This window comes from Antennarius striatus, chromosome 22, assembly GCF_040054535.1.
Source record: "Antennarius striatus isolate MH-2024 chromosome 22, ASM4005453v1, whole genome shotgun sequence".
Taxonomy (NCBI): domain Eukaryota; kingdom Metazoa; phylum Chordata; class Actinopteri; order Lophiiformes; family Antennariidae; genus Antennarius; species Antennarius striatus.
In genome coordinates, this window is record NC_090797.1 from 5,711,622 (window position 1) to 5,830,693 (window position 119,072).

Consider the following 119,072-nt stretch of genomic DNA (forward strand, 5'->3'; position numbering starts at 1 on the left):
ATTCTCACCTAATTTTGAAACTTTAAAAACTGGGAGGAAATAAAGTGGCAGCAATTTCATAATCGTGCGTGCAGGGGGCGTAAGAAACCCATTTTCCAGCCTCACTGAAGCGTCTCCCGTGAAAATGTCTTGGACATCTGACCATTCTTCAGAAACAAAAGGTCCGAGGCCACATGTAAAATACTTGATTACCTTCCATTTGTTGATGCATTTCTATTTCCAGAAACAGACTGTGAGAAAAACTGGATTGATATGCAGAGCTAGGATTGGTCAGATTTTCTAAGCAGCTACTGGATGGAAGCAACAGTTAAGTCAAAGGTTATGGAACCCTGATGCACGACGATACATTTAATTTGAAGAAATTAACTCATATTTACTTTATTTTTTGCATTATAGGCAAAAAAAATCATTGGGTGTTTCGACAATACATTCCCAGTTGATGCAGACCCACCTCAGGCTGATCAGACTTGGATGTGTGTCAAGAGGTTGGTTCCCTCAGTTACCTAGGGGCCCAGACAGAATGTCCCAGAAGAAGCAGCGAATGTCCTCTGGGCTGAGTCACTCACTGTCTGGGTTGGTGGCTGAACAGGAAGGTGTCGTCTGGCTCAGGGTGGAGGAGGAGATGGAGGAGCCAATAGTCTGTCAGTGTTTCAGCCACTTGACTTCATGCTGTATTTGAAAGTCGTTTCTTTTTTAATTAATTTGCTTTTATGAGGAAATAACAGTAAAAAGACTGTATAGTCAATAGTTTAGGAAATGAATTATTAATAATTAATTTGCTTGCCTGCTTGATTTGAAAATGTCAAAGAATAAGCAGGCAACAAAACATTCCAATAAGGATACACAAATTTGAATTCAAAGCACAGCATTCAGTCTCAATCTACTAGAGTTCTCAGAACTTGGTTGGACTGCATGAGGCTCGACGATGTTGGGACTCTTCATCATAGCTGTTGACTTGGCGTAATTAAAGTCTCTGCATGAACACCTGTTGCAGACGCTATAAACAGCCACCATAGCTGTACAGGGCTCGGCGAGCAGCAGTCAGTCTCAACTGTACTTTTAAATAGATAAAAAGCTTCAGATATGGAGGAGCAGCGAGGCCCTGTCACGGAAAAATTTTGATATCTCGTCTACTTTAATTTAGATCTTCGTGGAATCACATGGAATCAAATCTTCTAATAAACCCCGGCTTGCTCGGAGAAGAGAATAGCACCAGTTAGATAGCATGAAGATTGAAAACTAAAGGAAATTAGCTTTTTTTTAGATGTATATATATAACATTTTACCGATAAGAGATGTACAGTATAAAATAGACATCAATAAAAACAACAACAACAACAAGTGATTTGTGCTATAGGCTACGGGGAGAAGCAGTTGCATGTTTCAGCATCTGCCCAACCTTTAACTATTGTTTTAAAAGCATTCAAAGGGATGAGCTCCAGCTGGGATAGGCTCCAGCTCCCTGTGACACACTGCAGCTGATAAAGCAGTGATTAGAAGATGGATGGATGATACAAGGCAGGTGTGCAACAGATGAGGAGGTTGGATGAACTGGAGGAGGGGCCAGTAAGCCCCGACTTAGAGAAGCAAACACACATACATTCATTCATCTTCTTATCTGCTTCTTCAGCTTCTGCGGGTCACGGGGGTCGCTGGAGCCTCTCCCGGAAGACTTATGGGCAAGAGACGGAGGGAAACTCTGGGGAGGAGACGAATGCACCGCAAAGCCACATGGAAAGACAAACAACCCACACCTGAAAGTGCAGTGGAGGTGGAGGGAAGCCAGAGAACCCAGACAGAACCCATGTAGACACATGGAGAAGATACAAACTCTCCACAGATACCACTCTAAACCAGGAACCTTCTAACCTGTAAGTTATTTTTATCAAATGGTTTCCAGAAAATAAAATTCAGACATTATAATGAGATTTTTTTTTTTTTTTTTCAAAAAATTGATGGACTTTGCACGTCCTGTCCTGTCATGTGCATCATACCCATCCTGTCCAATCTTATTTTATACTGGTCGTCTTCAGCGTTCACCAACTCCACCCATTCCTCTCCCTGTTTCACCCCCCCTCTCTCCCTGATGGGTCCTTGTGAGCCCTCACTTCCAAAGATGTTTATTTCCCTCTTTCACCTTCAGAGATGCATGCTGAGTCAGGCGGGGTCATGGACATGCCCTGGATCTGTGATTCACTGAACATTGAGGCTGATCAAGACGACAGACATTTGGTGAGGCCACATCAGGCAATGTCACTGGATGCATGAGCTCATTCTAAGTCTGACAGGGTTCACACGCCCCTCATACATGTTTGCAATTCTACAGAGGGGTTATCAAGATTCACATTATAAATTATTTGGGAATGTTTTTGTGTTTGATTAAGAAAAAGTCCTAATTTTTATTGTATTTTATTTTTTGCTGCTTAAAACACTGGTTTCTTCTCAGTTAAATGTGGTGTAGATGTCCTTGGTTTGAAAAGACCAAAGAAGGAGAAGCTTTGTAGATTTAATGAAAGATATTAACTATACTGCAAGTGTTTTTGCAAACATTTGGATGCATTATTTGTTCTTGGATCGGGTTAGACTCTACCAAAGTTGTCCTTTTGTCCAGTCTTGCTTGAGGGAAGGGATTTTTTAGTTGCATCCAAGGAGCATGGCTGTTCAGAAATGCATGTCTGCTTTTTTTTTTTTTTGACCTATGCAAGTAAGTCAGGGTAAAATTTTGAATTCAAGGGTGTCGAGGGATGTTGCGGTCTCTGACTGCATTGGTTCTTGTTTGTTTGTTTTTTGCAGATGATGTGGTTTTGTTTATGTCATCTTCAGCAAGCAGTAGAATGGTTTGCATATGAATGGTCTGCATAGTGGCTGGCTTGAGAATAACAGTCCATAGCTCTTTACCAGAAATAAGTAGAATACTTCTTTTTCTGGGTTGGGGGTAAGTTGATTCTTCAACCCAAGGAGGTTTAACGCAACCCAGTCCCTACATAACTGATATAAAACAAATGCTTTTGTCTCTGCTCATGGCAGCTGTGAACCCATACACTAGAGATTTTTTTATGACTGTGTTTATGTGAAACATTCTTTGCAACTGGGCACCTCACAAATAGAAAAATGATATATAGATATAACGGAAACTATTTTGCCTAAACACATTTCTGCAGAAGTAATAATGGCACTGCTGACTTACAGCTGGTCAGGGTTTGCCAGAAGAGACCTCAGGTGATTTGGTTTATACAGGATACTAATCTTTTGTAATTATCTTTTGCCACAGGGTTAAGCTGGATGCACCAAACCATTTTACTCCCTAATACAATTACAGCGCAACAACAAGAGAGGATAGAAACCATCCAGATAATGATTTAATGAACAGAGCTTCTTTTTTTTTTTTCTGTTCAACTAAATTTGTTCTCCTTCCCAACAAGGGACATTTGGAAAAACCTCAGGGTCTAGAAATACAATTTTGTATTACTTGTGCAACAAATATTACAATATAAAGGTATAGATGATTATATTTTTGCAAAGTACATATATTTGGGGCAGAAAATACATTTGTTGACATTCTGAAGCAAAGACTTTGCCTCCGTTTAATGCACTGTGACATAGCCCATCTATACAATGACCACACATATGTAGAGGAGATATAACTTCATTCAGGAGAAGAGAAGTGAGATTTTAGAAGTAAAGAATGGATTGAACCAGGCAGCCAAGACAGTTCATGTCCAATCACCTCGAATTCCCCCCAGAGCCTCCTTCCTGTCACTGGATTCCTTTTTCACCCAAAGGCCCTCCTTTGCCGGTCCATAACTTTTCCTCCTGACAGAATAGCTTTCACTAATATTAATGTGATCAGTCAGTGCACAGAGAGGACTGAGGCTGCCCGTGTCCTGAATCAGACATCATATCAAACACAGTCGCTATCACTGACTCAACAAGGCACACAAAGGAGGATACTGTGGTGCTAGACTTTTTTTATGATTGCCTACATCAGCGTCCAAGTCCTTGCATAAAAGATTTTACTGCATAATTTCGAGACAAAAAAGTATCTTATAGGGGTGGTGGTTTAAATGTCTCCACAATCTTTACTTTCACAACATTTGACAATATTACTACTCTTTCCATCGCATTCTTTATGCTAAGCTAAGGTAAATTGCTGCTGAGAGTAGCTTCGTAAAGATTTGACACTGTGAATTTCATTATTCAATTCTTGACAAGAAAATGATTAATTTCCAAAATGATGTGACTGTTTTTATAAATGACCTTTATATAAATCTTTTTTTAATAATGTTTTTCAGTTCTTCCACAATAAACCATATTTGCTAACAACAGCTGGATTAGATAATGAACAATGTATTGGTGTCAGCTTGTGCAGACATAAAACATACGCGCCATCGTCTTTGCCAAGAAGGCGTTCCGTGAAGGGAGATGCGATTAAACTTTAAACTTGGAGATAATTTGTTGCCAGGGTAACATACTTCGCCCCCTGCAGAATTTAATAAATGAATTACATTTGGCAGCCTGTCGGGGGATGGGGTTGCTGGATAATGTCAGTATTTTGCACAAGTGCAGTTTCTTGATTTTGCCTGTTTGTGAATGCTCAGCAGTATGTACACAAATTGTTTTGCAAGATGCTGAAAAATGAGAGGACGTAACAACGACATTTCAGCTTCTCAGACTGGAGTGGGATTTGACAGACGCTTCATCTGCATTCAGAAAAGCAAACATTTAACCAGAAAAAATGTAGATTTGGCAGAAACAATGGTACTTTTTGCCTTCTTTGCTCGACTTTTAAATATAATTTGATGTGAAAATGACCACGGGTGCATTTCATATTAGAATAAAATATAAAAGCCTTTGCCCTCCAAATGTGTTTTAATGAGCTGCTGCCTTTTTGAAAAATTAATTCTTTTTATTAAGCAATTTTCCTCTTCTCTGCTTTCATATTAGGAATAAGTTTGGGAGATTGTTAACATTTAAAAAGGGGAATGTTCACCTTAAAAACAATTTTTAGATTTAAAGACTCATGTTTACTTCCTTGGCAGATTTGTGAATAAATGGTTTGCACTCTTGCCTTCTGAGTGGACACGTGCAACACATTCGTTTAGTGTTCGGGGGAAAAAACAACAGCCCTGTGACTTGGTTGTGAGGAATTGGCAAATGGGTTGCTAGGCGACAGCAGCCATGCAATTCCCTGGACAGGTGGGTGGGGTGGTAGGCTGTTGATAGAGGCCACACCTGCACACACATACAAATACACTCATGCATACACAGACTCACAAACATTGCCCTTACAAGAAACTCCTGTCATTCTCTGCTGCACAAAACCTTGCCCTCTTGATTTCACCTATTTTTCTGCTCTTTTCCAGAAAAATGACCTGAGGGCAAAATGTTCTTCAGTGGTCAACAGACATATAAAACAGAGCTGAACCACACAAGAACAAAACTGTCTCTGCAAGCTGCATTCAACAACACAAACAAAAACTTTTCATGATTTTCCCCCAGTTTTTAACTAGTGTTGTTACTCATTTTCAGGCTTGCAAGTATCTAGACAATCATAAACATTACCTGTTCGCATTATACAACTTTATAAACAGGATAAAGAAAATAAATTCCTCCTTGTTAGCAAACTGTTTAACTGACCTTTTTCATAGCTGACATTTTAGCATGGCACACTTCACATGAAATCATAATAAACTACTGTATCAGAATCAGAATCAGAATCAGCTTTATTGGCCATCGTTTGTAAAAAGCAGACGAGGAATTTGTTTCCGGCAGGTGGTGTCTCAAACTGTTCATTCATAACTTAACTATTCTAAATACTTAAATATTATAAATAACTATACTAAATACAAAATGTAGGATGCAAAATGCAGTAGGTGGGGGGGGGACACGATATACAGGTGCTGAGTGCATGTTGCAGGGATTTGGAGACAAATAGTTAACATTTATTGTTGAAGTATTGAAGTATTTGAAGTATTGAAGTATTCTACTGTATTCCAGCTATATAAGCCAATCCGGCATATACAGTATAGTGGCTAAAGGGTCAGCTGTGTTCACTGGCTGTTTGGTAATTTTGTATGGTTACTGTTTGGTGGTTTTTAGGTTACTCAGAGTATCTTTACTGATGAGACTCAAAACATCAAAGTTGCAGACTACAAATCAAAATATGCTAAAAGCAACTAAATGCTGTGTAGAGCTCAGGAGAACCACAGAGCTCAGGGACATATCACAGTTTAAAACCAGCCAAACAAACAAATTTCCTGTGTGAATCTTATATAATCTTTGCATTGCCCCCCTTTTTGAAAACAGAATCAATATTAGGGATTGTAAATACTTCCATGTATGACAACTAATGGCCAGATACCAGTGTTTCTTTTTTTTAAAAAACAAAAAACTCCAAAAAAAACTATTGCTATATAACATTAATTATATTTTTATCATAAGCGGCTTGAGGCATTTTGTTGTTTTTAAAACAATAGCTTTCATTTCACTGTCATAGCCACAGCGAAAAAGGAGCAGACGGGAAATGTGCGGCTATTTGCACAATAAATCTATTTGTTTGATTCATATACTCGCATGAGGACACTTGGTTCATCCCTTAATGTAAAGTCATTACACACATCTACATCTACCCTTTAACACAAACAGAATTTCACTCAAGAATAACTTTGGGGTTTTATATCAACAGCAGAGCTCGGAGGAAATTAGTCAGAGATTAATTTTGTATCAGACAATAGGCATTGCAGAGAAAACTCATTACAAAATACTGTATCTAGCCTTCTGGTATTTAGCTTGCTGATAGTCCCACCAAAGAGAAATGTCATTTCATATTAATTTTGCCAAAGCCCTTAGCAAGTGGAATTATCAAATTTCTGCATAAGTGTATGTGCTGCAGTCCTGAAAATTAAATGCATCCTAATAATGATATACATAATAAAATTGTGAACCTTTATTAGATTAGTGTAGTTCTTTTTGTGATTTTTTGGCTTAATCTGACGTGAACTGTAGACCTGATGAGGGTCTGGAAGTGCTTTCAGCACCACTTTGCTTGGTATCATCGTCCTCAAGGATGTAGGCGGAAGGAGCGCTCTTTATTCTTTGGGAAATCGTGCACAAATTGGGTTATAAAACTACGCTACAAGATTATTAATACTTTTAACTAGTTATTACACTTTAATTATGGCTTTAATCAAAAATGCATTTATAATGGTTGATTTTTTCCCCAGCATGATAATCAGTTTGAGGTCATTTAAGGTTGATCGAGGGTGGCAGTCAAATGAAAAGAGCAGACGGACGCGTGTTTTTTGTTATGGGATGTGAGGGCGCCCTATATCCCATTAGCCTGTCAGGAGCCTAAAGACTAAAGATATTTTTATGAGTTATCCGCACTTCACAATTGCCCTTTACGTTGTCGTGTCATTTGTGTCGGGCGTAAATCTCAAGTTTTATTTCCCTACTTTTGTCAAGATTCTCAGATCTACAGAGCGGAACAGAAACACGTTCGGAAAACATTCAATTTCAATAAAAAAATCATCTAAACGCTCCCACTTTTAAACCCAGGTTCATGCATTCAACAGTGCAAAACTCACTAAATGACGTTCAATATGTTGTTGTTGTGCGGACTGGCACCGCTCTGCCGGCCGGGCTGGAGATCTCCGTGCGCCCTCCCCTTTTCTCCTTTTATTTTTTGACACACGCCGTAGATCTGCTCTAATATCCTATCACAGTTTGAGACACTGCACGCTCACTCACACACTCACACACATACACACACACACACACACACATACACAACCAAAAAAAGCACACTCCCCAACTACACTGGTGGGGGGGATACAGATACCAGACGAGATTTGTTTCCAAACGCGCACCGATGGCGGTGTGAGGCGTTTTGCCTGAGAAGTACGCACAGCACTGTGGATTTGTGAACCCCTCTTTGTTTTTGTTTTTTTGGGGTTTTTTTTTTTTGTGTGCATCTTCTTCCTGCTTGGATCCCGGTTTGAGGAGAAATGAACAAAGCTATGGATTACCCAGTCTGCTTACTTTTACTCCTGTCAACCATTTCGACTGTGTCGGCAGAACAATTTCCAACAGCGCAGATGTGAGTACAGCTCCAGAACAGCCTGTTGGCTTCAGAAAGTCGAGGATGATGTGCTGTGGAGCAGGGATGACAGCCTAGATTTCTCAGTTAAAATGTGCAATTAAAGATAAATAAATGCGGTATTTTCTTTCTTTTAAGAAAGACATTTTTAAATTATTTTTAGACTGGTTTATTCGCAGTTGGTGGAACATTATCCTAGAAGTCCCAGCATAAGCAGAAAGCGCCTCCTTCTAGCCGGCTGATGATGATGGCACATTACTTGGGATATAACTTTACCTCGTGAAACATGATCTCTAAAGCTGCTTTCCATTGGTTCCCAGCTTGCAGCCCAGTGACAGGATGGGGGAATGAATCATAGTGTGAACTGGCCTGAATGTCATGTAGCCAAAACTTTTTTTTCTGAAGCACCCCCCCACACACAGACAGCAAAAACACGTTTAATGCTGCAGAAGATTATTGAGGGTAAACTTGATTTAGTCTTACATGACAGTCGATGCTGGGGCAGAGCACTCCATAGAGCAGATGCACTTGTTGTCTGGATGGCGTCATAAAAATGAAATAGATTAAATCAGTTTAATGGGGGTGTGTGTAATCTTTCAAGTACAAATGGAGAAAATAATAGGAATATATGGTAATGTTTAAACTGATTCAGACAACAACAAAAAAACTACACATAAAGGTCACAACCTTCTCTGGAAACAAATCAGTTTATCAGCTGGAAATGATTGGAAAGGTTAAATATATATATATATATATATATATATATATATATATATATATATATATATATATATATATATATGGTTGGCACAATATTTACATTTGCATGCTACACTGACAAATTTAGCAGATATTTTTAAACACAGAGGAATATCGTTCCCAATTTAAACCAACACGTAGGTGGGCGATCCTGCTCCTCACACTCTAATCAACAGGTTTACGATATTCCAAATGGTTCTAACGGAGGTAGGGCAGAACAATTCTGAATGCTACCCAAGTTTGGGCCTGGTGAGCGATGATGAGCCACGATGGCACTCAGCCTAATGGCTGAGTACAATGATGTCAGACTAGCAGAGTGACCTGCCCACTCCCAATATTTCATGGGCACTAAGTGGATTGATCTGCGGGTTGTGTACATGATGTTCACACAGGCTTGGCAATCTGCAGACCCACTTCCACTGGCATGGTTGAGTTTCTGAGTAGATCTGACATGTGAGCAGGGCAGACAATAATGACATCTGCAGATTGGGCAGAAAATGTTAGAATTTTGTTGAAAGGACAATTTAAAAAAACAAAACAAAGAAACTAATAGTCTTTGTTTTCACGTGCATGTCATATCCATTACTGATGATGACAAATCCCCTCTCCTGAGGACAAAACCAAACAACAAATCCTCCCATCCTCACTAAGCCCCTGTGTTTAAACCCGGATGATCTTACGCTCAGTGAACCCTTGGTGGTGATGATGATCTTGAGTGACAAGTTTCAAGTTGACTCCTGAAGGTGAAAGTCACAGAGCAAAACAGGGATACTAGAAGGGCTGGGAATGCAGAGACTGACCAGTCTGTTCTGCTCCAGGAAACCCAGGAACACCAAAGGTCTTCAGTAGATCAGTGTTTTGTGACTAAAAACAGACCGTGTACGCCTCGTTCTTTCAAACTGTCCTCCCCACCTCCCTGTCTCATGGCTTCATGTGTGACTGTATCTGTGGGCTCCATCTCTAACCTCGCATGCCAGCATCTGTCTGCTTCAGATCTTCATGTCCCCTATCTCCGGCCCTCCCTCCATCCTTCCATCCCTTCTCACTCTCTTCCTCATCACATTCCCTTTTAGTCATGTTCATTCTCCGTCCGTCTCCCTTTCTATCCGGCTCCCTATGTATCTCTTTATCTCTCCCTCTTTTTTTTTTTTTTTGTTGCCTGGGGGCAGATGATTAACATCATTGAATCTGAAATGCAAAGTCTGATGTCATAAACTGCGCCCCAGAGATCTTGGCGCCAGCTAGCACACTGGGAGATCCGAGGCGACGGATGGAAAAGATGGAGATGGAGAGACATAAAGAAAATCCAGACTTCTTGGCCTTCACCATAATATTTGCCGAGAGACGTTTTTGCCACATGAAATCCACATGCATGCTTGTCTGCATTTTCACCCTCACACTCAAAAACAAAAGAAATCGTTGTCAGTGTGTGGAATTCATCCATTCAGCCCAAGACACGACCATATGCCTCTTTCTTGGCTTTGGCCTTAGCCACCAAAAAGACATATTTTATCTTCATCCTCCCATTTCCACATTTCCTGTCACCCTCTGCTCCACTTCTCCTAAACTCGCTGGCTTTTTTTTAGGCTAACTAGATTTCATGCTCAACCAGCTAAAGAGCTGCACTTCTTGCGTTTGCGGCCTCGTCTCTGGCGATCAGAGGGTATAATACGACGAGGCACTTCATCCGACCGAAACCAACATGGGTTTGTAAGCAGGGATAGTGTAAAAATATCTAAGCTGTGAGTTCTAAACAAACAGGTTACAGTCTTGGAGGGAAGACAAGGCATTACAGATTTGCATGAACTTTTGAAATAATGTGAGCATTTCTTGATATTCTATTGGTTGTCTCGCAATTTCATGGTGAAGATATGCAGAATCAGTTTTTGAATCTAATCCAAGTGTAAGAAATGAGTGCATTAGCCGAATTTATTCAACAGCTAAGATCCTCCTGCCTTCAGAGCCACATTTATAGAATAAATATGCGAGTAGTATTGATCCAGTTAGCATGTTGCTTTAGGTATTTAATAGGTTTCGTCCTTTTTTTAAGGCATTGAGAAAATCTTCGAATAACATTATGATATTATTTATTATCATAACTTTCTTTGATAATTTCATGAATTCAGTGTCATTTCCATTGTGGCAGTGGAGTTTTTAGACTCAAGTTTCGCTTGATGTCTTTGTTACTGTCTTGACTATTTTTCAATTCCCAATCAGTTAAAAGTTGTCTTCCACGATTGAATTTTTTTGCTTTTGCATGAATTTATGCCACAATCGCAATTTCCAATTTCCTGGTCTTTTATTGTGTGTCTGCATTTCCTTTCTTTTAAACAAATGAAGTTGTATTCATATTATGTAAGGAAAAAGCTGAAGGCATTATTGTGTCTCGACTGAATTGCGGGGCATTGCTGACATTTCTTGCTTTAGGAGAGCTGCACAGATTCAAAAAGTCGCATCATATATTTTCGAGGAATGAAAGAAAAAAAGGAAAGTGGAGTTAATAATTTCTATTTTGCTTGTAATTCACTGACAGATCTAACTTGGATCATGACCCTGATCATACCAGGAGGTTTGAAGATGATACATCTAACAGATGGAAATGACTCCTTTGAGATTCCCACATATTGGCATAAAGGAGTTGCTAGCAGGTGTACAATCACACTTTTCCAGATAAACCTATCCTTGTCTCCGCCTTTTTCTCCCACTTACTCTCCGTTGCTCTCGTCTCAACAGTGGTTATATTTAGGCATGTCTCTGTCTTTGGAGACAGAACTTCAACTCAGACAGGTTGAGATGCAGGACAGGGGGTGTAATACGACCCCTTGCTTATGTGTGGCCTCTGCATGTTGGTTTAGTTTCTGGTTTAAGTTTTCTCCTCTGTAGTTCCTCGGTAAAAAAAAAAAAAAAAAAAAAAAAAAGCCCTCGTCCCTCTGTGAAAATAAAATTTGGGAGTAACGACGTAACTCCGGTGCTGTATTACTTCCCCACAGTTCTTTGGAACATGGAATAACCCAAGAATTTTCCATTGCAGAGTTTCCCAGGCAATCTTGGGAATAGTTAACAGCTGTTCAGTTGGGAGGCCTGTCCAATACAGGAAGTACAGTACATCTGCACACTGTAACATAAAGCACAGGCTGTGCTGTAAATCAGGCATGCGTTACTCCTTCCATATTTTAATTTTTACCCTTTATAAGCGTTTTTTTACAATCTTGAATGGCATTGAGAGATTGCAGAAATAATCAAACATAAAGTACAATTAAATAATGGGAAATACATAGAGGCAAAACTGAGTCAACTATACAGAGGAGAAAGAATTAGAGAGATTGGAAGAATGAATGTTTAAAATCAACCTCACATGTTATGGGAAGTCCTTCTATGTGTTAATTCATGTCTTTAATTTTCATTAATAAGTTTGTGTAGGTTGAGAAAATACAACAGTTAGATTCTGAGGAAAACTTCTTTTTATAACTTGTTGATTGAACCAGAAGTATCCTGTTCAGTTTCATACAAGACATAAGAATATGACCGTTTGATTAATCGACAGAACTTTGATTCAAGATAGAGGACGTTTTCATGTCTCCAAACATACATCCAATCATTTGCAGTCTTATTAGTGCTAGAAAGTGATGCATCTTCTGAAAAATAAATGTGAAAATAGATCGAATGAATAAAAGGATGAACAAATCAATAAAGAGAAAAATAGAAATACATAAATAAATATAGACAGAAGAAATTTGATTTAATATAATTTGATGATCTAAGTTAATTTCTTTTTCAAAAATACCTTTTCTATGTTGTTTTTCTCTCTACTGTATATTCCTTGGGGGTGAGGGGACATATTTGGTAAAATATTCCAAATCCATGTTTTTAAATCTTTATTTTGTAATACCGATTGAAACCGCTTAACTTGGAGAGTAATGCTCAAATGTCCATCTAATCTAAACCACACTTTGTAGTGAAGCTGGAAGTGTTTAAAGTATCTCCAATGAGACGTCACAAGTCCATTTGAGGGGTAATATTTTGAAAGAGAGAGAAGTGTGGTGTCACGGTGACCTACAGTGACCTCTCTGGAGCTCCTTAATGGAGCTGTGCAGGAGCAGAACGCCAGACTTCACTGGGCTATACCTGCTGGGTGCTGTGTGTAGGAGGATCTATGCTCTGTACAGCACTACAGTAGTAGTAGCTTCTGCAGGCTTCTGAGTTCATATTAATTGGATGTTTTGGCCACGGGGGCTCTCCAATTTCCCTATCTATATTCATGGTCTCAGTGCTTTTTGTGACATAAGCATGGAGAGCAAGAGTGTCCAAAAAGTGTGAAGGTGGCATGGGTTAGGAAGATCTAGTCATTTGGGCGGTGTTGAAAATGACGTTTAGCAGAGGGACAGGCAGCTGGAGGGATGAAGGTGGAGGAAAATAGTCCAATTTCCTTTTGTGCCTCTTCATCGCAGGTCTGTCTTTGGGGATAACCCCACAGATTTTGACCCAAATTCACCATAATAGACAAAATTGCACTGCCAAATTGCATGTACGGAATATTAATTTACTTTCTAAGTCTGCCCTTGTGCTGGAATCTCCCCCTGCAGATATGATCGCTCCGAAGTGAGTGCGAACACTTGCAAGTGTCACAACAATTCTGTTTCCTCTGGTATAATATGTCGAGACACCTGCTGGGCGAGGTGATACAATGGGAGCTGTTACTTCTGTCAGGACATATATGCTGCTTTGCCGTGGAGAGTGTGTGTGTGAGGGAGACGGGTGAGGCAAGTCAGTCCCAACAAGCAAGGGGAGGATGTGGAGTCCAGGGGTGTGAGGTCAATCATGGGGGCAAAGGTAGGAAGGGAATGCGACACGCTGTTCACCGGTGGGGGCTCCTGTTTGCCGGTTGGACAGGTTGAGCGTGGATCTGAGACAACCGGATGGCCTGGCTTGACTTCTGTGAAACTGTGAAAATGCATTCCCTGAAACAGAAGATATTCAGTTATTTATTTTGTGAAGGGATGAACAAAGTCATCCATTTCTTCAAGACAGTGCATTCCTATAAGATCTCAAGATGCATCAAATAAAGCGTATGATATAATATGCTGAGCATGTCTTACATTTAATATATACCTGGATCTTTTTTCAGAGTTGCAGTGATGGAAAAGAAAGTTAAATCTCAAGGACATATTGTATTCTTTCCTTAATGCATCAGTTTATCACCTTCTTTATTGAATACACGAACGATGACCTGATTGGTCTGGTTAAACGTTTCTTCAATAATTTTTTTTTTCCCTAATAACATTATAACTGAGTCTATAAACGTTGAAGCCAAACCGCTGTTGTGTTTTACCAACAGTGAAATCAAGTACTCTATATTCAAATGACATTGACACTAAGCCAGCCAATTCTTGGCTCTTAGAAACTTTTTTTTTTTTTAAATTTCCTCTCGATAAATAACATGAACAAACATTTTTCAAAATGTGCTGCAATTCTAAGACATATCTAGACATAATACTGCTCTCAGACTAAAAATTCTAAATAACTGTATAGATATAGTGACAGATTGAATAGAATTCCTGAGTCATAACAAGACTTATTTCTGCTTTTCACCCCTTGTAAACATACCTATGGTATTTATGATATTTAGCTGAGGTAGAAATACTTTCACTTGTTGTATTTTCTAGAATAGATTCTCACAACAAACAGTCAATATAAAGTGGTTTGTTAGCTTTTTTTTTCTCTCAATAATTGACTACCGTAGTTAAATCAGCCTCATTTGAATCAGCTTCCTGTAATGCACACCTGCTCTATCGGTGCGTGACTCCCCATCAGTGCTACCCCATCATTCGGTAATGATCTCACACAATGTTTTGTCGGCTCTTCCCCAGCTGTAACACAACCTAACATAAGTGCTTGATGGAGTGTATAAAACACTGTTGACAAGACTTTACTTAAACACAGCTCTTGTAAAATGCAGAGAGGAAAACGGGTAGAAGGAATCATCACCAATCTTTTTTGCAGAGGAGGATAATGAGTCAATTACGGCGTTATTGACCTGAATATTGGAGAAGATATCATCACTCGTCTCCTTTTGTGAGCGGAGAGGAGGAGGGGTGATTTTTGAATTAACGTTGACAGAAAATATCATTGTATTAGGAGTGAAGTCATTAAATGTGTGGACTATGCTCTATGTAAATGAATTGAGGAGACGGAGTGTATATTTACCTTTCTTTAATAGATTGTTGGGTAAGAGCAGAAAAACTAGGAAGAGAATGGAAGGTCATAAAGGAGAAGATGAAAACTGTTGTCTTCCACAAAGCACATTTATTAGCTGTCCTCCAGTGGCTCTGTTGCATCCATTGTATCGTCCCTGTGTGTGTGTGTGTCTGTGTTTGTCTGCGTGTGTGTGCCCTCTCTGCATTCTGTACTGATGTCTGCCTTTTCTCTTCCTAAAAACAGATTAGAAACCCAAATCACTGCTATCAGATGAGGATTAAATGCTGGCAGCTGTGACTGCACAACAAGTAGACATAGGGAGGAAAATAAGAAAGAAAAGAGTAGTGTTTGTTGTTGGATCATGGTTTTGAGGGCATTAAGAGATGAAATGTGGATCTGCAGATTTGGTTCCAAGTGTACAAATATGCGTGTGTTTACAAGATGAGAGGGCACCGGAGTGGGAATACTGAGATTGGATGTTGAGCCCTGGATTCTCACAGGCACATGGGACGGACTTTTCTGGGATTTAAACTGGAATGATGTGGCTCCCTGCATTGCTGGATCAATTTTTGAAACTTTCACCCAATTGCTGGTGTTCATATGGTACCAGGAAGATATTCACAGAAGTTATGCAGCTATAAAAATGACAGGGGAACACATTTGAACCTCCACTGTTGAATGAAAATGCAAGGCCGAGGCTAATGTGCTCCTTGGATACATTTATTTCTCTTCTTTTGTTGATTAAAGTTGTGGCTGCATAAAATCTAAGTTTCCGTTTGGATGAGATTACTTGAAACAACTGCTGTCTGCTAACCAGAGAGACTTGGAAAAGTGTGTCATGACAAACCGTTATACTTTGACAGCTACAGGGTATTTACTTGAAGTTCCCTCTCTGCTTACTCTCCAGAAACAAAATGGAAATAGGCTTGGTATGAAAGTATAGACAGAAAAAGCTTTAAGGTAAAACTGTCTCTGCGTGAACTCCGTCTGGGTAACCATCTTTTAAAGATGGATTACGAACTTCTGTAAACCCCATGTGACAGCCCAACTGCAAGATTTTTATCTAAAATCTGAAAGGAGGGAAAAGTGGAAGCAAAGTATTCGTCAAGGACAGTTTGAGGCCAGATATAAAATAAAAAACTACAAAGTTTAAAGGGTCTTTTTCTCACATTCATTGTTGATTTCATTTCAATTCAAGGGAGCACAGCACGTATTTGGCTAAAAATGTATCATTGTACTGGAAATGTTCAAGATGTTAATTGCAGACCCTTTTCATTAATCCACAAACTTAATACCATGGAGTCGTATGTTTAAACACACTTTTTGGGGGGGTTTAAGAACTTTTCCATTCATCCAAAAAAATCTAAAAGTCAAATGTTTAATATAATCATATATTTTGCCATTTGCTTTTGCTTTAAAAGTAATTATTTGATCTTTCATCTTGTTGAAAGATAAAATCTGATTATGATGATGGAACAGGAAAGTAAAGACCATTTTAATGCATTATAACACCTCAATCTAAATGAGAGTTAAAATAGCCAGCCTTGTAATGAACTTGATTTATCCTTCAGTGTTAACGGTTTCTTAATTAATGGAACCCGAGGGATTTTAAGACGTATCATTTCTTGAGCAAGATGCTGCAGAATTGAAATGCTAAAACGGAGAACAAAGAGACACACGCAAACAGTGACACACAGCGTGGGTGAAGTGGTTAACGTGGTGAGAAGTAAAACAGCATTGTTCTCGTACTTAGTGACATCTCCACTCTGGGACTGCAGCCTCTTCTCCACTAGGATTTGACGGTCTGCTACACGTTGGCATAGCGAGGCTATTTGTTTTTCTACTAACGGACTTCAAGTCCTGTTTTTCTCTTTTCCAATTCTCTAACGTGTGGAAACAGTTATGTATGAGTCTCATGCATGTTATGCTGTCTGCCCAGAGGGCTAATTACATCCCGCTTCAAAGCAGGGATGTATTTTAATTGTCAGTGTTCGTCCGTTCGTCTGTCCGTTAGTCAGTCCACCAAATATCTTCGCAACCGTTGCAGATAGGACAATGAAACAAAAAGCACATTACCCAGGTGGCAAAGGGGATGAAAATGAGATGATGACCTACTGTAGGTCAAGGTCAAATTTCAACTTTTGTACACTCAGGAATCAGATAAGATAGAAAGATGAGGGAGAAGGCCAGTGTTAGTAAGGCCGTCGATCAAAGCACTGGCTTTGATCAATGAAAGTAGGTCAGACCATTACCTTTGAACTTTGACCTATGCAAGTCGGCCAGGGTGAAATTTTGAATTCAGGGGTGTTGTGGCATGTTTCAGTCTGTGTCTACCTTGGTTCGAGTTAGCTTTGTCTTTGTAACGAACCTGAAATGATTCCAAGCAGTAACTTATTCGTGCCAGTATTGTTATAACCTAGTGCTGCTCCTCATACTAATGTCATCATCTTTATTGCTCTCAATTTACAGCTCATGATCATTGTTATCTTGCAAAAAGTACAGCATGCAGACATTAGATCATTAGATATTTCTCAATATGAATGATACTAAGTTATATCAAGATGCACTACTCTTTATGATATACTCTCGTCATGTGATGAGTGTATTTATTTATTTTTTTCTTTAGGAAATTGTTGTTTCCCAGGCTGCTTTCCCTGTTAGCTGAATTCTGACCTCAGTTTATTGCTCTTTGGTGAACTTTCATTGCTGGAAACAGTTGACCTTTGCCTCTGGAAATGAAATTAATTTCATCTGTATTTCACTGGACCATAACAGTAAAGTCTTGGGCCATGAAGCTAAAACAAAGAGCCGTAAGTTGGTAAAAAAAAATACATGCTTGTTTGGGAAACAACAACAGTATCTTCTTAAATTTGTGTAAGGTGTATATTTTCTCATTATAGTAACAGAAAATATAACTGATCAGTAATACTTTTCCCTAAATAATTTTTCTGTTGGAAATTAGTTCAATGCAATTCCCTCAAATTAATGCAAATACTGTGTATATTAGATTTGTTAGGTTTACATTTACAGTAGGTGACAGGGTACTGTGCACTTTACTGGATGCCCCTCTTTTACCTTCTGAAAAACCCACCACTCTGGTTACAGACACTGAAATGCACCCCCCCCCCACACACACACACATTAGGCGTTCTTATCTGCTTTCTGACGTACATGTTGTATTTTCTCGTTAGTGATTTTTTTAAAGTGGTCTTTAGAGATATGTTGCTGTGCTCTCTATGGTAATATTGATACCGTTCTCCAGCACCTCATTTAATTTCACACCATTTGACTCACTGGCACATTTGTGCTGGTGACAAGGAAACAATGTGATTACATTTTAATGTCATCTTTTCAGCACAGGGCCATTATATCAGATGATCTGTTTGTGTAAACTCCAACCGAGTGTGTCTCCAACTCTTAAGGCAGTGACTCAGTGATGATCTGTGCAGCATGCGGCCTGAGTCACATTTCACTTTTGCAAACATGTTTAGATAGAGAGGTGTCATCAGAGCAGTCAAAGCCACTTTATGTTCTTGATGGCTTTATACGTACCTGAAGGCCTTTTTGCCGTAGCAAGTGGTCAAATGCAAGCCTCTCTGCTACTTCTGCAATATAGAGTGATATGGAGTGATCCTCAGATATAAAGTTTTAACGGTCAATTGTACCACTCTGAGGACTAAGAGACGGGATTATCTGATCTTATTGAGGTAATAACAACAGTGACGTTCACAACTTCCTGTTTAATCCATACAATGAACAATGGAGTGGGAGAGTGAAAGCCATCCAGTCCCAAAGGATTTCCTAATCATGTTGAATTTTGTGCCGGCACAGTTCCGGTGTACTAAATGCTGGTGAACTGAGTGAACTGGTTTTCTGTTTCCAGTCCCAAAAAGTACGTATTTCTACCATTTTCAATGGCTGAATAGTTCCTGAATGGTTGGAATAACAGATTTTTTAAAATATAGTCAATTAAAAAAGGAACTTTAGTGAGAAAAATATTTAGTGAGATGAAATATCAATGTATGGGAGCGCAAGTAATGCCATTTTAATACAGGGGAAAATAATTCAGCAGTACAGAATAGCTTCATGCAAAAATGTAAACAAAAAAAACACACAGATCATCTGTGTGAGACGTATGCCTAACATGAGGCTGATTTTCATGCCTTTAAAATTAATTTTTAAGTTACAAACTACTCCCAAATGTTGGAGGACAGATTTTCTGTCAGTAGATAGCACACTGTAAGTAAATGATATTAATGATTCAATGGGACAAGTGTGAGAGGAAAGAGGCTTGTAATGCCAGCAGGTCTCTCACTTGACTGAGCTTCACATGGCTCCTCTCATTTCCAGCCCTGCAGTCTAATTGCTGTATCCAAGTGGCTCTGCATGGCTCACCAGCCATTTTGGAGGCTTCCTTCCTTTCTACACCCCCCCCCCTCCCCTTCCAATTTCCCCAAGGAAGGGGGAGAGTAGGGGTGTGTGTGTGTGATGGAGTGACGGAATAAGAACTGAGCATGCGAGGCAATAATGATGCTAAGTTTTTTTTAAGTTTCATCGGACGTTTCCGGTCTTTCCATTAAAGAATAATTTCCGTATTTTTCATCCATCTAGAAACAAAAAGTAAACTCTCTCATCAGTTATGAGTAAGCCACACATCCTAATGTTTTGCAGGGAATGTATACTCCTAACAGATAAGAGCGAGGTGGTTATAAGTGAAAATGGCTGATCAGAACACTTTGTTGCCTTTCAGGTTGTACCCAAGAGATTTTATGAAATATAGATAGAGATTTTAGAGCTCCAGCTTTGAAGTAGGAACCATTTTGTTATAGTAAAATCTGACCTCCTGCACAATATGTTCTGCAGAAAAGTGTAGGAAAGAATCACTTTGAACCACAACTAGCAGGTTTAATATACAGTAAGGCATTGCAGAAATATATAAGGACTTGGTGAACCCGTGTGAAGGCAGGGGACAGCTAATGAACCTCAGCTCTTCTTTTATAGAACATGAACATCCACCCACATATGACACCTGTTGTGATGACTCACTCTTCATGCTTAAGGTCAGCTGGGTTTGTTTGAATAGGTCAGGTGCATAAAACTCCCAATATGCACCTGCTGGCTATGCTTGGTGGACCTTATCTTGTTCATAAGATGAAGTCATGCTGTAAGAGATTAATACGTCTACAACCTGATTAGAAAAAGCTCTGCTATACTCATCCTAAATTTCCTCTCAGCTGTCCCTGACAAGGCTATATATACCATGTGGCTGCTATGCTACCAATTTCCAGCATGAGCTCACCGTGCTCATGTTACACTGTATTTTTAAAAAAATAAGATAACATAGACCGGCTTCATATGTCAGTGGCCCCTCAGCTGCATGGAGGGTGAAGAGGTCAGTTCACACCATGGGGGAGAAAGGGTAATTTTCTTTATGGATTATGTCATGTATTTTTTATTGGTTGTTGTAAAGGAGCTGGGGCGTTGCAGGTTTACTTACAGTGAATTGTTTCCAGAGGTTCAGAACAGGGCCTGTGTAACAGAGTAAGGTGATGTTTTAGCATGTTATTTTTTTGTGTTAAACCAAATAGGAAGTTATTCATAAACTTAAAACTTTGCATCTAGGGTCTAGCTAAGCTGCTGACTGTGCTTTGTATTTGATGTACTGTATGTATTATATTAACAGAATAATACATGAAGAGAAAATTGACACTACGGTTGTGTAAAACAAGTTAATTACAACTGGGTAAAAAATAGCTGTGCAGTGCATGTGAGGTGTTCTACCCGGGTTGGGTTGCACCTGCTGCGTAAAGAGATTCATTGGTGTTTTTACAGTGAGGGGCTTCAACGGATATAGTTTCACACTCACCTCATGCAAACTTGTGCACATGCACATATAACCTGAAATTAACTAAAAGCAAAAGATTCCGTTGAAGTTGTGACTCCAGTGTTAATTTATTGCAGTTTAGACAGTAGTCACTGATCAAGAGCATAGGAGGTCAAATAGGTAGAACAAGCTACTGCTGTTAGCAGTAATGGCGAACTTTATGAAATGCAACAATCAAGGTTTTTTTTTTCCAAAGTAAATAAATTGCAAATGTGCTATGAGCCCAATAAGGTACTATAAAAATAAATTACAGCAAAACATTCACATGGCTAAACACAAGGCTTTCTATCCCTGGAATTATGCAGCTCATATTTTTGTGTATCGTGTAATTTGTCGTAGGTTATGTTATAATTTTGGCTGCATTCAAACTGAAAAAGATTAGAGAAGCTTAAGAAATATGATTAGACTACTTTTCATTAGCCTGAGAGGATCATTTAGCTAATTATTAATTTTTTTTTGTGTCCTCAGAATAAAGGAATGGGTGGACCAGATGCAAAATGAGTTGATCTCATTAACAGACACAGCCAGTGGAATGCAGAACCTAGTACAGGTAAGCATGACTGTCATACACAAACACACTCTGATTGAAGCTGATATTTTATTGTGTAACTAACATTTGAATTATCACATTTTGCTCAAGTTTATATAAGAGTAATAGTACATTATACATTGGAGTTTTTTTTCCCCCACAAAGAATAAGGTGTACGCATATAGCGTTAGCTTTCTTTGTTGTTAATTGACTTGAGGTTAAAGCTGATGACAACTCAGAGTAATGAGGAAAATAAGGAAACAAAGAGTCGCAGGAGTGTTCCGAAAAAGACAGATGGGATAATGATTCATCTTAAGCTGGTTAATTTGCTGTCGTACCTTGAAGTAATACCACTATAGCCCCCAAAACAAGTCAGTGAGAAGACATTGGAGGGAGTTGCCGGCTAAAACAGTTTCTCTTGTTAAGCAAAAAAAACAAAACACTGTGGATGTAGTCACTGGTTTCATAACCAGAAGAGTTTTTTTTTTTAACTTCAGTATGAATTTGAATAAAACCGATTCCACAAATTCACCATCGCAAGACGTTTCTCGTATGATGAACTCAGCAGCCACAATCTATCACCAGTCTATATATAGTATCTTCTCATTAGACTTAACACTGCATCATTTCATTCCACCAGACCAATATACTCCCTCAGATAAGATCAGTGTCACAACTATCTTTATGTGGTACTTTAATGCATACACATTCATGTATGTAACACTGCATCTGATAAAGTACGAAATGTGACAGTGTCTCAGGCACGTTATCCCTTCTCCCATCCGGACAAATCAACCACAGAAATCCTTATAAACCACATTTATTGTTTTATTTATTGATATTTTCATTTTTAAAGCATGAAAACAAATACATATCTGCAACTCAGTTTGAGGGTTTGAATGTTGGACAATAAATTTCCTCCAGGCAGGAAAGTGATCGGCTTCATTTGTGTTTTTTTTATTTTCTATAACACAAAACGTTCATGTTACATAACCTGAGATTGCAATTTAATCAGTTTCCTTTTTTTTTTCAATCATTATACCACTGATGTCCTTATTGACACTTAACTTTATGCCACATTTTTATTTTCTGAAGGTTATGTTCAAATATTATGCAAAATAATATTGTCTTAACATCGATGTTGTGCGATTATTGCATATCTTACCACACAACTTTAAATAGTCTAAATACTTTGCTGTTAATTTAAACTTTAAATTTTCACTTAAGTTTCTGATGACCTCTGACCCCTGCTGTTTATTCGTCCCAGATATATAACAAACACAGCCCTCACTTCACAGTCGAGACCAACAATGCACAGGAACTGGTGGCAACGGCTGCTGGGAATATAGAAAGATTACTGGCTAACCGCTCTGAAGCTCTTAAGGTGAGTGTGTCCTTACACAAGATTATCTCACTGCTAAGAAGATTGGTTATTGCTTCTTCTTTGTTATCGATATGATCCTTCAAATTGTGATTGTACTTGTTGGAGAAAATAACATAAAGAAATCAAATCCTGGTCTGTTTGTGAGATCAGGTTTATTACCTCTCTGAGCACAGAGCCAGAGGATATGCACTGAAACAGTCTGCTTCTCCTCATTTCATGTCAGAACAAACAGAGGAACACAACCACCGCTTCAGGCTGATGCGAGGCACTGATATAATATAAGCCTCCAGTGAGCTGATTTCATTCACTGTTACCACTCTGGGTAACTGCATGCAAACAAAATGATTAACAAAATTATTTTTGATGTATCATCTTTCTATTTGAAAACTGTATTTTTTCTTTAAAATGATGTTACATTCAACTCTTAGCAATCCTTTGTCATTCATCTGAATCATGATGACTGAATGCTCTTTTTTCGTAGCAGTCAGTTTTGTGGTGCAGCTCACGTGCTTTTTATTTACAAATTAATAAATAATTTTAGGTGACTCATAAAATATCTCATGCTATTTGCTCTACTGACATTATTGCACATATGGTAATAAGCTAATCGTATCAGAGCTGGTATAAACACATTATGGGGCTAATGTTCCCTTGAATTGGAAGGACAAATGCTTGGCCATTGATTTTAAACCATATATTTGTGGTCGGTTGAATGGCATTATCGCTTTCTGCTGCCTCAAAGTTAGCATTGCGTTATCAATACATCTGACCGCACAACATTTTAGGACCGGCACACCTGTTGGGAAATACAACTACTCACTGGTCATGAGGATGAAGGCATGCACCTCATCGTGGTTTGAACAGAAAAGCACCTGACCAACTGAATTAGGATCTCTGGGTGTTTCCAACCTCAATCAATCTGCCTCAGCGAGCCAGAAACATCCTATTAAAGCCAGACAGCCTGTTGCCATGGTTACATTCTCATTGATTACCCCATCAATCCAACTGAGCGTTTTGTTTTGCTCTCATTGCAATAATTGCCAGGGGATTAGGAACAATTAGCTTTTGTGTCGAGATCGCTCAGTGAATTGAGAATAGAGACACTAAACTGCACTTTAAACTCAATTTACTTTCTTTTACCTTCAGTATCTGTGGCGTGACTCATCTGCTTGTTAACAACAGTTGAGTCTGTTGATTTCTTGAAAGTATGAAACACGCAAAGGATGCAGTCAGACGTCATTTTGAAACTGAATGCCACACGACGATACTTTGTTCCTGTCTAAGAGTTTGCTTTTAGAAAGGCAACTGGTGTTCTGCATAATGACGTGGAGCTGAGCCAGCTTTATGGCGATCAATTGAAATAAGGGATCATAAATAGCTACTGCCTCCACTTAGCCGAATCACAAATTGAAATAGCGGTCGGGAAAGAACGGCTGCAGCATGTCTAATGTTCTTGACCTGACTTACGTAAATCTCATATTTCTCCAGTCTAGTTTCCTTCGATGCATAAAGCAACTTTCCAGCATCACCATCACCCTTGATCTTTTATTTCCCATCCTCATCTTTCTTCCCTTTCTTTCATCCCGGCCTCGTTTTCTCTGTCTGTGCCTCATTCCATTTGGACGACCTGATTACGCACAGCATGAACTGATCATGTAAGTGAGCCATTGTGTAAGAAGTTATAGCTTTCTCTCTTAGAGAAGAGGAGACACTGAATGGCCTGGTGTGTGTGAGGGAGAAATGATGATGAGTAGAGGGAGAGTGGTAAGAAGTCCATCAGTGCACTACACCACACTTCCCTCGAGGCAGCGCACAAAAGACTAGAAGCCCATTACAGATATCCTATCCATTATGATCTTCACCTCTTAGTAGTACAAATATCAACAGGCTGCACTCTCTTGTTTTTCATGCAGTTGCTGTTATGTGCTGTGGTACATATAAACAGGCTACACTTCCAGATGCATCACACTAAATTCTAGTTACTTTGTGATTAGAAACTGCTAATAGTATTTTTGTGAAGTCATTTTAGTATCTACTTATTGTATTACGCTGGCATTTTGTCATGAAACCCTGCTGAACCTCCGGCCATTATCTATAAACGCTTATCTTTTGAGATCCTGGGAACTGCAGCCTATCCTGGTTAACACTCACAGGGTACTTCATCACAGGCCAAACACCGTTCACGGTTGCATTCACACGACTGTTAATAAGTATAGCAAGTGGTGATGAGAAGGTAAATGCACCAACACGTATTCGGGTTTGATAGTGATAAAGCTGAAAGCATGATTTGTCTGCAAAGTCATGTTGAGAAGTTATTTTACTTTGAGTCGTTATTTTCTAAAAATATTGGGAAACATTTGACTGGACCCTAGCTACCACTGCTACTATGGTAAATCCAAATAAAAAAAAACTTTTGCTGGCTTCATATTGACTTTCTGGGGCATTATGCTTTCCCAGTAGTTTTTTTTTTACTAATAATACTGAACAAATGAAACCAAGTTGAAAAAGAGTCAAAACCAATTTTTATGGCATTGAGTACCACCCATCCATTCATCCATTTTTTTGTAATGGCTTATCCTGTGCAGTGTTTCAGATGAGCTGAGTTGTCCCTGAAATGAGCCAAATGGACACTGCCTCGCTGGCTGGTGGCCTCTCGCTATACACTAGAAAGACTACTCCCCACTGGCCACTTTTTTGCATGTGTTTATTTGTTTGTGTGTCTGTGTGTGTTTGCCAGCAACTGTCTAGAAATACAGTCCCATCAGAATAATGGCTGCTGTCATTAACTTAATCAGAGGCTGGTTCTGATTCGCTGTCTCTCAATCTGACATCTGCCTATCCTTGTCATCTCAATTCAATCGTTGCGTTTAGCGGCAGCGCTCCCTTGACATTCAATCTGTTAAATGCTGGCAGCTGCGGCTACTTAGATTTTTCATTTTCATTTATTTGTATACTCACAGGACATCTTAATCCATCCTGGGTTGTGTACAAGACATGTAGAAGTCTTAGAATTACAAATAAATGTACTTCTATGGCACTGAAATTCAGATTAAAGACATAAAAAAAAAGTTGTAACAGCAGGGATAAACGTTTATGTACATGTTACTGTACATTGTGTGGTACAATGGTAATGGTACTCTGGTTACTGATGTAGCCTCACTGCAAGACGTTTCAGAGTTCGAATCCTGACCTGTGTTCTTATTGAGAGGAGTTCCGGTCGCAGATTTTTTTGTCCAATTGCATGTTTCACGCCAAACTGTATGAGTTATGGGAAAGAAAATTGATTCGTACAGCTGTTGATCAATGACCTATGGATAACAACCTGACACTATGTGTTCCATTGTCTCTAATTTTCTGGCCAGTTGTCAGAATCTGCTGCAATTTATGTGGCAGATGTGTAACAAGAGACATACATGTTAATTTAGAAAACTCAATAGTTCTGCTGTCGATTCTGTTTCCAATCTATCACAGATGTCCTACAGGGGCAGAGATTTGTGTCAGCCATGTTTATGTGCTGTTGTTTAAATCTGCACTGGTAGTCTATTTAAGATAGATGGATAGTTTCTATAAGACACGCTTGTTTACTTCCTTTTCTCATTTTTCATGAAGCAGAATTAAATGCTCAGCGTATGTCTCCGGTATTCTTTTACTGCTTTCCCATCTGTCTCAGTCATTTTTAGTTAATGTTTCAAAGTGCTGGTGTTCCGACTGGGGAAATAACTGTTTCTAAAAACCTTGTGGGTGATTCAACTTACCTCTTACCTCAGGATGAGCCATGGTGCTCTGCATTCTGCACCCATTGTCGCTACAATGATTAGACAGGAATTCTTCTTGTACTTCAGATGAATCCTTTGAATGTCCCGTTGTCATACAGTAACTAATTATTTTAGTGTTTCAAAGGGGAGCTGAGACATATCTCCCAGATATCTGAGATACATCAGGAGATGAGCCAGATTCTTCAGGCTTCCACTGTCGTTGCTTAGTTTCAGGGCTCGCATGACTCTGATGGACAGGCAACGCAAACCAGGGATGTATCCTCTCACCTTTTAACATCCCTGAAATCCCTCTCCCTACCCCAGTTCTTTAGAAAGTCACATGTAGTTTGTCTGTTTTGTCTGTTTTCAATGTTTTCTTACATTCCATTTTTATTTTTTTTAGTCCCTTTCAACATTTCATTTTTCCAAATATCTCTTTTTCATTATTGAATAGAAAGAAATATCACCCATTAAAATGTAATGGTCTATCTGTCTCGCTTGTTATCTTTACTTTATATCTGTAATATCATGCTTTTAAATACATCTTACCATTTAAATTATTGCATGAATGCAAATACACTCCTGTAAGAACGCTAACAAAACACAGTAGAAGTCTCTGTCGGTAACTTTGTGTCTAATTGCTGTGAATTCATTATCCTCTCTGGTAATTTCCTGTCCGTATGCATGGTCAGGAAACTTGGCGTCTCCTGAAACACAAATTAAATTTAAAAAGGGATATTGTTTGCTGCTCTGTTTGAAAAGCAGTTTTCTCTGTGGAAAGCGGGAACATCTGCTTTTACGTTTCATTATAAGGAATTCTCTGTGTGCGTGTGTGTGTGTGTGTGTGTGTGTGTGTGTGTGTGTGTGTGTGTGTGTGTGTGTGTGATGCTTCAACGCTGCATCTGATCTTCTTCATCCACAATAGCGACAGATTTTCTCCTCAGAAAAGACTCCCAAGCCACCCGGATTCTTATTTTGCATACCAAACACCCACCGATCGTCTATCCGTCTGATTTCAGTCTGTTTTCCAGGATTGCATTCTCACCTCCTGGTCATCTAAGTATTAAATGGCATTAAAGGAGTAAATAATGGGTGATGATGCAGGTGGATTAGCGCCATGGGAGTTAGTTACTGTAAAATGAAAACACTGTTTCACTCTGAACTATCCAAGTCGTAATTATGTTTATTCAAGTTTTTTTTCCTTAATCCCTGTCACTGAACCTTAAAATCCCTGAAAACACAAAACTGTTAGATATGCAACCGTGCAAAAATGAAAAGACGTTGAGTTGTGTTGCGCATTACCAATTGTTTTACGTTTTTGTTTTTATTTCCCGATTTTTCTCCAAAACTGACAGATGAAAGATGCGCCTCCTCACCACACAGCTGCCTTGGTCTGTTTATCTGCTTTTACTCAGCTCCATCTGTTTGTGTGGTCATGACTCAGAACCTCTTTCCCTATGCTGCACTTTACTTGTTTCCATCATCCTCTCTGAGCTCACAGGCAGTGCGTCTCGCTGTAGAACTGAAGTTCCAGTACACATGTAGGTTAGGAATACACACGCGCACACACACACATACACGCATGCACACACATAGAAAGAGAAAGAGCATGCATAATATTGTTCATGATATTGATAATACCTGTCTTGACATCTCTTACCCACACTGCACTGAAAATGTTTTTAATTTCTTTTTTTTTAATTAAAATTTAAAAAAAAATTACCAGTTATATAAACTAACTCTTGTGTCATGTCAAGATTTTTAAAAAAAACAAAATATCCACAATTATTTCAAGCAATGTTTTTTCTTCTGTCTTGAATCACTTACGAATTTATGCAAAATTTGAGTCATTAACTATAATTACATGCAGCTTAAAGAGCTTGTTGACATTCATACTGAAGTTTTTAGACGTTTCTTTGTAATTCAATTTTATGTATGTCACAGTAAGAGGATCTTGCTGGATGGGGTCTGGGATTGAAGCCACATTCTGGTCTAGGTAGACAGGAAGTAGTAGAGAATGACATTGATAACCCAGGACCAGGACATACGCTTCACTATTGACAAACATGTCCTGTAAAATGACCGCCATTCATACTTTTGACTTTGAAAAACAGATTACATTATCTTGTGCCTGTTATCAAGATGTCCTTACGATGGCGATGACTTGCGACTGGGGAAGGTGACTCTGCGTGCCTTCAGCGAACTCCCTCGTTGCCTTGTTTCCGTCTTGAGGGATGCTTGTTGACTAAAGCACCTTGAAGAGACGTGGCTGCCGGCCAGGACCTCTCCCAGTCCTGCAGAGAGAACGTTGTGGTTAAAGCGATTAAGAGACGAAAAAAATGGGATAAAATTTTATTCCTCCAACATTTTTCTTGAGCCTTGATAAATATAGCGACTGCCCAAGTGAGACACTGAGAGCAGAAGACGGCAAGATGATGCATAACGACAGATCAGACAGCTGAGGACTGTGCTATTTCAATACAGATTAGTGAGGGTTATCTCAGGCCTGAGATCACATTAGGGCCTTGGCAGCGGATTCAAAGATACTTTGGCTGCCCACCATCCTCTGAGCCACAGTTGGCTGCCATTTTGAAAACACAAACACAAGTTCTTTTCCAACCTTTGGTCCTTGTGTTGGTTTTAAATTGAAAAGCAGATATTCCTAATTATGAGTTTGACGTCGACTTTGACGTCCTAAAGAGGCCGGTTTGAATTGCCAAGATGACCTCTGCTACGATGACAAGATAATGAACAACAACGTTTCATGTACCTTCTGTTACAATCGCCTCTTAGTCTTCCCTCCTTTGTGCGTGAAACGTAGATGCGACAGGTTTCCATGACACCCCGGTCGCTAAGCAACTTAAACATCATAAACAGGTTCTTGGGTTCCAAAAATGAATCACTAGTCTTCCTGTATAATAGGACACATCCATTCAAGCCCCTTCACCCCACCACAATCAACCAAATGACATATATGAAACACAAAATCGCCTCTCTGGCTGCGTTTGCATTCATTGAAACCCCTAAAAACGATGAGGGCAGGAGTGTAAGCTCTTGAATATAGCCCTGTTAAACACTGTGTTCTGTAGTGATGCGTAATTACAGAGAAGTCACTGATCTGCAGTGTCTGGAAGTGCATTATTAAACCAATACTGGATGACATACTGTGAGTCATTAGACAGTGATGTTAAAGCCCTAATCACAGTGTAGGCTCAGACTCACACCCTCATACACTCATTAGGCTCACTTCTCAAACCTTATTTTATTGATTTGTACAAAAAAGTGCAAACATTTTCCACTGTACAATATCACATGAAGGCATATCTCCTTATATTTAAATAATGTACATTATTTCAATTTTAGTCTATTTTTAACAAAGCCCGAAAGTGAGGCCATTATGACATCTGTCACTTTGCAAGAATAATGCCTTTTCCAAGCATGTTTCATATGGGGACATGCAAATTTATTATCTTAAATTTGCTGAGTAAACAACATCCATTTCCCACTGAGCAGTTATTATTGCCAGGTAATTTATGATCCCGGCGTCTCAGGCTGCAGCAGAACCCTGTGAGAGGCTAACTTTTTACAGAGTGATGTAATTCCCTTCAGCAGTATTGAGACACTGAAATATTACCCACTTCAGTCACAGTCAAATTGGAGAGTGCTTTTAAGATTGAAAGGCACTACAGTTGTTACTTTTGGAGCTCATTATTAATTATGTATAAAATGGAATTGGGACGTATTTATGGAACACACAGACTGCAAAAAAGTTTTTCTTCAGCTACATGGGGACGATCACCACAGCTATACATTTTATATGCATTTAAATGTTTTGTAAGTCTGCTTAGTTGTTCAATACATGTCCTGTGGTATCAATGCTTTTCTATTTTGCATTTATTTATCCTTTTTTATTTGCATTTATATCTGCTGTGCTGTCTTGTGGAATACATCTGTCTGCCTGCCTGTATGTCTGTCCGTCCGTCCAACCATCTATCCATCTATCTACCTATCTTACCTCACATTTGATTTCTTGATGATATATTAACACTATCTTTGTTGTCATTGAGTCATATTGGCTACGGAAGGAACTTCTAACTATTTGGGGGCTAAAGGGCTCTGTTGGAAAAGTTTTCAAAAGCAGAAGTTCGTACTGGCAGCTTACAAAACTTATCTGTCCACTAAATATCCACATTTTACTCAGTCAAAGTAGCAGTAGTATTGTAAAAATGAAAATCTGTCTCTGTCCCCAAAAGCTATTAATATCTCAAAGCTATAATGTTAAAGAAAATGTTGACTGTGTCTGATTTTGGCCACTTGTGACTCATTATTCACCACTTCCTGGTACGCGTCTATGTGTGTGTGTGTGTTTGTGTGTGTGCGTGTGTACTGAGTGTCATGCTGCTTTTGTCAGCCCAGCTGTCGAGCTCTCCATGTGTCTCCTCGGCTCCAGCTCTGTGTTTGTCTTCCCTGTTTTCCTACATGTAACTTATCAGATGTACAGCAAATGCATACAGAGCTGGCGTGTGTGCTTGTGTTCCTCTCTGCCACACGCCGGTGTAAACATCAGCAGGAGTGTTACAGGGTACATGGGTTGCGTGATGCATGAAATTGATCATTTTATGACATTGCTGACTGTTCTGTATCTCTAGAATGAATTGTTTGTCATTTTTCTCCTGACACATCCGCGTGATGAGTGCTGAAACAAACAACTTGGAGTGTCGAATGATCCCAGAAAATAAATCCATGGAATGCATTGTTGCCAAACATCGGAGCTTAAGGAGGGTGCACTGTGACAATTTGTCTTCTGATTATTAAAGAATGGTATAAAAGCCAAGGTAACAAAAATTGTGGTATCATAGCACTGGCATGTTGACATTGCAGCTGGCTGCAGCTGGGATTGGGAGTTGAGGGTAGGGACCTCGCTCATCTGGAAGAGTTTTGCTGCTGCACAGCTAAACCAGCGTGCAGCCAGACTCTAACAAGACACTTCCTGTAAAGTTGTTGTGCTGTTGGGTGGTCACTTCCTGCCCAAAAGACCACCGCCGGGTAAATTTGGGCTAGTTGCATGCACTCTCTGCATTGTTGTTTGCTGCTTTGAGTCTCTCTCTCTCCCCCTCCTCTCACACCCTCTCCCTCTCTCTCTCTCACACTCTCTTTCCACCATCTTTTTTTTTTCACCACTCTCCTCCTGGCTCCCTACAGACTGAGCAGGATAGATCTGACTAAAGTGCTGCCAGTCACAACAGCAGATGCTCATGTTTCCTCTGCTCTCCTGTGCCTCCCTACACATCAGTGAGATTGCAGGTGTGTGTGTGTGCGTGCGTGTGTGTGTGTGTAGTATGTCCTGGCAGGATTAGATGCTCTAATCAGTCTGCCAGGAATGAGTGAGTGTCAGGAAAGCAAACCACACAGAGTACATTTCATAGTGTGTGTTTTAGTGTTTTAAATCAATTATCTATTGTTCTTATATGGGAAGAGATAAACAGTGTTTGTAGACACCTGAGGGAGAGTTGTCAATCGCTCTTATTTCTTCTAGCTTCCACCTTCTTACTGAAACTAGCCTTCCCTAGAACCAGAGGTAGTGAAAATGAAATAGCGAGGAGTCTGACTTCATAAATAAAAAAATAAATGAAAGTGCATGCATACCATGGATTTATGAGGCATGTGCTTTAAGACGTCACGTTTGGCATTATTTCATTTCTTCCCAGTTGCAGTACAACCTAATTGTCAGGTTTTGTTAATATCTGCATCTTTTTGTGACATCATCATATTCATTTTTCCCCGCAGTGGCTGCACATGTTAAGTGCATGAGCTAAAAACGCTGGCCGATTCTTCATTCTCATCTTCATTATGCCTTCTATAACACGGCAAAATGCTTTCATTAGTCGTTCCATAACAGCATCTCATTAGCAAGTTAATATATTTGTCATGCCTGTTTATTCTAATTACATGCGCTTTCTAGGTTGTTCTTTTTTCTGAGCTCGGAATCCATGACAACTTTGTGAATTTGTAATGCTTGGCAGTTTCTCTTGTCTTCACTTGACGGCTCTAAGAGCAGAGGATGAGGAAAAATCGTGCCGCGAGATTGAAAAGAGCACATACCTGAAAGACAGCAACAGCTACTGACCTCTGACTGTTTGGCCTTTCAAACTGTTGACCTCGAGAATCAAATAGAATAGACTCAATAGATTCCGAGTTGAGAAGGATAGAAGTGAAATGTCAAGGCAACATTTTCATGTGATGAATATCCCAGGTAGGAAAATTAACCTTGCTGTCAAATCTTGAGGTGTCTCCATCAGTAACAAAAAGCATTTATTGCAAAATTCAGGTGCAACTAACAGGTCAGTATGAACGCCAATACAGTGCATCCTCGCTACTCGCGGTTAATGTGTTCCAGGAACTACATGCGAATAACAAATGCTGCGATATAGCGACAAACTATTTATCTTATTATTTACAGTAATTTAAACATTTATAAACCCTCCCCATACTGATATTAAACATCCTTCCATCTCTATTACCTTTTCCAACACTCTTATTGACTGTTTAAAGCACTTTTGTGTCTCACGGAAGTCCGAGACTCACAGAACTGAGCACGCTGTAGTAATTTCTATGAAATGTGTTCTATTGGGGTTTTAAAAAAATCCTCAAAACCATCCTCTTATCACGCTTTCATTCCTTTAATGATGCTGTGGGCTCAAATAGTCGAGCTTTCAGACTAAATAAGCATTGATGGCTTTTTGCGACCACAGCATCAGATAAGCAGTTTATTAGATTGGTTGAAACACACACCCCAATCTATCTTTGCACAGTTAATGACCTGACTGGAAACCGACAGCAAAGTCCCATCATTTAGCTGTGGAACTGTCAGCCAAGCAAAAATATTCCTTTCATGCAAACACACGAAGTTGCGGTGAAGCCTACCTCCATACTTTAGCCATAAAGACACACACACACACACACACACACACACACACACACACACACACACACACACACACAGTGCTCCATTTCACCTTTGCTCTTACACTATAAAGTGTGACGTCTCCGACAGCTGCTGTTCCCTCTCTAATGAGACACAGTAGAGAGGCTGACAAGGTAACCATGTTTCAGAACACAAGAGCCCCCAGCATCCATCGGTATCACAGTGCCGCGTTCAGGCACAACCAATCATTTAATGCTGGCTCAGTGGGAGGGGCTTCTTGTTATCAAATTGTTGCCTCAGTGCCAGTTGATTATGTAGAGATGGGACGTTTGTGAGGGCTTGTTGCTGTGTTATATAGATTACTAGATATAATAGTAACCCATTTGGTTATTGATTACATATTATCTTTAAAGTGAAGCTATGCCTGATTTATATAATTTTTTAAAAATCGTTTCGTTTCCAAAATTCTAGAGAAATGACAAAACATTTGTGTCACCCCAGCTCATCAGCTCATGTTTTGCCTAACTCGTCATCACCATCTTGTTTCATTTCACAGCAGAATTAATTCAATTATTCATTGTTTGAGCCTCCTCCTCCTCCTCCTCCTCTTGTTTCATATATTAATTTACTGCTCTGTCGCCATCAAGTTTCTACTCGTTCTCTTTGACTTGAAACCCCAGAGTAAGCGGGAAGAACCGGATTTGATATATCCCAGGGGAAATTAATACTACATCGCATTCCAGGACCAGGTTGAGATTAAAAGATGAGCCTTATTATAAACCCATTAACCTAGTCATTAGGACCAGATCTGGGAAGAGTTGGAAGTGGATGATGTCTAATTTTAGTGCTTCACTGCGTCTGTTGTAATTTGCACCTGAAGGCCTTTAGCTGCCATAGTTTTTTTTTTTTAAGATGCCATAATCTATGATATTATTCTTATTTTCTCCTGCATCCAGATAAATGGATATAGAGATTTCTCCAGCGGCTTTTACTCGTGGTTTTAATTATTTCAAGTCATCTTGGGCCAAACGGAGAGTCGAGGTCAAAGTTATTATTGTGATGTTAACATTAATGAGGCCTCAGAGGACTAAATCTTGTTTTAAATTTTGACGACAATATTAACACTGGTCTAACATACTGTATTCCTCTTTCCTCATCCCTCTCTCTTCTGTCAGAGGTTGGCAGCGGAAGCAGAGAAGTTTCAAATGGAACACTCGTGGATGGATGACAGTGAGGTGAGCAAGCCCATCCCATATGTTCATTAACACTGGCCATGTCACATAAATGTAGGTTTCTCTGTCTGTTGAAATGTCTGCTGATGTGATTAAGTTCTAAACAAATAAAAGTTGATTGATTGATTGATTAGTTGTAGTAGTGGTCTGACCTCGGAAAGAGGAACCAGGGTGAGGGGCAAGTTATTCATGATCCAATATGATTGTGATGATTTTAATAACTGGATGGCAAATATTACATGACAGAAGTTAATTTACACAAACCTGGAGCACAACTGAAACTTTGTTGTTTTACAGCTAAGACGACATATATTTATGATTAGCACACACACACACACACACACACACACACACACACACACACACACACACACACACACACACACACACACACACACACACACACACACAGAGAGAGAGAGAGCACGTGCTCAGAATTAATAATAATATAAGAAAGGAATGGAGAGCAAATAATAGAACTATACATTGTTATAATGCTGTGCCACTCTCTGAGAATAACAATGCTTTTGTTTCATAATTAAATCAGTTTACAAATGTCCTTTTCCAATGAGAAAAGCCTCACAGTCTTGGCAGCCATTTAACTTTAAAATGGCAAATGACATTGTGTTTGTGTACCGTTGTTAGCCTTTTAACATCAGTACTGTTTGCCAAATCATAATAATTCTTTTCCATTAAAGGGTCACAATCATTCAACTTTTTACATGCTGTCGGGGAAGGAAAAATCCTTTTTGCTGATTAATTCATCCACCGTGATTTTCAATGAATTTCATATCCCTTTGGCTCAACATTCCCAATTAAGGATTTGGTTAACCTTATGGAGTTTCCTGCAAAGCCTGACTTTAATTAAATTAGAATTTTCATTTCATTGAGAATAAGGCTTGCAAACCTTAAAACCAATTACATGTACCTTCTCTGACATGATAAGAATTTGTACGATTACCATATGAGTTTTTGAGATACAATTTGTATTTCTGAATTCTGGATATATTTATTTTTAAATGCTAATAATAATAGTTAATAAACTGCATGTTTTTTAAAATTTAATATTTCAATGGGTTTCGAGAGGTTGAACTCTAAAAAGTAAACCAAAAAAATTCAAATGCATTGACAAACCAGATTGCGTATCTGCTGTGAAAGTTCTGGACTAGCTCTTTAACAGGTGGGAATGTATGATTTTCTAGTTCCTATTGAGTGGATGAGCATATTGAATGAGTCAGGTCTGTGTTTTTACAAACATAGACCTGTGGTTTCACCTGCCTTGGATCGTATGGCAGCATTTTCACAAGCATTTTCTCACCCTTTCTGATTTGACAGTACAGAAATCACACCCACCTAAACATGCCACAGTCCCATGCGATAGCTCTTCATCTCCTTACCTACATGTCTTCCTTAGTGTCTCACACATGTGCTCATGCACTACACGTCAATAGGGTGCGATAGTGCGACTATATGGAATATTGTATCAGTTTGCAGTAACTGGAAAATGACATAAAACATCAAGGTTCCAACATCTTCTCTGCTACTCGTGTTTCTTAGTGCATATCCGTACATCTGTAATAAAGCTACTCTGTTCCACGTTTATTTAGATTCTAACGTCTCTTTGTGCACTAGAATGCTGCAGATTGAAACAGTTTGCACCTACTAATCTGTAATATGTGCTAATTGTAACACTGACATAATATTGTGTCAGAAGAAGTCCCAGCTCTGTTTCAGTTCGTCATCCAGTTAGCATGCAGCTCCGGAAGTGGGAGGCAGGTGGTGGGAGTCAGAGAACCATCTCCGTGACTCCAGGGCATAGCAGCCAGGCTGGCTTGTTAGCACCATGCTAGTCCGCGTACTGACAGGAAGCCTAGCTGTGAGAGAGCAAACCAACATCACTTCCTTCAATGATCCTCAGTGTCAAACTCAGACCAACATCCTGCAAAGAATTATAGAAGGATTCAGGTTATATCTACGGCTGCAGAAGTAAATTAAAAATCAATTTTAATATGATACTCAGACAGATTTCCAACTGGTTATGCATGGAATTATAATAGTTTTATGAGTTTTGTGACATTTCTGGAGCATATTCACACTTTGTTAAGCTAAAACTTTTTGTATTCCACACTCGTACGCCTACACCACCTATCAAAATGTCAACTTTGCACCTGTGGCATATTGAAATTCAGTTAGCTGAGTGTTTTCCTCCTGAACCAACTAAAAAAATGATTTTGATGGGATTTTGAAGGGCATCCATCTCTAGAACAAACTTCACATTTTAGCCTTTCAGCTTTGATATTGAACGTAAAGTGGCTTCATTCTCTATTTGTTATATTATTAAGTAAGATGCAAAATAGTGGAATTTTAATCTCCATCACGGTGGACATTTTGGATGCTCATTTTAACAATTATTCACTGAGTAGAGGATTTTAACTAACTGGAATTCTGACAGTTTCTTACCTCTTATACTTTTTGGGTAAATGGCCAACGAAACATTTCAAGGTACTTTTCAAAGATGTCACTTCTACTACTTGGTCATTGGTGTCTCATCTTTCGCCTTTTCTCCTCCATTCTCTTTGCAGGCTGACAAAATTGCTTACTACAATGCCAAAGAGGATGTAAGTACAGTTTAATCCTGTTATTCTGAGAAGCTCATGAGTGAAATGTTGCATGCAAAGCAACACAAATTCAGCCATGCCTACCAGTGGGAGAATATCTTAATTTTATTGATTATAGGAATTTGTGCAAATAATCAATTGCATAGCTATGCCCGTGCAATTAAATTTTTAATTTGAAAAGGTATCCAAATGTGTGTGTGTGCTCCCCTCCATGCATTAAACTCCTTTCCAGGCCTCATCTGTCTGCTCTTATAAACAGGGATCCACATCTAACTCCTCTCCACTGTCCAAGTGGGAGATAACCACACACCCACTGCACACTCATGTCACTCCGCATTTGACTGACAGCCCTTCAGCTCCCTCCTTCTCATCTCTCTTGATGCCTTGGTTTGTGTGTCACTGCCTGAATTTCAGTTTCTCAGTCATTAACCATTAGGAGTGGCATTTTCATCAAACACTTAACATTGACACCCCGTCATGTGCAGACCTCACATGTGATGTGTTTACGAAAACGAAGGTGTGCAAACATTTATGCTCCCGTATTTGTCAAAAAATTTTCTTTCATGGATGTTTGATGAATTGTTTTCTCTCCATTTGTACAGCTTAATCAGACCGAGGAAGCAAAGAGGAACAAAAACCGATACGTTCCGGATGATTTTGAGATCGACTCGGACTTCAAACGGCTCGTCTCGTACAACACCACTGCCGTCCACATCCCGACAGACATATATGAGGGCTGTAAGTTGAATCACACAACAACAAACTCAAGTGTTTGAAAGAAACTGTACATCATCCACATATTCCTATATTTTGAAAAGTAATACATTGCAATCATCACTTCCACGCTGCCCCCCCCCCTTATCCTTGTCACCACTGTACTTGTCCAGTATCTAAAGTACTTTCACGTGATGTGAAGCTCAGCCTCCCAGCGCTGTCTCATTCCAGTTTATTTATAGCTCAGATGCCAGCAACCCAATGGTCAGCACACTGTTTGCCCCCTTGTTGGCCTGTTCACCAGCTGCTCCTTTCCCTCCTGTTCGCTGCTAACTCCTCTGACCTCTAGGGACAGATACGCTAAATGTCATGGTTTTTTTGGAAGGGGTTTCTTTTGAGTAGCATTAGAGGCTTGAACACTGTTACATTGTTTCATATTTACTGCACCTTTCATGAAGCGTAATCTGTCATTGTTTTCACCATGTAAACATAGCATTTAAAAACATGTCAGCAAGGGATGGCGACTGGATGGATGGATTCCAATCAAAAACAGACATTCATGGTGCGCCAAAGATGAATCCTGGCAGAAATTCATTTATTTGATGAACAGAAAATATTTCAATGGAGGTTTTTTTGTGGACCACCTCTTTATATATAGCCTGAAGTAGCAGGTGTAAAGGAATTGCTGTAGCTTCCTTCCTTTCTCATTAAACGTTGTCTCGAGTATTTATGTTTTATTCTACTTTATATTTCTACTGTTTTTTTGTAGATAATGTTGCCCTATACACTCAGATACATACATCTTAGAGGGTCTTATTTCTTATTACGTCATTAATTAACACAAAATGTAAATCAACTCATAAATTATTGAGAGTTAATATGGATCGTGCAACCTGGCAGCATATGAAGTAGTTTAAATTAGCCCCATGGTTGCCAGCTGCAACATCAATTATAATCCAGTTATATAAATGAATTGAATATGAAATGGGCTGTTCTGATTTATGTATACTTTTGGTACATGAATTTGGATCTGAAATACTGTAATTCTACTTAAGCGAGACTTAATGACTTTTTTTAAAAATGTTTTTAAGTTTTTTTTTAAAGTTTAGTTTTATGTAATTTACTTTTGTGCAAGATCTGAATATTTTAGTGTAGTTCTTCCACAACTTCACATGATGTATTACTCAATTGCTAAAGGGTACTTTCTCACTACTTATAAAGGGAGCTCATACTTTCTTAATTTTATCATAAAATTTAGTGTTTCTCTTGTTTTGCGATGTCAGACCCCTTCCTGTCTATCTCACTGCCAGCATCGCCCCCACACATCATACTGTATATGAAGATAATTCTACAGGGTTATAATTTAGTACCATCCTTTTGGATTATCAACATGCATTCACTGGAAATAAAGCAGGAAACTGTGATCTACAGGTTCAACTGGATTTGGCATCCACTATCAGTATGGTAGTGAAATGTGGTGTGATAAAGAATGCTTTTTCCATTATGTGTCCAGCATGGACTACTTTAGACAATTATCAGAGCTACACACTTTAAGTTTTATTCATTATGACCCCATAGTATCAAATTCAGTACAGACAATCCACATCTTGGATAAGTGCTGTTAGAAGAAAGTGCTTTTGCATTATTGTTTTGACTGGAATTAAAATTTTAAAAAAATGTTTAAATAGCACAAGCTACTTGAAAAAGGATGCATGGGCCAAATAATGTACGGATGGACGACTGTACACACAAACTGGAGCAGAATATACTTGCCCACACACACACATATATACTATGCACACACATAAGCATATCCCTTGGGTTATTTGCCTCATATTCTAGGACACAAGAATGCAAGAGCAGAGTCTCACACTCTCAAATGTGGATGGATAGAAATAAGGATGCAGGCGTGTCTTGATATGCACAACTGCACCGCAACATAAAGCTAACATAAAACTCCATGTCCTTCCTTATTGACATTGTTGCATGCTCACACTTCGTATGGGGGACAGGGAAGAGATGGCGCAAATTGATGAGATTATCCCCAGTTCAGAGAAATGTAACATCTCCATAATCTTGAAGGACACCTACTTAACGTACTTATTGAGATATAATGTCACACGCTGCACACTATGTTTAACATATAAATGTAGAAGGAGTCATAACACTTGAACAATTTTCTTATAAATAGGCAGAAGCTAATAGCCTCCCTGATATTGATAGAGCATTCAGTATCAATTTCCGTAATTATCATCACCCTGACTTTTCTAAAAGCAGCGAGCTCGTCACATGACATTAATACCCTTATAGAGCAAGTGGCTGCTCATAATTTGGACTATAAATGTGCAGAGTGGCAAGCCTCTGGGGCTTCTGACTGTGCAGACGTTTTTGTCATTGCCAAATGGCCAAATGCACTTAGCTATTTTTACAGGCAACAGTTATAATGATGAAAAGAGCAGGGGCGGGGCGGAGCATTGGTGGAGAGGGCTATTTTTGTGTGACTCATCCGTCCGTCTTTTCTCTCTCTTTCCTCACCTAAAGTACATTCTTTTTTAAAAAATTTTTATCTCATCTTGTTTCTCTGCGCTGTGGGTGTCCTTTGCTTCAGGTACTTCTTATTAGAATTTTATGACACTTTGTTTTGCAGGATTTCGTGTGCAGAGTCTCAGTGGGATCTTTCAAAATTTACAAAATTTAGTCTTTATGTGGTATCAAAACCTCCATTCAGAGGATTTACTTCAGTAAACCAGGTGTGCAGTGGTGCACTGGATAAAATTAGCTCCATATTCCCTTATAGCCTTATATAGAGACCATTATTAAGCTGACTAAATAGCCATAAATTAGTCTACCTGGGATGATCTATCAGCACCTAAAATTACTGCACAAATTCCAGTTTTATTTTCATATAATTTGTTGTTTTTTTAGACACTCAGGTTATTTCAGGCTGCTATCAACCCTTAAGTCTTTTTTTCTGATTATGCCATAATGGGTAAATACAGTGAATAAAATAGTGAATGAAATTCAGCACACCAAAAATTAAAAATCCAGTGATGGTCCTTTGGGGATCTGGTCCAGTTTTGGTAAGAAAGATTATTCCTAGTAAAACCTCACTGTCTGATTTTTACAATTTTGAATACAGTGCAGATTAAACGATAACATTAAAAGATAGAATATGCTAGCAACATGATTTTAGTGGTGGTTACCATGTGTGTGAACTTTTGTAGAGAACCAATTCTGATGTTTGAAATCTCAACATCTCAACATGTCAGGCATCTCAAAACCCCACTAGTTTACTTTATCTGTCATCTACTGACATTTTATGGGATGTTTGACCTCCTCCAAGAAAGCAGTGAAGCTATCCTTTTGTTCGCAAGTCTTCCTTCCCGTTCTCCGTCTCTCTATTTCAAAGGATGGCCTGCCACATTGATGCTGCTCTGGCTAGACAGTGTTGCCATGGCAAAGTGTATCTGACTGGGCGTGTGTGTGAGTAAGGAGACACAAATGCATGGACACACCCTGGTCCTTTATCTTGTTGCGTGGGGAAAGGACAGGTAACTCGATTAGAAGACAATGCTGGTGTCCTCCTGCCTTCTGCGGATGCTGAAGGTCAGACTGAAGTGCCGTCCATCTCGCTCCTCTCTTCTTTGATTGCCTAAGACTTTCTCCACATCTCCTTTTCATTCTTACATTTTTATTTCTCCTTGGCTGTTTTATCTCCAGACATTAAAAAAAAAAAATCTCTATAGGCAGACACTCCATAGCATCTATCTATCTGACCGTCCGTGTGATGACTCCACCATTTTCTACACTTCATCCTCTTTCCTCTATTTTCATTGGCCCTCATCGTCTTGCTCACTCCACCCCTTCCTTCTTGACATCCACCGCGCTATCCCTTCCCTTCGCCCACCCCTCATTCCTCACGCCACTTTATTAGGCATATTAATAGCAGGGAGTGTGGAGACAAATGTGCTACTGTCTTTCTCCACCACATTAGTCTCTCTGATTGGAATTTATTCCCCCCTGCTGATCCGGTGTAGGTGGTCAGACTGGGATTCATCAACATGTGCATATGAACACACAAAGAGAGATGAATGGTGTATGTGTGTTACAAAGAGAGAGGAAGAAACGTCTGGGTTGTGTGAGCTGTCTTGTGTGTGTGTGTGTGTGTGTGTGTGTTGCATCGCATGCACCTACTGTACTCTGCATGGATCTCACGCTTCCGTATCCGTGTCTTCTCGCTCATTAGGCAGATCGGCGTGGACGCAGTGAGAGGAGATGAGAAGAGAGTGTTGTGGCCTTGACTGAGGATTTCGTGCTCGTCTGACGCTCGTTTGCATCAACGCTGTGTGGCACCTGTCAGGCCGAGACTCGTAAACGCTGAGACTCGCTGAGAAGCCTTGACACGGTGTATGCGAGCATGTTTGTGTCGGAGTCTCGGCCCCTGTGGCAAAGCTCACAGCGTATAAATCGTTTTTTTGTTTTTTTTTGCACACTTGCCACTTGATACTCATATTTCTTTTTTGGAGCTGGCTGCAAAACTCTTTGTGTCTTCATTTCCATTCCTCTCCTTACCCGTCTTTATTTTCCTCTCACTCTCTTGATGTCTGCAATGTCTGCGTCCTTTCAACAAGTTGGATGCCCTTCCGTTGTGCTCTAATAAGATGATTGGGATTTGCATTTGGATTCCCCTCCATGCCAGAAGGTTTTTTTAGGAGACAATATTTTACCTCTCCATAAAACATCCAAGGGTACTTCTGTCACACTTTTGAATTAATTTCCTATAATTGTAGCCAAGACAATGATAAATGGAAATCTAGCATCTTTGTGATCCAAACTGGAGTGTGAAAAGGTTCAACTGTCACAGAAGAAGAGTCCAAAGTGTGTGTGTGTGTGTTTGTGTGTGTGTGTGTCTGTGTGCGCGCGTGCGTTATGTGAAGAATCAGTCATGATTTCAAGGCAGTGGAGATTACCAAAAGGTTTTTCTTACCATCATGACCTCAGGTGTAGTTTATGTGCTGGTACCCACAGGTTTTGTCCCTCCACCCACTGCTGAAGATAGTTACGTTCTAAGCACCATAGCCCAGTTGGAAATCTGGCTAAAATACCAGAATGAGAGGAATGAGAGGAATCAATTTCATGACGTTCTGCAACTTGTTGGCAGTTTTGTACTCTTTTTGTCCACTTTCTCCTTTTAAAAAACTCATCAGAATTTGTTTTAAGCGCAAAATGTAGTGTAAATTATCGTTTGTGCCCAGGAGGGCTTTCAAGGTCACATCAAACGCAGTGTCTACAGTGTTATCCAGTCGTTTAACACGGACTTCTTTCTGACTGCTAACCCATGAACAAAAACATGTGTATCTTTGTGGGATCTTGAGGTATGTATGCAGCTAATGTTTGGGGGCATGCATAGCAATTGGACTCAAATCAGCAGTGAGTGACTGAGTATCATCAAGTTTAAGGGCCCTTCTGATACAATGATTACCGGTTCTCAGCACTTCAGCCCTCGCCATGTAATAACTTTCAAATGCACAGGCTCATTCAGCCACCAGCTAGCTGATGACAGGAAACACCGCAGAGCATCGCTTGGCACAGCACCGTGCGTCTTTCCCTCCTCTCCCCCGGCGTCGTCGCCATCATCAGTCACTGCCAGAATCCGTCTGATTTGTTTGTGAAAGCTTCTGCATGCCTCACAGGGAATATTAAGTACCCCCCCCCCCCATCCTTGTTCTGTTCTCTTGTCTTCTTGCCCCATGAATCATTCTTTTTTTTTTTTTTTTCTCACTTGTCTCCACTTAAACAATGTAATATCTCTGACACGGCCATCATGTTCATGGAATGTATTGTTCTAAATTAAATTGTGTTTCAGACCACACACCCCAAAAAAACATCTCAAAACTGACCCCATCCCATTAACTTTAATTCATGTCACATTTAAAAAAATAAAAACAGCTCAAAATCCAGAGAGAGGGGACTGTAGTGACATGGTTTAGTCACAAGTTAAAAAAAAAACCTGAGCCAATTAAAAATATTTAAACCGCCTGAATTGTTTACTAAATGTCTCCGGACCATTGAAGCCAATCTTAGCTGCCCTACAGTTCTGACCTTTGATGGAACGAAGCACTAGAGAACCTTAAATGAGGTTGCTTTCACCCATCACCCTTATCTATTTACATCTTTAAATGGAAGCCATCTGCAGAAAATAGATTAAAAAATGTTTGATTTGACTGTGATGTGATGTTACAAATGCTTTAAAACAACTTGTAATAATTTGCTGTCCCACAACAGCAAATAACCCAAATAGCTTTAACCGCCACGTCTATACATTTTTATTGTTGCTGTTGCAGTAATTGCAGTGATTTTTTATGTAGTCATGTCCTTGTTTATTTTTCTATTTCTTTATTTTGTTTATTTTTTGTCATATTTTTTAACAGATTAAAATAATAAATGCGTGAAATATAATATATTTGCAAATCATATTATGTTCAATCGCTTGATTGAAAACAACAGATTTAAAAGAAAGGCATGGAGACTAGGCAATGTGATTTTGTTCCTGTTTTGTTAGTCTCATCTCTTATTCCAAAAAGATACACATTGGAAATTTACCCATAGATCATAGCGTAGCGTAATATGTAAATGTATATACTGTACCTGTTGCATGTGGGTTCTGCATGCGTTGAAGGCATAATGTCCTTTCCAATCATTTACTGACAGCTAAATAAAAGTGCCCGATCAAAAACACACAAAAGAAATTACTTCTCCCCTTCCTTTCATCTCCTTGTTTCTGTCTGTTCATCTATTATGCTGAATCATTTCTGGATTGTCATTAGAAGGACATCCAGATCTGACTTCACAAAATTAAATTGAGGAACATTCAAAAATTAATGTACAGTGTTTTATAATTCATAATTTTCCGACTCCTGAATAAAAACACTTCTACAGAGACCAAGACTTTTTTTGGCAGCAATAAAAATATCGCTGGTTGTTGCTCAAGTAACTCCTGCACCCGCCACCCAAAAGATCCCATGGTTTTCTGCATAGATCTTACGGGTAAGCGGTTGGGGTGTTTGATGATGAGTTGATGGACAAGTGAAATCCTCAATGTAGTCTTTCCGTGTTAGTTCACAGTTCAGAGAAAACCACATGGGAGAAAATACCAAGACTTCCTGTATACAGACTTTCTGTAACTGATTTCACAGAAACCAGCAAGACTAATCCATTAAGGGCCATCCTCTGAGAGCAGAGAGATCAGGTCTGAACAAATTGCCACCACTTATCATTGGGACACGCTTTCCCTTACAATACCACTGGGACCCATTTAATGCCAGGTCTAAACTCTGTCTCTATCCTAAAAAGAAAAGAGGGGGGGGTGAGTGAAGAGGAGAGGGAGCGTGAGAGCAGTCAGTACAGAAAATGAGGATGAAGTGGGAGGATGAGTGTTTTTTTAGTTGTGTGACCGAACACTGCTTATTTACTCTGTTAAAGAGGTACTTTGAGTTTTTCTTGGTGGCACTTCTACCCAAACAGCTTGTTTAAATTTATTATAATTTAGAATTTAAGTTCTCATCAAAATTTACTATTCATTAGTCATTTTTAGTAATTATATTGTAGCATGGCTTCAGGGACAACAACAACATCTTATGGTGGGTTGGTCATACTGTCCTAAATACAGTCCATTAGTTGACCTAAAGTACATGAAATAAGCACTTGATTTGGAAAGAAATGACTTCATGAAAAAGTATTTTTGTTTATGCAAAAACACTTGTCAGCAATTCTTAAAAGTTGGTCCTACTGTAGAAATGTATACACTAATACGAAGAAAAAAAAAGTTTTATAAGTTCTGCCTGCAGGTGATTCATACTTTATCATTTTTGCATCAGCACATATCTGGACCTCCTGACTCATCTCTGTTGTTTCTTTAGTCCAGTTACTCTTAATAAGGTGCACACACAAACCGATTGCAGACACACATAGACACACACACAAGTATACTGTATAAGTATGAGTCATTGCTTTGACATGCAGTCCATTCTCGGCTTTTTTTTCCCCCATTAAACTAGATAGTTGAAGCATTAAGCTGGTAGGAGACAAACAGGTAAACAAAACATTTACTGTACGTCTGTCTCCCGACTCCCCCTTAAAACCATCTTGTTTTTTTCTTTTCCAGAATTATCCATTTTAGTAATTGTCATTCCTCTGAATGAAATTTTTCAGTATCCAGGAGGAGGCTTCTGTCGATATCAATGACTTATACGTTCAAATGTGCTTGAATGAGTGTCAAACATGGTTTCTCCTTTCTCAGAGAGGCATTTTTGTAGGAAAAAAATGTTGTCGAAAATCTTGACATTTTGTGCCTGTGTGATTTTTGTGATTTTGTGTGTGTTACAGCCACCATCATTCTGAATGAGCTAAATTGGACAGAGGCCTTGGAGGAAGTCTTCCGGAAAAACAAGGAGCAAGATCCATCACTTCTCTGGCAGGTGTTCGGTTCTGCCACCGGATTGGCTCGGTATTACCCAGGTGAGCAAACCGCTGACCCTGTTGTGGTCAATTATAGGGTAAAAAATTGCCACAAGTGGACATCTAATCCAGTTTTCAGTCAAATGCATTGTCACACAAATCAGTTAATTTTCTGTCAGGCTAGTTTTTTCACCTTGTTTCCACGTAGTGCTAAACTGTCATAATTGAGCCGCATTAACACGTAAAAATCGGAGTGGTCTCATCATTCCAAACTTGAAGTTCAACTTGAATCTTTTAAGACATACGAATGAAATTAAAAGGAGATAGAAGAGGATTTGACCACCATAGCGCATCTCCCCAAGCTTAAAGTGCAGTAAATATATTTCGCCTCTTTTGTTTCTCCCAAATCCCAGCATCCCCTTGGATGAACACGAGCAATTCCGCCAACAAGCTCGACCTGTACGACGTGCGCAGGCGACCGTGGTGAGTGTAGCCACTCGTGAGGGAATGCTTGCTTTGATTTCACGTCTCTGATGATCTCTCTGTCCGTAATTTCTCTAGGGCCGACGCTCATTCAGTCTAACTGTGTAGTCATATTATTATTTCCAGGGCTTTCATTTCCATGTTGCATGAACATGATTACACATAACACCATGTGTATGCAGACAGAGTTTAAAACATTTGGCATCTATGATGAGATGGGAACATTGTCATGATTAAACCACCACAAAGAAAAGTGTTCCAAGCAAAAGCTTCATTAGTCTCCTAAAAGTGATTAAATCTGGCTGGAAGCCATCAATATTCTTTTAACTTTCTTATTAAATTTCATTAGTCTCAGCTACTGAGCGCTCACATTCTGAATAAACTGTTTATTAAAGAAACAAAATGAAGAGAGATGTTAAAAGAATAAGAGTAGTCTCACTCCAAATGGGAAAGATAGATTAAGTAGTTGCTTGATTACACAATGAGAGATAGGATTAATAATTGTTGTTAAATGCGTGTTGAAGTTATGAATGATTAGATTTAAAAAGTCTTTCTTACTTTACAGTAAATGCACTTTATGTGCACGATATTCACATCTTTTTCCTGTGTCGGTTATTTTTCTCACCAGGTACATTCAGGGGGCAGCGTCACCCAAGGACATGCTGATCCTGGTGGATGCGTGAGTGATGGCCTTATTATTCATCTGTTACAGTCAGATTGTATTTTCTTTCAAGCACCAAAAAGTCCTGACGCCAGCTCAAAGACGCGCCGTCAACCAGCCAAGAGTTGCTTTGCTGCGCTCACGGCCACCTTAGTCCAGTTTAGGAATATTTAATTCCATTTTATATATTTTCATATTTTCATATTGCATTTGTAAACAGGTTTCCTTTAATGTCTTTTCTAACTTTATTTCTTACCCACTATAGTTCAACAAATATTTCCTGTGCAGGAACATGACATTGTGTATGTGCGTTATTGCCAGCATGACGTGATCCGTCTGGATTTTATCCACTTAAGTGGCGTTTTATTCGAAATGACACTCTTGGCACAGAAACGATGCCAACTGATGATGCGCTGTGATGAATGAAAAACCAAATCTGTCCACTCAGAACAGTAACAAAGTAGGAAACTGTAAAAAGAGAGCAGTTGTGATCGCGCCAGGCACCCCTGCTATAATACACAGTTTGCCTCCAGGTCAGGTTTATTTATCCATTTATAGATCCTCTTATTTGGCTGTTGTGACAACTGAAAACAGTATAACAGAGATTTTCAGAAAATTAAATGAATTACTCAAGATCTCTTCATATTAAAAAAAAAAAAGAAGAAGATGCAATTTGAGGGTTGCATTATCGTTCCTTGGTGAGGAAATAAACAGAATCTTTCTTCCCAATCCGCAGGAGCGGAAGCGTCTCAGGTTACACCCTCAAACTCATCCGCACATCCGTCAGCAAAATGCTGGAGACCCTTTCTGACGACGACTACGTGAACGTGGTCTATGTGAGTATCCCTACCTGATTTTTTCAGCAGTCAGAAGTAAAATCAATCAAATCTTTCATCGCAGGCTGAAAACTGAAAAAAATACTTCCCAAGATGTTTATATCGTAAAGGTTATGTATTTCATTTGAAAGTGTATGGATTTCTGAATGTTAATGTGATGTATTTGTGGCTTGACTGTTAATCCTGCAGCGTGAGTCACCGGTTTAAACATGGTAGTGACCTTTTAGTCACTTAATGTCATGCACATGAATGAATCTTTATTGTCACTGCATATGTGCATGGATGCATGCATACTTATTTTTTCATTTGTTTGAGTCAAAAGTATCTTCATATATACAGTATACAATATGTTTGTGTCTATCTAGGGGAACATTAATGTGTGTCTGCCTAATAGAGCGAACGGATGACACAGCTTGAGCAAACCCTGAAATGCCACAGGATAAGTTTGACAGATGAACAGGGGCTTATTTCTGACCCACGCTTTGAATCAGCTTCACATGATGTAAAAAAAAAACCCCGTGTTAGACCGATTGAAATGCTGTAAAAATCTGAGGTATAGTGCCATTCACCAACATGGGGATGGAGGAAATATTCATCCGTCATCATCCAAAGCTCCTTTGTGCTTCCTGGCAACATCATTTGGGGAGGGGGAAGGGGAACAATCACAAAGCTCCAAGAGGTTATTTCCCTCCATTGGACACATTTGTGAGTCCTTAAGGAGAAATATTGCAGGCACTGACAGTGGAGATGATTTGCAGGACAGATTTGCAGGATATGTGAAGTTGCTGTTGCTAGACTACCGATGGAGGCGTGGCTATTGAATGAGGCAGTCTGGGTTATGGAGGATATCCTCCTCGTCATCATCATCATCTTTCTTGTCCTGCCTTGCCCGTCAACACTGGCCGACGGAGTTTGAAAAGTAGTGACTGCAGTAAAAATCGCAGGTGGAAGCAGTGGTAGCAAAAAAAAGTAGTAAATAACAAACCAGAATCCGAAAATTTTACTTATTGATTTTTGTCAAGCAGACCGGTGAATCTTTAGTACTTTGAGAACACAATGGGTTGGGCTGTACCTTCCTTTTTATCGCACAAACAAGAGAAGCATTCCAGCAAATAAACATATTTCACTAAATGTCATCTGATGTTCTCAGCCTCTTCTTGTTTATCCCTTCTTATAATGGATCCCACGTGGATCCTTTCCTTTTACATCCATATTCAGTTGTGCCTGAAATCCCCCTCTTAATCTTTATTTGTCTGGTCTTTGTCTCTCTCACTAAATGGAGGATACATAAATTATTCTTCAGTTTCATTTTCAAATGAACCAGTAATTACATTTTCTTTCACTCTACTTATTAAAGCATTGGTTTATGTTTTTGTCTGGCACTTTTCAAATTAGCTCAGTGATCAGGTTTTAGAAGTTAATGAAATCAGGCAGCAGTGTAATAAGTATATTGATTTCATCCAACTCGGTCCAAAAGCATTTTTTTTAAATTATTTTTTAAGGTACAGTGTGCCTTCAGCCTTTCATGAGAAAATTGTCTACTTCAGTGGCTGAGCCTGCTCCGTGTGTGAATACATATGGAACTGGGAGGCACAAGGGTGATGTCACAGCCTTTGGAACAGCAGTTTGGCGGATTAATACCTGGGTCAGTTCAACTGATGTGAGAAAGGAAGGACTCTGACATGAAATGAAAAATAACACAACAGGTCCATCATAGAGAAGTCATGGGTAAATAAACCCTGGAAAAATGTTGTTGCCATCAAAGTATAAGTGAGATTGAAAATAAAACAAGACACAAAACTACACTTTAGAGGCTCTGCAAAAAGTATATATGGATTAAGATGTGTAAAGATGTGCAGCCACCTCTCCCTGCATGGTTGGCATCAAGCTGGACACATAAAGTCGGAGATTCCAGCACGTAGTAGCAGGACGTTCGATGCAAGCTGGGACAGCATATCCTGAGATGCAAGTAATTGGCAGAGATTTCCTGTGGGCAAGATCCTAACCACAGGAAGTTCTATCTAGAACGTTTATCAATGAGACAAAAACATAGATTGCCTCTTTTTTAACTTTTGTCCTCAAAGGGATTTCGAACAGGCACAGTACGGCCAACTCATGAGAGCCACTCACATCCTTATGGGTCCTTCTCCTTCTAGGCTGCCACAAAGTTATGCTATCAAAAACAAGAATAGATAATAGTAAAGCCAAGTTTTCTGAGATGACTTGAAAGAAAAGTATAAATTCTCCCTGCAACAAGCAACTGAAGGATCAGAAAGAAAAGGTTTTCACTGTTTTTTAAAAAGATGAGAGGATGGATGGATGCATACTAAAACTAACAATCAGTTGTGAAGATCAAAACACGTTATTTTATTAAGTTATTAAAATAGTCTCACATCAAATGTCAAACATGCAGGTGTTGTACACTTTTGTGTTGCAGGATGCTTTGATTAGACACTTTAAAGGTGATATTTGTGCTCCTCTTGTGTGTTTGCACATGCTTGAGACTGTGTGTGTCTTAATCAGCATCATGTTTGCAGTCAAGGCCAAAACAGATGTTTGGTATTAATGAGCCATGTCCCACCGCTGCATAGTTTGTGTGCGTGTGTGCGTGTGTGTGTGTGTGTGTGTGTGTGTGTGTGTGTGTGTGCGCGCGTGAGCGTGCACGCGCATGCGTGTATGGGTTTATGTGTGTGTTATACATGAATTGATTGGTTCCATCTGTTTCTCTACATTAACTATTCACTATTATTAAGCTTTCTTACTCTGTAAATGTAATTTAACCAGTTACAGGGTTGTAGGTCACTATGGTATAACCCTTTCATAACCAAATTCTTTGTTCTTTTTTTTTACCTTCTTATGCCCGTTTTCACTTCCCCACCTACTCTCCTGCCAATCCTTCCTTCTGCTCCTATAGCTCCCTTCGGTCTGTGCAGATTTGATTAAGTCTGGTTTCATTTCACACATGGCAGATCTTGATCACAACATAGCCAAAATGTTAACTTGTTACTGAAGTCGATTGATTTGTTTTTTCGTAATTTTTAAAGTCACTGCATGAACTTGTATCAAAGGGAAACTGGGCCACATATTTGAAAGAAAATATGTGCAAGTGCCTTCCCTTCCTTTCCCATCAATCCACCCCTTCCCTCTTCCATCCAGTTCAACGACAAGGCCAAGTATGCGTCGTGCTTCCAGAACCTGGTGCAAGCCAATGTCCGCAACAAGAGGATGTTGAAAGAGGCTGTGAGGAACATCACCGCCAAGGGTACCACCAACTACATAGGTGGCTTGGAGCTGGCTTTTGAGCAGCTGGCACAGGTACAACATAACAGCACACTAACTACTCGTATCCTTTCTTTTGAAAAATCAGTGTATGGCGCCCTCTTTTGGTCGGCATTTCACCTTACAGATTTCTTGTTTCTTTTACCATCTGTCACTGCACCCGTCATCCAGCAACTGTATCATTAAGACTGTATTTTCATTCTGCTACCCTTTCTTGTATTTTTTAAACACCAATATTTCACTGTGGTGTAGATGAATGTGTCGAGGGCCAACTGCAACAAGATCATAATGCTCTTCACTGACGGTGGGGAAGAAAAAGCGGAGGAGATTTTTAAAAGATACAACCCAAATCAAGCGGTGGGACTGCAAACGCAACACGTTTAGAGTGAAATTATTTTGTTGCTTTCACCATTTATCTGTTTCTTACCTTCTCCCTTTACCTCTCAGGTACGCATCTTTACATTCTCAGTAGGTCAACACAACTATGATAAAGGCCCCATTCAATGGATGGCCTGCACTAATAAAGGTACAGGAGTTTGTCACCTGAACATATTAGACGGCTGTTGTTTCAGCACTGCGTTTCACTTTGTAAATAAAATGCACTCGTTGAAGCTCTGGTCAAGGGTTGACCTATTTTCAGGTTTTTCTGGTAGAATAAACTTCCATCTTTCTCTCAGGGTACTACTATGAGATCCCCTCCAAAGGTGCCATCAGGATCAACACTCAGGTAGTCCATGAATTTCTCTTCTGGCATGCCAAAATGGTTGTGTATTCTGCCCTCTAGTGGACAGTTACCTGACACACAGCAAAATCAATCATCCCTTCTCTTTCTGTTTTTTGTTTTTTTTTTTGTTTTTTTTGTTTTTTTAGGAATACCTGGATGTTTTGGGAAGACCAATGGTTAAGGATAGCAGAAAGGCCAAACAGGTTCAGTGGACCAATGTCTACCTGGATGCGCTGGTACGTTATTTATAATACACACATTGCAGAAGATGGCGTAAAGACAGAAGATGGTATGAGACAAGAGGGGGAATAAATAAACTCATGTTGGAGCGCCACAAAGGAGAGAAGAAATCTGTTTTTTGTCAGATTAAGATTTTCCGATAACTTTTATTAAATTATGCGAAGCCTTTGCTGTTTGTCATCCGGTAAACTCAACTTCAACTCTGCTCCAGCAGTTTGTGAAATGAAATTTTTTAGTTTTTTGGTGACGCTCATGATTCTGTCAAATGTAACTGTTCGGTGGCAGTGTAGATAAGAGGAGCAGCCTGGAGAGCTGCGCCAAATGGTTTGGATATTGTCATAGTTTACTGATAAGATGCTGTGGACTTCCGTGACTGTTTCGACCTCAGAAATATCTTCGTTTTGTTCCTGGAAGTGTCTTCTTTTGGATTTGTAGCTTCCTGTCTCCCAACGACCCATTGATACCATGTTTTTATTAACTAATGCGATGATTCACATTATTGTATTGATGTATTCTATTGATTTATTTATTTGTCATGCCTGTATGCCTCATGTGTCTGTAATGTTTTTGATCTTCCAGGAGCTTGGCTTGGTCATCACTGGAACTCTGCCTGTCTTCAACAAGACAAATATGGGAACAAAGGTAGTGACAATCTGTATTTTTAATGCAATTTTCTAATATATGGACACAGCACACCTACGCTTTTTTTTGATGTACAAGCAAAATCTGAGATACAAGCCATGCTTCAGGACACCACCGCTAGTTGGCGGATGGATACAACATCAGCTGAGAACACATCTCAATCTTTCCCACCTGTTGGAGGATGGACACGACATCCATTGAGGCTGGAACTCCTTCTTGTGACTCTTGTGTTTTCTTTTTTTCACACTTTGTCATTGTTTACATGACTTCTATAGAATTAATTCTGCACAGGCAAAGTATGCATGTCTGTTGGTTTATCAAAAATGTTTTTTCATAGTTTAGAGGGTTTGGAGGCTTTCCTTACAATGCTGGAACGTATTAAAATGATTTTAGTTGTTTTAAATGGGAAAATGCTGTTAGACTAATGACTTACTCACTCGTTCGTAAACTTCTACCTCGAGGTACTACTGTTCATGTGTGTGTGTGTGTGTGTGTGTGTGTGTGTGTGTGTGTGTACTGTATATATACATATTATTATACTTGTACATGTGTCTCAAATCACTCACTTGTCATCTTTCAAATCCATCGTCTCAGAAATTGTCTGATTATGGACATATACCATCTCTGTGAAAGTCTGACCACATGAGACAATTCTGCAAGTTCGTGACGCACTATAATGTTTACCAGACGAAAAACACGCAAAAGAAATGCCCCCAATTACCTTCTCATCCCTAACTTTTATCCTGGTCTTTCTTGTGGCCCTTCCTCATATCCTTTGTTGATGCTGAGGTCCCTCAAAGCTCTCCCACGTGCCTCTGCAGGAAGAGAATCTGGCATGTCATAAAGTAAATGTCAGAAAGGGATCAAACCTACAGAGAGACAAATAATCCAGTAGCTTAAGTGCTTCAAGATGAGTTTACATGTCTTCATGGAAGGACTCGGGGTTACCTCCACCATAGACGAAAACGAGGGCTTGGAAATGCCTTGTCTGTGACTCACAGCAGCGTATAAAAGCCTTCTAGGAGACTGTCCAGATTTCTATTTCACTCCTATTTCTTCACAATTGTTCAGAATGCTCAGGGGGAAAAATAACTAGACTCATGAGTGGCTGTTTTGGTTTTCTGTCAGAAATCTCCAAAAATTCAGAACCAGCTCATCCTGGGGGTTATGGGTATTGACGTTTCCCTGGAAGACATCAAGAGATTGACGCCCCGGTTCACTGTAAGAACACACACTACATGAATATACACCCTCAGGACCCACCCTATTGATGTGTTAAATGTTGCACTTCGTACCTGACTCATTTTTCACTCTTTCATTCACATGCATCTCTCTGGCTTTTTCTTTTTTTGTGTTTTTTTTTTTTCTACTGCAGTTTGGTCCAAATGGCTACTACTTTGCCATTGATCCCAATGGATATGTGCTGCTCCACCCCAATCTCCAGCCACTGGTAGGCAAAATCAGTTGTGTTTCAGAACACCCTTTTTGTCGGGGGTAACAGCTTAAGTTTTTTTACTAATTTTGTTAATGTCAGGTTGGTCCAAAAAACATGAAACATTTGAGAGTCGAGGCTTTGCAATCTGAGCTGCATGATAGAATTTCAGCAACCCGGTCTTATGCATTGCAGAATAAATCTTTGCAGAAACATTCATCTCTGTCACCTTGCAAATATTATGTTACTGTGCAACTGACATTGCACAGCAAATCCTGAATCACCTCTCTGGCTTTGATTGTATGATTTGGCTGACGTTTTTGTTTTATATCCTGATTATATAGGTCCAGAATTACATTTGTTGAAACTCGATGACCTTTCAAATATAAGCCTTTCCTTTAAGCTACACATGGACGGACAAATTACATGCAATAATAGTCTGTGTTCACAGTTGTATTTGTTCACAATTAGCTCCCTTTTCAAACATAAATATAAAAATATAATTTAAAAAACAGATACTCTGTAAATTATTTCTGCATTTTTCACCTAAATTCTACAGATTAATTGTTTGCATTTCCATGCAGACCGCCAAATTTCACGAACCGGTGACACTGGACTTCCTGGATGCAGAGCTGGAGAATGACCTCAAAGTAGAGGTTTGGAAAATAGATTACTCCACTTCTCTTGATTCATGAGCTCGTATCAGAACATGGGCCATTTTCCTTTCAGGATGCAGCATGTTTTCTATTCTAATGAACTTATTTTTGATCAACAGTTAAGGCGAAAAATGATCGATGCGGAAACAGGGAATTATACCATGATTACGTTGGTCAAATCCCAAGATGAGGTAATTAAATATTAAAGGACATTTGAGTGTGTTAATGCTAGAAACATATTTGTTTGAAAATGTAAAGCACTGACCGAACTGTTTCCCTCAAAGCGCTACATTGACGTAGGTCAGAGAACTTACAATTTTGCACCGGTGAAGGGGACTGATTACAGGTAAATATCACATGAAGAGTGTGTCTGATGTTCTGATTAATCTGTTGTGTGTATAAAGTACTTTTTTCCATACACTAGTCCAGAAATGGAGGAACTCCAGATGCTTTGTACTGACAGAGGCTCATCTTAACGTCTAACAAATGCTTTGTTCTCACTGGGACTGGGACTGGGTGGTGGTGTTAAGGTCCAGAAAAAGTCCAGACACAAAGCTTGAGTTGATGTCATGAGGGCCCGAATATTTATCTTCTATCTGGAAAAAAGCTCGCAAAGATGTTCTGCCAGGATAATTTTCATGCCACAATGATTTTACTCGAAAGAAATACAGAAACGTTCACAATGTGCATTTATGTATTGAGTCAACAGTTGATCAAGATTGTATGCATAACGTTAAAGCACTGAAACAAAATATTGATGTGTAAATATTTTTCCAATTTTCGTTGATATGCATGCAATTATTGTGTGTCCTCTCTCAGCCTGGCCCTCGTCCTTCCTGAGTACAGTCTGCACTACATCCAAGCTAAAATCGGCGACACAATCACCCAGGCAAAATGTAAGTGCTATCTAAATCAGTTTAGGATCATGTGTTATTCTTAGTCTTTCCACTCAGTAACATTTTCCTTGCATTTACACGGGCAGCAGACAAATGTTGTCAGTTGGAAAACAACCACTAATGTTCTCCAGAATCATTATTACTCTCCTTGTAAGGCTGATAAACACTTGTGCCTCAGCTTATACTTCCCATCCATCACATGCTCATGTACACACAGATGTACACACACACACACACACACACTCTCAGAATTAATCGACACAGATGCCAGTGACCCGCCCCCTGTTTGCTAACAAACTGAAAACCCTCTTCTTTTTTTTTTTTGGTGCTGATCAAAGTTGTCATCACCAGACCAGCAGGACGAGTGGCTCCGTGTCCATTTTAACACGTATCGTCCTCAAAAAGTCATTTTCAGCCAAGCGCCTCAATGTGTGTATATTTATGTCCATCCTAAAGCATATTGGATGTGATACAGCGGATCAGAGGTTCCATATGTGCGTCTCACGTCTCTATTGGCCCTGTCTGTTTCCACTAGTAAAATATGTCATTGGCTCATCGTGTTACTCAAAGGAACACTTTATTGGCTGTGTGTGTGTGTGTGTGTGTGTGTGTGTGTGTGTGTGTGTGTTTGCACTACAGGAAAGGTGGAGCCATCTAATTTTATGTTGCCCTAGTAGCTGAAAAATCAAGCTTTAAAGAACATATTGGTGCTGCACAAAGTGCAACTAATGGTGCAACTGCTAGTGCTTTTAGGATTCAAGTGGTGGGAAAAAAATAAATGAAAGCAATACAGTGTGTCGTGTAATAGTTGTAATGTTAAAACATTAAAACTTTTTTTTCTGAAGGCTTTCTCACAGTGTAAGGCTCAGCTTTTCATCAAATAAGCACACGTCATGCTCTGTTTATGTGATGAAAACTGAGTCTGCAATCACAGAACTGTACTGTACGTTCTGAGGACATTGTATTGACTTGCGTTCAACACCCAGAGGTTAACTTTAAGCCGTTGCTGTCACAGCTAAAAATGTCAATCTTCAACTCTAAACCTGCAACTTTAAAGAATCAGGTCACATAAAAGTTTTACTCATCCACATTACAACTGGAAATCAAGGGAAACTTTTCCATGTAAGAATAAATACAGAAAAAAGAACTTGTGGAATCTCACAGAAAAGTAAGATTGAAACATTGCCCCCCAAGTACCTGGGGACTTTCTTGAAATTTAAAAGAAAACCAAGTAAACAAGAAAAATAACATTCAGCTTGCATGGCACCCCAAGATCCCAAATGGATTTAAAAATATGTTGTTTTCACCCTTTTGAAGCTAAAATCCCTGGAGCCTTTAAGCTAAAGGCATTCTCATGCTACTCATCTCATGAACAAACATGTTTTCCGTTGTTTGGGTGAATCCTGCAGGACTGTGTTGTCATGAAATGTTTTAGTGGAGTAAGAACCTTAACTTAACTTTCCATCTGCATGGGACTTAATAGATGACCATAGATAATAACTCATCCATGAATTCTTCTTGTCACCAAAACACCTAGTAGAATTGAACATAATTGATCTGAGGGTACAGAAATCACTACTAATAAGACTCCAGGACTAATTATTACACAAACCACACATATATTCATTTTCATGTGCAGTAATTAACCCTATGTGAGGTTAAAAATCCCATTTTCTTTCATTTTAATTTCCTTAAACTCTGAATGTGTTGTAGTGTTATTAACAATATTCTTATTCAAGGCATATTTGAATAAAATATTGTAACCGTATTGGCTTCTTTGTCCTTCGCTGCTCCTCTTTCCCATTCATTCTCCTCCCTCCTCCTCTGACCTACTCTACTCCTGACTATTCCTGGTGTGTTGGACCTAACCCCCCCCTCCTACAGCATTTTTGGGCAAGTATTCTCCTCCTGTGCTTTAGCTCATCACCCCTGCTGTCAAACTCTGGATGCAACTTCCCATCAACTCATTTCGACTAACTCATTTATGGTGTCACAGATTCACAAGCACAGAAGCATTTTCCTCATGATCTGTTTACCTTCATTTACAAGCTTGTGCTTAAAGTTGCTCATTACTCTCCACTGAATTAAGCCGGCAGCTGCTCTCAGACACAACGCTTCGCATGCAACTCGCATCCACTCAATGTGTGCATGTGTGTATTTAACCCCCCACCTGTGCCAATGGCCTTCAGATGTGGTTTTTGCATTAACTCATAGCAGGAAGAACAGGATGTTAGAATTATAACTTTATGCCTTCATCTTTAAATAAGTCTGTGCCCAAACAAGAGCTGGTGCTTGACTTTTTGAGTAGCCCTCCCTCCCTCTGCTTGTCTTTTTGTTTGCTTTGCCATTAGTTCTATCTGCTTTGTGCTCATTGAATTAAAACTGTTTGAAATCTCTGATTTTTTTTTGTTTGTTTTTGACTTTTTCAGATGTGACTATAACTGTCCGTGTGTATAAATGTTTAAAACACCAAGCGAACCTGTCACTTTGTTTTCCCAGTGGCCACATTTGTAACACGTTTGTTAAGACCCGTTCTCGCTTTACACATTTCCTTGAGTGACGTTGATTTGTGCTGAAATACGTTCACATTTTGGAAGGATTGTTGCTACATGTCTCAGATATTTTACCAATACAGTTCTTGGGAGGCATGTCATCATTAGCTTAAAGAGGCGTGTGAAAGTGCAGAAAATATAAGCAGTCGTCACTCCCCAAACCTCCCTGCTATCCATCATTACTGGATACTTTGTTGAATTAGTAAGCGGTGACTGAATATCAAAGAAAAAGCACATGGGTGTAATTATTTCCCAATCATAAGCACCAAAGAGGACAGAGAGTAGCCAATGTCGTCATGAGAAATTTTTCTGCACAGTATAATCGACTGTCAACGCGACATACTTTGGAGAATGTCAAAGGAACGTTAAGTTTATGAGCTGTGCTTAATATTGTGCCTATGTGTGGTATTGTAAAAGAAATACAACACTGAAGCATAGATTTAGTACGTCACCAAAAGAATGTTAGTACGGATGCTAAAAATTCATCTTCACTTTATTAAGTCCTGAACACCTCTCCTCGTGTTCTCCATCATGCACTGTCTCCATTTACATCCAAACCCATAAAACCTTTTTTGCTTGTAATCCCAATATTTCTATTCAGGACAAGCTCTGTGAATAAAATATTGTGTCACCTTTGATCCTTGTGGTTTTACCCTGCCTTCTCTTCCCTCTCTTTTCCCTCTTGTCTTTTCCTTCCCCTGCGGATGACTATCTCGTTCGCTCACTTTCTCTCTGCTGGGATTTTTTTCCACTCCAGGGAAAAATGGCAAGTATTTTATCCTTTTACTTTCATCTCACAGCTCCTGGTTTCGAGCCTTGTTCGTCATTTATCCGGCATGACTAAGTCTGTAACTGATGTTCTGCTGTCTGCGTGCAGTTTTTGAGAATTATGTGATATAACTATTTGTTTTAACGTACCAACCGTGACTTTCCATGGCTTCCTTGCTGTTTAGCTTGATATTTTAAGTGTAGAATCATAGCGATATGAAGGATGGATGCTGCGTTATTGATTGTCTCTAGCTGTGGAGTTAAATGTGTTTCATATTTGAGCTGTATTCAACAGGTGTTACATTCTGTCCAGTGGAGCTTCATCTCACCTGCTAACATTTATTATTTCATTTTGTTTGTAACCTCTTTAAAATTGAACCTGCATCATAGGAGAATTCATAACAGTTTATTCCTTTTGCCAGTTTCTGAAAGCCTGCTGGCTGATAAGTTTGACGAATACGGCTACACGCTTATTGCACCGAGGTAAGATGACTCGTGTGTGTATGTCAGAGCAATATGAATAAAACAACGGTATCCACTTATATTAGTTCATTATACATCTCATTTTGTACAGGATGTACTGCAAGGACTTAAAGCCACCTGACAAGAACAAGAACAACACAGAGTTCCTCATGGAATTCAATGATTACATTGACACAAAAACTCCAAACCACCCCATGTGTGAGTATTGAAAAAAAAAAAAATCCAATCATTTGCATCACAAAGAGCTGCATTATTTGCTTTATTGTGCGTGTACATGCAGATGGATGTCAGCCATATGGCTCGGTGTCAAGATGTGCATTGAAAATTTTAATAGACGAGCGTCAGGCGAAACCTATTCCCACAGGTCTCTCTTATTGCAGTGAAATAGTGGTCTGGCTGTGTGGTGTGCATGACCAGGCAAAGCTCTGTGATGTGGAACCCCAATGTTCGTGTTACCCATTTGATGCTAACTATGAAAGTCTGACCATCACACGCCTGAGTGCACATGTGTGAGGCACGTCGGCTGGGATGTGACACACACATTCTCGCACACGCACAAATGTTCACCAGTAGTATGCCTTCCACACCACGCCCATAGCCACCCGGCCTCATCCAATTACTGTGTGTTTGTGAGAAAGAACAGGACACGTCAAGCCAGGAGTGCAAGAGCAGCAATTAAACACAAATCAGAGGGCAGCGACCTTCTCCAGAACATCTGACTGATGCATTAGCATCCAGCCATTTCTTAAAAAAAGAAGAAAAAAAAACCCCCATTGATACAATCATTCATAATGTTCCCTGGTATTTGTAAGAGATCTATAAAAGTTTGACAATTCAAGTTCGGGAACAGCATCAATCCAATAAAAGTTTTCAGCCCATTGAAATATTGCTCTCCCCATTATTAGCTGCTAGTTTAATGGAGTCCACGGGGAGTTCAGAGAGGCAGAGAAAGAGAGGAGTGCAGCCCATGTGGACTATTGGCGGCTTGAGTATCGTTACACGCTTTGCTTGGTTAAGCCACTGCAGTGGCGAAAAAGTTGAAGTACATTAGAAATTCCTTGGCTGTCTTCAATAAAAGACCCCTAATGAAAACCACTGCACCAGGAGGGAAGGTGGACTGGGGAGGGGAATAAAGTGTTGCGCCAGCTGTTTTCTCTGATGTGTGTGGTGTGTCATAAAGATTGGTTGAGGTGGTGGGGGTAAATCGACTAGCCTCCATGTTAATGGACTGAAGCGGGTTGTCAGGGGCTTCAAAGTGGCCGGTACAGCCCCCAAAATCCTGTTAGGTTTGTCATGTGGTCCTACACCTTTACCAACCCACCATCCACACCTTGTCAGCATCAGGCACATGCATCAATATTGTTTTTGTGAATTTAAATACAGCTTTTATTGCTTTATTTTGTTGTTGTAAATTTAGGTCTTTAGGTAGTGCATTTGGTTCTTTTTGCATGCTCAAATTCATCAAATTAGGACAATCAGAGATTAGTTGTACATCCGCTGAAGCTTATTTTCAGTCTATTTTAATTTAATTGTGAATGTGAACTTTTCTGCCTGCTGATGCTCCTTAGGCCTTTACACAGATTCCAGTCATGCAGACCACACAGGCTGGAGAAAACAACAAACATCAGCTCATAAGGATGTGAAGCTTTAAATCTGATCAAAGACTGGAGAGTTAAACATTTACACATTTGATATTGAAGAAGACTGTTGCTCAAGTTGCATTTTTGCTGTTTAGGCAATCAGGACCTTGTGAACCGATTGCTCCTTGATGCTGGTATCACCGCGGAGCTAATCAAGACCTGGAAAAAAAATGAGTTTCTGTAAGTTGAGTGCCTTTTTTTTTTTTTTTTAACCACCCATGTTTTTGTCACTCGTTTATACTTAAATGTAGCACCTTTTTTTATGAACTTATTCACTGAAAGCAGCAGCTACAAAGTACCTGGTATTTGGTTTTAGTCCAAATGGAAGAATTGAATACAGACCGTACAAATATTTCAGCATCACCTGCAAATGTCATGCAGACGTAAAGCACATTCTGGGTTTTTGTAACTGGATGTTTTATGGCTTTATCTTCTCTGCTTGTCAGGCATGGTGTTGTGGCCAGATTTGTTGCCACTGATGGAGGAATTACACGGGTCTATCCCAAAAGGTACATGTCAAGCTAATGCAGGATGTGGTTGATTTATGCACACGGGGAAGGAGGTTATAATATGTTTCGGATTATCCAATGGAAGATGATAGTCTGCTCAGAAAGCTGTAGATAACCAATACAGTGTTTAAATTCCATAAATAATATTTGGAAGAGTGGCTCAGTGGTGGAGCGGGCGGTAGAGCGGGTCGTCCAATGTTCCTAGAACAGTGGTTCGATTCCCGTTCCCACCCAAAAATCACCTGGAGTGTTAGCTGATTGGTGTCAGTTCACTTCCGGTGCACTGCCGAGGCGCCCTTGAGCAAGGCGCTGTCCCCCTTACAAGTTGCTCATTTGGGCGCACCACAAAGGGGCTGCCCGTCACTCTACCTCCTCTGCATGCGTACAGGCCCCCTCTGTGTGAAAATGTCTGTTAACACGTTCAACTAATTATAATGTGCCACTAATTTCCCTTCGGGGATTAAAATCAGTATATATACTGTATATTAAAATACAGTAAAATATACTGTTGTAGGGCGACACAGTCACGGCAAAGCCAACCATAGCTCCTTATCTCAATACACTCAAAAGTTACTCACCTGAAATCTTGTAGTTGAGGTTGGAGTGTGGACTGAATGAGAAACTGAATATAGCTGTTCTTGGATACTCGATGACCCTCCGGACAATGGCTGGTTGAGCTGTAGACATCACAATCCTACCAGAAAGGATATTTCAGAATTAAAAAAGAATTATAGCAATACAGCACTTCAAAAGTCTGTTATGTGTTGCTTAAAAAATGTGTTTGACAGTGCTGGGCTGTCCTGGGAGGAAGAGGCAGAAACGTACGAATCAAGTTTCTACAAACGGAGTTTAGACAATGACCTGTACATCTTCACTCCATCCCCCTACTCGAAAGAGAACGGTGAGTTAAAAACCAGTATATACGGGTGTGTTTTCCCGTCTCTGTGTGTACAGACACACACACCCACACACATCTGTGCATTGCTTTTATTTTTATTTATTTTTTACAGCAAGCGATGAGTCGGTTCTGGTGAGCAGAGCGGTAAATATCGTTGTGAATGACATCACACTCCAACCAGCTGGTGAGGATACACACACACACTCTCCCATGAAGACAAATAGAGCTTTATATTTACACGCTTATGCCTCTCAATTCTCAAGCTGTCTCCCTCACTCGCTGGCTGCTACTTCAAAACTCACTTACACTCACAACTACAGTACATGTCTCATTTACACACCTACAGTTTGAACCTTATAGACTCAACCCTTTTCATGCTTTTACGTATTCGGGCACACACACATACTGAGGTTCTCATTTACACACCGCTACTTCTCATTTGTCTATTTCTCCCTCTCACTCTGACATGTACACACAAACGCACACTCAAGCCACACATCAAGTTGTCTCAGTTTTCTTGTGATCTTTGGCCAAGTTTGCATTTTCTAAGTTCAGAGAGTAAAGTTGACACGGAGGTCCAACATGATCTAGGATGTCTGGCTTTTGTGTTTGATCCCAGTGGTCGGAGTGAAGTTGGACATCAGTGCCTGGATGGAGAGCTTCATCAACGCCACGCAGAGAAAGAATGTGCGTAGATTGTATCGGCATGATGCATACACACAAGGACACACACGCACTCGATCCAGACTATGACTCATTGTTCCGTCTGCTCTACTGTATTTCTAGTGCAACGATGAGATCTGTGGCTGTCAGCGAAACCACCCGGTGAGAGGATGAAGAGCATATGTAGAATTTTCTGCTGTTAAGGTTGTAAATGAGTATAATGAGCATGTTGGGTTGATTTCATCTCTCTTTGAATCTAGTATGTAGACTGTGTCCTTTTGGATGACGGGGGCTTCCTGGTAATGTCTAATAAAGATGAGGATATTGATCAGGTGAGCCACTGAATTTCACATTCACTGTAGAACACAGCCAGTCAGATCCTCTGTTTTCAGACAAAGTTATGAAATATCTGTGTGTATTTGCGTCATTTAATGGAGCAAATGGAGTTTGCTCAGCTTTAATCTCTCCCCAGACTGGAAATAATGTGACATTCTACGTGAACAAAAAGCCAGACAATGCAATTGAAAGTTTTGCTAATTAAATTTTCAACCAACCAACAGAGATGGAATGATTAATGAACAATTCACAAATGATCTGACATTTAAAATGTTCCACTAATTTAATCTTGATTATGTCAATTATATCCATTCATCCTTTCTTCAATGCGACAGATACGTTCGGTCATGTGCCTTTTATACAGAACAATTTGAACAAAGATAGAATGTAGTGTTCTTTGACTGGTCACATTTTGGCTTCATTTAAGATGACGCCAAATGAAATAAATATTTTCTTACTTGAATAGCTTTATTTGAAGTCCAGACGTCAGAAATCCTTGCAAACGCAGTTAAAAAAAAGAAAAAAAAAATCAAATGAACATTTAGATTTTGCTATGGCAATTTGTAACATATTTACCAAAATGTTTCACCATACGTAATTAATAAGAATAAATAATTTATAAGTCAATCATTAAAGCTCGGTATGGGAATGGTGATACTAGAAGAAGAAGAAGTACATTTAATTGATCCCCGTAGGGAAATAATTATGTTTTCACTCATGGTTAGTAATCATGCATATATGTTATTCTTGTACAGGCCCCTGAAATGACCAATCACACACAAGGGGCCTGTAGGCATGCAGTAAATACAGGAAGGCTGAGTGACGGGCAGCCCCATCTTTGGAGTGCCCCAAATGAGCAGCTTGTGGAGGGGATGATACATTGCTCAAGGGCACCTTGGAAGTGCTCAAGAGGTGAGCTGGCACCTCCCACTACCAGCTCACACTCCAAGAGTGAATGGTCTGGAGCGGGAATCGAACCGCCGATCTTGGATCATTGGACCAGCCACTCCACCGACTGAGCTACTACCACCCCTGAAATTACCAAGACATCCTACCATGAGCTGCAGAATGTCTCCTTCAGAGAACCTGCTAATAATAAATCTATGAAGACTGTTTTAATTTATCAACTGTGACAAGATGTCATCCATGCATTGGACTTTTCTTTCGAATTTTTACACATTTTTTCTTTATTTAATCCAATCTACAAACGCAATTTCCTCATGCTGTGTCTACTTTTAGTTAAGTCCCAGACAATGGTCATTTTTGCCATTTCATACTTAAATTCATTTTTATTGTGAAGTTCTGATTGCTCTGCACAGGTTTCTTCAATCCATTGAAATCCTCTATAAACTCTTCTTGTTTGTACAAGACTCGGCTTGTCTTCAAGCGCTCAGGGTACTTGTGATCAGCTGAACCTGGTGGGAATTGTTCGTCAGCCTCAATTTGCCCTTAATAACCCAAATAAAAAAATAATTAAAACATAATTTGACCCGTCTTCACATATTATTAACAGATAGTGGCGAGCGCATACAGTAAGTGCACACATTGTTTCCATTGCCCTATGCTAAATGCTAAGTGTGGGCCCCTGCTGTCATCTGAGTAAATGTTTTTTCATGCAGCCTTGGCTCCTTCCTAATCAGGCCTGGGTGTGCGCTGGATAAATCAGTCGCCCTCTGAAGTTTGGCAGCAGCACTAAAACCCAAGGGCCCGAGGCCTTGTTTGGAAAAGGCTGCTCGCCCTCAATCATATTTCCTACAGGAGCGAACTTTCTTTCTCTCTGTAAGCTTCTCTTTCTCTCGTGATCTTGTTCATTTTCTTTCTCCAAACCCTTACCCCACCACCATCACCCCCCACCCCTACCACCCCCGGGGAGTCTGCAGCCAACAGGCCTGTGACTGTTAATTCATTATTCCTGTTATTGCACAGTGAAAGGAGAGAAGGCTCCCTTTACATTATAGTGGGGAAGATTTATATGTCCTGTGGTGGTTGGAGTAAAGAGGAATGGATATGTGGAGGAAGGCTTGTTAACGGTGACCTTACAAAGTGGAAGGAAAGAGATAGCTTACACTTCCACACATGCACATCTTTCAACGCACATAGATGGATACTATTAACTGTACTCACACCCTCCCAGATACATGCGTGCTAAAAGACTGCTGTGCAAAGAGTCGGCACAAATACTTCCTCTTTATAATTTATGACTGCTGCTTGACTGTGTTAATCAGATTATACTGAAGTCCATCATCCCAGTTTGGGTGTCATTTACTCAAACCGTGTGTGTGTGTGTGTGTGCGTGTTTGTGTGTGCGTGAAACTGGTTACACATTCTTCCGTTTTTGCTCATGTGGTTTACATGAAGTTAACAATCGTGAGTCGACTTTATAAAAGCGTTTAAGTGCTCTGTAAATTCTAGTCAGTAACATCTAATTTGTGAATTTTAAAGGTTGGTTTTTTTTTTAAATCTTTCCGCCAGACATTTCTCAGCGGAAACCATTTCATTAACAAGGGTCTATCAGTCGTATAACTGGTAAACAGATTTCCAAAAACATCCAAACACCCACACGTACATGTTCTGTTACACCAAGTTTCCATTGTACATACGGTTGGATTGAACCCATTTTTGTGATGATTTCATTGGAATATGGCTGGTAAATATGTCCTGTCATTACTTAATTCTAAATTAAATCTTCACTAATTATAATCTAATTCCAAGACCTTTATTTTCCCTCAAGTGGGGATGTACCTGTTTGCCTTCAGATGTTTAATCTTCAGTATATAATTTCTGGAGCCTGAACTAAAAAACAATAATACTTTTTCTCATGACACATTCAGTTATCTACACTATTTTCAAACTCCATATTTTATTCCCTTCCACTTACACACAGATTGGGCGTTTCTTTGGCGCTGTCGACCCAATCCTCATGAGAAATCTCGTCAACTCGTCCCTTTTCACCTTTAAGAAGACCTTCGACTACCAGTCGCTTTGTGACCCCAAGAAAGAGAGCAAGGCGGCTGCAGGCGTGCGATCTGTCTATGTGGTGAGTTACATAAGCCAGACACACAAACACACACAGAGCCACCCACATGTGCACACCCACACTTACATGTTCACACATATCGATATCCATGTAAGCACTCGTATATTACTCATTTCCCTACATGCACACGCAAGGACAGATGCGAGTACACTTGTGGCTTTTGGTAACCGTTCCTGCTTGTTCACACACTTGTGAATGGTCACACTTGTGTGCACACATACACAAACGTTCTCTCATTGGGGAGCCATAAATCTGGACAGAGCAGATGAGAAGGGAAGGAGAGTGTATGGTGAAAGCGTTAGAGTGGGAGTCGGCAGCAACAGGATTAGGTGGTCTAGCGTGCTTGGCTAACACACCAAGCGATGGAGTAAGAGGCAACTGTTTTTCATCACTTCTAAAGGGAACAACAGCAGAAGTTTAGCCGCTGCTGATGAGTTTCCCTCAAAATGCTGAATGGTCCTCAAAGGCAGTGGTGGATGGTCGCAGTAACACCCTGTTACTTATGAGATTTGATTATCCAGGTGGTGTTAGATAAAAAAAATTTTTAAAAACTCCCTCATTTGTGAACAACTTCAATCATGTAATTTACCATAAATTACATAATTGAAAAGTAGTATGTTTGCAGTGAGGTGAAAGGTAGAGACGTCTTAATTTCAAGATGTTGCTGATTGCTGGTGGTGCCTCTACTCCAATACGTTAAGACTCCCTGTTGACTCAGCAGCCTATCAAATGAAGCGGTCTTGTTCTTTGGTGAATCACCACTGATTCACCAAAAAACAATACCATCGCATGCTAGTCATAATCAAAGCAACGTGGTCTTTGATTGAAACCATGCGCTGCTTTTGTTTTCTCACTGGTACCTTGTTTACATATTTATTCCATCTGTTGAGGAGGGGTTTTGTTTGTGAGTTGATGTTTTGTCATTTTTTGATATTATATCTCATTTTCTGTTCCCCCCTGCAGCCTACAATTGCAGATATTTTGAATTTAGGGTGGTGGGCAACAGCAGCAGCCTGGTGAGTCCCATTATTCTGACATTCATCATGTTCTGTTTGACATCACTTTTTTAAAATAATAACAAATATTTGAAACAGAAGTCCTTTCATCCTTAGGTTTTTTTGGGGGGTGTTTTGCTCTTAGGTCCATACTGCAGCAGTTGCTGGTCAGCATCACATTCCCCAAGTTCATGGATGCAGGTAAGTTCCCATAAATTTCAGTCATGGAAGAGAAAAGTGCTTTGTATTTTTTAAGTTTTATTTTGTTTTTCAAAGCTTTCACTATCTTGGAATTCTGGTGCAATATTCACCACATGGCTGGAGTACCCAGTTAGCCATAATCTCGGAGCAGTTCATGAATAATTGTATTTAAGATGTCGCACACTTGGCCCAGCCCATGCAGATGTGGATGCTTGTCTGTGTGTCCGGCTCCCCGTGGTTCAAAATTTAAGGTTATTTTGTCTTTGAAAATCCAAATTACCAACAGGTCCCAAACAAATTATAGGTTTCTGCTTGTGATTAAGATGATTCTCATCAAAGGATTGGGTCAACAAGTCTTCTGACCTCTTACTACTGATACAAAGCTTAGTGCCTTAAAGCAAGCCTTTCATTTTCCCTGTTTCGACACATGTGTTATGTCTTCAGCAATCATAGGAATTCTTTTTTTCTATGATTGTGTGGAGATTGATTTAAAGCATAAATCAACCTCCACTAAATGCTGTTTGTGGTGTATAATATGGAATAAGTCATGGCAGCCAACGTCAAATCGCTCTGCAACACATTCAAGGTTTTTCCTCGAATGGCAACCAAACACTAAAGTCCTGTCACTGATTTAGTACTGAACCTGAATAGATAATAGATTCAGATGCGACAGGACAAACCTGAAAATGACCATGCTTTTTTTTTTTTTTTGCATTTACTAAAGGAATTCATATGATTTTTCAGTTTGGTCATGTGCATCTGACTGTACATTAGGTGTGAGACAGCCCAATCCAGCTCAGGATATTCTACATTTAAAATTACAATTGAACAGCACAAGGTTTGTTGATGCATGATTCCCTTTTGCTCTATGTGGCGGAACATTGACAGGAAACAGCTTTTGGAACCGTTTTGTGACCTCCTACAAGTATTATTCTACAATATTACCTTTTAGATTAATGCTTGAGTGTGAAATACCTGTTTATATTTTAAATGTGTGTGCGTACTAACACACTTGAATGTTCTTATGTGTTCTTCTGCAGCCGAGATAGAGGATGAAGTATCAGACGCCATGCTCAAAGAGAGCTGCATCACGGAGCAAACTCAGTATTACTTTGAGAATAACCAGCTGTCTTTCAGAGGCAGTATCGACTGTGAAAACTGCACCAGGTAAAAAAATGAATAAATAAGGTAACCTGCAAGCCAGTTCAATAGTATATATGCACAAACTGACAGAAGACAGTTATTGTTCAAACACTCTGACCTTCAGTAATTTGTTTGCATCTACAAACGTCCCCAGAGGTGGCGCTGAGAGAGGACCAATAAAAATTCACATGCCACAAAGGTGAAGTCAAGTCACTAGCAAAGACCACCGTCTTGGCATATTCGTATGTGTGACTGCGCAGGTGTGTGTTGTGTGTGTGTGTGTGTGTGTGTGTGTGTGTGTGTGTGTGTGTGTGTGTGTGTGTGTGTGTGTGTACGTGTGTGTACACCATTTTAAGGCCCCCTCGTGCCGGCTAATGGAGTGCCTGCCTGCATGCCGCGCAGCGTTCCTGCACATTAGCTGCACACACGTTTCTTTTTAATGACAGCCATAAAAAAGCAGAGAAAATCAATTGTGCAACAGCGACATGTGGGATTCAGGAAAGGTCTTGGAGGTTGGGGTGGCACCGCAGGTTTGTGTCCCCCAAGGAAAACAGTCAGGTGGTTTGATTGAGCGATCCATTTTCATTGTGTTAAAATAACTTGGTCATATATGAGGAATAATTCAAAATCAGTGTTTTCCTTTCTCCTTTTCTGGTTAAATGTTCAGCAACTTCCTACATCTCTTTCAAACATGCCTTTGGTGAAATTGTATCTCCATCTTTCCTGGATTTGAGCCCATGTGTCAACAACTTCTCTGTTGTCTCTTGTGTGTCTTCTTGCAGGATGTACCACGCCGAAAAGCTGTTGAAGACAAACTTGGTCTTTATCATTGCTGATGCAAAACTCACCTGCTTATCCTGTGACACCAAGCCATTAATACAGGATGAACAGCAGTGTATCTTTTCACCAAACATAGCTATCATCTGGCACGGAGCAAAGACATTTGATTCAAAAACCAGATGTTTCAAAATGACTCCTTTTTTGACAAGATAACAGTGAATAAATGCTGATTGTAGTCATGTGTACGTCTATAAGTAGATGGGTACGTCTATTGAAATCCAAAACTTCATTAAGGTTTGAATAGACCCTCCACAATTTAATTTGATCTGGTTTATTTGGACATTATGATAATTTATCATGGTTATTTCCCAGACCAGATATTCAAAATGTCATAATTAAAAATTTGTATTCAGGAAGATTTTGATTGTCCCTTTGATGAAAGTTAATTTGTTTTTGCTTTTACCGAGTCTGAGCCACACAGACACTGTCTCATGTCCTTGACTTGAGTCATTCAGCTGATGGTCCAGATCCCTGTGAACTGGCTAAAAATCCTCGGTACAGGAAAGGACCGGCTGTCTGTTTTGATAACACTGACAACGTAAGTTCTTTTCATCAGCTCCTGATTGAGAATGCTACCTTGCAGCATTTAATTGCTGCTCTGTGTAGGGTTTCATTGTTACTTTATTGTACCCGTTTTTAGAAAGCATAAAAAGCAGGCCAAAATCAAATTAAAGCACTGAAATCAGGATTGACGGGAGCATTTATAAAGAGAATAAAATGGTGAAGCAGCAGGTGGTGAAACAAAAACAATAAGATCAAAGTTGATTTTTAAAAAACTGGAATTATCTGTTGATTCATTTGTATTCATTTGAGTTATTTTAACCGGAACCTGAACCTCATTATTGATAAGACAAATACAGTCACCAAAGTAAACATGACAATTAATTTTAATATGCTTGTTGATTTTTATCCAATCCTATCCCCAAGGCCTTTTATTGGCAGAATTATTCTAACACATTTTATTTGAGATTATTTTGATCTCCTCCAAATCTGTGCTCCAGATGAATCATTTGATCTGTTTCAACATTTCCACAGGAAAATAAGGGGTAGCAACAGCAACATAGTAGAGACCAATAAAGAACTTAAAATGGGATTTAAAAACAATAAGTTAAGGATCTATCCTTGCTGGCATGAGTCCAACATCCTCCCTCCTTACATGAAAACAATATATCAGTGAAAAATTCTACCCATGGCACCATTCCACCCTTAATATCTTCACGTTTCATGTTGTTGTTGTTGTTTTTTTTTAGTCCTTTCAAAGCCGTGTTAGTGTAGATTTCTTTAACCAATCAATTTAATTAGAAGCACATTTGTTTTTATGCTTTTTCCGGTGTCGGTTTCCTCAGCCTAACAAATTAACCTTTGCATAGGATCTTTCTTACTTACTCCCTCGTGCTCTTGTTTGAACACATCTGTCTCATTCGACCACTGTGAAAACTAATTGTCTTGCCTTTCCTGCTCATATTTGCTTCCTAAAGTCTTGCTAACTATGTAGGTATTTCGCTGCATGATGCTGTTTTTTTCTGTTCTCTCTCTTTCCCGCTCTTTGATTGGTTGCTTGATGGTTAGGATGAGGCCATATGCCGCAGGAGCGCAGGCTCCCCATTGGCTTCCTCTCTGCTCATGTTACTGCTGCCGCTGTTCATGTGCTGTCTCGGGTCAGTTCCATAAAGCTAGATCCTTCTCTTTCAATCATATCACGATCTTGTAAACATTGCATCATTATATCATTTTCTTCTCAATCATGATTCTTGGTCGCTTATCTTTTATTTCTGTGGTTCTGATTTGTTCCTTCATCTGTTTTTCCTTTACCTATCTTCCTCACCTGCAAGTCTTTTCTGTTCCACCACCGTCCATCTTCACCTCCCTCACCTCACATCCCAGTCTGCTTTTGCCCCCCCCCCCCTAAATGCTGTACTTCCAGCCATGCTCTTTGTATCTCCTCCGTCTATCACAATTTATCTTGTCCAGTGGATTCCATTGTCTGATGTTTAGATGTAGCCAGACGCTAGCAGGAATGGGAAACCAACTTCCAAAGTATCAGATCAGCGCTGGTCACACAAACAGTCTTTAAGTTCTACAGTGAATTGTAAAGGATGAGTTGAAGCTTAGCTGATCTGATGCTATCCTGTGTATGGATGACCATTCACAAAACCCATCCTTTCCTCAGCTAGTGATGTGAACTTGCCACAATTGTCAAGCTCTCCATTGTTCCATATGTAGTTTGTTTTGATTAAACTGGAAGATTTCTCATTTAACCGTGAAATATTGACTTCTCAATTCTGGATGCCATAGTTGACGAACAAAAAATAACTCATGCAGGCATATTTTAATGGTTACAGAATGTCATCTTCTGGAATTGTTAAAAACCAATCTGGCTTTAAACAATGAGAACTCTGTTTTTGTAGATAGCCCAAGAAATGTTTAAAGCATTTGATCAGATGTCACATATGCAGGTAGCTATATTTGCTTAGTTTACATACAAACACAGTTCCAAAAGATCTGGGAAAATGTGTGGATAATAAATATATTGGATTTTGATCATTTTTTGTCACATATATACAAGATTGTATAAAGTATGTTCCTACATTGGCCCAGGAAGAAGCCACTGTGTGAGTAGATTTGATTCAAAGTGGTTGCTTTGCTTTCTATTTTTAATTTACATTTACAGAGGCTGAATGAGCTTAAACTCAGGTTTAGCTCCCACACTGGGAAGGTGCTAATCCTGAACAGTGCTTCATTCACCCTAGGTGTTAATGTTTCTAGTTAGCTGTGTATGCTAATGATCACCACCACACATAGTCACTATCTTACATGCATCAATGCATGTATAAAAATCTGCTGCTTTCTAGGTTTGCAGCTGACTAACATTGTTTGGAGGTGTTTGAAGAAGATTCTATTAAGAAAAGTGTTATGGAGTAAATACATAAACACTGACTTTTTCTTTTACTTTCAACACCAGGAGGACGACCACGACTGTGGCGGGGCATCCGGACTGAGCCCCTCACTTTCGGTAATGTTGGCCCTTCAGCTGGCACTCCTCTGGGTTTTGACTGACTCCAGACAACATGTTATCTCATCATGACCACCGGACTGTCCTGTTCACGCCCTTTCTTACCCCCTCCGTTATGTCCAAAATGGCAACCAGCACACACTGCTGCCACTGAAACGAAATGAGCGTCAATGAGAAGTACTCGAACAAAACAAAGAAAAAAAAAAACTGGGAGGAAAAGAAATGACCACTTTCTTCTTTTGATACCTTAATTTTTCAGGGGATTCTCTGAGATTTCATCTGATGCAAGGGTACAAATGGCAAAAGAAATATATGTTGGAAGAAATCAGTGTGAAGGATGAGAAAGAACTGAACGTGCTGTTACCGTTCATCTCATCAACAGTTCCCGCTGGCTGAGCTTAGAGGAATCTGGATATTTATTTTGATTGGCGACCACTGAACTTTCTGTTGATTGATGTCATAAATAAAAGATAGGACTGCCTTATGTTATCAGAAGGATTCAAATCAAAAAAGAGGGACTTGGTGCTTATTGACAATGCCGAGTAATTTTATTCACCACTTCCAAAAAATGCGCTGCCCCATTGTGAGCGTGCTTTAATAATAAAATGATTTGAAGTGGCTAGTTGTTAGGTATTTGTTGTTTTACGGTTGGGAAGTCAGCTATGATTGAAGTATCACTTGTCAAATTGCTGGGGCGCTGATAATGACACTGTCCAAGTTGACGATTTCACAGTATCTCATATGATGTGTCGACGTTGCTGTTCTTTCATGTAGATGCTGTATTTGCAGTGTGAGAAACATGCTGGTGTTTGTTCACAGGAGCAAACCCTTCTACTGCCGCAGGCCGCCTGCTTCTCCAGAGTCAGGATTTTAACTTTGTAGCTGATCATCTGACCTGATCAAGTGTGGTGAAGTATCTGGATTTCCCACTTTGATGTCAGATTGCTCCAATGAAAACTGTTGCCGCAGTGTGAATTAACCAATCGGGATTAGATGAGCCCGGCTGGTGTCCTATGCATGCTCATTGGACAAAATCTATAGTGCCATGTTGACCGTGTGACTCAGATGAACCCTTTAGCTTTTTAGACTGTGTTGATACAACTGTTTGTTTTATTGCTGCCACCGAATGATGGGGTATTAGATTTTGTATTTGACATTTTGGACAACAAAACAGGAAAACAGTACATTTTATTCACTGCTATCACTTTGTAAATTGTACTTCTGTGCTGAAAATCAAATCAGTTGTCTTTACAGTTTGATCTCTTGACTGAAAGCTATCCATATTTTGGCGTGGTATGACATCACCTAGCGTAAGTGACTGCAATCAGTTCACATAAATGATCCTCTACTGCTGTATTTTTAGGCCATCTTGTCTCAGTTTGTGTGCCTTCTTTTCCATCAGTTACAAAATCAATGTAACTTTATTGCAGAGGATTTTCTGTTGATGGCTTTTTCCAAATAGTGCCATCTAACAGATCCATCAAATAGTCCGTAATGCACTAATCAGCTCAGCTACTGCTGCACAGGGAAAGAAATCCACCATAATTATCAGGGATATGTAATTTCCCCGGATCAAATCTTATTGGGGCACTGATTTCATCGGCAAGATTCAAGTACATTACTTAATTATTTCCAGTACAAACACATATATCTGTTCTGAAGACACACCACGTTGAACAGGATATGCTTTACACAATATTGATGACCAGAAGACATAAATTTGTTAGAATGTAATTCGTCAGACAGAAAACTTGTGATCATTAGTAAAAGAACCAACTCCAAATATCCATTGTGAAAATACCATTTTTCATTTTAATGAGCTGCACATGGCAGTTTCACTGACATCGCTGTCACTGAGTAATCCCCACAAGCTGGTGGATATTTATTGGTTTGTTCCAGACAGAAATTGAAAATCACAAGTTAAAATGGTTAAAATATGTAATTCTCGTGCAGTGTATAACCAGTTTATTGACCAACCAGACTGGTGACCTTTGTGTCACAAAGGATGTACTTTGTGGTTTCACTGCATCTTTACTACCCCAAATCACCCACTTTGCCTTCAACCTCACTGTGAATTTTTTTTCAATTTCAGCCATTTCATTTTATGACGTCAGCAAAGGAAGTAATTTGAGTATTTGGCAGATGTAGTAAAAACAGCTTGAACAAAACCAGGGAATGCATCTTCTTATTTGAGTTCCATTTATAAACAACGATGCATATTGGGAGGAAACTCCTAAACACCTGCATCTCAGATATCTACATCAATCGTCTCTCGCCCTTACTGCTGACCTCACAGTGAACAATTTCAGTTTCAAACGTAGACGCATTCCTTCACGTCAGACGAGGAAGTGCCCGTTTGTTTTTGTGGTCAAGCTCCACCATGTGCACCATCCAGCGTAACATCTGAGGTGCACTTCTCACTCTCAGTGCACTTCTCACTCTCAGTGTTGTACTGTATCTCAATATAATCTTCCAACAGAAATGATGTGGTGAAACTAACAGTGGTATTTATGCTCCTCTTTTACTAATGCTCAAGAATATAAAGTGCCATATAGGACTCTCATTCTGTTGTGGAGACACCTGTTATTGTAATACAACATTTATGCAATTTATCAAGGCACGACATGAGTTGTGAAATTGTTTCCCCTGTGCTGCATGGTAGTGGCTGACAATTTGAAGAATAAAACATATCCGTTGTGCTCCAGCTTTAGCGCATAATGTTGGGAAGCATGTTGGATACCAGGCACTTGTTCGTCAATAGATAAGGTTCGATCAACTATTACTGCCTTTTTTCCTGGGGGGACAGCATTTGATTCCACACAGGTCTGAAACAGTCAAAGGAACCTGACTGGTTGGCGTTGATGTTTGAACGAGCTCCTAAATCTGTCTGATTGGTTCAAGCCATGAATGATTATTTCACAACCAAAATAGCAATTTAGTAAAATGGAAAGCAATTACTGCAAATCATGGACACTTAGCATTGCTGCTGATTATATTGCAAGCTATTTTGTTCTAGATTTTATCTAGGAATGGTGTTGTGGTAATATTTATGATTCCCAGATGATGGAATATGATAACACCGCTCCCTTTTTTTTTTTTTTTTTTTTTTTACTTCAGTGCCACCATGAGGTTTAAATTTGCAGCTTTGAGGGGAAATATCTCAGCTATCATAAAATTGTATCAATTGCAATTGCATTTATGGTCCCTGGACTGTAAACTATCAATTCAAAATGTCAACATGTCCAACACATGAAATCCTAATCACATACCCTGCAGGCTTAGTTGTGTGTAGTGTTTAGTGGTGAAAAAATGGGGGAAGGAAATGTTTGCTGTCACTGTATCTAAGAGTGAGAGTATGACAAACAGTATCTGCTTAACATCAGAATGCTAACATTACCTCACACAGCTGCCAATGTGCCTCCAAGCTCGGGTTTTCTTTTTGCGCTTTTCCTCATGGCAACCATTGTTTTTCTGCATTAATTTTCATGCAGTTTGAAAATCAAATTTAATGATGCTAGTCATTGATTTTTAAGCTGTGCAGAAATCCATAGGAAGCAAAAGTGAGAAGAACCTCTTTAATATTTGTGAAAAAAGTTAGCAGTTAATAGGCTAAAAATGTAGCTATAAAACTACGGCCATGTAGTCATTTTGAGTCTATGTGTATTTTGCACAGGCATGGACTGAGCTAAAATTCATGCCACCACCAGAAAAGAAACAAACATGAGCTCTGTATCCGTCCAGATTTTCTACTCTTAAGTGCTAAAATCAGATGCTGTCACCTCAGGACTAATATTCTCTCCATGTGATATGAAGTGGTTTTGATTCTGATGATGCTCTTTGTATGGGTCATGTGGGTTGTCATTTTTATTTCTGGAATCTTGATGATTGCTTAATGTGTGTTTTTAGTGTCTGTTACCTTACTGCCACTCTTTGGCAGACAACTTGTGGGCCTTTCAGCCAATCTCTCTCTGCCGTTGGTTTTAAGGCAGACTCGAAAATGGAAGCGTCCAGCAAGTTGCCTTGCCCAGCCACGCTTTGGGAAGGTCTTGGTGGACCTCTGTCAGTCTCCCTTGATTGTGCTTTAATATGTTTGGTGAACACTGATTCTCAAGAATCAGTCATGTCAAAAAAAAAAGTTGTACAAAACTTATTATTCTCAACAAAAAGAAAAAAAGCACAATGTTTATAATCCTGATGAGGAAAAGTATGTTCATTCATGTGCAAATAAGGTATATTCAGAATAAAAGTTTATGATTACTATACTTCGCATTACTTTTAGATTTCTGGCAGAAGTCATATTCTTGCAAAACCCACAGCGGATCAGATTTCTGTTACAAACTTCTGTCACAATGCCAGCACACATTTCCCATCCAAATGTGTGTGAGAATGAGAAGGAAGCACCCTGAGTCTGCTCTCCCAGTGTCTAGCCAACATCAGAAACTGACATCCAGCCAAAGTCAACACTATCCTGGAACAGAAATGGCCGAGGCATCGGTCCAGCCACATCTCTCTTCAACATTGAATTTGGCTCAAGGACACGTCCATTAACAATGACCCGTAATGTTCTCTGGTCATAAATTTATAGTAATTCCTGCTTTCCCTATTGCAAGTTGATCAAATAGTAAGTGACTTTCTCGTTAGCGGAGTCTGCTTTACACTTGAAGCTGAAACCAGCTGTGCTCAAGCCCAGATTCTCAGAGCCGCTACTCACTCACTACCCCCTAAAGACAAACTACAGGCTCATTTTACTTTATTTTTGATGTTAATAGTTTACCCTAGTTTTTTATGATACAGTGAGCGCAACAGGGAGAAGAAAATATAACAATTTACGTGATTGGTGAAGTTTTCACTGAGACCATCTAGACTGTGTTTCATATTTACGTTTAATAAGAATTGTATTTATCATTAATTTATATGTTCTATAAAATAATCTAATTGCCAGACAAAAGTCAAGTAGTGGTAGCAGTAGTGGTAGCAGTAGTAGTAGTAGTAGTAGTAATATTAATAGCACACTTTAGCACAAATTATATCAGAAGGATTTGGGGGAGTCAACTAATTATTTTAAAGATGAAAACATGAAGATTTAATGTGTACAGTGTTTAAGTGATGGAAATTTTAGAACATTGGAATCAACAAACATCCACATAAAACACTTGAAATTCTTAATATTTAATTATTAAATGACATTATAAATTCGTCCAACTGGATATGAAAACTTGAAGAATTTCACAAATTGATCTTTATTTAGATGCTCATTGATTCCAGGTGGGGGTGGCGAGTGGTGAGTTTGTATGTTCTCCGTGTGTCTGCATGGGTTCTCTACCGGTTCTCCAGCTCCTACCACCTCCAAATACATGCAACTTAGGTGAATTAGTCACAATAAATTGTCCATAGGTGTGAGTTTGAGCATGATTGGTTGTTTGTTTTACATGTGGCCCCGCGATGAGCGTAGTCAGAGTGTATCCCACCTGTCAAAGTAGACTCCCGCACACCAGTGACCCACAAAGCAGGTAAGCAGCCGTTGACGTGACGATTCCAGTCCTCTCATCTTCAACAACATTGATGAATAAAAAGTTCCAGGTAGTAACTGACAAACACAGATTGACATATCACTGAAACATTTCATGTGAGAGAAATTGATAGTAAATAGTAATGAACACCCCTCCAGTGAATTTTACCGATGCTGCAGGCATGTAGCTCAATAGAAGAGCGCATGTATGCTGGCATCTTCAGCCCTATGGGGGTGCAAGCCAGTGTGAACTGTAAGCTAGTCCCAAGCTCAGTTAAATGTGGATGGATTCAGCTTTTACAACATATACTTTCTGCTCCTTCCCTTTGCAAAATGAACTCATTGTAGATTTCTTTTATTTTGCATTATTGTGTTCTTTCCTGATGTCAATGCTTCAACCAAAATGGACAAGAACATGCAAAAGATTACCCTACCGGGAAATATAAGCCACAGCAAACAAAACAAGATGACGGCTGTTAAACGATAAAAAAGAAACAAATTCAAGAAACTCGGCAAGGAAAAACGGGCATTAGTCATTACCTTTTGTTCTTTGCTTGTCTCTACTTGTGTTCTACATAATGGTCATCCACAATGAGTACATGCTCTGTGTGTGATTGTAGGTTGCAAATTCCTTTTGCATACCTTTTGCTTACAAATTGTTAGCAAAATTGTCCTCCAAAGGACTACTTATTGCCTTTTATAAGTAAGAGTGTATTTTGGGGTCTGTATTTTAAGTATATTTTTTTAACTGAGCTAAATGTGCTCCCACTTGAGTAAAGAATGTGTGTTCTTTTACCATAGCTAGTGTAATCTGTGTTTTTCATGCATTGTCTTTATTTGAGTGAATATTCTTTTGACAGATTTATCATCATGCTGAAAAACGCATTTTCCCGCGACGACACCCTGTCCTTCTTGGACTTTTCCTTTTTTTTTCCCCCTACTTCCTTTCCAAGGGTGTTATTCCTTTTCTGTCATGGATGAGTTGTGATGTCAACAGCACACAGTGAATTTCCTGCCAAGGGCTCTGGATTTTGCGTCTGGCAACAAGATGACTGAGTCGGTTTACGCTGAGAGGTCACTCCTGTTATGTTTTTCATTGTTATCCTAAATCTTTGGCCTTACGTTCGTCTGCCACTGATTGATATCAGGCCTGATGTCCTGCAAGTAAACAGCCTCTGGTGTAACTATGAAAAGTTTACTGTACAAGCCACAAAATTTGTAGGTCATAATGTTTCATTACTAATTTGATTTTCCAAAATTGACTACGTCAAACTGTGTGAAAGTTTAAATTAACTCCTTTACTCCTTTATGCTAAACTAGGAATGGTCGCTGAAGCTCCACACTTTATTTCCCAAACACTGTGTCTCTCCCTTATCTCAGCTAATGGTTGCTCTTGCATTCTTTAGTGTGCAAGATGTGGCAGATATAGTTTCTCCACTCTCCGTTCCTATTCTGCAGAAGCATTCCGACAGTGTGACCACTTTAGCATTACTTGTGAAACCACTGCCTCCCTTAGATAAACCTGTTTAGTACCTGCAGGCTTTAAGACCACAAAGACAGGCCTGATTTCGCATGCCCATGAAAGGCTGTAATCGGTGCCTGTGAATTGGAAAAAAGCAGCGAAGTTTAGGATTGTGGTCAGAGACATCAAATAACAAATAGCAAAGACCACTATGACACTGTTGAGGTTTTTGTTTTGTCTCCACATGCCCTCTCAGCTAGCTCTCGTGTGTAATTTTAAGGGTCTTTACTTTGACACCATGCTTTGGCTGTGTGTAATTGCTCACATCCCAAATGTCCGTCCCCTACCCTTTCATTTGAAATTCAAACACCTCATAAAGGCATTTGTTTGGCTCGGGCTCAAAACCCAATCACAACCGATGTAATGGATGTCTTGTGATACTTACAAGGCACGAGGGGGATCTCATTTCAGGGAAAGTGAGATTGACATGTTTTTCATAGCTTCCCCACTGAATTTAATTCTTCTTTGTGCCTCACTGGCGTAGTGTTGTGGTTAGAATTGTGGCCTGTGGGTTTGAACCTGCTAACTCGTTCTTCTCGGTGAGGAGTTTGCATGTTTTCTCTGTGCCAGCAGGTTGTTTTTCTCTGGTTTGATTGACTGCTGACCTGTCCAGAGTGTAACTCGCCTCTCTTTCAGGTTCAGTCCAGATTGGTTCCAGCCCCCCCTGACCTTCGGAATGATAAGCGAAGCATCAGAGGATGAAAGATATATAAATGGTCTTTCTTGTTCAGACAGTCTGTGCCCTGAGGCTCAGCAGTCAATTGCGTGCAACTCCTTACACACTCTGTTCTTGTAGCTATTAGATTACGATGTAGGAGATTACAGTAAAAGTAAGTAATTCTTTCATCATGCATTTGGACAGTGAGCAGCTTCAGGTAGTCTGTTCATTCCTGAAAACTAAAATACCTTTGATTACAGTGAAGTTAATGGAAAACACTGACATAACATCTATGAATGTTTATCAGTTTAGCTTTAATCATGGCAATGACAGTCACATGGAACTGTATGATGAATTCCTGATAATTGTTTAACTCACCAGATGTAAGGTTTTAAAGGCTTCAGTATGCAAGAAAGTACAAAGGCCGATCTTAAAGGCAATGTGGATTGTACTTGTTCCAAATGGTAACTCTTTCTCAGGGTTTCCTCAGATTGCCACCTTGAACAGAGCATCAGTTCGGTCTTTGTTGTCTTTGCACAATAAAAAGGCTTTACAAACGTCTTTCTCACATCATCGGACTTGTTTAAAAAGTGACTGAAATAGCAGTGATGATTGAAAAAAGAAAAACAAGTTTGGGGAATTATTTTAAACCCTGCCTACTCTCACACCTCAACACACCTGGCCCAATAGCTGCATTAACTTATTGTTTAATAAGGTGTCAAAAATTCTCCTGGCATATTTTGACATGAGAAAGGTGTAAAGGAAAAGACATTCATACTCTGTTACAATATCTACCAAGCACTTTGTTTGAAGCTTGGTCCATAATGACATTCTTGATGAGTGAAACCTTCAAAACTCTCCAAATTTGGTACATTTTGTACAATGGGATGGCTGTTTTTGGAATCCAGCTGCAACCCAACAGTGTGACTGCCTGGAGACCACACATGCTCGTTCTGAAGTTTAGGTAACGTCATTGAATGAATGGGTCACATTAAATTAGAACTTGCATCATGACCAAAGGATTGCAGCAGCTAGGACATAGCAGGTCTTCTCCTGAGGTTGAAAGTCTTGTGAAAATTTGGAGTAAATAAAATATTGAATCATAAACAGTGAAAGTAACAGAAATAAAGAGATAGGGTGTTGTTTGATTTCCAGACAAACAAAAGCAGCCAACATAATGATAGTGCCATTTGTTTGAATTGTTTTTATTGAAGTTCAGGATAATTATTGCATACAAACAGCCTGCCGATGATGCGTTTCCACTGAAAATATGCAATTTGAACCACATGAAAGCTTGGAGAAAGAAACAGGAAGTTTATGCAGTTTGTTTGGCAAAGCCAAAGTCTTTGCATCATATTCCCAAAACAGCTTGAACACCAGACTTCCCTCACCTGACTCTAATGTCTGAGCTGAATAAGTTTGTGATGCATCTGCTGGTCATTTATTCATTCTTTTTGTTCTAACTGCTGCAATCTGGTAGCAACAGCTCCTCCTTTTCCCTGTGTGTTTTCTTGGCCACAGAGAAACTAAAGCCAGGTTTTAAACGTATCAGGAAAAACAGAAAAATACCTGAGACAGACATGGGACATCCTCCCTCTCTGGGCCATGTAGTGACCAATACACGGAGGTTTGATGTGGTTTTTGAATCATCAGAATCACCCACGGTTTTGTATCAGCTGTTCTTCACTGGAAATATGAGTGGTCCTTATCTCCAGGGAGAGGAGAAGGAAAAACAGAAGAGCACTTAGAGAGATTTGCAGATCGGCCTGAGGTGAAAAAGAAACAAGCTGTCAAAACTTTGTCTTTAAATGATGGCGCCCAAACAGGAAAGAGAAAATAGGGTCAGGAATTCTTGAAAACTGATGAAGATTAAGCGAGAGAACTTTTATTCGTTCAATGTGGAACTCACTATTCATATGACTTTAAAGGAGTAGCACATACAAGTAGGGCAGATTGGCCTAAACCTTAGATACTGAAAAGATGTCAAAGCATAGCTACTGTTTCTTTATGTTGAAAGGAGCCAGGTGAGTTGACTCCAAAGCCTCCTCCAAGGAGCCTACTCCTCCAAAGTCTACTCTTGGAGATATTCCTAGAGTTGCTAGAAACTGTTACACTGAGAGGAATTGCTTTCATACTTTGTTTTGCCTTTTGACCAGTTGCCTGACTGGCTAGTTGCCTGGCTGGCAGGGTGGATGGTAGTTTTTTGTGTCCTTTTGCGTGAGAAGCTGGAACTAGAAAAATGTTTGACATTTTCCCTGAAATAATAAATGATATTACTTATTTTGATCAACTCATCTTTGGTACTTTCCATCGAAATATAAAAATACAGCCAGATAAAAGCTTTAAAGTTAAACAGTACCAAGCTTTGTAATTATTAGGATTATTGAAGTACATTGGCATGTTCTCATGGGTCTATTTTAAGGCCAGTATGCAATGCAACAAAGACATACAAATTTCTAATTGATTTAAGATTTTTACAAACAGAAAACATTTTTGAGTATGAAGAAAGAAATCTTTTGAATACATAGAACAAAAAAACCATCAAATGATTAAATGTGTTGGCTAAAAATAGAAATTAAGGTCATTTGGTTCAGAGGAAATGATAATTTCATGCATTGATACAGTCTTTGTATTGTGTTTTTGTTTCTTCTTCTTTTCTTTTTTTGGGGGGGGGTTTAATCAGAATTTTTTTAACTGCCTAACCAAACAACTAGAGTAACGTTTGGACTCACACACTGCTGACTAACAAAGCCAGACAAACAGCTATGAGTCCCACTGAGTCTTACATAAACATATCAAATGAGATACAAGAAAATTACTAACCACAGATGTGCAGTCGGTAGATGTCTTTTGTTCTGGTAGAGTCTGAGTTATTTCCTCTGCTGCAAGCCCCAGGTGAGCAGGACGGCGAGTCAGCGTTTCATCCATGTGTAACAATCTGTGTGATTAAGCGCCACGGCTCGCCAAAAACAGAAACTCGACCCTGTTAAAGACTCTCTTACACACTAAGCCCAATTTACTGTGGCTGAATTAGCTTATGTAGTACCTGGGTTTTACTAATCTTACAAGCACCACCCACCCCCCTCCACACATACACACACGCACACACGCGCACACACACACATATGCCCTTGTGTGGCGCAAGGGTAATTAAATTTTGAGTAAGTGCAAATGTGTGTAAATGCATAATTAGTGTGGCGGGACTGGAGAAAGAGAGTGAGATTTGATTTGCTTTATAAAAGCACATTTATTCATGAAGTCTATATTACAAGATGGTAACGTTAACAACCTCCAAGAGAAATTCACGCAAACAGGAACTCATATTTAAAAAAATATATCATATAAAATGTGGGCAAAATATACTTGAATTAAACCAAACACTGACTGAACATAAGTTCCTCACTTAACACGGAACAAGAAGAAATTTAGAGAGCAAGAGAGACAGAGAGAGAGTTGAAGGAACAACTCAAAATTTTTCCTTCTCCTGCCTTCAGACAGGTTACAAAAGAAATGAATCTCAATCCCACAGTCAGAGGATAACCTGTCAAATGATTTGGTCGACATGGGCCTTGAACCAGCCACTCTCCGGTCCCCAGAACCCAGTGGACTGAGCTGCTGCCGCCCCATTTCCAACAAGAACAGACATTTCATCTTGAAAGCCAAGTTAAAGTAATAACAACAGAACAGAGAACAGGCTGAAAAGGTGTCTGGTATGTTCCCGTAACGTATTAACAGTTATACAGGTAGACTTTAGACTATAGCCTAAACAACATGACATTACAAGTTTACCAACTCCTCAATCTCACTCCAAACATCTAAATCCATTGAATTCTTTATCCTCAGTTCCACTTTTGAGCAACTCCGCTAACTCCGGAGGTAGACAGGGTGACACTTCCTCCTCTGCATGGTTGTTGTTAGACTCAGCTTCGGTTCCAGTTTGAATTATTCCAGCCTTTCTGATTCCCGACAAGATGGTTTTTGTTGTCGCTGAAGTCCGTGCTCTGTCGATCAATCCAGTGAGTTCCTGGGAAGATGCATGGCACTTCCTCCCAGTTGCTTTAAAGCTGTGTTCTCCATTCATCAGGCGACGTAAGACTGCCTTACATCTCCAGTTCAACGACATGTCAAGTGGCTGGAGTACTTTGTTAAACCTCCAGGGACAATGGCAGGGGTGAAATTGAAAACCTTTGATTTATGTATGAGCTGTGGCAGGATGTGCACAACATGCTTTCCATCACAAGCAGGATTTGCATGTTCTTAAGAAACCATTCAGATGCTTAGTGTGACACTTTTTAAGACAAAAATTCACAGTTTCTTGAGCCATCAACCCTTTCTCATTTACAGCCACAATAACTGAGGGGGAATGGATTTTTGGCATGACTGTCCATTTAAAAATGGACAGTTACTATTGGTGGTAACGTTGATCCATCTCCACAACATGCCAGCACTACTGTAAAGTGTAATTTCTCATAACCAGCTGTCACTATATTCACACACTGCCCTTTCTCTGTGACACTTTGTTCCATGGGAATGTAAATGTGAGGGGGATTTTGTCCGTGTTAATAACATCATCCGGTGTCACGTTGTGCTCAATTATTTGCTTTTCAGGAAATTTGCGGAAAATGTCGACCTTGGCTTAGAAGTCTGCTCCAGTTTTTGGGAAATCATTGTTCGTGTTCTGATAGGGTGTCAGTTGCATTGCATGAAGAAGTAACACCAAGAAAGTCCCCCCACAAATAATTATCACCTTGGTTACTACATGTGCGTGGAGACGTAACTGCACTGCACAGCTATTTTTCTTTTCTTCATCACAGTTAGAATATCCTCCGCTTTTTGCCAGTGCAAAGTTTCCAAACTTTTTTTTATCGTTTACCATTACTGCTTTTGGCTGCATAGTTCAGTACTTGCAGCTTGTAATCTGCAGGACATAATTTTCTTTCTGGGGACATTTTGTTCAGTCTTTCTCAGTTGTCTTTCTAACTTGATGTTAAAATTTAAAATCTTTAGCGGTACAGGAGTAAGAGGTGTAGCAGATAATGGCACACAAGCATAGAGTACCCTCTTGCAACGATTATTGTGAGAATAACGAATGTGAATTATAATTATTATATTATTTTTATTACGAGAGAGAGTAGAGTAGGACTTTATTGATCCCTTTAGGATGTTCTGTCAGGGAAATAAATTAAAATGATATATTTTGAATAGAAGACACACACTCAAAGATATAAGACACACACACACACACACACACACACACACACACACACATGATCCATCACAGATTTGGTTTTATTCAGTGAAGTTACACAAATCTGGCAACCTTGATACTGATGTCAAGACTTTGGGATGCTGCACTGAGTCAACACAGCCAGCTGTTTGAAGAATTTGCACAAGAATTGAGCCTCCTCTTAAACTACATTAATTTAAAGAAAATGATATAAAGTTGTTTTGTATTTTTGAACTTTGAGCACAGCCTCCTGCTTCAAGTCTAAGTGATTCCAGCTCCAGATATTGACATCAAACCTCACATCTAAATGTATGAACAAAAGCAAATAAGTGTATTTCAGAAGAGTTTATTCACCTCATGAAAGAGAACATTCACGAATATAAGCGTTTGTATAGATATTTCACTACTGGGGGAATGACACGGGGGTGCAATTGTTGGTGTGTGCTCAGGTCAGTACCAGTTGCTAACTGTGTGCCACAGGCGTGTGTCTGGGGTGTGTGTTGAAGGGAGGTCAATCCTCGGTCCGGGTAATTTGCCACAGTTGAAACCCGACTCCACTCCAGGAGACCAGTGCAAGCAAACGTTTCAAAGCTGCAGGAAATCTATTAGCACCTGGGACCCCCCCCCCCCCCCACTCCCCATATACCAATTCTGTCCTCTCTCCCCCTTCTTGCATCCCTTGCTCTACCATCTCACCTCTCCCTGCCCCACACCAGTTAATAAAGCCACAAAAGACCACCACACTCCAGCTGTGCCACTAAAGCCAGAGAATTAGTTAGTGTGTGTAGGTGTCTGTCTGTGGCATGTGGTGAGGTGTGTATTTACGCCCGTATGTGTATATCAGAGTGCATGTAATGTACTTGGACCTGTCTATTTACACACACGTGGAGCCAGTTAGCACTACATGAGGTGCCAGACAAGTGTGCGGTGGCTGTCACACTAGGAACAATGGCTCATGACGTAGACACAGTAGGCTGCAGGCAGTAGTGATTTGACTCCATGTCAGATTGTATGTAATGTTTTAATTGATGATGATGATGATGATGATATTAGCTTCAGGTCACATGAACTATGGGTAAATTGCCATTAAAAAACAGTTATCGCACCTAGTCAAGCTGAGGCGTGGGCTAATAGATCAACTCACTTTTATGATGTGGATTCCACCATATTTGTACAAAAAAATTGATTTCACATAAAGCCTCATGAGGTGAATGTAAACTGCATGATTTATAACATGCGATGTTAGCCAAACTTGCCCTGCCAAACAGAACATATGTTTTAAATTCCAGGGTTTTGAATCAAACGCTATCCTGCTGTCTTGTATCTTTTGGTGGACCACAGAGATGATAAGATAAGGACTCCCAAATCTTGCAAATAAACCATTATATTTGACGTACAAAAAGAGTACATGAGTACAAAATAAAGATATGTCTTCAGATTCTGTTCTGGAAAGTATTAATCAATATGCAAACACTCCTGCTCTTTTATTACCATGTCTTCTGTTATAGTAGGGTAATCATTGTCATTGAGAAACCATTATTCACATATCACAATTATTAATATATTATTCATTCATCAGTCTTTTTCCTGTGAAAAAATAAATAAAAGAAATGTATTTCCGTAACCTTAAATATACTGGTAGTCCTCAACCTACCAACACAATTGGTTTTGAGTGGGTTGTTCATCAGCTAAATTGCTCGTAAGTTGTAATTTATTAAATTTCAATTTATAATTGCCATTTGAGGTAATTTAACTTCCATTATTACTCTACATACAAAAGTACTATGCTTTAAGACTTACCATAAACAAGTACATGTCATATGAACAACTCATAATGAAATAAAATACATTGCGCCCTTGTTACCCCGGGTAACGCGATATAGCGCCAAACTATCTTATTATTTATGGTAATTTAAATGTTAATTAAATATCCTCCCCACACTGATATTAAACCCCCTTCTATCTGTATTACCTTTTCCCACACTCTTATCGACTGTTTGAAGCACTTTTTTGTCTCACGGTGTGCTGCGTTCCAAGACTCATGGAACATAACGCCCTTGTGAATGCAGTCAGCCAATAGAATGCGCTTACGGTATCATGTGACTACCTACTAAAAATCTGCGATAAGGTGAAGTCAGGCGTGCTGATGCGCCAATGCGTGAGGGATTACTGTACAGGTCATTTCGAGTCAAGTCTCTCTCAATTACTTCATTCCCCAGCTAAAAAAATACAAGGAAAAATAGAATTCAAGTTCACATTACTTCACCCGACTTTACATCTGTCCGCCACAAATTTGGACTCGTAAAATCATTAGAAAGCAAGCACATAATTTTGTAATACCCTGGGAAGCAACTATAACTCCAGTCGAGATGGAACTCGCAGACACAGGCTTTATCGGGCTTTAATCATCTCTTTACATAAGAATTCCCAACAGAGACACAACTCTTGCTCATAACTAACTCATTAACTGTCGTTCCCTTTTCCCAAGTCTTACAAACTTCCCCCAGGCCAATGCATGTGCAGCCTACAGCTCAGGTCAACCTCACAAAAATACAATCATCTCCACATCGAGAAGATGATTGAACAGAATTCCCTTTTTCTACCTGAGTTTGAAAACGAAAAACAAATGAAAGTTGTTTGAAACTTCTAATTTTTAAAATTATCCGTGATTGTAAATACACATTCAAAGATTCACTTTAGTTGCTAAGCTGACAGACTTTTATCAGACTGTCATACGCTGCAATAATGTAGATTAACTGTTTTTAAATTTAAATATGGGGGGGTATGTATGTATGTGTAATATATATATATATATATATATATATATATATATATATATATATATGTTGGCACAGTTGTCAAAAATGCACCCAGTTTTTGTGTACTTGACTATATATCAAATAGCAAACAAGGGACAAATACATGAATGTGACTGGATGTTGGACATATACTGTACTTTCCTCCTCTGTGTAACATGGCCTCTTTGTGGCCCCTAAGCGGGACAACTTTTTGATCCACCCCTGCCCATATTTGCACAATGAGTGGATTTTATATGAAGCATCCTGAGGTTACTGTAAACTAAGTGATTTATCATCAATGTTGGCCAAGCCCGTCAACCTAACAGACCTTAATTCCGGGATTTGAATCAAAAGCTGTCATGCTGTCCTGGATCAAAGCTTTGATGAATAAGTCTGTGGAAAAGATAAGAAAAAATCTTTCACATTTGAAGCCCAAAGCCTGCACAAAAAAAAAAAAAAAAGTTAAATTGACAGACAACAAAAAGTAGATTTGTTTCAGATTCTATCCTGGACAACATTCACAGAGAGATGATTTAGCCTGACATATGGATACCAGATGCAATTCACTGATTGAAATTACTTTCCTAGTAAACTTTCAAAGTTTATTGTTTGTAAATAAAATGTGAATTTGCAGTTGGTCTGATTTACTCCTCTTATGTTTTATTTACAATATAGGGATGATGTTACATGTAAAGGGAATCGGATGTTTCTAGAACAGCAGCCATGTTTTCACGTGTTTAAAAACATGATGTTTACTGTAAACTGAAACAGTGAAAGTGTAATCCTCTAACAACCGTTACCAAGCCCAGAAGGCCTGCTGGGTTCGGTATGTCTTCTTAAATTGATGAGGTATAAATGGATCCCTCATACAAACAGTGCTCAACCTTGTACAGTTTTGATTTGTGATATTGTACAAAGTAATAATCAAAGTATAAATGTTACAATGGTGTTGCTCATTGAAAGCAACTTTTTTTTAGGGAAAAAACAAACAAAACTACGTTACGTTAATGTGTCTAGCACAGTTTTTGTAGTGTACTATTATAATGTGATTACCCCATTGAATATTGTCCTCTATAACAACTCCAGCCTAGAATACAGACATTGATTTTTATGTTTTCAGTCGACACATGTAGGGAAATTGACTTCTGGCCTTTAAGCTGATCAGAACACAATTGAGTTAAAATGGATCAAACTTTATTAATTTTTTTCAGTTTGCCGTTCTTGGTGCCATTTGGTCCATGTTTGACGATCTACACAATGTTCAAGCCACTTTAAACTTTCATTTCAGTTAGCCCCTTTATATATTTGAAATGAAAAAATCTGAACAATATTTCTATAAATTATAAATATTAGGCAAAAATAGAATACCATTTTTCTTGAGTTGTTTTTTTGTTTAAATAGTTATTATTTTAAATAATGTAGTTTAACTGCAGCAACCGCGATTGAGGGAGGGGAGAGAATATAGTGTAGTGTCATGCTGATGGCTTATCTGACATTTTTCCTCTCCCGTGCAAACAACTTTGCCGTGCTTTCAAAGCTGCAATGAATAAAGCAAAATCTGTGAACCACATCCAGCCCTTTCACCGACGACACACAAGTCAAACTTTTTACGTGATATCATTAATGTGTTGAATGACAAATAACCTTACCCCACCCTATAAAATTAAAGGCAGTTTGGAACTGTAGATTCAAACCACAGGTCATCTGCGCAACACTTGGTTCTCCAAACATCATTTAGTATCAGGGAACAAATAAAAATATTGGGTGGATGACGGGTTTAGTGGACAACTACCACCAAAGCTTGGCTGCACCAAGGTAAGTCAGATTGGCACAGAGTTCGTGAATGTTTACTTCACGTGTAATATTTAATCCAAGAGTGGGTGATCAAGGGAGTGTTGATCATCCTGTTAAACTTTGGCCTGATTTTTAATCCTAGGTTCCAATTCTGCTTCAAGATAAGTCTGTGAGATCTCTTCATGTATCTTTACTGTGTGGAACTGCTTTTCTCAGACCACCTGTGAAAAGAAAACCCTGCCAGAAAACATTCAGTTGTCAAATCTGATCAGCCGCCACAGCATCAAAACCAGACAAACCCAAACAGCTAAAATCCTCACTTAGAACATTGGTTGACTTAAGCTTAGAATGTCCTCAACCATTACTAAAGCTACATCTTCTTCTACCTGCTGTGAGAAATCTGATTATTTAAGTCAACTGTGTCTGTGACGCGTTTGTGCGGTCCTAGGTGCGCTCGCCCGCTAACTGGCTAGCTCGTGTGCAGGATTCAACCTAATTGGATTTATGTGCGGGAATGTTTTCTAAAGCCACACTTGTGAAATATCTCCACATCTGCTGGCCATTAGTAGTGGACATAACACACAACAGAGAGAGGAAAGCCCCCAATGCCTTGATTCATTGGACTGCAGCTCTGTTTTTACTGCAGCGGAGTAAAAGGTTTGCCGCGGTGTTTCAGCACAGCAAGCGCCACCTTATCATTCTCTGCCTTTATCCTCCCGTTCTGTTTCCTATTCTTTTTTACATTTTTTCACGATTTTCAAAGTCGACGCAACAATCATCCTCACTTTTTAGTCATTTTTCCCATTTCAACCTCAACGTTCAACATTTTCTTGAGCATCTTTTCTCCTTGAGTCCATCCACCAGGTTTGATATTCTATCTGCTTCCTTTCAAACTTCCCCGCTCTTTGTACTTCCACTCCCAGCCCTTGACAGTTATTCCTCCACGTCAATGCAACAGCCATCTCTCAACCCTTTCGTTGTCACTTCCCATATCGAGGATGTCGTTCCGTTTCATCCTGCGGTGGGCACAAGGAGAAACTACCAAGGGGGTCTGGCAACCCCCTGACCCCTCATCTGTCATCTGTAAGGGGAAAAGCACCCTCCTAATTAGGGGGGAAAGCATCAAGGCATTGGGGGGCAGGCAGTGAAGTTGTTATTCTAGTGTCGGTGGGGTTAGAGGTGAAAAGGGGGAGATCACACTGGTGATTAGCCTCCTTCATGTGCAGGAATGGAGGAAAGAGGGGACAGGAGGAGTGTTTTGGGAGGCAGCTGTGGTGTAAAGTAATTTCAGGGAAAAGGTTAGAATCCTGAATGGTCAGTGTTGTTAATGACAATGTCTCAGGTCAAGGCATGGACACCTGGGTCCTCATGAGGTGAGTATGGGTTAAAGCCTCAGAAAGCCATGGAGGTATAAGCACTGCAGGGAAGAACAGAACAGAAAAGAATGTGAACTCCATTCTGCCAAATACACTTGATAACTGGAATCAAATAAACCAGTTCAAAAATTTGATAAACAAGGCTGCATTTAAGTGTTGACAGGTTGTGGCCTTGGGAGCTGGCTTTGTCATAAAGTTCCCAGCTTTGGTGGATGCTACCTATCTCTCTGGATCACCTCAATGTCAAAACGTCCTTACAGTGCTCATCCATCCAAGAGAAATGGTGTGTTTGCCATGGGGAGAACACCGAGAAAAGGTAGGGTGAGAAAAGACTTTAAGGCACTGTAAACACATTATTTGTAAAGGTTTCTAGGGGCTCCTGAATAAGTTATTGTTCTGAATGTTTTTTAGTCTTTGCAGACAGTTTATGTCAACCCATATTTCATTTCAATGAGAATTCATGTGCTGGTGCAGGGCAACTCCAACAAACTGCAAATGATGCCAAGTCGGAAACAAGCCAAAGAATACCAGCAGTCAAATTATGATTTGTGTCGTTTATGTTATTACAACACAACTTATATTTTTTATAATAGTAATGGTGCTATGGGCCCAGATTGCCCCTAAAGACCAGAGCAGGGGGGTTCATCAAGAATAGTTAAAGTTATTTTTAGACTTTGTAAGGGTGATCATAAATTCTGGTAGATGGTCTGAGAATTACTTTTCCTGTCTGATGAGAATACTTCACTTTCCTTGTACTTTACCCCATTGTTACTGGCAGTTTTGTTCGTTATTGTAAGATTGCGTGGATATTCCGTTGCTTGCCAGTCTTGCACATAACAGAACTACCAAACTTCCCATGGTCAAGTTACCAGTGCAGTGGAATGACTGACGTTTTGGACTCCTCAGCGATAGGCTCTGAGTTTTCCAATGAAAAAATAAATCATCGAATGAATACTCCCTTTACTTTAGTCTGTTATGAAAGTGCACTCATGAGTCCAACATCATCTCCCTGGATGTATAATCAAATCCGGCATAGTTACCTGAGGCTTGTAAAAGACATGGGACAGGGCTAGTCGTAGTTCACAAGATACCAAAATGCAAGGACTTTCTTCGAGACATAGTTTCTTAGCGTCTGGATTTCTTCTTTACACTGACACTGATTGACATTGTGGGTGTGACAAGTGTGTGGTGCACTGTGCACCACCGTGCCTGCTGCCTAGTCCAAGAACCGCGGCTTTCAGGCCCCTGAGCATTCACACACACACATGAATACACGCACACACATACACACACACACACCTCTACACCTGCTGGTACTTTCCTGCGCACAAGCACAAGAAGACCAAAGGGAGGAAAAGGGGGCCAAAGAAAAATTAAATGACCTGCACGCGTCTTAATGAGGGAGGGCCAGGCGTCTGGCATTTACCTCAAACCATTTCTTCCCCCTGCTGCTCTCTCTAGAGGGCTTTAAGTCCGCCGAGCGTTAACGGCTAAAGTGTGGATTTCCTGTCAAATACGGGTTAGAGCCCAACAAAAGTCCTCTACGCTGGTACCTAAATAGGATCATTTCCAGCTGCCCCACTGAAAGGCACGTACACACACACACACTTGCATGCATTTCTTATAACCTCCCTATAGGGGATTTATAGTGTGTCTGTGGTGCTCTGTGTTGTCTTTATAGTGACCTTATTGCACCTTTATGGTACTTTTTACTCCAGTGATCAATGCAATATTCCTATAATAAAGATGTAGGTTATTATATAGTTGCATGCTGCAGTGTGCTCTATCCATTAGTATCCTTATATAATCTAAACATTATAATTCTTTACGGGGGCAGAAAGGGTCACCCTCTAATGTGCCATTAGAGTAAGCCATGAATAGACTCTTGGCACTGTATTCCCACCCATACCTCTTTCTCTCAAAGGGATTTTCTGAACAGCAGGACAAAATATTCCCTCAGTCCCTAATACTTTTTTTTCATTATTGCTGTGATGTGACTTTCAGTAGAGCAGCTGTGCATTATTAAATACAGTTCTTGCAGTTCAGTTGAGGATGCGACAACATCTCTGCACGCTCTTTGGCATCCCATCTGAAGAATGTGTTTAGCCAAATGGGAGGTGAGTGAGCAGAGACAAAAAAGATATGTTGTGTCAAAAAGACCCTGTTTGATGACCTGTTTGAGTATCTGTCGGTCTGTGGGGGGAGAGAGGGGTGTCTCCTGATATGTAGGAGGAGTGCACATTAATTAAAGAGCAATAAAAGTTAATATATGTAAACATCAGCCAAACATTTTCCAAAACCTGGCAACCTATAATATTGTCTTGGTAATAGATTCAAAATGTTCTATAAATGACATGATGACCATTAATGAAGCATTAGACAAACCTTTGAAATGGTCCCTTAATTTGAAAGTCTTGCCATGTGCGCTTGTAAATACAACGTAGTGAAGTTAAAATACCCCAAACATTACAAATACACTATATTTGTACAGTCACAAAGTACCATAAAATACCATCCAAACCAAAGGAGTGACTCACAATGACAAATGGTGATTTTAAAATAAAAGCAACTCACTAAAGTAACACAAATGAAGTGGTGAACAGAACAAGTAAACCTTTATTCTATTACGGTTGGCTTATTCTGGCTGGCTTGCTTGACGAATGGAATCTTATTGCTTAAGCCTGCATGCTTATACAACTATGCTAAAAATTCTTTTGATGGTTGAGAGAATTTGTAAGCAAAAAAAAAACCCGTATGTGTTTTCATTTACCCCAGATCAGCTCAAGGCACCCTTTGAAAAATGCGAGTACTGACATGGAGGCTAGATCTTTAAACATCAGTCAGATGTAGATAAATAAAGTTCATTCATGTCAATTAAATTAATTAACTGAGATTGCTGGCCACAATTTTCAAACGTGCTTATTAACACACAACTGAAAATAAGAAGTGGATTGCATTATTTCAACCCATTAATCTACGTACTTCAATAGTATTTGACTCACGCAGACATAATCTACATTATACTTTGGTTTAACTAATTGAATCTTTTTGTAATGGATTAACAGAATTTGATATTTAAACCAATAAAACCTCCAAAGTCCATTTCTACCCACTCACACTAATCACCAATATTTTTGCTTCATTTGTGACTCACAATTTATTTGGATGACCATAATCTTCAACTGTACTCCTATAAATAGATAGATACTGTAGATAAATACTTAATTAATCCCGGAGGACGTATCAATTACTCTCAAACTCGACCCAACACAAAAAAAATAAAAAAATCTGTCAAGGCAATATTAGTAATTTTATTAGTATCAACAGTGGCATCACAAGATTTTGAGACATAAAAATAAAAATTAAGACGCTCATGAGTCACATCCGCTTTTATTTTGGAAAATATAAAACCGGAAGTGGATGCATTTACTGTACAGAACTTGACTTTGATGAGGAGAGACGCTGACAGAGAGGAGACCAAACTCAAGTGAGGAGGGTTGAACCGAGGACGTGCGGCTTCTTGGAAAAGTGGCATCCGTGTGAGGAGGTCTTGCGCTGGCATCAGCCGCTCCGGACATCCAGACTGTCTCCAGTTCCGTTTAATCCGGATCCGAACCTGTTTTCACACTTCTTAACCATGAGGACAAACGTATGGATTTACCAAGCTTTGGTGTGCGTTGCAGTCACTATAATGGATACAGGTAAGATGTGAAGAGCTTTCTAAGGGGTGTTGAAAAATCTGGATGAGAAATGTATGCTGACCTCAAATTTAGACTCATAATAAAAAGCTTTCAATTCGTCTTTTGCTCATTTTATACAATAAAATGTAATCTGAGAAATATGCACAAGAGAAAATAAAAGAAAAACACAGAAAATTAAACAAAAATACCAGAAAAGTAGCCTCGGTTTTCGAAATTGATTTTTTTCATTCTTTATAAAGACTAATTAATCTATTTCTAGTTAAATGCTATTTCACTGAATGGTACTGATCTTGATTAAAGTCTCCTCTCAGACTGATTGCTTGTATTTCACTATCAGGGAGAGTCTCATTTCAAACGTTGATTCTGTCCTATAATAAAACTTTGAATTAAATCATTGCAGCCCAAACCAGCATCGACCCCCCCCCCTTTTTTTTTTTAAATTTTTTTTTTTTATTAGGGGCCGTTTGAAGGTCCCGTTATTTTGGTTTACCGGTGGCTCCAATTGCTAGGAAACCAAACAAATCAACAACCCGGCCTTCTGTTGCATTTAAAGTGTCTTGTGCACCAATTTCTGTCCGAAAAGTTTCTTCGTGCAGTGCAGCCCCAGCAGGATGGAAAGGCAGAAACTTCATCCAAAGCGCGCAATTTGCAGATCTGTAATACTTTATCATTGCACTTTCGAATTTCCCCCCTCCTGCATCAATAGGACGATGCGGCGCACCGTCGTGCCTTTGCAGACAGCGCACCCCACGGCGCTCGCACGACCGCCAGTCATTTAAACCTCATCCACACAACCCCCCCGTGCCTCTTATTTTATGATGCGCGCATTACCGTGTGGTTAAAGAGAGAGCCGCCCCCCCACCCCCACCCCCCTCCCAGCTGACACGCCAAAGCACTGAATTCACAGTTACCACCTCCAGGGGTACCGACCCTGACCTCTGACCGCCCTGCAGTTAGGGAAAGTAAAATGCCTTGTTGTCTCCCGGTGGGGAGATAGAAAAGATGTGTGCGTGCGTAAGAGGGAGGGGGGGGGGTGATTTGGGGTGGGGGAGCAACATCTGGCTGCTTAGCCCAGCTCCAAAGTTTGCGCTCATTGATGCAGATGTAATGTCTGCTAAATTCCTAGACCTGTGGCGCATCTTTAAGCTGCTACTTTTAAAAAAAAAATTATATAGCAAGGTTGTTTTTAAAAAAATGTTTAAATGATGTGCAAAATAACACATCTGACGATTTATTATGAAGAAAGGCTGGACCGATATTTTCTATCAACTTATTTGCAGCACTTAAGTGGAAGTTTCTGAGGAAGTGTCAGTCACTGGCCTTTCCTCACTACATTTTTCAACCAGACCCAAAATCTGAAAGCCGCTTCTGCTCATTGGATCTCGTCATGTCTCACTCTCAGCCACTGAGCACATTTTGTCATAATCTGGGTAAATGTTGGGATCTGGAGATAGCAGAGGTCTGACTGCAAGGAGAGGAAGAGACTAAGTGAAATCTAATTGAGCGGCCTGGCCAGACATCAGGGCTGGAACAACACATGTGATGAGTGCCAGATGTGGTCCAGTGGTCAAGCCCAAACATTAATAACGCGCTCTCCCCAAAAACCATTTTCGACCACGAGGAGCCTCTAAACGGCCCACAGTTTACAATATCCTAAGTACACACACAACGACCTGTGTCCGATCTTGGCGCTGGAGCGTGTAGCTGTAACTCAGTAGCATGAGGTTTTCCTGTGCAATTTATGTCACGCCACCCCTTAATTATAAGCTGAAAACTATTATAACCAAACATGTCATACTTCTAAAGATGCTGCTACAACAATCGGTATTTACAGCGGAGCTCCGTTCTGCTGAAGAATGGTCTCTTAACTTTTTCCACAAGGTTAAAAAAAATGAATGATTTTCACAGAGGATTGAACTTAAAATATGGGTTTGTCCTGCTTTTGAACCCACTTGGATCTCATATACATTATGCTGTGTCTTTGCAATGATGGAGTTCTCTTTTGATGTGCCTCTTGTGCAGAAGTTGACGCAATGGCTGAAAAGCAATTAATAAAATTTACACATAAAGCTTTTTTTATGAGTTTTAAAAATTAAAAGCCGTCCTCAGGAAATTGTGTATTCATTGCTCAAAATGTGTTAGTTTCAATAAGATTTTGTGACAGTCAATCATGAAAATCTGTTTAGTGAATATGCAATAATCTAACTGTTGCATAATGAAGAAAGTTGTTGTAATTGAATAAAGCTGGGGGGTATTTTGGTTTCCTCAAAGCAATAAAATGTGAGATATAATTTCATGAGCATTAAATCTCCAACCAAGATGCTGGAGTACATCAGCCTGCTGGATGGACATCATTCGCTTCTCTTGGCTTTATTTGCAGTTTAGCACCCACTGTGGTTTTAAGCTGAAGTACTGGGGTGGGTGATGGTGGGGGGTTGGGGGGTTGCAGTGCTGGATGTGGTGGGGGGCGTTCAAAGCGAGGCTTTGATCCTGGATTCACTTCAGATGCCTAAACTTGTCTGCTACCTCACGTTTCACCGGCGCAGCTGAAGCACAGACGGGAGAAATACAACAAGAACTACAGGACAGCAGAACTCTGAGGGGTTCGGGGCTTGAAATATGACATGTGATTCCACAGCAAGGATGCTAATGTGTCAATAAGCACGGGGCTTGAATCAAACTGTTTTAGGATGCTGCAGTTGACAGCTGGCTATCCACTTATGACAGCGGAATAATTTCGTCTCTGCTCCACTTCCTATAAGAACTTTTGGCCCTGGGGTTCTTGTTTCCTAAATTTCTGCAGGAGATAACTCAAGGATTTATCTTCATCCTTTTTTACAAGTTCCTTTTCAACCCCAGCACCTGGGCAACCGCAGAAAAGAGTCTGGCTACATCTCTGAGTATTTGAGTAGTCATTGTTTTTTCCCGCTTTTATTCACTATTTGACAGAGTAACTGACATGAAACAAGAGAAGAGTAAGATGTATGGGCATAGCACGCAACAACGGCTGGAGCACTTACTGTATTATAGCTATGTCTTTGGGTTTTATTATGTGTTTCCATGATATTGAGTCTATTTGTTGTTTGTTATTTGAAAAAAAAATTCAATTATTAGCTTTTTAAAGCTGATATTAAAGCCTTGCGGAGGAAAATGATGTCAAGTTAAAACCTTAATAGGTAAGTAATTAAGAATTCCTGCTTAGAATATGTAGCAAATAAAAAGCACAAGACAGGCAAAAATAGAAGACAAAATTGTTCCGGGTGGAGGGAAAAGTCGAACGTCACCTTCACTGTCAATCAAGCTGACAAATGGCTAACTTCATGTAGCAGCACTCATGTAACTTAAACACCATATGGGACAGATGGTAAAGATGAGGGAAAGACCAATGCTTAAGACTTTGGGCAGTGGTGTGGTTTAAAAGTTCGTCATGAAGAGAGTCACTGAAAACACATCCCCATTTCAATAAAGCTCAGATTGTCCTGTTGTATTTTTATAGTGGTTTGCATGAACGGTCTTTACAAGTCAGAATGATTCCCATATGAGATGCGTGTGGACAATATGGCAGGATATTATGGGGTGTTTTTTTGATAACAGTATAAATGATATGACAAAATACTACAAATTATTTTACACAATTGTCCCACCATAGAACATGTAATACCTAGAAAGATTGAAGCAGATCTCTCACAACAAGTTTGAGAAAGTTTATTTCTCTCCAAATAGAAATATTCAGGTCATTCGATGACAATTCCTGGATTTTGAGAGACTGTAGAAAAGACTGCAGAAAAGGACAATATCACAATTTTAGTCTTGTACAACATCATGAAGCCTTTTTTAATGATTTCCATGATATCTCCTCAAAGGATTTTTGACTCAAAGATGTAGTTGCTGTTGGTAGTCATTTTGCAGTCGCTAAAAACATTACTTTCACTTTCAGCTATGCTTGTTCTTAAATTTCAATGCTGCAACATGCATGATTGATTATGCTATCAAATGCACCAATGGAAGAACACAATATGTTACAACTAATGCTATGATATACACTTAACAAGATCAGGGTTGTCTTTTCCAAAACAAAAACCCTAAAACGTGCATTTAGTTGTTCTCATTTATTCCCAATTCTTTCCTTGCAGGTTTTAGTAGAAAGACTCACCAGTCTTTACAGAAGTATGAGAAGACTGAGAACTACATGATGGTTTGCACAGACTGCCCTCAGCCCGCTTTAGTGCGTAACAGCCGATCGCAGGAACACTGCGCCCGCAAGTGCAAGAAGGTCAAGAAACACTTCAGCTGCAGGTGAGTAACCTCTCCTCTCAGAGTTTCCCTGAAATCCAACTAATGAATTCATGTGGCGGTGTTCCCCTCACTCCTCCGCGCCGTCTGTGTAGACAGAGTATTTACATATTTTTGCTGTTTATCATTTGTTCATCTCTCGACTACTTCCTGTGTGTTTCCACAGGGCTTTCAACTTTCAACGACACAACAGGAAATGCCACTTGCTTCCCTTTGACCGCCTCACTCACGGCGTGCAGAGGCAGGCCAACGTCAACTTTACTTTGTATGAAAAAAAAGGTAAAAGTCACAATTTCGGTCTTTTTTCAAAGTTGATTTTGAGCAGTCTGGTGTTTTTCATTTAAGGGAGGGATTTACACGGGCGAATTATCTGTTCACAATTGCAGGTTAAGTTTCTCGTGACTGCTCCCTACCGTTTAAGGTCATTGGTGTCTCTCTTGACAATAAAAGTTAACCAAAGCCTTCACCCCCTGCTGTTAAATTACTTCAGTGAGAAGAGATGCATGCACAAACATGTGGCAGACCTAAGTGGAGTGTAAACAAAAAAATATATTGTTTATAACCCGGACGCAAAGGCTTTCCTGAACTGCAGGCTGTGTAATCTACCACTTAGGGATTTACTGCTCAATTTATGGAAACTTCCCCAAGTGACATTCAATGAACTTCTGGGAGTTGTCTGCTTTGAGAATAACACACAAACTGGGACACTGAATCGTTTGCCATAAAAATGTCTTATTGACCATAAATGGGCAATTATATTCCAGGTGGTCAAGGCAGTAGACGCAAATCAGCTTTTCATTGACCTGACACTGTATACATTTGCTCACAAAGAGTACACAGGGACAGCTTCTTCTAAAGTGAGAACATTAATGGATGTTTTGAAATTCTTTTTATACCTCTGCTCTCACTTAGAATATATAAGGGAGTGTATGATCGACACCAAGGACAACTACAGAGGGAGAAGGTCTTGGACGAAGTCAAACATCACTTGCCAAGCGTGGGCAGATAATAACATCAACGAACACACGTATGTTTTTCTATTTTTTTAAGGAAGAAAGTCAACCAAAAGTACCTTTTGTGGCACCGTGAGGGTGCAGCGTCTTGTTTCCTTTGCACTTCACAGGAAGTGGAAGGCGTTAATCATTTGCTTCTCCTCACCATGCTCCTGTAGATTTGAACCAGCAGTCTTCAAAGCCTGCTTGTCTAATCTCAAGGCTTCCACCATTTTCCTGGATGTTCCCACTGAGTCTTGGTGTGTGATATTGAACAGGCCTGAACAGCTGATTTATTGATGCTCACATCATCCCTTGCACCTCAGGGGTTAAGGAAAGGTGGAGGCTGAGAGCCGGGTGAACATTTGTTGTCCACTGAGGTTGTTTCCCATGTGTAACCCAAAGATGTTGTGTCTTGGTGGCAAGAAAGGCAAAGATCAGTGAATTTGGGATGATGGTTGTGTTACAGCCTCTCATTAGAAGGACTTGTTAGTTACAAAATACTTTAACTAGACAGAGTAACAAAACTTTGAAGGAGTGCAGAGTGAAACTAGTATGCAAAAGGGAGGTAGAGTACATTGAAAGAAAAGCCAAAAATTTATCGCTGTTTATCGATGTTTAGTCTGTTATTCAACTGAGGTTTCAAAGCTACAGGGATCCCCAACAAATAAAACACAAAGCAATGTTGTTCCCCTTTCTGTTCTTTCCTTCTCCTTTCTTTTCCCATAAGCAGCTTTTCATGTTAGGAATACTTTGTCATTGTTTATTTGACACATGGTTCCAGTCCTCGTCCCAGATGGCAAATGTAATGTCCAGCAACATCGCCCTGGCTTGTCAGCAACTTTTAACGTTCAAAGGGTTAAAGGGGGCTTTGCTTAAGGGAGATTTAGTGCCACTGTGGGGTTACCTAACATGGGACTGTCCCGCTGTGTAAGAATTACCGCCGTAATGAACCACACACCATTTGAGTTTCAGGTAACTATTATTTTCATGCTTGATTGATCACTGTGGGCCAGGGGTGATTTCTCTGGAGGTTTCCCTCCAGGAATGGGACTTCCACCTGTTGTCTATATTTAGTTTTGGGACCAACACTTTGAAAGAACTGTGTATTGATGCTCAGGCAAGCATGAAGAATGAAATGGAATGGAAAATTTCTGTTCATATGAATGATGATAGATACCATTATTCTCTCTCTTTTTTTTTTTTCCCGCTCCCACCCCCCAAAAAAATACCCGGAGGTGAGCTGACAGTGGGAGGTGTCAGCTCACTTCCAGAGCCCTGCCGAGGCACCCTTGAGCAAGGTGCCGTCCCCTTTACAAATTGCTCATTTGAGGCACACCAAGAAGGAGCTGCCTGCCACTCTACCTCCCCTGCATGTCTACAGGCCCCCTTGTGTGTGTGTGTGTGTGTGTGTGTGATACAGGGGCCTGTACTCACAAATATATATGTATGCATGCGTTTGAATCAGTAGCTATAGTGTGCGTTCTTGATTTCCCTTCGGGGATCAAACCAGTATATAAAATTAAAATTAAAATTAAAATTAAAAATTAAAATTAAATTTGTGCATTTCCACTAGATGGTCATGACCTTGTGTCAGGTAAGAAGCTACCATCCAACAGTATGTTAGCTTAGCTTAGTGGAAAGAGTTGAAATGCCTTGTCAAGTAATAATTTGGGTTTTTGAACTTTAGAGATTCAGGGATGCAGATTTAACAGCCGAAAACATCAGAAAAGTTCTCTTTTCTGGACGCTTTAAGGTCCAACATATGAGCTGCTGCACCTTCCTTCCAAAAATCATTACAAGCATCTTAGGATTCATCAAGCCCCTGTTCTCTCCTTTAATCTCTGAATATTTTATGGCTTTGGATGCTGTAGCAGTGAAGCGTGGCCATTCCTGTTCCATCATCACCAGGTGCATGCTCGCTCGACATTTTGCAGCAGTTACTTCAAGTCTAGATTTCAATCTCCAAAATCTAGCCAATATGTTTAGCTAACCCAAAGAGCCAAGCATGTGTGCATAGTGTCTGCCTGTGGCCCAATGGGAAAAGCCTTTGGAAGGAGATGAATAACTGGCCAACATCTGCTAGCACAACATCATTACGCCGAACTTGCTCCCATTCTTTTTCACGGACTCTCACCAGATGCAACTTTTTTTTTTTTTTTTTGTAAAGTGAGTAACATTGTAATTTCACTTATAAAATAAAGGTATTTTGATAGAATGTATAAATTATTTTAAGTTACACAGCAGATGTGAGATTTGGCACTTGGTAGACTGCTTTATTGAAGGAGAACAAGTGTTTTGTCGTAGTTTCATATATAAATGAAACTTTACTATGTGTCTTAACACTTGTATTTTTATGTAGGTGGGAGTGCAATCTGTAGCTTAGGACGTTTTCCTTCTGTCACTCTTCTCGTGTATGATAGATGGCTAAGATTTATACATGTTCTAGGTTGAATGATGTTATACATTAGTGTAGAAATCTTGTGTAAAGCCCCAGGACAGGAGGACTCCCCCAAGAAAAGAGTCATTGTGTAGTGCAGAGTGTTCAGACAAGCTGCTGAAGATAAAGTGGAATCTGGTTCTTCGTCCTTTCTCTTTTCTTTTCCTGTATAGTACATCATTTCACCTCTTTGCTTCTTCCATCATGATCAGTTTTTATTTTTTGTTTTAAGTCAGTTGCTTTATAATGCCTGTGTTTTTTCCACCAGTGGTGCATGTGCACAACTTAACCTCCCATCTTCCTTGTCTTTCTCCCTGGGTGGGAGGGGAAATGTGGTCAGCATGGATCAGGGGGTGCTGACATACCAGGTTTTCATCATCCTGCCCTGACAGAAGACACATTTTATGCACTGTCCATTTAGTAAGGGGATCCCTCACAGTTCCCCGGTTGTTACATCCCACATGTTTGACCAGCCAGGGTCCTTTCCTTATAGTCTTAACACCACTTGTTAATACTGATGTGTGCAGCCATTGACAAAGAGGGATTAGCTTTAAACATGTTCAAAGGCTGCCATCGAAATACCTGCTTGGGCTGCTCCAAGTGGTTCGCAGCATTGTTCTGTGCTGTTGGGGGTTACTGTAGTGTGACTGAGTCTGGCTGTTTCACACATGAGAGAGCTGGGATACGCAAGGAATAAGTAAGGCAATCATGCAAAAGGTGCAAATCTGCAGTAAAGAAATGGATCTATGACTTGCTTTTTCTGCAATGGGTCTTTCAAGAGATTGAATTTTAACTTGGTCAGGTACTAGAATTTCCCAGGAATAAGATCAAAAATTCATGTAAAGGCCTTGAATTTATTTGGATTGTTACTGAGACCACTAGCAGCCAAGTATGGCACTGTATACGCCACTGGACCAGCCAAGTGTGTAAGCACTCCCAAAACTTTATTTATACAGCTTACAGTATCAGTTAACACTTTCTATAATGTGTGTCTACTCCCCTGTAGGTTTTATCCTGATAGGTACCCAACACAAGACCTGAGGGAGAACTTCTGCCGGAATCCCAACAACGATCCCGGTGGTCCGTGGTGCTACACCACAAACCCCAATGTGCGAGCAGAGGAGTGCGGCATACCACAGTGTTCAGAAGGTAAGATCTTCTAAACATGACCACAGCGAGATTTTAAGCACTCAGATTCGGCTAAAGCTCTGATGTGTCTTTTCTCAGGGGAGATTAAATCAATTTTCTGTATCTTATTTACACTTGAGAGTCATAGGTTGTGTTTGCTTCAATTGCTAGAGAAAAGAAAGTTTCTACAGATGTCACTTTTTTTCTTCATAGAAGTGTGTATGACATGTAACGGAGAAGGTTATCGGGGCAAGATGGACCATACAGAGAGTGGAAAAGAGTGCCAGAGATGGGATTCGTCAAGGCCTCACAAACACCCCTTCCAACCCAAAAAGTAAGCTGCAAAGCGAATAATCACATTTAAACTTTTGTCTTTGATATAGCCATGACAGATGCTTAAAAAACCGACATTCAGGAGAAAACCTAACCCTTTCTTATGACCTATTTCTCTCTCCCACCATTTTCTTTTCCTCATTCATCCTCTTTGTCTCCTCTCTCAGGTATAGGAGCAAAGATTTAAAAGACAACTACTGCCGCAACCCGGATAATCGCCTTCGTCCCTGGTGCTACACCATGGATCGCAAAACTCCGTGGGAGTACTGCAACATTTCTGTGTGTGGTAAGAGCCTGTGTACTTCGGTTTTGTCAACACAGTTTTCTATAAATCAACTCAAGACAAAACTATTAACTCTGATTCATGAGTTGGTTGGTAGTTTTTGTCATTGTCTAGTGCCTTCAGTGCGGTAGGGAGTCTATTTTCAGCTGAAAACATGGACACAGTGCTGTTTATTACACATGTTTTTTACCGGCAGACTTTGGGTAGGTAGCAAGAGTTAGTGGTTTGACGTTAACAAGGGGCTTTGCTAAAAACACAGCTTGTTTGTTTTGTGGTCATTGCTTTGAGCACACACAGAACTTTATCCCCCCGCAGAGTCTCATTAGATTTCTGTTTACCCTGGTAAGACATTTATTCAGTGGTTGGATTGAAATCCTACTACCTCAACAGGGAAAAGTAAATACTGTAGGTTGTGTGTAAAGGACAGCAAGACATTTTTTACTGGGACCATGTTTAAATAATAGGGACCATTGCAATAGACGTAAGAATACTTGGGTGCCTCACATTAGTATTTGATGATGTAATACTTGTTTTAGTAGAATGAAAATCATGATATGTGCAAACAAAAGACAAATCACGAGAAAAAGATTTTTCAATTTTGTCATAAAGGCTCGTTGAAGGCTGATTTAAATTCTTGAAATTAATCTAGTTTCTCAGTGAATTCTTGAAATTAATCTACAGTTTCTCAGTGAAAAGAGTGCCGGTAGTCCTCAACCTACAAACAAAATTGATTCCGATTGGTTATACGTAAATTGAATTCTTCGTAAGTAGTTATTTATTAAATTTTAATCTATAATTGCCGTTTGCGGTCACTTAAATGCCGTTACTACTCTAAATATGAAAGTACAGTACTATGCCCTAAGACTTACCAGAAACAATAACAGGACATAAAAACAACACAATAAAATAACATACAAGTGCAGGTCATTTAGAGTTAAGTGATTTTTCAAAAAAGAAAAATCCATGGGAAAAAAAAAATCAACTTTCCGTCGTTTCACTCGACTTTACATCTGTCCACCACAACTATTGAACTCGTAAAATCATAGAAAACCGTTAAAAGTAAATAATTTTGTAATACCCCAGGTATTAACTATAACTGCGATGGAGATGGAACTCGCAGACACAGGCTTTATCCGGCTTTAATCTTCTCTTTACATAGGAATTCCCAAAAGAGACACAACTCCTGCTCAGAACTAACTCACTAACTCTAATGCCCCTTTCTTAAGTCTTGCGGACTTCAATTCTTTGAGTCTGACTTGTAAAGACCATTCATGCAAATGCAGCGTGTATTTTTTCGTATATCCGAATGTTCGTAAACAGAATGTTTGTACAGTACTCGTACTCTGCAGTTAATGCATTCCAGGAAGCACACACGATTAATGAATTCCGCGATAGAGCAACAAACTATTTATCATATTATTCACAGTAATTTAAATGTTTATGACCTCCCCCATACTGATATTAAACAACCTTCTATGTGTATTACCTTTTCCCACACTCTTATTGACTGTTTAAAGCACTTTTGTGTCTCACGTAAATCAGAGACTGACGGAACATAGCACACTTCCGGATGCCGTCAGCCAATAGAATGTGCGTTTGGTATCACGTGACTGCCTACAAAAAAATCTGTGATAAGGTGAATTTGCAAGCATAGACGCGCGAATGTGTAAGGGCACACTGTATCTTGAGGACAGTACTGTATATGTTGAAATCATATATAAGTGCTGAGGGACATCATATCCATGCTACAACAGTTACAAATGTTACCTAACTTTTTTTATAAAAACACAATTTTAAGCCAAGTTTCAAAGTACTAATGAATTAAGACAAGGTTTCTTTTTGTTTTATAACCTTATAGTTTGAACATCATTGGATCTTAGACTTATAGAACCACCAAAAGGAGTTATGTTGCAATTGTGGACATTTTGTAGCTCAAACAAATACAAATTTTAGTGAATAATGGAAATAATTACTATTTGCAGCTGTAATGGATCTAATATGTTACTATGTGTAAGTATTTTCAACATCAAATGCAAAACCAATATAATCTGAGTTATATGACATCTGACAGACTCCAACAAAGTTGTAGCTGAGATAACTTTTGCCTTCATACACAATATAACGTGATACCAAAGACAAATGAAAAGAAAGGTTAGACTATTGGGGAACTTGTTCATTTTGTCTTCGAAAGCTCAATGAAATATTACCCTCTGTGCATCTTAAAGCATACAGAGCATCTCTCTTTGTCTCTGTCAGACACATGCACACACATAGTCTACAGCACATGCTATGATTTATAGCGAGGGCGTAGAATCTGCATTTGTCCAGATGTGTGCATCCCTCAATGCTTGCCCTCAAAAAGATAAAAACCACTGACCTGTACTACACCGTGCACACAGACACTGGCATGCATTACATCAAGCCAAAGAATCCATCTTTTCCATCCGCCTTCTCATTTATCCTTCAAAACATTCCCTTTCCTCCTCCATCTTCTCCCATCTCATTTGTCAAAGGCTAAAGAAACAGACAGAACTCCAGAGGGGAGAAGTTGCTCCCTGTGTACTGCAATCCCCACACCGCTAAAAAGCAGAATTCCATCTGAAGATGTTTGGAATAGTTTTCTACTGGATAAAGTTGCCCCTTGTCAGATTGGTAGTGATAACTTTGGTTGGGCTACCATACACAAACGAACCAGGTATAGAACTGTAATGTTTCATTTTGAGGCAGAAATGCATCATAAATAAGATCACACTTCAGGTTTTAACAACATTTCTGAGCAAGTTAACCATCTGCTTATTGTTGTTGATGTTCCTACGTGCAAGAATGTGGGGAACTGCTGTTATGAATACACAGAAAGTTCCTATTGCAGTTGAGGGGTGTGGGGGGTGGGTGCTACTGTTTTTGATCATCTGTCTCCAGGTTAAACATGACACATTCTTTCAGGGATTAATATCTCCCTCATCCCCCCCCCCCCCCCTTCTACCTCACTTTCCTCAGCAATGTTCCTTGTGCCTTCTTTCTCATGTCTTTTTTCTTTCTTTGCCAGACTCTGACTCAATCGAGGATGCAAATATCAATGTGACAATATCCTGTGTCCAGGGAAAGGGCACAGATTACCGAGGCACTATGAATGTCACTCCAGAGGGAGTGACATGTCAGCGCTGGGACTCCCAGTTTCCCCACAACCACTCCTTTCTTCCTCGTAACTTCAAGTGCAAGTGAGTGATGTTGCCCTATCTCCTCTCTCTGTTGTGTCAAATACACTAAAAAGTTACAACTTAAAAAAAACAACAACTTGTTATCAGCACCATCATTTAAATGGTAGATTGTGTGTGTTGTAGAGACCTCAGAGAGAACTACTGCCGTAACCCTAACGGGGCACATTACCCATGGTGCTTCACTACAGACCCTAACCAGAGGATCGCCAACTGCACCCACATCCCCAGGTGTGATGCTGAGGCCATGCAAAAATTAGGTAAACTACCGAGCAATTTTTAGTCAAACAAGGCAATCACAGATTACAACATCCCAAGACACCCCTGAATTCAAAATTTTACCCTGAGTTACTTGCATAGGTGAAAGATCAACGCTAGTGCTCTGACCTACTTTCATAGATCAGAGCACTAGCTTTGATCTATGGTCTTACTCACACTGGCCTTCTCCCTCGTTTTTTTATCTTAGCTGGTTCCTGAGTGTACAAAAGTTGAAATTTGATCTTGACCTACTTTTCTCAAGGTCAAGGTCATCATCTCATTTTCATACCCTTTGCTGGTCTATCTGCAACGGTTGCGAAGACATTTGTTGGACAAACGAACGAACGGACAAACGAACAAACACACAAACACTGACAATTGCAATACATCACTGCTTTGAAGCAGGATGTAACCATCACATTTTGAAAAATCAACTATTTAAATGCCAAGGCATATACAGTGTGTTAAATGAAATTAGTCTTGTTACTACGCTAAGCTGAATGGCTGCTTGTTCTCGTTTTATATTCACCATCCTGATTCGAGAGGTTATCTCACTCTCAAGAAACAAGACAGGAAATAAGAGAATTTCCCCAAATGGCAAACTATTCCCCAGTCAAATTTCAAAGGAATGACAAATGTGAAATTTCCATGCTATTTCTTGAATAATGTGATTGAAACATATACCTAGGAATTCTTCAAAGCCCTTGTTTTCCTTACAAAGTGGACTTACATAGACATTTTTACAAGACTCCCATGGGGTTGCGCCACTTGGCAGCATTCTGCCAAAAGAATTCCTTTTCACAGAAGAACAAAAACAGCAGACTTCAGAATAGTGCTTGCTGCCATTTCCCATGTTTCTTTGCTATACATTTACACTGAGGAGACCACACATGTGACACCGCATCTAATCTTTCAGTTATTATTGCCTGTATTTTGATTCTGTTTAAGGACAGATATAGTAAAGCATGGGTTGCACAATGGCATTGGACATTAGAATGATCCCAACCACAAAGGGAAGCAAACATTTTTTTAAATTGATTGTGTTATATTTGCATCAATGAGAAAGACAGCAAGTACCAAATCATGTTTAGAGTCCTTTGAGAATTCCTACACAATGATTGCATTTAGGTGTCTGAGGACTGTCAAACAGATCTTTTTTTTTTTCCTTCTGTAGCTATTTAGTAAGTTGGTCAAGAATAACGTTATCTTGTTCTTCATCAGAGTGTTATGAAAACAGCGGAGACACTTACCGGGGATCTTTATCTATAACTCGATCAAGAATTCCCTGTGCAGAATGGTCGCATCACATAAACAGGTAAATAAGTCATTTGCTCCGTGTATTTATGCTTCTGTGTACTCATAGCCAAGTAATGTAGATGCTTTCTACAGAGAATGATATTTTTTAGCTGTTGATAATTGTTTGCTGACAACAGTCCCCACTGGCTTGAAAAAACTCACTTTTGTATGAATGAAGCTAAGCAGTGAAAACAAACAACAAAAGGAAACCAGGGGTTCCTCAGGGGTCACTACCAGACCCAATTATTATTCATCTAACTGATTAGAGGAAACCCTGAGGTTTCTCACCAAGTGGCCCATCCTAACGGAAAGGTTGTCCACTCGGGGGCTGTTGCTTCATGCTCAAGTCAGGCTGTTGGAATTACTTAATTTACAGGAATTTTAAAAGCCAAAATGGCACAGACAGATGGACATGTTCCAGAGTCGACCCCCGACCCCAGGAAGTGCTTTCTGAGGAAGACAGATCAAAGCCAATCAGCTCCCTCACGTAGAATGTAGCCAGCGAGTCTCCCCTGCTCAAGGTCAAGGTTCACCTCAGGAAGAACTGCAGAGAGCTACAGCTTGTTTAACAGTCTCTTGGGAAGCGGAATTGTCTTGAGCCCTTGACAAATTGTTGCCAATCGTTTGGTATTATTTAAATGTCTGTGTCCAAACTGCTATTAATTTCAGTGATATGTTGGATATACGAGAAGGTTTCATGTAATTCTCTTGGAGCTCGGAAGAGCATTGCAAAAAAGTCACATAAGTAGAAGTGAAATCGTTCCATAGGCTCCTGCTGGTCGAAGCCTTGCTGAATGCTTAGAGTGCATACTTTCATACTCCCATGAGTACTCTTCACGAAACTCTGATTTTCCTTCTACGGGCTCTGTGCTCCGAATGAAGAGGATTCATTGCACTATTGGAAAGCCAGAGTCAGACTTTCCAGGCATGCCACGGTTACTCACTGCGTGTATGTACTGAATGTGCATGAGAGTGTGCATGCAACTCCATGTATGCATGTGTTTGTGTTTTTAAGGCCGGAGAGTGTGTATATATCTTTATTGGATGTATCCCAGTGTTAGCTCTGATGTACTGTGTGCAGATAACAAATGAAACATGAGAATCTGTATTTGTGTGTTTTACAGTGGGGATTCTCACTCTACAGAATCCCATGTAGGGCTGGAGAAGAACTACTGCCGGAATCCAGACCGGGACAAACATGGCCCCTGGTGTTACACCAATCCAAATAACCGTTTGATCTGGGACTACTGCAAACTGAAACGCTGTGAGTGGCTTCAATAATCCTTGTCCCTTCCAAGGCTTTTCTCTATGACAATATACTGTATACATCTGTATTACATCAAACACGCTGCAATGCATTTTAATTGCATCCAAGAATTGGGCCTCCCTTGCCGCCTATTGAAATATTTTCTGAGCTGTATTTTACAGAATCTACGACACGCTGAGCAGATCGATCTGAACAGGAAGTCAATCACATGACCAAAATATATTAAAAGCCTTTAGTAGGATCACAGTTGCGTAACAAAAAATTACAAACCTTTGATAGTATGCAGCCATACTATCTAATGGATGGTGATAGCATAAAAATCAAGGAAAGTGAATTAAAAAAATCAGTTTGAATCAATACAAATTCATAGAAAGTAGAATATTGATATCTCTCTACCCTGTGTTGTGAAAGTGTTCCTCAGGCAAATATTGAAGATTTTGAATTTAGATTTAGAGATGTGAAGCTTCTCTGTCATCTACAGTATGTCTGTTTTTAAAGTCAACTGGACTTGTAGGAAAAGTTCACTATGTTCAATGCAAAGGTCAACTTGAGAGATCATAGCATGGGGAGTTTCATAGAAAGAGTTTGTGGCTGAAGCTTTGTGTTCCCCTGAAATGAGAGTTGTGTCAGCTAACAGCAAATACCAAAAAACTGTCTTTTAAAATTCTCTGCTATTCCTTTAACAGTTTTTCATAGCAATATGCATCTTGCTAGAAGGCCAATAGGTTATGTTTCCTGGGTATTGGGTTACTGATGAGATTGAAGCAAATGTTTGTTGAGACGGGTCACAAATGAGCAGGCTGCAAAAGATCAAATGCTGCTTTTACAATAGTCAATCAGAGATTTTGGTCATTGACGAATATCCACTCAGTTGCTAATGCGTCTTTCAGAATCTCTCCAGTTGAAATTTCTACCTGATAAACTCTTCTCCAGCTGTTTCTCGGGCATCCTCTTCCTTTCTCCCTGGAGGCTCCAGTTAAGGACTTATTGGGTGATATTTGTGGCTTGTTTCCAATCAAACTCCGCTTTCTCTTTCGAAACTGTGAGTCACCCATGCGGGGTTCTGGCTCTTTCCATTCCACAGGCCCACCGTACTCTACCAGATGTTAGGTATTCTCCCAAGACAGGTGTTAATGAATTTTGCAGCCTGTTTATTGCGTGTTTTGTTGTTCTCCATGTCTCTGATCCATACAGTATCACTTGGTGTTACAGCAATGATTGAGATGTGGTTGAAGCATTAAATTTTGCTGTTAAGCACTTCCTTTGCCTTGTGGTCCTGGCTTTTTAAGTTGGCATCTGTCTAGCATTCACATGTCAAGGCGATGTTTTGGACACCACCGGAGGGATGAATACTGACGTATGCATAGTTAAACGGAACAAGAAAATGTTTTCGTGTCAGCCAAGGACAATGTGGTCTTAATCTGTCACCCTTTCATCTGAAATCATTTGGATACTCACAAAGAACAAATGACAATATCTGAACATTGCCTGGCCAAGCTTGAGGAAATACAAAAGAAACCATTATTTCATTAGACTTGTAATCAAATATGTCTGAAAGAGATTTGGCGTAAGGAAGAACAGTGTCAGTGTGACTAAAATGTCACAACTCTTTATTGTAGGGTTCAAATGGTGGCTTATTTATTCTTTTGGCTGTAATTTCTTTTCCAATTGGAAGATGATCTTGAACAACAACCAGATGTTGTCGTTGTTGTTTGAAGAAAGACACACTGAAGAAGCCAGATCCAAAATCTTTCTGGCTAGTTCTAAAGGCAACAAAGAGCCTCTATCGTAGAACTGCAAAACAATGTCCATAATGTAAAACATGTCTTTCGTGAAGGTTTGATGTTTTGAGGAAATTTGTTTCCTGTGGTTGCCGACTGTTGCGATCTCAGAAGTAAGGTGCAATAAGGAAGGATGTCATTTTAAAGGACATTTTTTGTTTTGTGTGTCAATGTATGACCATTGGTTTGATTCCTTTACTGCTATGGGGCCTTTACTTACTAATTTGCTCTTCTTCAATTCTATCAGGTGGCTCAAATTCTTCAGTGACTCCTCAACCAAGTGGTGAGTATCACTTTTGCACATTGAGCCTTTACCAGTCTGATCTTCGTGTCAATAATTTGTACATTTCTGTTTTCACTCTATACATCAAATCCCTCTATTGTTGCATACTTGATGAAACAAATCCATTTTCTAAAATTACTGTTTAAACTTTCTTTTAAGAAGTAAACAATGCATTCATCTAACATACAACATGTGTCCTTGTTTAGCTTCATCCAGACCTAAGATATCATGCTTCGTCCATATAAATACCAGAATTGTTGGAGGACACCAAGTGCGAGGTACAGATGGAAGCTGGGTTGTGAGCATCCAAAGAGAGTACGTTATTTTACAGCTGTGTTATTGTGAAATATGACTTGAGCCTTGTTTGAACCTCAGAGGTGAAAATTGTCATCTTATTTTCTCAGGAAGGTTCATTTGTGTGGGGGCTCATTGATCAGAGAAGATTGGGTTTTGACAGACCAACAATGCTTCTCCTCGTGGTAATACTACCCCTTCCTCATTGTCTGATTCTGTTTAATTGTTTCCTTATTTGTGTCTTCCCTTTACTTTTTCTCTCAGATGTGTTTCTTTTCTTCATCTTGTCCTTTTTTATCATTGTCATTGTGAAGGATGTATCCCATTTAATCCCAGGCACAGACAGTACTGACCTCAGATATGGAACAGAATGGTTTTCCTTGAAGATCTGTTTAACTTCTGCAGTTAGTGTGTTGCACAAATCCATTATATATGTCTATATCTGAAGTAGTAGCTTCTAAAATGTCTCTGTACTTAAAGTGTAATGCTTCATGCATTGCACATGTAGCTTCAAGTTGATAAGACTTTTTTGTTGCTGTTACTCAGAATTTTGAAATGAAGAAGTTGTGACATCCAAAACTGAAACCTAAACATTTGATATTAGAAATATTATAAGTACTGTATTTAGAGAAATTCAGAGAGGGAACTGGGAAAGAAAATCTGGGTCTAAAATGTTTTGCTTTTTAATTATAATTTGGGGAAAAGAGTTGTTGTTTTTTTACCTTGTTGTTATACTTGTTTCAACCACCATAGAATAAGCACTTTACAAATTAATATTAATCCAGACAAATACATATGTTCTTACTGCCCCCTTTCTACAGTCAGTTAATCAATTTCAAATTGATATTAAAAGTATTAGTTAACTATTGGAGCAACAAAGAGAAGTTCACCCTTTTATTCTAGATCCAACTCCAATATTTTGCCCACAATGTAACTAGACAGATTTCTCATTTGATCTCCTCTGTCTACAATGCCGGAGGTTTACAACTTACATCCTGGTTCTTGTGGTCATCAGTGTTCCAGATCTCAAGGAATACAGTGTTCAGGTTGGACTGCATCAACTCAATCAATCGCAAAGCCACCCGAGACTACGCATCTCTCGCCTGATCTGTGGTCCAGAAGGATCCAACCTAGTCATTCTGAAACTTGCAGAGTATGTCCTCAACATTTCATTTCTGTCTATTAAAGAGCTGGAGTTCACTCAGTTGTGTGGATACATTTTTTTGTATTGTGACTGTATTTTCTGACTGTTATCTTGTATGTTCTAGTCCTGCCCCCATGTATGACGGTGCCTCCACGATTCATCTTCCTGTAAAAGAATGTCACATCGCCGAAGGCACCAACTGCACCATGTACGGATGGGGGGAAACCAAAAGTACTGCTTTCTTTCACCCACATGCCACGTCAATTTGCATTCAACCAGTATTCAAACCAGTTATACACATCAAACTTTCAACAACATTCTGCATGTTCTCTCTCCAGACACAGGGTCCGATGAGACGCTGAATGCTGTGACCCTGCCTATGGTCGATAACGACATGTGCTCACAGATCAAAGGAGACGCCGGGGAAAGCAGAATCTGTGCTGGTGGCAACCAAGGAGAAGGTGTATGCGAAGTAAGGATTACAATGAAATGTCTGCACCATGACGTATTAATATCGCATGGTGGCAAATTGAAATTTTTGGCATTATAGGTATTTGTGAATAATCTTTACTACCTGTAATTCACTACTTTCTTGGCATTGGAATGCTAGTCTGCCGTCTTTCTGATTTGTCGTTCTCAACCATATTTCTGCAGAAAGACAACGGAGGTCCTTTGGTTTGCCAGGAACATGAGCGCAAAGTCATCGTCGGCGTGAACATCCAAAGGACAAAATGTGCCTCATCGCAGCCGGCTCTTTTTGTTAACGTTGCTTTTTATTCTGAGTGGATTTACAAAGTGTTCAAACTTTACCCCAATGTGGAAAGGAACTGAGGATGCGGTGTGAAAATCAACTACATACGTGACCACAGCCTTGCAAAGGAAGGGTGTCTTTGGGCCAGCGAATTCCAATACCTCTCCAGAACGGGCCATGGGGAGAAATGAAGAAAATCACCAAATGGAAAGTGGCCATTTTGGAATTTTGCGGCTTAACATGTAATTTTACAGAGAGAATAGCAATAAAGCAAATGGAATCCATTCATTTACTTTCCTAATGAAGACATCCAGGTTGTTAACCTTCATGTCCTTTTACAACCCAAGTATCTGGCAGATGGACAGCATACAAATCCCATTTTTGACATGTTCAGAACTTCTGAACCCACGCAGATGAAAGCAATGAGAGCAACAGTTGTGACTTATTAACTCCTGGAATATACTTGAATATGGACATAATTCGGTTCTTGGTGGTTACTGCAAGTAGTTTTTGTGACTTGGATTTCCTGCTTTTTTTCTTGTTTTTTCACCACAATATATACATTTTTTTTTACCTTCAGCGCAAATGATTTGGAAGAAAAATTATGGAAATTCCTTCGACAAAAGTACTCGTCTAGCAATAAATTTTAGGGTTATGCAAAAATATCAAAGGACAAAATGTCAAATGTTGTTGACTGTTGAATGAAACCAATAGCAAATGGTCTAGGAAGAAAACATGCATGAAAAGGTCATTGTTAAGTCAATGTTATGAATGTTATGGACATGAAAAGATCCAATAGTAAAAGAGAGATTAAATCAAATTTGTAACTCCAACAAAGGCTTCAGATTTTTATCAGTCATTAAGCATATGGAATTACTGCTTCAGATGTTAACGTCAGCGGCTTTGGCAAACCATGCAGTGCTAATTGTGTGCAGTAGCTGGACTACTTTTTTCCCTAGTTAGCTGTAATTGTTAGTTTCCCCGTGAGAGGGTCTAAGTAGGCCTGAGCAAATTGCTCAAAATCTTGTGCTAACACTTGTAGCGTGAGAGAAGAGCCATGCCAAATATAACATGGCTATTTGGTCTCCAGTTTGGTGGAGGGAACTTTAGCCCCTGGTGGGCTGTGTGTGGTCAGTAGGATTTTATATTTTATACTTTTTATGCTTCATGGAAAGTGACTGCTTGTGTACATAACTGCAGATTTATTAAGTGTTTCTGCTGTGTTATAAGATTTTATAGGTCTTATAGATCTGGAGTATTATTGGTTCACTGTGTAATGTCAGATTGATTGTCTTCTTCGCGTCTCTGTTTATATTACGTATTTAAAGAGAGCGGCGGCTTTAAGAAGTAGTTAGGTATATTTATTTTTTTAAATCAGCACATGGCATCATCAAAAGAATTCAGACATTTCGGTATAGTATTTAAAGTTTTGCTTCTTCATTCTTAAGAGTATTTATGACCCTAGAATAACTAAATGTTTGCCTCGTACATAAACATGAAATATGTTTCATGTGGTTTAATGTTGAATTACTTATTGAAGCATGCTTGTTGCAGGATGAAATGGTCATACAGTCTGCCAAGAGTTGTATTTACTGTGCATGTTAGCATACAAGTTTGCATGTACAATGCATTAACTTACAAAACATGGTATACATCTTATCATAACAATATGCATCCATCTTAAAAGCATGAAAAATAAATACCTGAACAAAAACCATTGTTGTTAATATTAACTCAGATATACAAGTGAACTTTATTTACATAAATATATGCAGTATATACAGAAACATCTTTCATGAAGTGCCTTGCAATAAGCATCATCAAAATATAGCAGAACCTTAAGGAGCACACAATTGTTACGTGGCTCACCATATCTGAGCAACTTACAGAAAGGAGATGATTCTCTTGCGACTGTTTTTGATCATTTTTGAATGAGCTGAAGTTTGTAAAATAGTCAGATGATGGTTAAATTGATGACAAATGGGCCTTTTATTAATCGTTGGATGGAATATTACTATTCCATCTCATTTAAAAGGAAAACATTATTACAGAAGAGCAACCAAATGTAATATTTGTGCTTTTAACACAACATATTACTGCTTTCCATCACACATTGCAATTTTGCCTCAAGAGTGTCAAAGACTTATGCAATTTTAAGGCCCAGTATGCAAAAAATGTACAGCCTTGGCTGTAATTTGAGAACAAAAGCAATCCTCTTATAGCTTTATAAAAATTGCAAATAAGGTGAAAGTCTATGAAGTAACGATTTCAATGAAGAAAACTTCATCAGAGTCAGCAATCGACATGTGATTTTCTTTTTCTGTGTTGTAACTGTTATTTAATTGAGCTTTGTGTAAATAACCTTGCGCATTCTGTAAATGACAATCTGTAATTTTTTGTAAATATCATACATAAGTATTTTTACTTCAGGATTCCGTTTCTATGTTTGTATACTGTCAACTTTAAATACAACAGCTGCTATTTTGTGCTAGTGAGTTGTTTTATATCCTTTTCTTAGTTCTGTAGTCTTTCTATTACTCCTGTTTTAATAAACAAACAACTTTATATTTTGCCAGATAATGCGTGTCTTCTTCTTCTTCTTCTTCTTCCCAGTGTATTTTATGTTTGATGAAAGAAGCCAGCAGCACTCACTTAGAATCTGTTTACTTTTGGCAGTTAACTCCCCACGTCACTCTGAGCTACAAATTCTAGTGCGTGATAACTTGCATTAAATGGCTGAAAGAAGCAGGGGTCATCAATAACATTTAGAAAAATGTGGACATGATTAAATGAGATAAACCTGAGCTAGGATAAGCTTCTCAGCAGCTGCGAAATTTTGGGTTGCTCAATACGAGATTAGATGTACTTAGTGCTGCAAATGTGAGATATATATTTTGTGCAGAATGAATATATAGCTGTACAAACTGGTGGGAGACACGGATAAGCAGCGTCAAAACACGCCATTGCAATTAATAAAAAAACTGACAGGCTGTGAGATGATAAAATGGTTTTAGGGAGAAAAAACCAAAACAAAAATCAGTTTTTTGTGATTTGTTATAAAATCTTTCTTTTTTATTTAAGTATTTTTCTTTTTTATTTAAGTATACTTAAATAAATAAATGAATATTCATATTCATAATAAACAAGGTTATCTTTTAGACTCATGCTCTTGCAAAACCATGTGCACTGTAATAAGTCCCAGTTATCTTTTCTGTAAAAGGCTACAAGCTAAAGGATTTGTTTCATTTACTG

The 119,072-nt window shown here is 39.5% G+C and overlaps 2 protein-coding genes across 2 annotated transcripts; both read left to right on the plus strand.

The window, feature by feature from the left end:
• The first annotated feature begins 7,789 nt into the window (after positions 1–7,789).
• Positions 7,790–77,734, plus strand: LOC137589113 (voltage-dependent calcium channel subunit alpha-2/delta-1-like). The gene is made up of 38 exons (XM_068306599.1): positions 7,790–8,098; positions 21,405–21,486; positions 22,733–22,849; positions 34,705–34,764; positions 37,344–37,379; positions 37,982–38,117; positions 46,479–46,610; positions 46,964–47,033; positions 47,662–47,712; positions 48,431–48,530; positions 51,687–51,845; positions 52,062–52,166; positions 52,257–52,335; positions 52,487–52,536; positions 52,680–52,769; positions 53,353–53,415; positions 54,544–54,636; positions 54,791–54,865; positions 55,432–55,503; positions 55,623–55,694; positions 55,788–55,849; positions 56,323–56,399; positions 60,142–60,202; positions 60,294–60,400; positions 61,938–62,022; positions 62,289–62,351; positions 63,140–63,252; positions 63,362–63,433; positions 63,869–63,936; positions 64,036–64,074; positions 64,173–64,244; positions 67,133–67,285; positions 68,249–68,301; positions 68,426–68,481; positions 69,522–69,648; positions 70,407–70,519; positions 70,920–71,002; positions 73,427–77,734. The coding sequence occupies exons 1-38, from the start codon at positions 8,007–8,009 to the stop codon at positions 73,547–73,549; spliced, it is 3,261 nt and encodes a 1,086-aa protein (XP_068162700.1). The 5' UTR covers positions 7,790–8,006; the 3' UTR covers positions 73,550–77,734.
• Positions 77,735–95,869: 18,135 nt separating this feature from the next.
• LOC137589303 (hepatocyte growth factor-like) lies at positions 95,870–118,390 on the plus strand. Its single transcript, XM_068306953.1, has 18 exons — positions 95,870–96,062; positions 100,196–100,358; positions 100,522–100,634; positions 101,268–101,382; positions 104,794–104,936; positions 105,129–105,249; positions 105,416–105,534; positions 108,578–108,749; positions 108,873–109,006; positions 110,226–110,319; positions 111,425–111,564; positions 113,596–113,631; positions 113,838–113,946; positions 114,036–114,110; positions 114,941–115,078; positions 115,194–115,300; positions 115,408–115,541; positions 115,724–118,390. The coding sequence occupies exons 1-18, from the start codon at positions 95,999–96,001 to the stop codon at positions 115,898–115,900; spliced, it is 2,154 nt and encodes a 717-aa protein (XP_068163054.1). The 5' UTR covers positions 95,870–95,998; the 3' UTR covers positions 115,901–118,390.
• Positions 118,391–119,072: the final 682 nt, after the last annotated feature.

Bases quoted from the DNA above. Each gene is read 5' to 3' on its own strand.
- LOC137589303 (XM_068306953.1), top strand. From the start codon at position 95,999: ATGAGGACAAACGTATGGATTTACCAAGCTTTGGTGTGCGTTGCAGTC. The intron at 105,535-108,577 runs GTAAGAGCCTGT...TTTCTTTGCCAG, and splicing joins CTGCAACATTTCTGTGTGTG to ACTCTGACTCAATCGAGGAT. The intron at 108,750-108,872 runs GTGAGTGATGTT...TGTGTGTTGTAG, and splicing joins CCTCGTAACTTCAAGTGCAA to AGACCTCAGAGAGAACTACT.
- LOC137589113 (XM_068306599.1), top strand. From the start codon at position 8,007: ATGAACAAAGCTATGGATTACCCAGTCTGCTTACTTTTACTCCTGTCA. The intron at 47,034-47,661 runs GTGAGTGTAGCC...TTTTCTCACCAG, and splicing joins GACGTGCGCAGGCGACCGTG to GTACATTCAGGGGGCAGCGT. The intron at 53,416-54,543 runs GTAGTGACAATC...GTTTTCTGTCAG, and splicing joins AGACAAATATGGGAACAAAG to AAATCTCCAAAAATTCAGAA.